Consider the following 132,770-nt stretch of genomic DNA (forward strand, 5'->3'; position numbering starts at 1 on the left):
CGGAGGGAGGAGATATTAAATTAAATGCTGTTTTTACCCAGTTTGTGATTGTCTGCACCCTGTGACATTTCACATACACACACAGAGTCTGTGTGTGTATGTGCGTCGTGATGCTTGACAAACCGGTGAAGGAGAGTATTGTACTGTAAATGTGTCTCTGTATGAAGTGCTGAGGTGTGTTGGATGACTCATCCAAGCCAAGGTGACTGAGTCTTTCTCTTTCCTTCTTTTTTTCCCTCTATTCACCTCCTCTTCTTGTTCGCTCAGGTGCGACACTCCCGAACAAACAGCTTCCTTTACCTGACTTTCCTGTTTTCCCACTTCGGTCCCCCTACAGGTTGGAAGTGGAATTCTCCATTACATTACATTATGCAAGTTTGCCAGATCAGGTAGCTGGATCTGTACTTCGAATGAGACATAATGAGACATTACGACGGTAATGGACAGTTCCGCTTCGAACCTGTAGGGGGACCGAAGCGGGAAAAGTGCTTTAGTGTTGCTTTAATAGCCAACGCTTTTTCTTCTTCAGTGGCATCTTTCTATGCACACCTTGAGGAGCAGTGGTGTGTTGGAAGAAAGTCATCCTTGTTGATTAACTTGATTCATGTTTTCATAAGTCGTTCTGATAGGCTTCATGGGTGCTTTAACGCAGGAGGACAGAGTTCATATAACACGCTTGGTGGAGTAAATACTGTAATTATAGCCAGAGCCTGGGATATTTCATTTGGTCTGCTTGAAGAGCCCTCCATTCTCCCATTTCATGGTGTAAATGGGACACCCAACCAATTGCCTTTCAAAAAACAAAGGCATGAGTGTGGTGCGCCGCTGTCTTTGTCCTGCAGGTATCACATTGTGAAGGAGTGTTTGGTGTAGTATCAGGTGATCAGTTGCCTTTGCGGTCTCTAAATAGTTAATTCAGTTCCCTGAAAACATGCATGTAGGTCAAAGAAAGGCATTAAACGATAAACACCCTCCAATTTAACCAATTCTTATTTTTTTTATCATTTATTTTTGCTAAGCTGAGAGATCTTATCCTATATACTTTAACACAATACGATTTGTTCATGTCTGATCTAACTATACATGTCTTAAAAAGGTTGTCAACTCTGTAGAGAGACTACAAATCATTGAATGAGTGGCGGAGTCAGGCTGTCTGAGGGGCTGGGGCGAAAAGAAATGAAAAAGGGCACCAGCTGCATGCCGTTGGGCACCAGGCTGCAGAAAGTTTTTTAGCATTTGAGGCAGCCTGGAACGGCATCGAATTTTCTTTATTTTTAGGCCACCCTAGAGGGCACTTCATCATGTTTAATCTACCATAGGGGCATCCAAGAGGGCACTTTTGCTGCGTTGGGGGCACCAAGGCAAGGGGGGAGGGGGTCCACCAATACTACTAATGACCCTTTGAAAAGAGAATGTCCAGCTTGGCTGAATTCTCTGAATCTTGTCCTCTTTCCTGGTTAATTCTAGTGAGGCTACACTGAGGATATACAGTCTATTTATACTGTAATTGATTATGAGTTGTATGAACAGGCTGCAAATGTCTGTCTGTAAGGAATACATCGTTTGCTATTGCTGTTCTCCCTAGTGTATACGTTGACATGTTAATGCACTTTACTTTGTACCCGCAATACTTCATAACCTACTATCATATTATCATAACATTATTATTATTATCATATACCACCACTTTCAAATGCTGAATATGAGTAACGTTTACTACCAATACATTTGAACTCACCTACATTTTACGCAACTACTTTTACTTAAGTAAAATCTATTTACAGTTAGAGTACTTCCGTGTAAAATATTCTAGTACTCTTTCCATCCCTGTCAATAAGACCAGCCTTAACAACTTATTTGCTCTTCTGTCTCCCTTTGTTAGCATTATGGTGCTAATGGCATCTCGCCACCTGACTGACATCAGAGTGTCACTCTGGGTGGTGGATGTCTTGGGCTTGTGAGGAATGGTGTTCATCACAGGCATTTTAAACAGAAATAAGAAATAGACAACAAAATTACATTAAAAAAGTATCATCCCTGTCTGGACAAATGAAGTGAACCACAACATACTGTTGAGCAAGGTTATAATGTAAGTTGGGATTTTTACTAATTGCATTATTACAAATGTCAATGAGATTTTTGAGTGAGGTTTTCTATGACTGGAACCCAAGTGAAGCAGAAGTTGTGATTTCACTTTGACTCTTGGGTAGCAAGTACTGACTTTAGCTTGTTTTACCCTCCTGCCTTTTAGCCTTTTCTCTCAGCGCCTGTGGAGCTTTAGAAGCTCAGCCATGCTTCATTATTTTGTGTAATGCATTACGCTTTTCCTATTTTTTCTTCATGCAAATGTTTTTTGGGGAGTTTCTGGAACGGTGGTTGAAATGTAAAATCCTCCCGTGCCCTTGGGTTGGCCCGGGAAACAAAAGCGGGGGCTGCAGCCTTTGAGGCTATTAGCATAATGTCTTTCTGATGCTAATGCTAAGTGCCTCAGACTGGCCGCCGAGGCTCACACGGCCCACAGCCATGATGGTCTGAACATGAGGCTCTCTCCCTCGCTCTTGTCTGTAGCGTAGTGACTACTGCTTGTCTTGCCTTAGCTTAGATCACCTCAATGAAGGTCAGGAGGCGACCCCCGCTTCCTTCTGTCACCCTGGTCACCATGGAAACGCCCCTCCCATTCGCCGTCACCCACCCTTTCTCTCAGCCTATCTCAACAATGGCCTTTGCTGTGTGTGTGCCGCATGGTAAATGTTAAAAGTGTGTGTGTGTCTGTTGGGGTAATAGGCCCTGTCTCATCACAGCTGATTTGTGTTGGTTATTCTACAGTATTCCAGGGCTCAGATATGAATTGTAAAACACATCACATCGGAGGAGTTTAATCTCCTACGCACTGCTCTCTGCTAACTTCACACACACACACACACACACACACACACACACACACACACACACACACACACACACACACACACACACACATAGACACAGTGTGAGTCAAGTCAAAGAGCCCTGCTGCGGAGGTGAGCAGGGCCTGATTGTGTTGCAAACAGTAATGAGACACACAACACAAAGGCTAGTGAGGAGCAGGGCTATTATACCTTGTGGACCCTCTAATGGGTGCCGCTGTCTGTTTGAATGTGTGTGTGTGTGTGTGTGTGTGTGTGTAAAATGGCCAATAATGGGGTGATAAAGACCATAAATGAAAACTATAAATTAGCGCAATGATGTCTGCTGCATGATGCTCCTCGCACCTGCCGCTGCAAAGCACCCGTCAACATCAGCATTTGATTTAGTGAGCTGAAAAAGCCCCACCACAGATTGAAGTTAATAGATGGAAAAATATTATTTTCATCTCTTCTTCATCATCATCTTGGGGCCCAAATGCTGACATGCGTACCATCCTGCTGTCCTCTCTTCTTTCTCCTTTTTTGGATTGCCATTTTCATCTGCAGTCGGACTGATTTGCTGACAACTAGTAAGAGTGGGAGTGTACAAGGCAGTAAGTGAGAGAAAAAGTGTGTGTGTGTGTGTGTGTGTGGGGGGGGAGTTGGTATAATTTCCCTCTGGTTTAATTATCTGAGTCTGAAGACAGCCATACTCTTTCTCTCTTGTCGTTAAATGTTAGAGGTGAGAATTTTAGCCATCTGTGTGTATATCTGTGTATGAGATATTTTTTTTCCCTGTGTGTTAATGGGATGCACAACAAAGCAGCAGTGCTGGGCAGGGAATAGCCTTATCCCACTGTAATGTTTAAGCCTTGCTCATTACTAAAAAGAAGGATTTTATTATTTTCATCACCTGCTGTCTCTGTGTGATTACACAAATCAATGAGCCATCATATTCATAGATATGATTTACTGTACACTTGTGCAGCACTCCCTCTTATGCATTACTAGAGCTTCTAAATGATCCCTCCTCTTTAAACAATGCATGGGAAGACAACCAGTAGAGATTCTCACATTTTTATTGGTGTTCGCCAGAGGCTGTTTGGGGCCTGAGGCTGTGTGTTTTCAGGCTATCCAGGCAAGTACTGGGAGGATTCTGCTTCATCTATATTTCTGTTGTTGGTCTTGTAGTTGATTTTATTCTTCATCTCTCTGTTATACCTTTTTCACAGCAGACACTGTGACTCTCTGTAGCATGAAAAGCTCAGGTGTAACTAATGCCATTTAAGATGGCTCAGTCCAATCAAGCGTCCCAGTTAGCAAGCATACACAATAGCAGGATGGTGGAACTGGGTCACCTAAATGGAAAGCAGTCATTATGAATGTTATTAGCTACACCTGTGCTTTTCCTGCTTTAACATGACAACAACGTGTCTGCTGTGAAAAAGACCTCAGCACTTTTAAAACAGCAATTTCTCTGTATACATACTGTGGCTAATGTTGCTAATCCTGGCCACCAAGGTTTTATTTTATCAACTAATTTCCCTTTTTTGTTGCTTTACACTTCAACATTACATTTCAGAGGGAAATACTGTACTTTTTACTGCACTACAAATGCAAATTATAATAGATTAAGTTGATTTTAAGTCATTTTCCAAGCAAGATTACACTTCTCAAATGTGAGGAGGAAAACTGAATATCTTTGGGTTTTGGACTGTTGGTCGGACAAAACAAGCAACTTATTTTCTGTTATTAGAATTATTATTTTATTTTCTATTATTTTCTGGCATTTTATAAATCAGATGATCAATTGAGAAAATAATATTAATAATAATAAAAATCAGCATAACTCACGTAAATACAATTTTGAATGCTGGATATGAATGAACCAAGTTGAACCACAGCTGGATTATAACAGTGTATTAGTGAAACAGAATTTATTTAAAGGAAAATGCTGCAGATTGTTTTAGGATAGCTATGTGAGATTAATAGGCAGTGTCCCAAGTGGTCAAGTGAAATGTTAATTTGTTCCTTGTATAATTTCCTATATAGTCAGCTGCTACACACAACCTCTATTGTCCTCAGGGTGTCTCTTTTATCCCTGTGGACACACACACACACACACACACACACACACACACGCACGCCAGGCTCCATAAAACTCACAGCCACGCCTTGCCTTTGTTTTGCCATTTGGCTTCAACTTCTGCCTTCTGATGTGACCCCCACAGAGGCCATCACATTAATGCCAAGCTGGTCCCCCTCCCCCCACCACCCAACAAACATGCAGCATACACCCCACCACACACAAGGTGACCTGGCCACGTTCACATCACACAAACTTCCACATCTGACCACGAGCCAGTCCTATACATCAAGAAGACATGGAGAGGCAAAACTCTCTAGTACTATCTCCAGAGGATACAGACAAAAACACACTCAGTACTCAGTACTCCAAATTAAAAACAGCCATCCTTTACTTGCTTTTTATGCGATCTCCCTTGATTTCTTTAGTTCTTATTTAAGCACTTTATTGCTGTTCTTTGCAAACAAAGCAACATGAAAAGTGACAAGTATTATTGTTTTGGTCAGTGCTATAGTCTGAAGTGTTGTAGGGCTGTCTGTCTGCAAGGCACAACACACGGGAGTCTTTGTAGAAACCCTGAATGAAGCATTCTGGGAGTTCTTAGGGATGCAGGGTTGCCCTGGTCTTGGGGGGGATGATTGATACAAAACGTATAATGGGCATATGTGTGTGTTAGCAGGGGTCGTGTGTGTGTCTGTGTGTGTAGGAGGGGGGGGGGGGGGTAGGGGGGGTATGGGGTTGGGACAAAAATGAGGTTGCCACCAGCATAATGAGGGCAGAATCGCGTGTATGCACGTGTCAATACGACTGGCCACTGTCTAATGGGCCAAGTAGGCCATATTGTTTCCGGCTCGTGCTGAAGTCCCCATGGCAGCAGATGTGGTGTTACACAGCAACAACAAAAGCTCATTAATCACTCTAGAGCGGGTGGATATGCGTGTGTGGATTCTTATTTTGTTCTGCTGGGCTGTTTTGCATGTATGCATTTTTTCTGTCTGCCTTTTCAGTGTGTGTGTGTGTGTGTGTGTGTGCGTGTGCGTGCGTGCGTGCGTGCGTGCATGTGCATATTTGCAAGTGCAGTCATTTGTGTGTAAAGTTTGATCCCATAGTGTCCTAAATAAGTGTGAATCAGTGTGTGAACTCCCTCGCCTGGTGTGTGTGTTGGGACAGGGTGGGGTCTTCACAGTAGTCTAATTCAAAGTGTAGCTGGGGGGCTATATGTGACATCGACATCATAAAACACCAGTAGCAGATATCACTACTCTCTGATTCAGCTTACGCGCACGTACGCACGCATGTACACACACACACACACACACACACACACACACACACACACACACACACACACACACACACACACACACACACTATGCAGCCCACCGTATTTCCAGCTGGGAAAAGGTGTAGAGAGACCTGCGGTAATCTGATAAACACAATTTGTTCAGTTTCTCTAGATCCACCTAACAATTACCTGTAATATTTGATCTGGTCAGAGGCAGTTTGTGCTACGCTGCCCACACACGCAAATACACAAACCTCCTCATGGATGACTCAAACCCACACTGCCCGAACCCACCTGCTGCCTACACTTGACTTATTCTAAAGTAGTGAATGGAGTAGTGAAAAGAAGATTAATCATCCCTCGTCTCTCTCTCTCTGTCTCCCACTATCTTTTTTTGTGCCTGTCTTTTAACTTGTGTCATCATCGCAGGCTCTCTGTCCACATCTGTGGTGGGAGGATCACGATGTGTGCCCACGGCTTGCTTAATGACTTTTGATCAAGATGATCCAGCAGAATTCATCACAGTCCTAATGATTCTGGAGGCGGGCCAGATGTTTGCTTACAGGCTCAATAGCTCAACTTCACAGCAAAATGGATGAGTTTAATCTCCAATTTGGATGTCTAATGCTGTCCTCACACTCCACGGGAACGAGATTTGTACCGAGTTATGTTGTTCATTCTGGATAGTAAATAATGCTCAAGGCCATGATTTTTCGGACTTTTTGAACTGTGAACTCGATTGGGACATTCAAGCATGGGTAATGATGAGGTTGTGTTCATGCTAATGATTGTTGTCTCTAACAAAGACAGCATTGGTTTGTGTGAAAAACACAAGTTAAGTAGCAAAGACTGAAGCATTATGATGTTCTTAAACTGCCGAAAAAAAAGTCTTAGCAATGGAGGGGTTTAAAGAGTGCGTGAATCCTTGATCATGGTTTGCGTCCTATCTTCAGCTATTAGTCAACAATAAGGTGATTGTGTCATAACCTTAAATATAACTATAATCTTTAATTAACACTAACCAAGACAAATTAGTTGTCAAACTTAGTAAAGTGAGACGAAGATAGAAATCCTATGCACTGCTGGTCACTTGTACTAATTTTATTTGGCTGCATTCAGACAGCCAACAGTACTGTGTGAAGAAATGCATGCGGCCCCCTCATTCATTCCAGTGAGGCCCCTGCATTGACTCATCCGATGCAGAGTTCGTCCAGAAAAAATAGTTGAACCTGACTTAGCTTTTGCTGTAAAGAAATGCGATGTAATGTGGCAAGGTGCTGCACTGGCCAAGCAAATATGTACACATTCTGGGTGGATTACTTTGTAACTGTGAAAACAGTAACATATTTCTACTGTTTACCTCCCTGTCATCATGACAAAAGATGAAATCGTTATCGGCATTATACATTTCTTGAGCAGTAAAATCTTTTCTTTACAAACTGCTGTGCAGGAATCTGAAAACGCAGGGCCACGCGGAATCTGTGGACGCAGAATTTCACAGAATATCTCACAGATTGAAACAATTAAAACTCCTGTTAACACATCTCCACTCCAAGCAGAAATCAGTCTGCTAAATTACGCAGATTTTCATTCTGGATCACCGCTGAAAACTGTAAAGAAATCTGCAGATTCCGTTTGGGAGCTTGTGAGCTGGAAAAACCAAATTCTGGTCAGGCCAATCACATCGTGTATAGAGTCGGTGGGCGGGCTTAACATAAGGACGGCAGAGTTGCGACGGTTCCGCGTGAATTCCTCGCTCACTAGACCTAGAGCTGTACTGGGGCACAAGAGGGGGTCCATGGGCATGCTCCCCTGTAAGAAAATTTTGTCTATTTTAACGTTTAAATGCATCAATCTGGTGCACTTTGAAAAGAAATTCGGACAACCAGCAGCTCTCCTTATTTAATCATTAAATTAATAAATATTTTTGTTGTATCTCTTTTTGGTGTTATAGTTTGTAGACGGTCCCTAAGCACTCGTCTTACTGCCGTCTCACCGCCGGCTACTCGTAGAGACCAATGTTATTTCTTCAGGTTGGAGGACGGCTCGTTTTGATGAAGATGAGTTTGTAGCTCGTTGTTTAGGCTACCTTACTACGGTAGGAAAAATGCGTAGTTTGTGATTTAATAACATTTTGCTGTAGAGTAATTGATCCCGGAAGTTCCAATCTGTGAATATCTTTCTATCTTTACCGAAGTTGAGCTCTGAGCAGCGCAATCAGTCAGTCTTGAGCCTGCGTGTGTAGTTGTGTGTGACTATACGTTTGGTCAATGTTTTCTTTCTTTCATTCCAATTTCGGGTCTGTCAGTCACAGCGAAAAACGGGGACATTTCCGGGGACAGCTCCAGCCGGGGACAGGTCACCGAAACCGGGGACGTCTGGTCACCCTAACCAAGCCAGTCTGAAATGTATTAGCTAAGGGAGAAAACGCTGCTGGTATTAACATGTCACACAATAGTTTCACTGGCTGCTTCCAACCGACCTCATTGCCAAAAACCTAAATCCTGCTGTGGGTTACCTTCACGGCTGCTGCGCTTGGCCCTCAACACCTGCTGGTCACCAAACACACACCGTACACTTTCACACTGCGGCTTGTGCCTGGAGTAAAACATAGAGTGTCCGGTCATCCCTCAAACACCTCTGTTAGTCAGTCAGTGCATCGCCGCCTGACTAAGCCTAAACTGCCAAATTTAGACTGAGTTAAACGTGTGCCTACAGGACGAGCAGCATGGCTTGTCCTGACTGACAGACCTTCAGTGACAACACTGGCAGGAGAGTTACATAAAACTACGTCATGGAACTGGATGTAAGCTTTCTCTGTTGCTCACAGCTGGGACACTAATGGTCCTGGAAGATTTTGAGACATAATTGTAATGTAATACCAGTGTTTCACCTTTGGACAAGTTCATTGAAATTAAGATTTGTGCTGCGGAAAGGAACCTCACTAAGCATTGTGGTGAATCACCGCCTGACTCATTAGACTTGAGGAAAAACCTGGTGAAAGACAGGGTCATCAAATATTAAAGATTTTTTTTCATGTAACTTGGGATTTTCACCCCCCAAGCCCAAAACCAAACACTTGAAAAAAAGAATGCACTCAGTCAGCTTCATAAATAAGTTATATTTGTGCAGGTTTTTGGATTGAAAATGGTTAAAAAGGACATTGATTTTTCCTGCTTCCTCAATTTATGGCCGTGGCTGTGCTTGTGAAAGTGTCTCTTCCAGGTTTAGATAAAGCAATGGCTGTGAATTAGCAAAGCAGCAGAGAGAAGCAACAACACCTACATTCAGTAATGATGCATGCCCGAAACAATTCTTCCAGACAAGCTGAAAGTAGGTCTCGGCGCTGCCTTACATGCCTGCGTGTGTGTGTGTGTGTTCGTACATCTGTGGTCGTGCTTGTGTGACTGACAGCTCTACCTGTGTGACGTTTAGAAATTACAAGGGAGGAAATTTATAATTGCCTTGCTCAGGCTTCAGTCTCTAGTGTATTAGGGTAGGGGGGAGGTGGAGAGGAGGGGGTTATTTTTAAGTGCACACAGTCGTGAGCTGGCCAAATTTAGACTGGCAGCGAACTGCTGACTTTCCTACAACGTCAGCGATTTGCTGTTCAGGGCAGACATATGCAGAGAAATTAAGAGAGCCGAGGAATAAGGTGGAGTAAGGGAAGTCCAGTAGGAAAAGCAGTTTTTAAAGAGAAACCTCGTCAAGCCTTTCCTAATCACCAAAGATCAACCTCACTTTATTCCTCTTTACTGGAGAAAATTCAAGGGCCACTGCACCGATTTCATTACCTTGCACGGCAGCTGGATTCGATTTCACGAGATCGCGCGATAATCACAAGATCACGTGAATATCTATCTTGTCAGGCTTCAAGTAATGTGATTGTGTCAATCAGCGGCATGTGAAGAGCTACTGGCAGCTAAGAGTCCTTGAGAGGGGACAGTTTGTTTAAAACAACGACGACTCCTAAAGAAGTTAGCGTAGATGCTGCAATAGCATCACTTATATCAGAACTGGAAAGTATGTCTTTACTGAAACAAGAACAAATAATGGCACTTAAGGCTTTTTTTATGGTAAAGATTTTGCTCGCTCAAGTAGTTTGTTAATTTGACTGGTTGAAGTTAGACGGTGATAGACAGAAGGTTCATCCAATCCCCTGCCATATATTTTTTTAAAGTTCTAACAAACCATTTGGCATATCAGGTTATCAATTTTACACATAATGTTCAGTTTATTGCACAAACAATTGTGTAATGATTACTGTGGCTCTGGAGGAGTTTTGTCAAGTCTGAAACAATAACCCTGAAGACTCATTATATCTTGGATTGGGCTACGGGACAAATTGACAACAGAAAGTCTGCATAACAAACTAGGGACATGGAGTTGGGCATTTACCAGGATGTGCATTTCCCAGGCCAGGAGAGTCTCATGAAAATATATTGGCTGCATTATTAGTATTTGACCAATTCAAGGGACTATAAGTCCATTTTGACCATTATCTTTTGAAAATTCTAGCGGCATGGGTCTCTGGCTGGCAATGTTGGTTGGTCGGCCACTAGCATTTTGGTCCAGACTGCAATGTTTCAAAAGCTATGTGATGGATTATCAGGAAATTTTACAACAGATATCCATGGTTCCCAGAAGATGAACCCTAATGACTTTGGTGATTCCTTAACTTTTCATCCAGTGCCATCAACAGGTCACTTATTCTGTGAAATATCTCTGGAATGCCTATTTAAGAGTTGAGTGTAGGGGGCAAATTAGGATGTGGTCCCCATATTTGAAACACATACTTACAAATTACAACAATTTAGTAGAACAAACAGGCTGCTGATGTCATTTGCTATGACATACTGTAAGGGCAGGATTCATATCAAAGGGAAATCTGTCATTATCCCCTTGAAGGTGAATCTGACACATTAGTGAGCCAATGAGGTTGGACATAGATCAGAATATCATTCCCCTTACCCAGCGTCACCAGCAAAATGTATCAGAGACCTTTGTACATCAATCTATTCATCACTTTTCACATTCCCATTCTCACGTGATAGCTTGGAATTAAATTGTACCTCAGATCATTTGTAAATGTGCAAAAACTACAGACTAATCCCTAACCAAAGACCGAGCAGCTTTGCATTTCATTTTTCAGCCCCTCTGCCTTTATCTTTCTTTCTCCTTAATACACTTTCTCCATCCTCATGCCTCCACACAATGCAAATCACGAGCAGTGCCATGGTAAGGATGTCTTTGGCTGTTCTTATCCATGTCCATAAGCTTATTTAGGACAATTAATCTGTCTGGGTTTACAGGTTTTAATTCCCATGGCTGAATACGGGGGTTGAGACCGTATTACAGCAAATGTAGGTGATTTTGTTGTATGACTTATACACATCTGACTCTCTGCCTACTTTAGAGTCAGGACTGCTGTAATCCTTTCTCACATCACACATGCATTCACGCCCACACAGGCACAAAAGGGCATGCATGCACTCCGCAAAAAAAACACATCTTTTTATACATATTCATCACTCCCAAACAAAAATCATTGTTATGCAAAGCCTGTATTAGAAATCATCCTTTCATCTAAACCTGCGGCTGCTCTTTCATGTCTGATCTGTTGGCTTCTGTTTCTCATCAAAGTTTCACAAATAAAATATCACAAGAGCCATCACACTGTGTGTCTTTGAGGTGCTTAAAGCAGCCCAGACCTGGAAATAGCTTCGACGTGAGTAAGATATTCGCAGAAAATCCTGTTGAAAACAAACAACATGACGTCTGTGGAAAGACCTGCCAAAGGTCCTGCATCTTTATTTAGAAGCATGGGTCACCATCACTCCTTTACTCCTTGCTAGTCACAGGAATGGACGGGATGAAGATGGATTAGACGGTGACGTCATGAATTCATGCTCTAGGAAAATAAATAAATAATCACGTGCTGGAAGTATGTCACACAGGTTCCTGGAACAATAAAATAAAAAATAAAGCTGAAGTCAAGGCAAGGCAAGTTTATTTGTAAAGCACAAGTCATACACGAGGTCACTCAAAGTGCTTTACAGAGGCAGAGAAACACATTGTAAACATAAAGAATAAAATCAAAGTCAAACTACTCCAACTGGATGGTGGTGTGTCTGGGCCTGGGCCTCCTTCTGGTCTGGAGAAAAGTAGGCTAATCTTTATGAATTAAACCAAACCCCTTTTTGCATCACTTAGCATTAGTCTCACAAGCATTGTTGGCACTGGCATCAGTTGGGGAGTTGTGCTGATTGTAACGAGCAGAACTCCTGTGTCCAGAACCGTTTTACCTTCCTCGGCAGCCTCCCCTCAGTTATCATCAGTGCCGTTTATATCCCACCACAAGCCAACACTGACACTTACACGAGGCTCTTGTATAACCACCAGGCTGAACATCGTAGACGCCGGTGATTTTAACAGTGCTAACCTGAAGAGAGTCAGACCTGACCTCCGCAGCGCATCACATGCCCCACCAGAGGAGAGAGAACCCTGGATCACCGTTACTCACCCTCCAAGGACGGCTACAAAACCAAGTCTCTCCCTCCGTTCGGCAAATCTGACCATGCTGCAATTTTCCTCATGCCAAAATATAAACAGCTAAAACAGGAAGCCCCGGTGCAAAGGGAGGCGACATGTCGGACTGACTAATCAGAGGCCACCTTACAGGACGCTCTGGACCACACAGACTGGGATATGTTCAAATGCAGCCCTGACGATGTCAACATGTTTACCATCTCTCATGACATCTGTTGTGTTGTATATTACTGTTTTTATGGATTTTATCGTTATTGTTTTTATCGAGCTGGAACAGGTTCACAATGGATTTCACTGCACATTGTACTGTGTATGATTGTGTATGTGACAAATACAATTTGAATTTGTTTTGGATATTTCTAAGGCTAAGACAGACAACTCTGCAGGGTCACAGAGGAATAATTAGCATGCACACTGTTTTTTCAACAGACTACTTCACATGTATTGCTGTTCTAGCTCACTCATTAGCTGCTCTGTAGTGCTATTACAGTCACCTACTTTTATCACATAATGATGGTGGTGTATGGTTTTACACGAGGGCACCTTGATTGAGGCTATTGAGGGAGGAGATAACCCATTCCTCACCTTGAACTGTCTGGTCCCAAGTCCTCTTTACCTCCAGGCTACAGCTGATGTAGCTTACTTTTCTTCTGACACCAACAGGCCTGCAGGATGATCAGACTGTGATGTGATGGAGAAAAATACATTAAATACAAGCACACAGTGCAATCATGGTGCACCCAAGAGCAAAAAAAAAAAAAAAAAAAAGATTATTTTTTAGCCTTTATTTTTGACAGGACAGATGAAGACATGAAAGGGGAGCGAGAGGGGGGAATGAAATGCAACAAGGGCCGTAGGTCGGAGTCGAACCCGGGCCCACTGTGTCAAGGAGTAAACCTCTATATATGGGCGCCCGGATAGCTCAGTTGGCAGAGCGGGCGCCCATATATAGAGGTTTACTCCTTGTTTGTCCACATTTCTAACAAAGTGTACTACAACTTCCAAACCTTACAATGACAATGCTAATGTGCTTATGTTTGCACAACATGTTTTCCATATTCATCATCTTAGTTTAGCTTGTTAAGATGCTAACATTTACTATTTAGCACTAGATACAAAATAGCCTACACCTGAGGTTGATCGGAATATTGGTTAAACCAAAGTATTGAACAAAGAGAAAGTTTGACCTGATGATGGCACTAGATGAAAAGTTAAGGGATCATGAAAATACACACAATTCATCCTGAGGGGGACATAAATGTCTGTGGCAAATGTTATGGCAAGCTATCCAATATCTCAACATTCACTCAAAACCAGTTTACCACAGGCCCTAGAGGAAAAATCACAGTGACCAAAGTCAAAAATCTGTACCAGCACCTCCGAAGCTCACAAATAAAAATACCAGCGAGGTTATGTTTGTTGGTTTGGTTTGTCCATTCGTTGGTTTGTCTGTCAACAGGATTACGGAAAAACTACTGGCCTGATTTTCATGTAGCATGGGCCAAGAAAGAACCCCTTACATTTTGGAGCAGATCCGAATTACGGGCCAGATACACAAATATTTTTTTACTTTTGTTAACATTGCAAAATAGGGTGTTTGTTCTCCATTCACGTGGTGTCAGAATAATTGTTGGAGGTCTGCGCTCTCTGAGTGCCCTTCTAGTTTATGCATCGTTTACTTAATCCATACAAAAATTGAAGTGTAAAAATTACAAATTGTGGTTTTATGACGGATTATGTGCTGGAACATTTCTTGGATGAAGTCACTGCCCAATGACTACATCTTCTCAGTCTGCTGGCTATAGCTTCATAGAATCTCATCTAACTTTCAGCAATAATGTGAAGAAGTGTCTTTGCCAAAATGTTGTGATCTAAATTGTACACATGAAATAGAAAATCAGAAATGGATGCTTACACTGGGAGGAAAAAGAAGATGGTTTGAATGCCACAAATAGACAGAAATACAGAACAAAAGGACCACATACAGCCATCTGGTTGCATCTGATGTGGCAACATTAAAGTGAGACATGTGAGGGTCCAGAGCTCTACTGCAGCCTCCGCTGTGAACCTCAGACTCCCTTGGTGCTTTTGAACTCAGCCACCTAAAAAATAATGCACCACCTGCTGTTTTTAGTTTGGGAGCCAGTGACTGGACACATTGAGTTTGTGGTCCATTTCACTGTAGGCTCAGTGTGTTTGTGTGTGTGTGTGTGTGTGTGTGTGTGTGTGTGTGTGTTTGTGTATGCCCAAATCACATTTCCAATGAGTCTTTTTTCGAGAAAGCACCGCTGGGAGTTTGCTCTGTAATGGAGGTTAACAGAGTTAGGCCTTACAAATGCCGCTGGGGTAGAGATGAGGCATGATAAAAGCTGCAACAAATCACACACGCACACACATGCATGCATGCACATGTGCACACACGCACGCACGCACGCACTTACACTCTTCTGCTTATCATAATCACACTCACACTTATAGAGACGCTTTCAATTGACTATAATTTCTGCATGATTCGTTTTGTGTGTGTGAGCATGAATATGGGTGCCATATCACCCTTGCCAGGGTGTTGGTGGGATCATTTGCATGCTGATTAATGGGCTTGTGTGCACATGCTATACATTCTATATGTGTTGATTAATCCATGTTCCGCAGTCACACTCCATCTGCAGAGTAGGACTGTATATATGCATGCTATGTATACACCCTTGCCTATAATTTCCACCTAATGAACATGTGCGTATGTGTGTGTGAGAGAAGCACAGATTGGGTGCAGTCAAGTCACACAGTGTTGAGCGTATAAATGACGCAGAGGGGTTCATAATGTGAGTGTCATCTAGCCTTCTGCTCTGTTTGAATGTCATCCCGACACCGCACACGCACACGCACACGCACATACACACAATGTTTGGTCACTCAGAGCAGTTCAGCTCCTTATTAAGCTTTTTTAAGCACCTGTGTGCTACAGTCGGCACAGACAGGAATAGCCCTATTAATGGGCTTAAACACACACACACACACACACACACACACACACACACACACACACACACACACACACACACACAGTTCTAGATCTTGGAATGGGGCTAAGCTTTTTTTCCCATGAGAGAGTCATCAAGGAAGTGTTTTTCTAGGACTTAAAGTAAGTTCATCTTTCTGTGAGTGATCCAAACAACGTTCTATAATTGTATTTCTCTGAATAGAGGCATTAAATCCCCTTAACAGGTTCAAGTTTGCCCTTACATAATAAAAACCACACAATCCAATCACATGAATACTTCCAAAAAATAGCTGCTTATTGCCTGCCACGAAAATGTTAAGAGTGACCTGGTACAGTCCTGCCCAGGGCAGCTCTTATGTAATGGGCTTTATGCAGCCTCATGAGTCGCTGGTGATTCTCCCCTTACTTGGCAAACGGCTGAAGGTGACACAGCAAAAAACACTGTTGCCATGCCATGTCATTGCATGGCTATTTTAAGATTACATCCTCACTTGGCTCCTCATGAGGTGTCTGTGTGTATTTCATAGTGAGAGTGCCTGTCTGCCTCCTCATCTCTTTATAGCTTGGTAATCTGTTCTCCATGCAGGCCCAGGAGAGCAACAGGTTTAAAATTGAACCAGAGTTTAATAAATGTCTGCATAAAAGTGTGAATATATACTAATCACTGTGACTTTGTGTTGTTTCTGCAATTTGGGAGTGCATGTGAGTTAGGGCGAAGATGTCAACAGATGCAAACGATCATGCAGTACTGTGTTCAGACAGGTCCAGGCAGGACACACAGTAATAGAAAGCCCCCCCTCCGTCACATTAAAGGAGCAATGAATTGGTCTTTTACTTTTCATGGCTGCAAAGGCACGTTTATCTGGAAACATACTGACTTGATGGTTCATCAGCAGCATTACTTTTCAGATGTAGGTGCCACCCCTGCCACACCCCTGCTACACCCCTCCATCTGTGAAGGAAATTGTGACATTTTAATGATGGTAGCTGACCCTGATCACATTGTAGGATTTTTAATGAATTTATTTGCAAATTATGGTGGAAAATAAGTATTTGGTCGATAACAAAAGTTCATCTCAATACTTTTGTTTTTCAATCACCTTTGTTGGCAATGACAGAGGTCAAACGTTTTCTGTAAGTCTTCACAAGGTTTTCACACTGTTGCTGGTATTTTGGCCCATTCCTCCATGCAGATCTCCTCTAGAGCAGTGATGTTTTGGGGCTGTTGCTGGGCAACACGGACTTCAACTCCCTCCAAAGATTTTCTATGGGGTTGAGATCTGGAGACTGGCTAGGCCACTCCAGGACCTTGAAATGCTTCTTATGAAGCCACTCCTTCGTTGCCTGGGCGGTGTGTTTGGGATCATTGTCATGCTGAAAGACCCAGCCACGTTTCATCTTCAATGCCCTTGCTGATGGAAGGAGGTTTTCACTCAAAATCTCACGATACATGGCCCCATTCATTCTTTCCTTTACACGGATCAGTCGTCCTGGTCCCTTTGCAGAAAAACAGCCCCAAAGAATGATGTTTCCACCCCCATGCTTCACAGTAGGTATGGTTTTCTTTGGATGCAACTCAGCATTCTTTCTCCTCCAAACACAACGAGTTGAGTTTTCACCAAAAAGTTATATTTTGGTTTCATCTGACCATATGACATTCTCCCAATCTTCTTGTGGATCATCCAAATGCTTTCTAGCAAACTTCAGACGGGCCTGGACATGTACTGGCTGAAGCAGGGGGACACGTCTGGCACTGCAGGATTTGAGTCCCTGGCGGCGTAGTGTGTTACTGATGGTAGCCTTTGTTACTTTGGTCCCAGCTCTCTGCAGGTCATTCACTAGGTTCCCCCCATGTGGTTCTAGGATTTTTGCTCACCGTTCTTGTGATCATTTTGACCCCACGGGGTGAGATCTTGCATGGAGCCCCAGGTCGAGGGAGATTATCAGTGGTCTTGTATGTCTTCCATTTTCTAATAATTGCTCCCACAGTGGATTTCTTCACACCAAGCTGCTAACCTATTGCAGATTCAGTCTTCCAAGCCTGGTGTAGGTCTACAGTTTTGTTTCTGGTGTCCTTTGACAGCTCTTTGGTCTTGGCCATAGTGGAGTTTGGAGTGTGACTGTTTGAGGTTGTTGACAGGTGTCTTTTATACTGATAACAAGTTCAAACAGGTGCCATTAATACAAGTAACGAGTGGAGGACAGAGGAGCCTCTTAAAGAAGAAGTTACAGGTCTGTGAAAGCCAGAAATCTCACTTGTTTGTAGGTGACCAGATACTTATTTTACCGAGGAATTTACCAATTAATTCATTAAATATCCTACAATGTGATTTTCTGGATTTTCTTTTCTCATTTTGTCTCTCATAGTTGAAGTGTACCTATGATGAAAATTACAGGCCTCTCTCATCTTTTTAAGTGGGAGAACTTGCACAATTGGTGGCTGACTAAATACTTTTTTGCCCCACTGTATGTCTGTATGGATTGTACGAGAATCCATAACTGCATTTGTTTTATAGATAGATAGATAGATAGATAGATAGATAGATAGATAGATAGATAGATAGATCCCAAATTGGGAAATTACTCTGTTCAGTTGTTTTATGTCATTAGTGTTTTGTGTGGTTGTGCTGCTGCCTGTCTTGGCCAGGAAACTGGACTCTTTTCCTGGTTAAATAAAGGTAAAATACAAAATAAATAAACAGCAAGTTACAAGTACATACACACATACTCACAGAAGAAATATACTAGAAATTAAAAATAATATAAAAAAAATAGCAAAATGTCAGAACAACTACTGACATTTTTTTTAATAAATATATATTAGGGTTGGGCAATGATTAAAAGTTTTAATTGATTAATCGGCCCACCATGGCAAAATGTCTGCCACCACGGTATCAGAAATAGGGCTGTACAAAAAATGTAGTTGCGGTTGCCTTTTAAATTATCCTGCCGACATAATCCATGCCTTGCTGCTGCTCCCATTGCAATTTAACAACAAGTAGAACTATTCAGAGGTTACTGGGCCTGTCCAGTTTAGCTCCAAATACTGTTGTGTTTATGTAGTTTATTGTGAAAACGTTCGCTTTCTTCAGAGTCGACTATTAAACGAACAGCTCCACCAAAAACGTCACTACGGTGAGTCCGTTCTAAGTGTAGGTTGTTTGGACAGACCTGCCCCCACTGCAAAAAAAAAAAATCCTAAAGGAAACACTATATATATATATATATATATATATATATATATATATATATATATATATATATATAGTAGAGGCCAAAAGTTTGGACACACCTTCTCATTCAATGCGTTTCCTTTATTTTCATGACTATTTGCATCATAGATTCTCACTGAAGGCATCAAAACTATGAATGAACACATATGGAATTATGTACTTAACAAAAAAGTGTGAAATAACTGAAAACATCTGACAACGTCTTATATTTTAGATTCTTCAAAGTAGCCACCCTTTGCTTTTTTTAATACAATGCAAACCCTTGGTGTTCTCTCAATGAGCTTCATGAGGTAGTCACCTGAAATGGTTTTCACTTCACAGGTGTGCTTTGTCAGGGTTAATTAGTGGAATTTTCCCCCTTATTAATAGAAAAGCAAAGGGTGGCTACTTTGAAGAATCTAAAATATAAGACATGTTTTCAGTTATTTCACACTTTTTTGTTAAGTACATAATTCAATATGTGTTCATTCATAGTTTTGATGCCTTCAATGAGAATCTACAATGTAAATAGTCATGAAAATAAAAAGGAAATGCTTTGAATGAGAAGGTGTGTCCAAACTTTTGGCCTGTACTGTATATATACTATATATATACAATTGTAGAATACAATTGACAACCTACATACATAGTATATAACTAAATAAAATATGTATAATATTAAATATTGGCAATTATGAACAATATATTAATATTTCTGTAAAGCAGATGTAAAATGGAGAAGAAATTGAACATAGCCCGAAGGTCTAAACAAAAGAACACCTCAAAAGGATGCTTGGAGAACGATTGCATTGATAGTAGGAGTTAAAGGCAAGCTTCTAAAAGTTCTTTTTGAATAGTCCAATTATTGTTTGTTGCTCATTTAAATGAATCACAAAAAACAATATCAAAGCAGCAAAAAAAATACATGCTTTTTTTTCTTCTGTTCTGTGTGGCTTTGGATCCACCCTCAGTCTGTCAGAATGAGGAGACCAAAAATCAACAGTTTACAGTGTAAATACTGGCCCACATGAGAATGATTCAATCCTTCATTTGCTTTTTTTATTTTTTTTACGTAAATTTACATTCATTTCCCATTCTTTCCAGAAGATGATAAGTAATTGCTTTTGTTTTCATGTGCAGTGTACAATAGTCCTGAGATCTTGACAGTGCTGAGGTATGCAGAAAGGAACGGTTAATATGTTGGGGGTCGCGTGGGGTTGGGTTGGGGGTGGGAGGTAGCCCTGCCGAATATGAAATGCTATCAAATTACCATGCTTCACATGTCTTGAATTAGCATACATCAGATCAAACAGCCCGAGACTCCTCAGTGATTGTGCATCAGGCGGATGTTCAGTTTCAACCCTATTTTACTCCCAATTATCATATCATTATCATAGCATCGCTCCTTGGCTGCTGTGTAGACAATTTAGTCTACATTGCACTCAGGGGAGTGGTAGAAATGTTGTTGCCGGACAGACTGTCTGCATCTCCATTCATCCATCCATCCATCCATCCATCCATCCATCCATCCATCCATCCATCCAGTTTGTTGGTGTTTGACTTTGCTGTCGTGACGCTGTAAACTCTGAATCATCTTTTCCCTCACTCTTTTCCCTTGGTGGAGTCACACTGCTGCTCTGATGCAACTCAGAGGACAAAATGATCAAATTCCCAATTCACTGCAGGTAAAACAAGTGGAATACGGATATGTCACAGTTTCAAAAATATATTTATGTTTTCCCTAATCTGTAGCCATTCATAAAAGTGAATTTCTGTCAGGACCCTCAGTGTTTGGTTAGTCTTTCAGAAGTCTTCATTCACATTCAAACAGAGTATTTGATGTGCAGATGATCTCTAGCAAGCTCTGTGCAAAAACACCACAGCAGTGAAACTCTGAGCATAAATAAGAACAAAACAAACAACATCTAAATGAACATCTTCAACATAAAAACGTTCGTAAACTGGGAGTGTTGTGATTGAGTGGCCACAAAACTGCATCTTACAATTAAGTGCCGGTACCTTGTTATGGCACATTAACAGCACTACTGTAATATAGTTTTGGTGTTGTTAGGAAGTTGTGAATTATTTCAGAATTAAACTGGTGCAAACGACACCCTCGCACCATCCTTGACTGTCAAAAACCACTCAACCTGTCAGGAGAGGGCTGCGGCGCCCGTACCCACTGTGATGCACAGCGTTAATAGAAGCGAACAAAGAGTCTGAAAGCGCACCCTTGGATGAAAAGAAAAGGATGGTTTAATAAAAGGACTGAGAGAGGGCGGAAATGGCAGGCTGGGGAGAGCAGCGCTACTTAGAGACAGTGATTAACATTTGCTTGGCTGTCATACAGTGAACTCCTGCCATGCAGTCCGGGTCCTTGCAGAAATTATCGTGTTTTATTGTTTAGGAATGAAAAAAGAAAAAAAACAAAAGAAAAGAAACGCGGAGTAACAAAGAAGAGGGAGAAAAGAGGGGAGGGAGGAGAAAGACGTGAGGGAGGAGTGCATTAATTAACTGGCAAATAAGTACCTGTCAGGTCTTCTAACTCTTAATAGGCCATATGGAGCGCCACCATCCTCCATACAAGTCCCAATCCGTTATTACAGTAAATTATGCAACATATCTGTTGGGACAACAACAGATTCATCTTGGAGGTTGAAAAACGTAATACAACATCACAGCTCTTTTTTGTAGAAAAGAAAAGGCATGGAGTTTAATTACAGGAGTGCTTAGAGTGGAAGATAGATGCTAGCTAATAAACACATGATTATTCTTTAAAGTCCTTGTAGAGACAATATAAGCTGCGAGTCGGGCAGCAAGGCGGTCCGCTTCCGAGATGCTCCCGGTGTGGTATGGCACGTGGCGGAGGATGGAACAAAACTGGAAAACAGCATAGACGCGCCCAGTGCAGGAATCGGAGTAAGACCGACAGCTTAAACATGACGTAGTCATTTTGTCCTTTGTTAATATCACCAATGGGCCTCAGCGAGCCTGTTGCTATGACAAATAATCAGTCAACGGTGTGCCTCAGAGCTGTAGCTACTTCAGAACGCTTCATCTTTAAATAGAGAACAAAAAAGATTGACTCATTCTGGAAAGCGAATTGATTTAAAATTTAAAGTTTTACCAAGTTTCTAAAAAACCTTAAAGTGGCCATATTATGCTCATTTTCAAGTTCATAATAGTAATTTGAGACTGTATCTCTCTCCCCCGTTCCGCTAGGCAGAAAGAGGGAGAGAATACCATTGCAGTATTGAATAATTGGAGCCCAGACGCAATTTTGTAATTTTCTAGATTTCTAATACTCTGAATAAAAACAGAAAATTGGAAAAATAGTTTAAAAATCCAATTCTTTAATTTATCAAGGCCGAAAAAAATGAAAAATTGCATATTTTAACCCATTTTTCTGTTTTTCCAAATGTCCGTTTGTGCATAGAAAATTGAACTGATATATGAGCATCACACTGACCCAGAATCCTCCACTTCGCAATGCTGTGATTTACAACACCGACTAAATAAGATTAATTAAAAAACAGTTCATCTTTTTATAAAACGTTTTATAAAACCAAATTTCCCTTGGCATTAGAACACACAAGCCTTTGTACTGCAACACTTCTTGCTCCTGGAGTTAACACAACCCCATTTGTGGTACCGCTCATCCCCGTGTCTGTTGTTATGCCTTGTGTCAGGTTGGATTCCCTTGTGTGGGTCTCCCACTAAACACTGCTCTCTCGTAATCACTGGCACCTGTATGGATCCCACTGTGAGAAGGACGGATGAAAAATGACTGCTCGCTGTGGTGACTGACAGATGAGATAGAGATTGTGTTAGAGGGAATGAGAGTGGAAGGAGCAAAAAGGAGAGTTAATAAGGAGATGTGGGGGCCTGAGAACAGCATTTTATATCTTCTCCATTAAGGGTATCCATTTACTGCACTCGGAATTATTTAAAAATCATTCAAATCAACATGCTTTTCATTGATTTGCTGGAGAACTGTGTGAAAATCCATCTCGGCTTTGGTTTGGAAACATGTCAAGAATACATGCAACCATGTCAGAATATGTCATCATCATTCATGCAATGTTTATAAAAAAAACAAAAAAAAAACTATCCCATCTGTCCCAAGCAGCGTTATTGGTATAACTTACATGTCATGCATTTCATTTATTGTCCTGTTGTGACAATAGGCCGAGAGTGAGACAAAGCACTGAGTAAAAGTGCGTAATGCTGGATATATTATTCATTTGATATGAGGTGAATATTTCATGACCTGTGAGGAGAAATGGCTCTCAGAGATTATTTCAGTCTGGGTCAAAACTCAGTGGAAATCATCCGAGTTTGAACCAGAAAAATCACGTCTGCTGGTGTGTTTTCTGGGTTACTGTGAATCTTATCCAGTCATTTTAGGGAACGACAATGCACCCCCCCGCTCTCATTTCTGCAACAGAATAGAAGCTCCTACCCCTAGTGATTTGTTGGATTCACTGAGCTAGTGAATAAAACATATTGCATATTGGCTATTTATGATGTTGTGCTTTTTTTGTTGTTGGAGCATCCAAAGCCCTTCGGTTTCTTTTCTCACTTTGGCCTCGGTATTAAACACTGGCCCTACAGTACATCAGAACTAAAAACTGGAGAAAGATGCAATGCACCAATTTGTTGTACTCACTGTAACGGCATGATTCATAGTCTCTGTTTGCCCACTCCACGTGCCCCTAAGTCCTGTGGAACAGGGCTGTGCTGCTTTTAAATAAGGCAATAATGCTGTCGCAATACTTTTTTTCAGAATCACTCAAACACCACGACAGCTCAAACGACAGAACAGCGTTCCAACACATTATTTCGTCCCACTTCGTCTTCCTGCTGAGGGACAGTTTGAACGCTACGGTTTTGCATTTCTGTTGAATATTCGTGGAGGTTGCAATGAAATGAAAGGTTAATGAAAGATTTCTATCTACTCAGGCTATTGACATCCCTGATGACCTCAGGGATAAGCCTGTGGTGTGATAGCGGTGCTGGAATGAAAGTGAAAATGTTCAATTTAGCAGTAAAGTGCATCGGCTGTGGATGCCGGTGCGGTGCTGTTATGTTCTTTTTTTGTTTTTGGCTGAGTCAAAATAACGAGACAGGATTGAAGATGATAAAATATTTATTCTACCTCTCATGGCCTGACTTCTTACTCTGCCCCCTCCCCTCCTCCCCCCCAGTTAAAAGCAAAACAATTCACCACTTTTGAGTGTGACTGAAATTCAACACGAAGCCTTTCTCGCTGTAAAATCCGGACTGCAGTACAGTACGCTGTTAAAGTATCCACTGAGACCAACATAATGCAATTACATCTCAGCATGTTGCACCTGTAGCTTCTGTATGTATGACTCGCTCTCTTTCCATCTGCGCCGCTTCCATAGCAACTATGGCCAGTCTGCTTTAGGAGAAGCTAATGAGCATTACGCACAGCAGAGACTTGCGATAAGCAAGTGTTTCCTGGTGAAGGAGAAACACAGTCAAGGCTTTGCAGGGAGAGGTGGACGAATGTGTGGAGGGTTGAGTTAAAAAAAAAAGGGCCGAAGGAAACAGCGAAGGGGAGCAACTGGACATGATTAGACATGCTTTTCTTGCTGTTAGATGAGTTAGAATTAGATGAGAAGATCAATACCACTCTTATGTCCGTAGACTAAATATGTTACTACAGCCAGCAGCTGGTTAGCTTAGCATAAAGACTTAAACAGGGGGAAACTGCCTAGTAACACCTCTAAAAGCTTACACATTCACACGTATTATCTTGTTTGTTTAATGCCTATAAGAAATGTGTAAAAAGGGTTTGAGCCAGGATTGTCTGGGATTGGTTCAAACAGGCCCATTGGTAACTTTCTAGAGGGTCACAGCTCCAACAGTGGCCCATTAACAAAGCTGTGCTCTGGCTCAAACGTTTGGTAAACACACCAAACAGGCACAAACGTTGCTGCTTTACGAGGGAGTACGTGTCGGACCATTTCTGTTTCCCTTTGTTTCCAGTCTTTATGCTAAGCTATGCAAGCAGATAGCCTTTAGTGTACAGACCAGAGAGTGGTATTTGATCTTCTCATCTATTACTGGGAATTACTGGAATTGTTGGGTGTTTGTAAATTATAGAGTGTGGTCTAGACCTACTCTATCAGTAACGTGTCTTGGGATAACTCTTGTTATGATTTGATACTATAAAATTGAATTGAATTGATATTCAATCTAACGGTTGGCAAAAAAAGGGGAATAAATATATTTCCCAAAATGTTGAACTATTCCTTTGTTTAGAATAGCTGAAATTGATTATGGAACTATTTTCTATTCACATGACTTTTCAGTCTGTAGATAGTGGGGGATGTTTCCTTCAGTCTTTTTTTTTTTATCAGAGGCAATACATTTCACAGTCACCATGGAGATTTATATCACAAAGTTGGTGTTCTGGAAGGGAAATGAATTGCATCAGATTCAAAGTAATCACCAGCCTCGACTTTTCAAACTACTGTGTTGCTCCAAAATCCATTATTTATAGTTTCAGATCACACTGCGAGTCAAATACTACACACCTAAATTCTCAACATGGCAAGACAGGTCTCTTGCGCTATGCGTCTTATAAAAGAGAGAGAGAGAGAGAGAGAGAGAGAGAGAGAGAGAGAGAGAGAGCAAAATCACGTTAAATGAACTCACATCTCACATTTTCTGTGAGGTTTGAATTTGTTTTTCATAAATGGCATCCCTGTCTGGCTGTTTGATTGTTGCTTTGTTTTGTTTATTTTGATTATAATTTTTATGGATTCTTTCTGGAGATGTTTCTCTCGAGACGTGGATCTCAATCTGATTGAAAACAACTGATGAAATAACAACAAAAATGAAAGAAAGCAGAGAAGAGGAGGAGGAGGAGAAGGAGGAGGAGGAGGGGGAGGAGGAGGAGGTGGAGGAGGAGGAGGGAGGGATAGAAAATGGAAAGATATTGCAGAGGAGTGACTCAGTCCCTCTCCTTGTGCCAGCTGTGTTCCAATCTGTCTGACTGATTGGTTTTGGTTCAATAGAGGCTTGACTGGAACATTAAAATTTGACGGACGGGTCGTTGGCGCTATCAGCTGATTTCGTCCACAGGCCAAACTGTTCTGGGTGGGCGTGTCGTATCTCTGCAACGAGGAAATAGAGCGCAGTCGATAGCCCCTTACAGGAATAGCTATCCATTCTGTCTGACTCGCATCTAGATCTACGTCAGACTGAGTGCGTGCTTTGTGTATGTGTGTGACGGGTGTTTACAGACTTGTAAATGAACATTGATTCCTTAAACTGTCTACCTCAACAATCAGTTATCAGCTGGCACAATAAGGGGACTGTCAAACAGCGAGAAAGAGAGGGAGAGAGATAAAAACAGTCTGACCCTCTCTGCTTCCGTTCACCTTATCTTTGATTGACCATCCAAAAGTGTGTGTGTGTGTTTCTGTTTATGACTCACACAACCAAAGGTAGAGGACATATATCACAGTGCCAGCCACATAGGGATTAGCTATAAAAGGAGAGCCATTATCAATGTTAATTAAGGGTGGGCAAAGATGTAGTGATGGGAAAACCGACTCTTTTACGGGAGTCGGTTCAACCGGACGGTCGTTGGCTGGCCTACCGAGTTAATAGATTTGGTCACCGGTTCGCGTGCCGCGGCGGTTCAGTAGTCTGGTGCACAGTCTCCTGGTGACAGCCTACCTATCACATAACAAACATTTCACTTAACATAACTCCTAAGATAACACAACGTGCATTTGTATGTGATATCCATCAATCATGTAATCTATTAATTTCTATGTACACAATCATCTAAGATGCACGAGAAAGGCTTATGCTATCGGTTGATAACTCAATTTTGCCGAGAACCTAGACACCCGTTTGAATATAGACTCGTGCAGTAGCCTCGGTTACGGTCCTTACGGTCTCGTTCAGTAGCCTGGTGCACGGTCTCCTTGTGACAGCCTAGCCTAGCTACCACGTAGCAACATTCACTTCTCTAACATTTAACTTAACATAACTACCAAAATAACATGACGTGTATTTGTATGTGATGTACTGTACTTCCCCATCGATAATGTGTGAATTGCCGTGAACACAATCCTCTAAGATGCACCAGAAACAAGACTCGGTAAATAACTCAAACTTGCCGAGAACCAAGACACCGCTTGATTACATTAGAGTCGAGCAGGCCGGCCGGTTGCACGGTTACATTAGAGTCGAGCGGCCGGCAGGTTACACGGTTACATTAGAGACGAGCAGCCGGCAGGTTGCACGGTTACATTAGAGTCGAGAGGGCCGGCAGGTTGCACGGTTACATTAGAGTCGAGAGGGCCGGCAGGTTGCACGGTTACATTAGAGTCGAGCGGCCGGCCGGTTGCACGGTTACATTCGGTCTTGTTCGGCATAGGGTCTAGGTAGCTCATTTCCCGATTGATTCTACCACCACCACTCCAGTCCAGTGGAGGCGCTAATGAGCTAGATTACAACACACACAGTAGCAGAAGAATACCAGCTACACAACGGCCAACCATTGACATACATATATAATGCCAACGGCACGAATGAAGTAAAAGAAAAAAACAGGAGTGAGTCGGTTCATTGACGTATGGCACTCGATTCTCCCGGCTCAGTGACACGAGTCGGGTTAATTAACCGGCTCTTCGGTCAGTTCGTCAACACTACAAAGATGGGGCTACTTTCTGTGTGGACTAATGAGATTACATGACATGATCAGAAGTTATGTCATTAGAGTATTAGAGTACATCTCAATTTGTGTTCTTGGATTAGTTCTGTTATGCTTGATCGGATCATAATTACTAAATGATTTGATGATTATTCATTATTACGTGACTAAAGACAGTTTAAAGGAAAACAACGGTTTGGTTTTTTTTATTTTAGTAACTCAGCCCATCAGTTCTATCAGTTATGATAATGATAACATATTTAGGGCTGCAACTAACGATCATCACTTAACTTGCTGATTATATTCTTAATTAATGAAGTCATTAATGTTCACGTTGCTTGATTTGTCCAACAAACAGCCTAAAACCAAAAGACTTTTGCCCCGTTGGACCTATTTTTAGGGATGTCACCACATTCTGAGATCTCATTAATCACACTAGTGAGTGCAATGCAATCGTAACCAACTGCCCAAGCAATGCAAACAAAACCCAAGTTGCAATAAATCATAGTTTTCCTTAAAACTGTTTAAAGTTGCATGAGGCAATTTAGCATTTTCCTGGCCCAAGCTGCACCAGGAGAGTTGAAAGACGATGTTGTAAACCATTGGTAATGGCATTTCACTCGGCAGACATGAATGCATTTGTCTTGTATCACTTTGACAGAAGTACAAGATATCAAATACATGTTAAACACACATGATCATGTATAGTCGTTACCGGACAATGTCCAGAGAATCAGGTTTAGACATTGTCTGTGGTCGCCCTTTCACCATACCTGCCAGCACTCCCGTTTTTCCCGGGTTTCTCCCGTTTTTTTAGCCCTATCTCCCAGACCCCTCCCGCTTTGGTATTTCTCCCGGGAAACTCCTGTAATTTGCATGGCCCAAACTCCTTTGTAAATAATTGGACCAATATGTTTGTCTAATGTTGACCAGTTGCCAGATCTTGTATGAAACGCATCCTATTCACACAATCCACACACCATATACAATTTTCAACCCGTTTGCGCAAGCTTCGCAGAAAGTTCTGACCCGAAAGCGAGCCGATAAAAATGGCAGGTGAAGGCGGTGTTCCCGCAAAGAAATCGAAATATAGCTGTAAATTTCAACAGTGTTGGGCGCAACAATTTACATGCATCTTAACCCACTTTACATGCATAACAGACCATTGGTCATGGATTAACACCTGGATGTTACCATGTCACACACCACTGCAAACAAATAGTTATATTGTATACTTATATTTTTGCAACATTTCTATTTTGAGATTCAACACAGCCAGCACCGCAGATGATCTAATTTAAGGGTTTCTTTACTTTGGTGATTTTACTTTATCAAAACTTAAAGGTGCTCTAAGCGATGTTGGGTGACGTTCAAAGTATTTTCAAACAAAACGAGGCTAGCTCTCCCCTCCCTCCTCCTCCTCCTCATCCCGTCCCCTTCCCCTTCCTTCCGCGCACTAACCCCCCAACCCCCACCCCCAAATCCTTCTTGTCGGTTATTGGCTGGACCGTTTGTTATGTTTGGTGGTGCAGGTTGGCACAGTTTGTTTTTGTTGCCGTTTGTGGAGCCTGGGCTGTCTACAGAGACCGCGTTTTTTTACAGTGTTTTAAAAAAAACTTTCTACAATCATGTTTAATCATCTTTGTGAGTGAGAGCTGCAATTTCTCAATACATGTTATAGTTCCCTGAGGTCTCTCCTTCATACCAATGCTGAGTAATGTCATTGAAGCCAGTATGGGAGCAGGGTCGTGGAGCCAGGTTGTATAATCCATGTTGACACATTCACACCAATGGCAACTGTGTGGTTGTCCTTAGTCGTGGCTGCAGTGTGTGAAGAGTATTAGTGTGTCATTGGGAGCTGAGTCCAGCTGGTTGTGAAAGAAGCTTGCCGACAGCTAATTAGGAGACGCACTTGTATTGTTTCACTCTGAACTCAGCTCTAATTTGTCACTTCTCGTGTGTGGGGAAGACCTCCAAACAGTGACCTTACCGGATATGACTAATTGGTTTAAATGATGAAGTGTATTCTACCTTACCGGATATCATTAATTGGTTTAAATGATGAAGTGTATTCTATTCTATTCTACAGATCCATGCCATTTCAAATACAAACGATGATGATAATGTATAGGAATCCTTTCCTACTGCACTGTTGATGGTGAAAAAGCCTCTAGGAAAAATGAAGTGAATGTGCAGTATTTTTTCAAACATCTGAATAAATATTATAGTGTAGTAGCAGTTGGAGATATTTAATTGCACACACATCATGGACATTGATTATGATAAGCTGACTCTTCACCTTCCCAAATCTCTTTGCCCTCCAGTCAGGATTTTAGCCATGAATATATATATATATATATTTTTATGTTCGGGCATGGCCTTCTGCCCCTCCACCTCTTCCCCATTATTTGGGAAACCTCCATCACTGTGGGGGTGTATGAACATTACACAGCATGAGAGGAACTCTCCTCTCATCTCTGACCACCACCTCCCCATGCAGCGAACGCCATATGCCACGTACACACACACAGACACACAAATGTTACACAGGCTACACCCTGGAGCTCGGTGCTTAGGTGTAATTTTCTTAGCATCTAGATAAGCTTTCTGTCTTGTCGTTGCCATACCAACGCAACATAGTGACCGGGCAGCAGGGGGGGGAAGAGTAATGAGGTGTCACAATAGCACCGTGGGTTACCGGTGACCCTGACCCCCAGGGCCAGTGAGAACATGGGGACTGAAGGACCTAATCTCACGCCTGGCTGTTTAAACCTCTCTAACTGTATTTTGGACCAACCCAGAAGCCAGCGGGGAGGGAGACAGGCCAGACAGCAAGGCAAGAGGTGGATGGGAGGGGGATTTAATGATGGAAGGTTGCCACTCACTCCGCTGTTTTCTTTTTATTTTTTATTATTACTTTATTGTAGTACTTTTCTTAGTGTCAAGTGCAAAAAGCAATACATTCTTTATCGTACTACAGTTCCCTCCCCACCCCCCCATATTAACATTCAATAGGAACACCAAGGGGGAACGGGGGGAACACATCACACAACAGGAAAGAGAAAAACATTAAAAAATAAAATAAAATAAAAATAGAAATAGAAATAATAAAAAACACAGAAAGATAGAAAATAAGACAGCAACAAAACACACAAAAAAAGAGGGGGCAGCTCCACTGTGTGTGTGTGTGTGTGTGTGTGTGTGTGTGTGTGTGTGTGTGTGTGTGTGTGTGTGTGTGTGTGTGTGTGTGTGTGTGTGTGTGTGTGTGTGTGTGTGCATATCCATCTACAGTATGCACTTATTAGAAAGTTTAATTATTCTTCTAACTATATGCTCTGGATACAATGTATTCCATTTTTCGATTTGATTTTGTATTAATACCCAAAAGATTTACAGGTGTGAGTCAAGTGATGTCAAGTATATGTTTAATATCGCTCATTACCTTTTGCCAGAACACCTGAATTACTGAGCAAGTAAAAAATATGTGCGTCTGATTTGCTTTTTCTCTCACTGCATCCTCTCCAGCAGCTTGTTCCCTCTGTTGCTGTTTGTTTTACATCTATCTGGAGTAATGGAATATATATGGCTTATTTTCCAGGCATATTCCTTTCAGTGTTTAGATTGCGTTATTTGAAAATGTTCTTTTAAGGATTCTTTCCACTCTTCATCTGAAATGTCTATACATAACTCTTTCCCCCATTGTGTCTTTTTCTTCATTTCCATAGCTGTTGCATTTTGCAGGATTGAATAGATACTTGCTTTTGATATATATTTGTCTAGCTCCCCCTCTTTATTCTGTTTAACATAACTACTTACTTGCAGGTATTTAAAAAACAGTTTTTGTTCTAAACCATCTAGGCACCAATGTGTCATATAATTCTATGGAATTATTATTGAATAGTATAAGTAAGAGTATAATGTTACTTGCCCAGCATTCTAAAATTGTGTCTGTTCTATGTGGTTGGCAGTGTGAGTCATGTACCATTTCTCTAAGGAGGATACTCTCCCTCTGCACTTTCAATCTTTTACACCTGGCTGTTTTGACGTCTCTTCTTGTTTGAAGAGATGGATCCTCCACTTGGTCTTCTTCAATTCAATTCAAACAACTTTATTTATCCCTACGGGGCAATTCATTTCTGCAGTCAACCAGTCACATAAAAAACAAACAGAGCAGAGTAAACACCGTCGCAATCATTCAATCAACCAATATGTCAGTAGCAGCAGGTCAACAAATGGGTAACCCGGGCAAGAGCAGCAAAGCACACACTGGTTGCCAAATGTAGGCTAAATTAAATAAATAAACAGCCATAATAATAAATACATAAATCAAAGCATAATGCTTCCCCAGAAGGACAAGCTCTGGATGTTACAGGTTGCTACCATCAGCAGCATTTAAGAGCCTAATGGCAGCAGGAATGAAGGAATTCAAGTATCTGTTGGTCTGCAGTGCTGACAACTGCAGCTGACAACTTTGTCATGCCACAGGACTATTACGTGGCTCTGTTGCAGTTGCCAGGCATCCAGTGGAGACTCCAGGAAGTCTCCCACCTTCCCAAAACGTTGAATTGTCGGTTTTGTGGACTTATTGACCAAGCTAGTGAGTTTGCTACTTGACAGTTAACAAACCAGCTAGCTCCTCAGTTACTCTTCATTTAATGAAAGAAGCTTGACAAGCTGCAGCGGTGAGCCAGTAGTTTGCCACCTACTTCCTATGAGTAGTCCCCACATGAGCTTCCCCGTTGTCTTATTAGAACTTCAAAGCAGGTTGACACACCAAAGCCGGAGATAAACTTTCTTTTAACTACTCGTGAGCATGATGGCTGCCTCACATATCCTGCGTCCGTATGGAGCGTTGGTTGTGCACATCCGTAGAAATTGACGCTATGCGTCCGCAATACGCACATAAATGTTGGGGGCTGATGTGATGGTGATGTGACAGGGTCAGGGGTCAGTAGGCAAGTCAGCAGCGACAACAGTGGCGGAAAGTTTTGAAGGCAAGCTAATAGAGCGATGTGTCATTGCTGCTGCACGGTGACAAATCTGCTTCCAGAAGTGAGAGAGTTCTCTGGTGTGCTCTCTAGTGGAATCCCCCAGCAACACGCATAGTACATGGGCAAGTATGTAAACGACTCCATTCACGACGCATCCGGTTGTCTAGGCAAACGCGTGGTTATAAAGCAAGTATATCTCCAGCCTTACACATACCTGCAGGGTGAGCAGTCTACCACAGAGAAGCGGCTTCAGTAAAAGTGAAATTCAGACACCATGATAAAATACACAACCCAGAGAGATTCTTGTTCCTCTTGTGTAGGTGCAGAGCCCCCCTGGCCTCCTCTCGCTCCTTTAGCTGCTGTATCTGGGTCAGGCTGATGGACAGACAGAGAAGGAGCAGAGTGACACACAAGTGTTCTTGGCGCTTGTGTGTAAATGTGTGAGTCTCTGTAACTGTCCACTTCTGGCCTGGCAGGCTGGACAGAGCTCAGCGCTCCTGTGACACACTTCTAGTAGAATACTAGGTTTTTTTTTGACAGTCCTTGTCCTCTCAGGGCATGTATGTGGCAATGTCTGCAGAAATCCATCAGCAAACTGTGTGCCTGAATCCATTGTTTATGTCAAGATTCACAACATAGTCCTCAAGCCCCTTGGCTTATGGATGAAAAGAAAATGCTCGGCAAGATGTACAGGAGCCAGTGTTCATCAATACCACGATGATGTGCTGCTGTGACAGAAATCAGCAAATGCTTATGAATAGTTGGAATGATTGCCTGTAGCTATGGTGATAACGTCATGCCAAAATGAAAGCTGCTTCCCTCATCACTTTGGGACCTACAAATCACTATGAAAGCATACAAAAACAATTCCCCAAAGCTGTTTAAATATCAACTTTTGCCTTTTTTTTTTTTTTTGCTGTGGTGTGTTGAAAGTGAACTCTGCCTCCTGCACGTCCACATCTAGCAAACTCTTGCTGAGTTTTTCAAGGGTTTAAAGTAACACATCATTCGAAATCTGTTTGAGTATGAAACACTCAACCCTGTAGGCTTGAAAGAGATTTATTTTGTGGACAACAATGACTGTGGTCAGCTTAGATTAAGTGTACAATGGACTGCAACTGTCAAGGCTTTTTTTCATGGTTTTCAAGTCCATAGAAACTTTTAAACCTACGCATGCATTTCGTGATTTTTGTAATAACAAGTCAAGGGAGGAAAAACTTTCATTTGGTTTTAAATCTGTCACACGAGTCTAACGTTTCATTTATAGAGGATGTAATTGTTTGCCATTTTTAGGTGACATACCTGAGCCTAAACTACAATAAAAATTCAAACCAATGAATGATAAAATGTTGACGAAAAAGCTCTGGTGCTATAATGCGTGCAAGCCAATGCACCTGCTTGCAATCATCGTTGGACCACGCATGAAGATTGTCATGAATCCAAGCTGACTTCAGCTGGTGTTCTCTGCTAATGAGAAAACATTTCACAGCAACACCTATGGGAATGAGTGTTTTGGTGAGATTAAGGGGTGAAATATGACTTTAAAATCCTTAAAATAAACAGCGGACAATTGACGGAGGGGGTTGTGGAGGTGACAGAGTGCACTATGTACTCTGTGTAGTACCATCATCATCATCATTACATCATCATCATCATCATCATCATCATCATCATTGGGCCTTCTTCAGATGACAACTAGAGATGATACAATACCATTTTTTGCTTCCCGATACTGATTCCGATACCTGAACTTGCGTATCGGCCAATATCGAGTACCGATCCGATACCAGTGTGTCATATATTTTATTATGTTTTAACAACTGTATACTATTTCTATGTTTGTTGTCGGTCTGGCTCAGGTTAAACTCTTTGTGAAACATGAACAAATACAAACAATGAATGCCACAGAACTTTCTTTTATTCTCCAGTTTGACATAACGGAAAAAGAACATAAATAAACTACTTCAATGTACATTTTCTTTAAGGCTTTATTACATGGTATCGGATCTGTGTATAAACTCCAGTACTTCCCGATACCGATACCAGTGCTTTAGGCAGTATCAGAGGCAAAGGAACATCTCTAATGACAACAGGTGAGAGTGTTTGAATTTTCCAAATGATTTCCAAATGATTCTTTTCCTTGGGCATGAAGCAAAAAAATTCTGGTAGTAATTTGTGTCCCCATGTGGTGATACCATACGGTATCAAAATGAATTGTGTGAGTGTGTGCATCCAGAAAAAAAAAACACCTTATTTAGCAGCATTTCACACAGTGATGATATAGAGTCATTACTGTGATATTCAGCTTATTGTGAATACTATGTTGACACTAACTGTGTTTCAGTGGTTCCTGTGCGCTCAGTCCTCTCACCTTTGATCTCTCCTCTTCTCTTCTCTTCGCCTGTCCTCGTTCTCTTTCTCCTCTTCTGTCTTTTGTTCACACACACGCATGCATACACACAAAGAGTGGTTTGAATCACCTCCCCTCCTCCCAGTCTTGATTTCTGAAGCCCATTAACTGAGCCAAGAAAGGCAAAAAGGTGTAAAAGGTTCTCCGTGTACAGTGTAATGCCATCCCTCCATGTCATGTGTGTGTAGGTGTGTAGATGTGTGTGTTTGTGCAGCAGCAGGAAACTACGCCTGACTGATGTCTATAATTCAACACTATATTACATCCAGACCACCATATTACATCCAGGTCTGCTTCAAACATTTTCTGAAGGCAAGAAAATCAATTTCATTGTCCTTGGCTGTAATGAAAGGGTTGAAAGTGTATTTTATTTCAAGGGACCACTGAACAGCACTTCACTGTGACACTATGTAGGTATGGGCACTGGTATATTCAACCCGTTCTCAGTCCCAAATTGTCAAATACGGCAGCTTGGTCAGTGGCCCTACGTGTCGAACTCTGACGCTCCACGTACCCCTGCAGCGTCAGTTTTGCACGTGCAGGGCTTCCTCCGGTGGTTGTAGTAATCATTACTGGATCGATGACAGTTCATTTACTGGATTATCGCCAGTAAATAAGCACTGCTGGATGTTCCGCCGGATGTCCCTCGCCTTGCGAAACAACAACCCTGGAGCTAGCAAGCTACACGCTGAAAATGTCACGTTTTGAAGAAAATTTGTGCAACAAGGCAGGCCTGTTTGGTTCTTTTGTGGATTAACTGTAAAGATTGGCAAAGAATATGTTTACGGCATTTACTCTCTAACTGGGACGTTTAGGACCAATTGGTGGGGATTTGCTGCGGACAAAATACACACGGCGATACACTGGTAAGAGCAAATTATGTTTAACCATATCCCCTTGATGCCTGAATTTATTCACAATTATATAAACAAAATATTATGTGTGTTTCTGGCTCCAAGCTGATGCTAAATTAAGTTGAGATTGTTAATTTGTCTATAGCATATGGAATAGATATAAATTTAGGTATGATGCAAATTAGCGACAACAGACATGGTAAAATTCTTTACAAAATGGTAAAATTAATAAAACACATAGTAGATTTCATTCATGTCACAAAGTTGTTAGAACTTCTAAACTGTAAATGACAAATACATGGATCTTGACAACGGCAATAAAGAAAACACTCTCCTACTCCCTAACATTGACGGTAGTTTCTTTAGGGTTAGGGGTAGGGTTAGGTTTAGGGGTAGGATTAGGTTTAGGGTTAGGGTTAATTTCGCTTCCGTGAACCGGATGTATCTCCCACTCCGACCGGTCCTACGAGAAACCAGTGCATGCAAAAGGTTCCGAGGTATGTATTGCATGTAAACAAACCGGCATTGGGGGGAATACACACGCTATCTCGCCTGCAGTCGGAATGGAAGGGGTTTGATGCAAATTAGCGACAGTCGGCGTTAAGGGGTTATATCCAGCTCATTTAAATAGCTCACAGTTAACGTCACTTAACATTGTATGTGGCATTTTTTCTTTTGCATGGTGCAAATGTTCCACCAAAACAAGTTCCTTCTTGAGTCCATTTTGCACAGCCACCATGTTTGCGACCGGAGCTTAGCGCCGCCCAAGACGATTGTGATTGGTTTTAAGAAATGTACAACTCAGCAGCGTGAAAACACTATCAGTGTTTGTGTGTGTGTGTGTGTGTGTGTGTGTGTGTGTGTGTGTGTGTGTGTGTGTGTTTTAATTGCCGTAATGCTTCTTCATTACAAGCTACAGTGGAGGGACTCCTGCCAGTGTGGTAGGAGGTGGTTGGCGTCAGGATCAGTATGATCACAGATACCATGCTCACTTTGCTTGTTAATCACTACCAATCAAAAAAACATCAGTCACACGTACAATTACGTGAGCATAAACATGCAGTCACAGTTCCACATGTAACATGAGGAATAGAACATCTAGAATGAAATTCTTCTGGCTCACATTTCAGTAAAATGCTTTATACTGGATTTTATACAATTCAGCGTGTCGGATTGGCTCACTTGCGATCACTGAAAATTCCTCATACCCTCATCAATGCTAAAATATGTGTAATTTGTAATTAGACTATAAGGTTATAAAGACATCAAACACTAAGGCCTCCTGCACACTGCCTGCGTGGCGTGAGCGTGGCGTGAGCGTGGCGTGAGCGTGGCGTGAGCGTGGCGTGAGCGTGGCGTTTCTGTTGCGTGTCAGTTGCGTGGCGGCTGCGTGGAGTTTTCTATGTCTTTACACACCAGAAACATGTCTGACGTGGCGCGGCTGCTGCTAGCCTTGCCTGTACACATGTATGTTTCCCATTAATAAATATATACTGATTTGATTACAGTATTGACGGCAAAATAGGCTACAGAATATTTCGTTCTTTTTTTAAATTACATTTATATCTGCATTTATGTCAAAACCTAGAGACTTTCAAACATCAAAATGTCATTTATTAAACGTATTCGTGTCAAAATGACATATAGACATCTTTTCCTATCTATTTTGCCTGGAAATGCTTCCAACACGCTTGCGTGTCGCGTGAAAAAAAAAAAAAATATGCGTCGGTTCTATTTCGAGCATACACACGTTTTCGGCGCGACTCGAGCCGCGCCTGAGACAGGCAGTGTGCAAGCTCTAACCTGTTAACCTGGGAGCCGAAATAAAAACGGACACGCCACGCAGCTGACACGCTTACGCCACACAGGCAGTGTGCAGGAGCCCTAAGGTCTATGTTGTGAAAGCAAAGCCCTGGGAGTGGATCTGTGGCGACAGGATGATAATATTTCTGTGATAATACATCTCGGAGTCAACAATGACATGTGGATAGCAAAACAGAAATGGGCACAGGAGGTCAGAGTAGCAGAACAAAACACACACAGGAAGCAAGAAAAATGACATTTGGCCATAAAGGCTATCTGGACCTAAAGGGTGTGTGATAGGAACATAAGGTCATTGTCCTTTGGCTTTCTGAGGTCAGATGGATGAGTGCGTAGTATGTGTATGATGTAAACCTCTGCTTTGGTATCATAACAAGACACAAACCATTTAGTATGAACAAAATAATCCATATATTGAAAAAAAGCATTTCTTCACATATGTGTTCCCTTAAATCGGCAGTGTTGGGAAGGATACTACAGAATACAGAATACATGCCCACAAATGTAATTTGTAACGTATTCCGTTACGTTACTCAATCTGAGTAACGTATTCTGAATACTTGGATTACTTCAGGATTACTTCCACATTGAATTGCGTTTTATAAGTGTAGGAATGCGGCTATCACATCCAGCTTACTAAACAGGCCTATAATGGTGTGTTCTTTTTATTCCAACTAGCTGAATGTGTACCTGAACAAGCAGATAGATTATTGTATTGGTAGTCCTGAACTGCATACTACAAAAATCTAACCGCAGTCTAAGCTACCACAAGCTAATTTTAGCTAACGTTAGTTAGCATGTCAAACGGGGCTAGTCAGTCTTTAAACGGCTCTGGAGCTAGTAAATCAGCACCTAGGAGAATGTAAGTCGCACGTCAATGTTAAAATAGCAAGGTGACCAGTAAAACTACAGCAGACGACTAGCCTTGGCTAATTAACAAAATAACTTACTTTAAGATCCTTCTTCAGGTTGGAGGTGGAGTAATTTGGAGCTGAAAGGAGGCTGGTTGCTGGCAAGCAGAGGCTGCACGGCACAGTTAGCTGTATTTCATTCTCCCTGTTCGTTCTTTAATGTGAAATGCTGTTTGAATTTCCAAGATAGAAACTTATTGCTGCCCTGGCTCTGTCGTGCCGGTTCCGACTCTTGTGACTGATCACGCAAATAGCTATTTTTTTCTATTTCATATCGGGGCTTCTGGAAAATGCATTAAGTTGCCTTAATTTATTCAGAGTGAATAAACTCGTGAAAAGTATTGTCATGTAATCCATTGATTTTAACAATGTAACTGTATTCTAAATACCAACTATTTAAATTGTAACTGTAACGGAATACAGTTACTCATAATTTGTATTCTGAATACGTAACGCCGTTACATGTATTCCGTTACTCCCCAACACTGTAAATCTGCATCTGCATCTCAAATATAAGTCATCAGTGATTCACATCAGCCCTAAAAAGGTGGGTAAACTGACTTTGTGCATGCTTGACTTTGTAATTATGGTGCATGTCTGGATTCATAATTCAACGGGGAGTTCTTCAGTGATGATGTCCTTACCCAGACAAAAGCACAGATGAGGGGGAGAAGTTTTCTTCAGAGCCGTCCCTATAACTAACCCCCCCCACCCAGCCGTCCACACAATTACACAGCCCTCTCCCTTTTTTGATTTATTCCCTTCTCCCTACAGTACAGCGTCTCTTTCATCTTTCATCTTTCTTTCATCTTTCTCTCACCCCTTGCCTTAATTCTGTTGTCAACTGCCTCTCTTTCACAGCAGACGCTGTCTCATTGCAGGGTTTCTCCCCCCTCCATCATCTTTCCGGATCCTCCGTTTCACTCCTCCTCTCTAGATGCCTCTCCCTACTGTCAGCCCCTCACCCACTCTTACTTTTCTATCTGGCTCCTTCTTCGATCTTCTTTCTCTACAGGGGGCTCAAGGCTGCCAGTCTGTCTTGCTTGTGAGTGCACACACATACACACATGGCCAAGCATGAATGCTTAACACACACACACATACACATGCGCGTGCACACACACACACACACACACACACCTCCCCAGGGTGCGTTGGACATGACTCTGTCCTGCTGTGGTACCGATCTGCTCACCAAGGTGAGGGGGCATCTGTCCATGTGTTATCACCCTGCCCACTCAGCTGCGAGGGTGAAGTTCTGGTTATCTGGCAACCCACTGTTGACCTGGGATGCCAGTTTGGGTGTGGTCATATGAGAGATTAAGTTTATAATTTGTAATGCAAAAAAACGAATAAACCAATAATTCTCAGCAATGGGTTATAATCATAGAAGATTTTTACCAGGATCACCGTGTTAGTTTGGCATTTGAGCATGCTAATCAGGAATAGAGATGGGAATGTAATTAGTTTTGCAGGTATTTACTCATTAACCAAAATATTGGACAATTTTAAATTTACAGACAAGAAGATGGTGTTATAAAAAAGATAAGGCATCTCCAACGTTATTACAATCCATGCTAAGAAGAATATGAATGTGTACCACGTTATGGCTATCCATCCAATTGTTAGTAGAAATAGTCACTGAAAACCAAAAATTTCAACCTCAGAAATTTGTCTTTGATAGGGCAAGCTCAAATGACAAAAATACATTTAAGAACATAAATATACAAATAGAAACCCAGACTGTACAAACGTGCAAAATGTAAAAACAGTGCAAGAAGAAGACTGTGAATGGCTGTTCAGTGTGGTGAGGGCAGTGGGGGGTGAAGGATTTTTTTCTTGCATTGGGAAATTCATCCTCTTGTGATCATGAATGCATGTTCAAAGTTTCACAGTAATCCATCTGTTGAGATCCAATAGCTGTTGAGATATTTCAGTCAGGACCTGGAAGTGGTTGACCGATTGACACACCAACATTGCATTCCCTATAGGCTAAAAACTGTCCATAATAGCTCAATGGGTTTTGGGAAAATTGTGGTTGTCCATGCAATGGGAGGAGGTCCAGAGAAGGTTGGTCTGAATTGTCTATGAAAAAAAGAGAGAAAGCTACCAACAAAAATCTGCACTTTTCGGAAGGTCACAAACTTCAGCTCATCAGTTCCCATATACCTTCAAGTAGAGCAAATTGCCACATTCAGTATTAAATCAAGAATGTGACTCACCAGTTAAACTTTATCCTGCACTGCACAACAAATGTGGTGAAAGAGTTAGCAAGGATTAACATGGCTGAATATCACCACTTGTTTGCATTTAGGCAAATCTGCATCATAGGAATTCATAGCTTCATAGTTTTTAGTTTGACTGAGTTCTGACTCTGAAAAGATGTGATGCAACATTTGGGCAAACTGTCAATAGAAATAAATATTACTGCAGAAATGTGGATGCTGTTTGTATCAGTTTATAGCGCCTTGTCTGTTCATTAGGGGTGGGAGAAAAATATCATGGCATGGCAATATATCGTTGTCCTCGTGCGATATGAGAATTGAAATTCTGGTGCCAAACATCAATATCCTAGCGTCGCTACTTCATGGCTCCTCGAGGTGGTGCTCAACACAAGAATGTGGGGAACTTGAACATAAGTTAACTAGCCGAAGAGCAAGAGGATTTCAACGGGATGGCAGACAGATGCCCCAGCCATGCTTAAGTCCAAAGTCTGGACCCTTTTCACAGGCATTTTGTATTCACAGTCAGATCAATATCGGGATGTATCATTGTAGGATTGTCTCGCAAAATATTGATTATTGCAGAATTGTTGCATTGTGATATTATTGGAATCGTGAGCCGTGTATCGAATCATGAGGTACTATGTAATTCCCACCCCTACTGTTATATCAGTATAATGTATTTGTTTACATCCCTTGTAAATAAGATAGTAAATAACATTTATCCTGAATAATCAAACCCTGAAAGACTACCCTAAAGCCAAAAGAATGCATTTATTCAACATGAGTTTATGCCTCGTTATCTTAAAACGCCCTCCTTCTAATACCACATGATGTGCTGACAGCCTCCTCCCATCTGAAAGGTGCGAACGTAGCCGTGAAGGCAGTGTTTAAGTGTGTGTGTGTGTGTGTGTGTGTGTGTGTGTGAGTGTGTCAGCCTAGAAATCTAGACGCACCCTAGCGGCAGCAAATGTAATTTGCAGGGGGTCTAGCAACTCTCCGTTGGCTTGCGAGCTGGAAGAACCAAACTCTAGCCGGGCCAATCACATCGTGTATAGAGTCGGTGGGCGGGCTTAACATAATGACGGCAGAGTTACGACGGTTCCGCGTCAATTCCCTGCTACTTGAAAACAAAGATGATGGCTGCTGCTGGCAAACAGCGGTCTTTTGAATCGGCCTTGGCCGCTACTCTGGAAGACTTGGAGTTAAGCTTTTCTTTGAGAAAAGAATAAAGAGCGGCACTGAAGTTATTCTTAAAAAAAGGAAGATGTGTTCGGAGTTTGCCGACCGGATACGTTTAATCCGTCAACTAGCATTGCTCTGGTTGGTTGTAGCGCTATCCTGTTACGTGCAGAGGGAATTTGAAAGACAACCGTTTATCCCGCCCCTCGGATTGAGCCCTGTCAATGGTGAGTTCCCAGACCCAACATCCTGATGTGGGTCTGGCTTGTCAGGCTATGTGTGTGTCTTATTTCTGACAGGTTTTGTCTTCCCAATACGCAGCGTGCTGTAAAAGCTGTACACAAAGCGAAACAGGCTCTGTTGAAATCACCCCGGCCAATGAAAAGACATTTAAGCCTTCACAAAGCTGCTTTAGTGTTTGTTCAAGTGCTCCCAATCACACCTCATTAGGGATGACTGATTGCCTCTTGTTTATTGTCTCGAGGATAATAACTCTCAAATTATCAAGGACTTAAATTGAACTCAAATTCAATACTTAATTTATCCAATCATTCACTATGAACCATTCAAAATCATCGCTTGCAGGGTTTTTTTCTTCATTCCCCATCTCCCACCAAACTCAACTGTTTTTGCAGCCTTTACTTTCATTATTATCTTTTTGTTCAGGCACCACTTAGGACGCCACTCACTGATTATGGCCACTCAGTTTCCATAGTGATGCTGAAATGAATTACGGTCATAAATGGGAAAGAGGAGAGAAGGAGGCAAAGTATGGCACTTTAGTCCCACTCTGCCCTGTGCTCACTTTTGCCACACTCCACCTGCCTTCAAGGAATTAGCCCGCAGAACCTTTTCTGCATGTACATACGTTACCAATACTCTTGTGCCTTAAAAAATAAAAAAAGCGCTGGAGGTATTTAGTTGAAATTATGAGGGATAAATGACTGAAACATGGTGTAGACATCCACTTGTTAGAGTGTCTTGATGGATGTACCCATTTGATCTAAACAAAAAGGAACATGGTTTACAAATCGTTAGGACCATGTTTGAACTTTCCAGCCTCTCGTCGTTCTTGTAACAATGCAATAAAGGCCTATTAAAGTAATTCTGCTGTGAGCCCTCTAGAAATTTCAGTAACTGTAATATTTGCAAAAGAGATTTTAGCCTCTTCTAAAGGTTATTTCAAGACATTTGCAAGTAACAAGGCTATCTGTATTGTTGGGAAATACAAAAAAAATACTTGGTTTTGTCATTTTTGTGTTGCAGTGCATTTCAAACAGTCTTCTTCAGGACTATCTAAAAAGGTTACTCGTGAAAAAACCATGGACATAGTTAACATTTCAACCACAATGGGCTTTTTAATCTTAAAATTGTCATTTCCGTGTAGTGTCGGAAATCTCCAGTGTCATGTTTCCTCATCATAGCTGGGTTTGGACCTCTAAATATATCAAACTGGCCATTTTTGGGGAGTATTTCAGTATTACTGTATTGTTCACTTTACAGAATGCAATTTATGCTTTAGTATCCAAAATATTAGTTGTTGGCTACATAAAACTGATAATTTATGAAATCAAGGTTTTTATTGTTAGTTTTTTTACTTATTCTGATTATGTTGATGGTACTGGTGTTTTATTTTACAGTAAATAAACACAAATCTACCAGCCCGTTTGTTGGTAGATAACCCAACCATTCATAAGACACGGATTTCTTTGGCCTTTACTCTGGTTTAAAACAAAAGCCTCTAACATTACCATTCCAAGCAACTCTCAATTGGCATTTGTTTTTAATATTTAATTAGGCTATTACTCATAGTTACTTAATGACCTTTTACCCTTTTCACTTCTGCTAAATTTAAGAACAGTCAGAGGACTTGACTCACATTACTGTAGGCTATTGGTGGTCCCATCTCCACCAACAATGAGTAAATGGGAAGTTGAGTCACATGTCCGCCCCTGTTTTGGGTGTCAATCGGCCACTCGGGTTACTTATGCACAGAGCAGTCATGCTGCAGTGCAGTGTCAGGTTGCACAGGGATGATTTCACCACATCAGTGGAGAGTTTTATAGCGCTGGGAGCAGAAGTGGGAGCGGGATGGTTGGGCGAATGAGGGACGAGGATGGTTTGGATTCGAGGGAAGGGAAAGGTTGGATGACTAATGAGGATCCGGGATTGGGGGGTTTGGGTGTGACATATGGTAGTGGGGTGACTTCCTCAGCTGGACATATTTGACCACCAGCTCTCCTACTGAGAGCAAACCCAGTGTGTGTGTGTGTGTGTGTGTGTGTGTGTGTGTGTGTGTGTGTGTGTGTGTGTGTGTGTGTGTGTGTGTGTGTGTGTGTGTGTGTGTGTGTGTGTGTGTGTGTGTGTTTGGTTTGTGTGCTCATGCACCGTGAAAAATGCTCCCATCTGCAATCCACATTTCTATTGTAGGGGCAGATAAAGGTCACACCAGGACTATTGCCTCTATATGTGTGTGTGTGTGTGTGTGTGTGTGTGTGTGTGTGTGTGTTTTCCCCCTTTGTCCCCATTTTGACAGAGCAGGTAGCGGAGGTAAAGCACTCACTAGCTCATCATTGCAGTCTCTACAAAACACAGCTCATGCCACGAGACCTTGAAAAGTAGCCTTCTGTGAGCGTGAATGCTGAACGATGACAGCGCAGAGTGAATCTGATGTCTGTTTCTTCCTATTTTACAGCACGCTGGAGCGAGAGAAAAAGAAAAAGGGGGGAAAAGCTCTGGAGATGTCTATTTTCTCCGCTTTCATGTGGCCAAAGCATGTGAGAGAACTGAAACAAAGGGAGGTCAGCAGTAAAAAGAATTGATAGAACAAGGACAGATAAAACAAAAAGGAGGGAGGGAAAAAAATGACGTAAAAAAAAAAAAAAAAAAAAAACTGAGAACGTGTTTGTGCACCTGCTGTGTGGAACGAGCTGAGAGAGGGATTCAAATATGGACCGAGTGAAAAGATTGCTCATACCAAGACACACTTCTGCTTTGTGATCTTGATCTAGGCTAGCCTCTTCCCTTTGTTTGTCTTCCTTTGTGTCCTTGTAGTTTGGTTTCTGTGTCCACGTCACCCTCCTGTGATTATTGTGACACAACGCAGTCCAGATGGACGAGCATCGCTCATCTCTCTTGTGTCTGTTGTTGTACGTCTGTTGCCGCCGCACGTGTGGGTAGAGGAACATGTGTGCTCCCTTATATCCGTGTGTGTGTGTGTGTGTGTTTGTGTGTGTGTGTGTGTGCGTATGTGTGAGCAATCTCTCTGTTTATATGCATAGGTGTGAATGTTTTTTAAAGGGTTGGGATCACGCTTAATTACACTGATGCATGTGTTCCCAGTAATTCATTCCATATTTGATTGTCTGTAACCACAGCAGTGCTTCACATTTATTATATTCAACTGTACATTATTACATATATTCCATAAGGGCTGAAAAATAAAATCTAGTTTTAAAGCTTACCGGGAAGTGTTTGTCCACATTCAAAGTTTGAGGTCAAAAGAAACATTTAGTCATGCATCAAGCTCTATATCACTATGCAATACTATACTACACTAACTTGACATTCTTGAATAAAGGCCTTGGGGCCTTTATTTACATCAACTAAAGAGAACCAGGCTTTTATTTGTGAAAGACTGCTATAATTGGCAGGCCTTTATTTCAAATTTTTCAGTTTTATAATTAAATTTGCTCCTGCCCTGCAGTACCTCTCCCGACTATCCCCCTCACCTGAGCAACTAAAGGCTCAGACACACTAACCGGACGGCCGACCGTCGGCAGAAGAGGCAGTCGGACTGATCAGTCGGCTCCCCGAGGTCAAAAAAGTGCCTCGGAACACACCGAAGCGACGCCGACTTCAGCGTATGTTCTGCGCGAGACGTAATACGTCTCCATAACAGCAGGCGGCGCTAATGTGTATTGTCGCCCAAAAAATGAAAACCGGAAATGACAACATTTTAAGCGAGAAATAGGCCATGCAGTTGCTGAATCTGTTTGTTTTTTTGATCGACAAAGGTCAGTTTGAAAGATTTTCGTCAGATTTTGAGAGGCGTTCGTCACGCTCATCCCGCTTGTCAAGTGTTTTAACATAAGTGCACTGATTCGCTAGTCAAGGACTAGCACCAATCAGATTGGTCATTGAGTCCGACTGCCCGCTGGCCGATTCAACAAGTCAAATCGGCCCAAATTAAAGCCGACAGCTCCTTGGACGGACGACGGCACGGAACACACCGAACACACCGAACAGACTCGAGTCCCCGACCTCGCCAGACTGTCCGACAGCCGATTATCGGGTTGGTGTGTCAACGCCTTAAACTGCATACGTCTTGAGGGAAACATATTTTGTCCCGGATTACCTTTGTTTTTGACGTTTAATCGGGGAGAAAATACGTTTCTCTAAAATGTAATTGGGAATACAGTTTAGTTGTATGGAAACGTCATCAGCCTCCCAGTTTGGCTCATTCCCTGCCAGATCGTCTAGTGTGCATCCGCCAAGCTTTCCAGCCATCTGATTATCTGTCTGCCTGACCCTTTTGAACTTTAGATTCCCCTGCCTGCCTCGTGTTGGAGTTGTTCGCCTGTTAGGCTTGTTCTCCAGGTTTTGACCCTTGCCTGCCTATCGACCTAAGTAAACTGAACTTTCACTGATTGCTCTCCGTGTCGTGCTTTTGGGTTCTTGTCTGCGTTTCGTCCTGAGCCTTTACAGGTTCAGTGAAATATGATAAAACATCATTACTCTTTTGCATGGTCGTATTTACAGTCAAGTACACGAGTCAGCAGTTCTTGAACTAGGTGTGAGGAGGCCAAAACAAAACAATCTGACGTGCTAGTATTTTAGGACAGGACAGTGTGAGGTCATAAATCAGATGACTTATAGAAACATGGACGTGATGAAAAGGACTACTGACTGGCTTCTTTTCAAAAATAAAAGTAACATACGGTACATTACAACAATACTCTTATAATTTCTGTATTTTATTTTATTGTCTTGAAAAAAAAAAATATCACTTCATGTTGCAAGTTTTCAACCGCACAACCCTGCCTTTGGAGCAGTGCCGTTGTTAGTGTTCAGTTCCTCTGTTGCAGAATCTAATCATTTCGTCCAGGCTTACTGACAAAAGAGTCTGCTGTCCACTGCATGATCATGTCTGTTCATGGCCAACTTCACGTGTCAGTCAGTGAATGTTTGACCCAGTTCCAATTTTACAGTTGAGTGAGCCAAGATTTAAATAGCAGATTTATTGAACACAATGTTGTTAATGTTATTTATTTGAGACAGCAAAGAAAGCTAAGAAAACCAAGTTAGCCTTAGTTCAGTTGATCTTTAAGTACGTGATATTTGGCTTGTGCTTTCAGACTTATGTTCCTGGAGCCCGGCAGTCGTTTCAGTGTTGTTTTTGCTTGTTAAACCAGTCTTAAAATATTAATGCAGCAGCTCTAATTACAAAAATCAATAATTTGAAAATTCTGGAGTATGGTGTGTGGCCTGGATCACAGGGTGAGAAAAGGAAATATATTAAATAAAGTGTCCGTCTTTGATTTACCTCTGTCTGTCTCTCTCTCTGTCTCTCTCTCTCTCTCTCTCTCTCTCTCTCGTTCCTCTTCTTGTGGCTCACTCTCCCTCGCTCTCCTTTACTTTGCCAGTTCAAAGTGAATCCTAAGAACCATGCCTCAGCAGTGTCTATCTGGGTTTGTTTGATCTCTGTCGCACACACACACACACACACACACACACACACACACACACACACACACACACACACACACACACACACACACACACACACACACACACACACACACACTTTAACTTTAACTCATGGCCAAATATCCACCAGCTGAAGCAGACACCACTCAGAAGTACACACATCCACTCACTAACTTACAAAGGCACACACAGTACATTATTCATAGAGAGCAGAAAACACAGATATTACATTATTCATAGTTTGATGTGTCATTATGTAAGGCTCTCTATCTGTCTTTCTCCCATTCTCTTTTTGTGTGCACACGTCTGCTGTTTTGCTTGTGCCTTGTCTTGTCCATGTGTCAGCCCATGTGACCCACCAAGCCCTCCACCTCGTGCCTTTCTGTTGCTCATACAGAGCTCATAAGAGCTTCATCACAATGCATCTGAATTGGCTTTGAGTCTGGGCGCAGTGTGCCGTGCGTTAACGTGCCGAGCACGTGGACTGATGATGTCGTCCTTTGCTCGGCTATAATGCATGCGTGTGTTTGTGCGTCGGCAAATTCATTAAACAGGAAGTTGGCCTCATAATTAATTTCCTGTCTTAACGTCAGGAAGATGGATGAGGATGATTAGGTGCAACAGAGACAAATGCAACAAAGCAGATACCGGAGAATTTGGACTCATTTTGCGAAATTGCCTTCAGTAGATGGATCACTGTGTGGACTTTTTCAGTTGATAAAAAAGTTGTTTTCTATATAAAATGTGCTTGTTTTATAGTGAGTACAACAAGCAAATGCTATGTACCATGAAATCATGCAAATGTAAAAAGAAATGTACACATTCCCATGTGGGATGTTATTTAAAGGCTGCTATTGCATAACATGTGGCACATACTGTAGGAAGGATGTGACACCATGTGCTCACAGTACGCATGACTGCCAGTGTGTGTCATTTTGCCTATAAACTAAATCGTGTGCACACTGAATGTTAACGCCAGTGTGCTTTGAGTTACTGTATTTAGGTTTGACTCTCATCATATTAACCCCCGCATTGCACAGTTTAGCCTTTCTATTCAAATCTGCTGGTGATCCTTACATGCAAACATGCACACAAACACTATAATATGGGCACAAACATAACCACCTGTGTTTGCATACAGTATGCATGGCTGCAATGTTCACTGACAAACACAGCAAAAACGCACATGGCCAAACACATGCACAACACATGAAATACCAAATGTTTCAACAGTTCCAACAGTACTAGTAAACCAGTACAAAACGCTAGCCCCATATACAGTGAAATGATGCTTTGTGTGTTTTTATGTGTTCATCACTACGAGCAACCCTTTTCAAATTACACACACTTATTTCATCCACTGTCAATATAAAAACATTGAAACAGTTCCATTGTTGGTACCAGGTCATTTGTTAGTGATATTAAAGCTATAGTGCGTAGTTTCTGTCTCCCCCGTGAGGAATTCTAAGTAATGACGACAACGCTGTCGGCGCGTCCAACTTATTTGACAATGGCTTGAATGTGACGGACGTTCATTATTATAAAAAAAAGTTGCGCACTATAGCTTTATCATTGTTCGCAATGCACCATATACATTGAATGAATTAATGAATATGGTTGAATGAAAGGAAGAGTTGTCCACGTGGAGCTGCAAATATAATGCATTTACTAAATTAGCATTAAGTAGGGTGCAGCTGCTTTGATGCAGGCATTTATGTATTACTCTTATCTCCACGTCGGGCATAGCAGAGTTTTCTTAACAACTTCTATATGATATAAATGTGGCATATTGTGTGTCCAACTAGATACTTAGCACAGGAGAGTTTGCGGCACACGACCACGGTAAATTAATGAACTGGTAGAAGACCAAGACTCAGCGCCACTCAGCTAAGGAAACTACACACACTGAACTACACAGGTTACAGAATGAGGTGAATGAATGAGCCAAGTCAAGCACACACTTCACACATGCATTTGATTCAATTGTGCTGAGGCTATGAATGCAACAAAGGGCACTCATGTCACACCATCTTGTGTCCCCAGTCCATAAAAGTGCTCTTAGGGTTTTCTTGCTGCCACTGTGAGCTTGCATATCTGATTATGAAAGGCATTTTTAATAACAGAAAACAACACACTCAAACTGATGAAATACTGCCTGAATGTCAGCCAAACAGTTTGTAACAGATAATGGTGGGGATGCACACATACACAGGACACAGGGGCTGCACAGCACCCCACCTCTTCCTCATCACTCTCCCTTCTCCTCCTCCTTTTCCACCTCTTCTACCCTATCCTGTCTTTCCTCCTGTTTGTCCTGTGACACATGCAGCCATGCAGAGCATTCTGTTGTGTAGGCAGAACTGCAGAGACTCACATCTTCCCTTTCCTTTTTTAGGTCTCTCCATCCAACTCCCCTCCCATGTAATCTGGAGCTGAGCTGGCCTCCTCTGCAAAACACAACTTGTGCTAAGAGCCTGCAATCTGACTTTGATGATTAGCTTTTTGTGTGTGAACTAAATGTGCATTGAGATGTGTGTTATTTGCATCATCTCCACACCTCTCTTTCTTTCTGTCTTACTTTCTTTCTTTCTTTCTTTCTTTCTTTCTTTCTTTCTTTCTTTCATTCTTTCCTTCTTACTTTCTGACTTTGCATATCACTTAAAGGACACAGATATATAAAAAATTATGTTTTATATTGAGTGAAAAATTCTGTTTTATATTGAGTCTGCATATGAATTGATCGTTCGCTAAACCTCTCCCCCCAAACATCTATTATCCAATAATAGCTGAGCAACTGTAAATGGCACGGCAGGTTTGTCAAGCCTTAGATTTTTGCACATGCCAAAGTGGTGTGCATGTGTATGGATAAGAGCGATAGTTGGTATGCCAACAAATTCTCAATCCCAGCGCGCCAAAAAGGGACCCTCGTTCAGGTGCATTTGGCATTTGTAACTGACGCAAAATGTCTCCTTTAGCGTCTAACTTTTTGACGCCCTGGGTCGGCGTCACTTTTTTACACAACTTTTAGTATAACCTCTGTTTTGCTTGTCCAATAAGCTAATCAGTAAACTAGCTATGCAATACAATAACAATGCTGTGCCTTTACTTCTGTGTCTCTCCTGAACACTGCTCTGTTGCCAGCTCACCTGGCTCTGGGCCGGGCCTGAAAACCTCCTCCTCCCAGGGGCCCGAAGCTCAAGATCTGTCCATCAGGAAGGAGCCTAACCCTGGGGCTGAGATCGGCAGGGCTGCAGCTAGTTAGTATCCTCTGAGGAGATTCCTAGTCTTGCGGGCCAGTCGATAATAGAGGCAAGCCCCGGCTGCGCCACCAGGTTCACATGCTGCTTCGTGTCCTGAGAAAATGAGGCAGGGAAGAGAGGGACAGGGAGAGCGCGGGAGGACATAATTGAGTCATTAGTCCTTTTTCTGTAAGTGTCAGAGCATGGTGGACATGAGAGACACGGATCACTAGCAGAGAGAGAAAAACACAGAGAGGTAGGTGGGAATGTGTCCACGATGAGGCAGTGTTGCAAACAATTAATGGAAACTTGTACTTTCTGACTCTAGATGCGTATGGTTACCATGGCAACCACAGAGTGACATATTGCTTTATTCTGTTTTTCACACATCCACACAATAAAGGACCTAATCATGAAGAAAAAAAACACACAACAAAAAAAGCCGAGATGTTGCCCAGGTGGAGCCAGCAGGGTGGCACAGGAGCCCCTGGAGAGATGGGAGAGATAGATGGTTGCGGCGTGATCTAAATGGACAGAGATGGAGAGATGTTCAGGGACTTGAGGAGGAAAGGGAGTAGACAAAGGAGCCAAGGAATGAAAATCTTTCCCACCTTGAGCTCTGCTGACAGCCAGGGCTGGGTAAAGGGCACTGAAATGAATGAAGGAGGAGGGAGAAGCCCTAGACATGGGGGAAGGTAGAGCAGGAGAAGACAGAAAGAGGGTTCATGATCCATCTTCTAGAACCTGACATCAGATCAATACTCGCTGAACCACGGCAAAGCGCCCACATCTCTCTCTTTTCCCTGCTCTCTCTCTCTCTACCTCGATCTCTTGGCCTCATTCATCTCCCCCTTCTATCTTCGTCTTTTCCCTCGTGCTGGGGGCCTATGACCTCCCTTACATCATTCCCGACAAACAGACAGACAGACAGGCTGCCATCCCTTATCTTACACAGGTTTTTGAAGGCTGATACTTCTGTCAATATTGCTACACTAAAATTGCAGGTACCGTATCTGGTTCTTTGCTGCATTCAAAAACTTTGGGGAAAAAAAAACATTTTAATGTTCAGTGCTCAGAATCGTATACCATCACTGGAAAAAGCTTCTGAAACAGCTGAGACTGTTCTTAATAGTCTTGGCTGTCAGCATCATGTCAAGGCAATGCAGAACTGCACAAATAATGGCTTTTTATGAATTAAAATAAAATGAAGAAAATATTGTTATCTGTGTGTCTTATAAATGTGTAGCTACTGCGAATGCTAGCCTATATGGCTGTGTCCACAAGCATTCACTATTCATTGGATTGCCGGTTCAAGTCCCCATACAGACCAAGTAGTGAGCTGGTAGCTGGAGAGGTGCCAGTGCTTCCTGGGCACTGCCACCGAACCCCCAAACTGCCTCAGTGGTGCAGTAGCCTACTACGGCTGACCCTATGCTATGATGTAAAGAGAAACATTTCAATTGGCATGTGTGAATTAAAATTTTTTTTAAATAATGTGAGCTTTAATATACCCTATATACTTGTAGGGGCCTACAAAAATACAGCTAAATAAAAAAGTGTTTATTTCATACAGCTAAATTCATGAACAATGGGCGTTTTATTTCATACCTGGATTAATTCAATAAATACATTTCCCATAAACCTTTTGTTTTGACGTGAATTGTAATGTATTTTCTGACTGGGTAATCTAAGCCAATCAGAGATCACTATGTTGGAAAGTAGGAAAATCTAGAAAGTCTGAGACGACATGTAGTTCACATGGATGTATTGGTAGTTCACCTTAGTACTTTAGAGAGAGAAACAAGTTTATTGTCAGGTGACTGATGTTTGTAGCAAGGCAGCTTTATTTTATTTATATAGCACATTATAGCATAGTAGCATAGACTGTTACAGTCTATGGTTTGTAGACTAAAGTACTTTTAAAGTAGTGACACAAGTATCATTTTGCAGCCGAAACGTCGTGTGCAACTTGCAGTTTTGTAACATGTTACCGCATAGCTTTAAGTGAAGTAGCCTACAGCCAGGTTAGCCGCATTTGTTGTTTTCACCAGCTTTGGAAAAGTGTTAAAACATGGACGTTTAAAAGCTAGCACCGTCGGGAGGGACCGTCAGCTGTAAACGCCAGCCGTAGCTTTCACCGGGAGAACCGGGAGAGGCGAAGACTACGCGCTGGAGGACAGTGTTCATTAGCCGCTGTGGCTACTGCCTTGTAAGGAAGGACTCCGCGGCCTTTGTTGCCTGCTGAACCTCGCCTGTAGCTGTCTCATGAGCCCAGCACGGTGACTCCACTCAGCTGTTATATTACGTGAGTAACAGAGGTGTTTCTATCAGACACTGTGTCTTAGTTCATGAAGGTATCTGAGGTTTTATTTCTTCATATTATAATAATAATAATAATAATAATAATAATAATGTATACGTTATTAATCCCACAAGGGGAAATTACAACGTTTTTGTGCACCAATGTAAGGGCCACAACGGTTAAAAACCAAGCACTTGTTAATATTCTGAACATTTAAAAAGGTCGAACTGATCAAAACCACAGTTCTAATTGTATTGACTGGTAATGTTGTTGAAAAATAATTCAAAGTAAAGTGAACTGTGTAATATTTGATAAGCACCTGAAGCACTGGTTTAACTCTGGTGTGTTTTTGTGAGAAAGGAAGGAGTTATTTTATCTTTTAAAGGGTAAAAGTCTACCAGAGTTTCATATTTAAGTGAAAAGGATTAAAGGACATTTGCTTAAAACTATTCTTTAAGGCATTTTCAAGTGCATTAGGCACTGGTTTTTAAGTTTTTGATACTGTAAAGCAACACTAAATATATTTATGTGTAACATAAAGTGATATCTCGAAGAAGAAACACAATGAGACAACATATTCGAATACAATACCGTAAGAGAAACCAGAGTAGTGAAATAAATGTATTTTTGTTATACATTTTACTTGGCTGTCCTGAACATTTTATTTGACTAAGGTTTGTAGACACTTTCACTTGTTTCTGGGGAAATATATATATATATATATATATAGCTTGTAGTGTGTGAGTTAAGTAGTTCCACAGTGGAGGCACAAAATTACTTTTAATTTTTTAGTTACTTATGTCTATAATCACATCAACTGGTACAGGGAGATGTAGTCCATTCACCATCAACTACTAATCACTCAGGATCCTGTTCAGTAAAATATTAGTAACCTAATCTAGTATTATACGATTCAGAAAATGTTACGATTCAATTCAATATCGATTTTCAGGCTCCAGATTCAATTCAAAATCGATTTTCGATTCAAAAACGATTCTCAATTAGTCAAGTATTTAAATGTAGTGACTGTTCCCATGTGATTGCAGTAGACATACAATAATAAAAAATAAATAGATTTTTGGAATTCTGTGAATCCATTTTGAATCTGTAGAGCTTGAATTGCGATTTGAATGTGAATCGATTTATTTTTTTGCACACCCCTAATTATACTGTACTTCCAGTGCCTGGAAGGACTTACATATTGTACCCATATGATCCCACAATGCAGTCAACAATTAATGTTGTGTATGCGGCAATTGACAGTCACTGACCAAATTGTATCCATTAAGAGAGAGGAAAAAGGTGAATTGTGTTGGCCAGATGTTGAGTTTAGATTTTTGTCATTTGACACACTCTATAGTCCTCTACATAACTGTAGTGTAGTGAATAAGTTAATAATTTCGGACACAGCCCATGTCTTTGTAAATCTGAAAATGCAACCAGCTGTTCCCTGTCACTGTTATGCAATATAGCTAAGGACCTCCAATATGTCTGCTGGGGGGTGTTTTGCATCACATCTATTCTATAACCAGCTGCAAATGACCCACAGTTCATTCCAGGGTCACATTGCTCTGTGTGATTGTCTGCTCTGCAATCCATCATATCATTTGTGTATCTTGACAGAGTGATAGATATACAGAGAGAATAGAGAGGAGGGCAAATAAGACGGAGCACAGATAGAGTATGAGGGCACCAGGCAATAGGCTGTGGCGTCTTATGTCATTTCATAAGGCAGCAGATGCGCCATCAAATTCAATTAACAGCTTAGCCCCCACCGAATGACACTGGCTTAGCGGGCACCACAGTGACATCAGGGAATATGGAAGCTTTTTCTTTTTTTTTTTCTCTTCATGGAAATCTCTGTAATGTTTTCAGTCATCCCAGACTGACGCAGGCTTCCGCTCCCTGCCACTCACTTCTTACATATCACTGGTGTAATGGACTGGTAAGAATTGATTATGAAACCCAGTAGCAACAGATCATTTGATTACTAGCGGCAAACCCCACCAGAAAACACAATTACTTTAAACACATGGGAGGCACCCCACAGACCTGCTAACCTAATAAAAGATAATCAGTTAATAATCGGGATCTTAGAAATTGTATTGAAGCTGATGAATCTAATTTGAATTCCATCAACCAAACTGAAATCAATGTAGTGTCTCCACAATCAGTCAGAGATTTATTGATGTGTAATCCGAATGGGTTTTTACAATATTATCTGTTAATTGGTAACTGTGTCTCTAATTAGAAGAACAAAGTTAACCACACATACAGTCTATTCACAGAAGAAAGAGCTCAAAGTGTGTTGACTGGGCAGTGAGCCCAGGTTGCAAAGTATTGGGGAGCTAGGGGGAGCTCGGCTCCCTTTAATAAGACTCCCTGAAAACGTGATTTGTGAAATTTTGGGGGTCTCTAAAAATATTGTCAATGTGTCATTTTGACGTGCATTTTCATCGTGATCATCGTGGATTATTATTTGTACTATTGCAAAAATATCATTCATTCATGCATGTCGGCGATTCAAACCTAATTGACTTCAATAAAGATAACTATACATGCTATTCTTGTCATGAGCATCAAGGCGTGGCGGTGCAAATTCACCTCAAGTTTAGTACATGTTAACTCAGAGATTTGTAGGAAAAATATAAACGTTGGAGGCCATTAATCTGCACGTAAAGTCCTTGAAATCCATTCTCCAGTAAGCATCATATAGCCATGGCAAAAAGAAAACAAGGCAGTTTAATGAATTTTGGTTTTACTAAGAAATTGTGTAGCGATGACGTTAATAGCACGACCGATTCACCTGCTGCAAGCCCTGTTGGCACACCTCCCGCTGGGGTGACAACGCAAGAAGAAGCTGAAGAAATAATGTCCTCTCTGGCTGAAGATGGTGGTGGTAGAGTGGAGAGACTGGAAGAGCCCATATACATGGCTGTTTGTTAAGGATGGAAGCTTGGGGTGCATCGCTTAGGTCTAATTGAACCGAGGAATTATGGTATTCTTCGGTAGCCTTTAACCGTTGTTCATGTGAAATCTCAAAGACAGTCTGATGCTTTGTTTATAGACTATTTGTGGATGGCTGTTTGCTGTTTGACCTATCTATAAAGTATAATCGGGTCAATCCTGTATAGTACATGCACTTATAGCTGTTATGTATCTTTGTAAGTCATTGTAGCCTCAAGTGCACAACCCATCAGGATGCATAGTATCCTGGATCCATGATTAAAATCTGCCTGCCTCTATGGGAATTTAACATAGTGTACAGGGTGTACTTACTTATGCACCCTGTATTTTACGGAAGAACATTTATTTATTTACGATACATTTTTCATTCACAAAGAAAATTGGTGTAATTAAAGGTTGGATTTTTCCTCATTTTTTAAATTAAGGCATTAAGATCAATTTCCAAAAGAGGATTTTTTTTATTACTCTTTTTAGTCAACTTTAGCATGGGTTCATAAACTTGAGTCTTCTTCAGGCAGCATTTTGCCTGAAGAAGACCCAGTTGGGTTGAAACGTTGCATTTTATATTAAATATGGGAGTATAAAGCAGTGTTGCGGACATTACATTCTTTTGGTTTGAAGTATTTGTCCTGCACCTGTCAGAAGGTGGGATGTGCACACAGTTACTTTTATAAATTCATAAACTTGAGTGCCACTGAATATGTTATCTACAACATTTGTGGTGTGATACAGTCTACAGCTAATATATTTCATCATAAAATTCTATTTAAGTCCAAATGATATGTATAATCATTTTGAATGCTTTACCCTTTGTAAAATTGTAGTGTAAAACTACATTGTAGCCTACTGTGGCAGCATAACGAAATCAAAGTGAACTACACCTGCCATTTCAGACTGGAGAAACATTGACTGATATATTGATTGATTTTGTCACATTATCATATTTCTACATCTATTCAATTTGTTTTGCATGTCAACACTAAGAAATTATAGTAAATTACATCAGTTAAAACGTTGAACTGAACTTTGAGACCAAAGAAACAGAGTTTAATGCTACATTGTCCAGTAAAGTCCCCCAAAATGTAATTAATCCGATTGGACCGCCAGAACATTAGACTTCAGAGGCAGTAACTGGAAGTTTAAAGGGTAGGTGTGAAGTGGTAGGATGGAATAAGAGGATGAAAAAGTAAGCCAACAGCTTCGCTAGATTGAAGAAGGCTAGTTGTGTTCAATGACAGGAAGGGGTCAAGGGTCAGTGCCACGATGTCACCACAACCCCCCCGCACGATGTCTGAGGAATGCTGAGGAAGGGGCTATGAGCCTGTCTCTGGGGAAAAGAAAGGATGGGGTTGAAGACGCCATGAATGCATCCCCCATCCGTACCTTTTAGCATCAAAACACACTAAAGTGGATAATGGACTTCCACTTAGTTCCATACTGCTTCTACAAGAAGAGTAGAACTCAAAATCATAAACATATTCTCGCACAAGGCACAAATTAGAATAGTTATGTCTGTAAATATTGATTTGGTCACTCTGTAATTTAAATATACTTAATGTAGTTCTGTGTACAGTGTACAACTCTTTATAATTAGATATATATTGTACATGTATACGTACCGTAGCTGTAAAGACCCTTCACTGGACCCCACAGGAAAAGCTGAGGCTACGTGTCGTATTTGTCCGTTCAGCACAGCTCGCTGCTTTTCTCCAAGGATAGCCGAGTAGGGCACGCACGGGTCAGGCGGACATAAAGGTCTCCTCGCTGGAGTACAAGGCACGGTGAACTTGAGTGCTTTGAACAGATCATTACAGGTCAAATATTCATTTATTTCTCAAGTTCAAATTGTAATTTCAAGTAAAACGTACCAGCCCTAATACACGTACGTAATACAAATGTTTATCTGCTTTCATCAAGAAAATCATTTGTTTTCAGCTGGGTGTTGGCATTAGGTAGGGCTCTTGTTAAGAGTGGCTTTTGTTGTCATGTCAATTATGTCTCCTCATTCATCGGTCTTTAGTTCACATTTCACTTGAACACGAGTCATGAAAAACACAAACACAACTCGGCTAGCAAACACACACACACACACACACACACACACACACACACACACACACACACACACACACACGTAGCACACAAGTATTTGCACGTCTCCTGTCTGTATTATGCCTCCATTTAGTGAATAATGTATGAGTTGTCTGCTAGTGTGTTTCTCTGACAGATGCTCTCTTCTGTCACTCATCCAGCACTCAAATGCCTACCCCCCTTCCCTCACACACACACACACACACACACACACACACACACACACACACACACACACACACACACACACACACACCGTGTCCAGAGGTCACACAAGGGCTTGGTGGAGACAGTATGGTTGCTTCTGCACAACACAAATGCTGTCCCATTCGCGCTAAATGCTGCTCTACGCCACAATGACTCATATTCATGCTTCATAATAGTCGGCCGAGGACAGGAGTAAAGGCTTTATTAAGTGGATATTGCTCACACAAAGCAGAGGAGAGAATGAGAAAGCGAGACGCCATCACGTTGCAAGCCAGCCTCTCTTTTTAAGTCGGCATCAGTGGAACTTATCAGAGCTCTAGAAATCAAGATGAGAGGCTGGAATGAGAGGCTTTTGGAAATAAGAAATGTGCTGGCGGTGAGCACAGCCGTGTAATTTCCTTCCCTGACTCTCAGAGGCTCCTATCACCGCCATTGATCTACTGTGTCTGAGGGATCTCTCTCTCTCTCTCTCTCTCTCTCTCTCTCTCTCTCTCTCTCTCTCTCTCTCTCTCTCTCTCTCTCTCTCTCTGTCTCTGGTCTGTCTGGGAAGAGAAACCAAAGGAAGAGAGTTGGGGTGGGAGGGGAAGCAGAAAAAGAAGAAGAAGAGGAGGAGGCGGTGTGGAACACAACATGAAAGGGACTGGTGGAGAAGTGAAGATGAACACCAGACGTGAAGAGAGGGGAAATGGAAAATAAATGGCAGGAGAGAGAAGAGCCTTGAACGCCAGGTGAAAAAAGGTGAACGCTTCCTCCGTTGTACACCGAGGATGTCAAACTCTTCTTCTTCAGTTCTTGTTTCAAACCTGAGCCTCGGCCCTCTTGCCTCCAACCTCTATGACTTACCCTGCGGCGACTACATAATGAGTGGTACTTTACTCTCTGTGGACCACTACACATTGCAGGGCAATTTATTCCTGGTGAGCACAAGGGCATAAGAGTCACACAGCCAATACGAAGTAAAGCCGCTGGATGAACCGGGGTCTCAGTGTCCCATTAGGCGTGCACTCATCCGCTCTCGCCCACCGCATACTGTACGTAGCGTGAGCACATTAGCTCAAGCAAGTGTAGCTGACAAAAATAAAAGGGCTAATTCAGACACGCTCTCTCTAACTGCCCTCTCCCTCTCCTTCTGCCATTCTAATTCACATAACGGATTAGCTGCATTAGCAACAGCGGCAAAGGAAATGATGGCGATTTGTATGGCTGGGATCGATGTCCGCTGAGATTGATGAGAGCAAAAGCATTTCCTATTCATGTAGCTACTGCTGTGAACCGGGCAAGCTGGATAAAAATACTTCCTTAGTGACATCAGTTAAACACACTCAATTGTGGCCAGTGCAGTCATTGTCAGCTGAGTTACCAGCACCAATGTAACTTCCCCATATTTGCTTATTAGTTAGCTTCCCATTAACTACCCACAAAATGACATACTATCATAAAGTCCAAAACCCAACTATGTTTTGAATGCACCAGCATTAGGCCCCAGATTGCTGGAGATTGTGTGATCACCAAAGACTCACTTCCGATCTGACTTTTCTAAATACAAAAGTGTTGTTTCATTGTCATGATATATGCATTTTTAATGCCAATATTGATCAAGTCAAAACTATCTGGCCTATCTTAAGAAATAGATGTCGGTTGCATTGGTTTAGGCTACACGTTTGAATGTCCCTTAATTGTACTTTATTCCCAAATGTATCAAAGTGGGAAACATCGTGTCACATTGTAATTTAACATGCACATAAAGCTGCATTTATCTTCTTTTTTTTTTTTTTCCTCCACTACAAGCTGAACATCACACAATATTTGATATATTTATACTCTACACATTTCCAATATTTTATTTCCTTTTAGCGCTGTGTTTTTGTTTTCATCAACTCCAAGGAAATGTATATCAGCCGTAAGCTAGCTACAGTAGGTGCCCCACTATGTTCGCCAGCTGGTTGCTAACTTTGTGTGTGTACAGTGGGGGTTTCAGATCGGTTTCCTGAAAACGAGGTTGATGGGAGCAGTGAGAGTGAACCAAAACAGTAAATCTGCATGCTGTAAAGCCCCTGACACACCAACCCGACGGACTGATCAGTCGGCTCCCCGAGGTCCAAAAATTGCCTCAGAACACACCGAAGAGACGCCGACTTGAGCGTGTAATACGTCTTCGTAACAGTAGGCGGCTCCTAATCTGTATTGTCGCTCAAAAAATGAAAACCGGCAGCTGATTGGACGAACGCGTCACGTGGGTCTGGCTGCTCCCGGATTTTTCAACCGGGCTATAATGGCGGCTTCGTTCAGAATACGATCTCATATTTTACCAAGATAGTTCACCCAAACGTGTTTCTGAAAACATTTTAAGCGAGAAATAGGCCACGCAGTTGCTGAATCTGTCTTCATTTCAGATCGACAAAGGTAAGTTTGTAAGATTTTCGTCAGCTTTTGAGAGGTGTTAGTCATGTTCATTCCGCTCGTCATTTCCGGGCTAGCACTCCACCAATCAGATTGGTCATTGAGTTTGATTGCCAGCCCTCCGACCCAGCAAGTCAGGTCGGCCAAAATGAAGGCCGACAGCTCCTCCGGCTGACGACGGCACGGGACACACCGAACAGACTCGAGTCCCCGACCTCGCTAGACTGTCCGACAGCCGATAATCGGGTTGGTGTGCCACATCCTTTAAACCTCCCCAAAAATGCTCAAAGACACTTAAATGTTCACTAAAGCTGAGAGGAACTGCAGAATCAAGTGACAATTGTCAATGGTAACTTTTACACAAATGCAGTGCTATATATAGAAATATGAATTTTAAAGGGTAAATCAACAGTCTAAAAGTGCTGCTTTACTTTCTGTGGGTTGAAACTTTGGGTCTCCAATCAGTGATGTCACAGCAGGTGTTTTGCCCTTGACAGCTGATGGAAAACTCCCTGCTGTGACATCACTGATTGGGGTGTGGTGGAAAAGTGCAACATGCTTGAAAGTTTCCACCCAGCGAGAGCACTGCGCCAGCAGGTTTCTGCTCCGTGGGAGTCGGTGTAGAATAGTTTTGATGAAGCAGTTGCTAACCTAGGGATTAAGTATTCTTCCAACACTTTCAGGATTAAAGGCAACATCTTTATTTAAGCTGACTTACATTAGATTGATTTTAACATGCCTTTCTTTTTTTTCTATACTTTTCATTTCTGGTTAAATAAAGGTTAACCGAGTAAAAGCACAAACATGTCGCATGTGATTTTCAGCCAGCCGAAGGAAGTGTAGTGTGGATGCCGGGCCAATGTTGGCACGGTAATCAATCACATGGGTGTGGAAAATCCTTGCGATATGTTATTATTAGAACAAAATAGTCAATTTGTCACTCCATTATGCAGACACACTTGTATTCGCACACACAGAGAGGTAGTCTCTTTCAAAGCTGCTTCTGTGCCTCAGTGTACATGATGTTGTTTGCATAGCAGAAATGAGATCATTCATGAAGCCCCCGGGGTCACATTTCCTCCAGAGGGGAGAGGGAGGGAGGGAGGGAGGGAGTTTTTTTTTTTTAATCTGGCTGATGAGGGAGGATGGAGGGCGAGTGCGTGTTCAGAGAGTTAAGCGTGAAAATAGATAAGAAGGGGGAGGCACGTGGCGTTCAAGGGGAGCTGAGAGAGGGGAGGGAGAACGATGCCCTGTTGCATTTTTATAAGGTCTGTTTTATAAGGTCTGTGTTTGAGTCGACAGGGTGTAGACTTGGGCCACCGCGCAAGGACAGCTTGTCACCTTATCACTCTTTCTCGCCCTTTCTTGCTCTTTCTCCTTCCCTTTTGCTTTCATGTCTCTTTATTCCCTCTTTGTAAACATTCGTCAACCCCTCTGTGTCCTTTCCCGCTGCAGCCGGCGTAGGACTCCTAAAATGCTGCTGGCCTTGAACCAGCCATCCTCTGCAACTCAGACAACCCTATTAGAGTGTGTGTTTTTTTTTCTTCTAATCATACAATGTGTGTTATGAAATGCCAGGGCGCCCTGATTTTGAATGCCACTCTTCAGCTAATGAGATGCACAGCACTGGTGAGAAACACTCATGTTGGATGTGTTTCTGCTCTCAAGTATCCCACACGCTTGGTTTGTGGAGCAGGCTTGCATGCCTTTTTAATTAAGAAGTCTAATCATTTGTGCAGCTATTGGAATCCTCCTAAAAAAGCAATACGTGTTGTTTCTAGATAAGTCCTTCTCTGGCCTTGAAAAGTAAGGTATAAAACCGGACTGGGTGTAACCTGATTGCCCCCTGGTGGTCACTTTTAGCAGCCTGTGTGTTAGAGGAGATGGTTTTGATATGATTTATTCTTGTTTTCTTAAAATGTGTCTCTATTTCTATAAAATGTGTGACACATTGCAGCTATAAGTATTCCCTCTTGAACTCGCTAAACTACAACTGCTGTCCATGCGATTATAACCGATGAACCGCAACATAAACAACATAAAAAAAGAAATGACATGTAATAATAAACTTAGACACTTAAATGCTCGACTCATTTTCTCAGCTCTGTTACACCTTCATTCTCCACTTATCACAAGTCGTCCCACATGTACAGCACTTCATCTCCATATTCATTTGGCTGGAATCCGCTGCACTAGACTACCCTGGGGTTACAGAGCCTTACTATTGCTGGAACTTTCTGATTAAAGTCCTCCTCTGTCTCCTGCTTTGAAGTCTGTAATGATATTCAGTAGATGTGGATGCCACCGAATGAGAATAATAATGAAAGGTGAGGTTTGAGATTGGTTGGGGAGTTGAAAGGGAATGTCACCATACGATTGTGATCCCGGGACATTTAGGATTTGATGTACCTTTGCACATATACTGAAAATAAAAATGAAAAAGTACAAAAATCTGTGTAGAAGAAACACAAACGTCTTATCTTTTTAAAAAAAAAAAAAAAAATAACACGCTTATAAGAAACACAAGTTAATTGGACACTAAAAATATTATACAAAATGCTGCATGGAGAAATATGGCACTGTAAGCAGATTGGAGGATTTGCTTCAATGAACAATCTAGTGCAGTGGTTCCCAACCTGGGGTCCGGGCACCCCCAGGGGGTGCGACAAAGATCACAGGGGGGGCGCGAGTCTATCTGGTTTGAGGTTGAGGTAAAAAAAATTGTTAAAACAATTATGATAATACACTAGAATATATAATGTATACAAAAGTCAGTATGAAAACTGTATATTCTGTTGTATCCTCATTTTTCCTGCCGCCACGGCATCACTATTTTATGAATGAAACATGGCGGAGAAACATAACAGTGCTGATAACTGCTCTGTATCAAAAAAAAAAGTAAGGCTCTATCTCGAGAGTTACCTCAACTTCGGTTTCGGGGTGGGGGGGGGGGCTCAGCTTTTCTTAGACATGAGTAGGGGGGGCGCCAAGGAAAAAAGGTTGGGAACCACTGATCTAGTGTAGTCCAATAAGTAATCTAATCCTACAAAATGTTTAGTGTTATTAAACCTACAACACATAAAGGAAGAGAGCTTGTGTTTGTGTGTAAGCTTAAAACGACAATAATATGTATGTTATTAATTTGTGTAGTTAATTTTTTCCTCCCAAAATTGAAATGAGGTGCAAAAATATCTTGTCACACTCAGGAAATGAATCTACTCCAAAGACAGGCTGTGTCTCAAACCGCACACTTCTGTCAGTATACTGCTAATGTGCACTGACCACTTACTGCCGTAGTGACCACTTTGGATGGTTAGTGTTGTCCCAAACGAAACACTTATGTTAAAACACTTACCGGAAATGACGAGTGGCCGGCTCGCCCCGCCGCCTCTGAAAATCTGACGAAAATCTCAGATTCAGCAACTGCACGGCCTATTTCTCGCTTAAAATGTTTTCAGAAACACTTTTCGGTTAACTATGTTTGTAAAATTCAAGATCGTATTCTGAACGAGCCGCCATTATGCTCTGTTGTGAAATCCGGGAGAAGCCAGACCCATGTGACGCATTCGTCCAATCAGCTGCCGGTCGACGTCTCTGGTCCCTCCCCTTTCCGCTGCGTAATCAAGATGGCGCCCATTTAGTGCGCGTAGTGTACGTCGTTCCACACTGAACTTTTTGACCGTTTTTAGGGGGTCATCCGGGTACTTTTTGCGTTATCTACACTATATACTTCAAACTAAGGGCTTGAAGTGTGGAAGAAGGCGGTTTGAGACACAGCCATAGATCGGAGACTAAAGCTTCGGATATAATCGCGCGACACTGTGCGCGGGCCTCCGTAGATGGCGCGCCCGCTACGAGCATGCACGGAGACGTTTATGCTCAACGCGTTGTTCGCTGCAGTATTCTCCGAAACACCGGAGGGGCGTACAAACAACATAATCTCTTAAAAAAGGAAGAAGTTGTAGAGAAGAAGAGAGCGGGAGGAAAGCAGGCTGCCTGGCAACAGTAGTAAACCCATCCATTATAAACACTGACCTTACAGCATTACATTACCTTTATCTACTCTAATCATTAACGGGACTGTCGTCGTGTTATCTGTTGATGGATTTGTCCCTGTATATTGCCATGTGCATGAAACCGACTGTGAAAACAGATCTCCCTCATGGGACAATAAATATCTATCTAGCTATCTGCCTGTAAAACTTTTAGGGCATAAAGGGATAGTAGTATACAGTTGTTAAAACATAATAAAATATATGACACTCTGGTATTGGATCGGTACTCAGTATTGGCCGGGTATCGGAGAGCAAAAAAATTGTATCGGACCATCTCTAGTTGTACTTAGTGTCTTCATTAATTCATAGGTGTGTTTTGGGCGTAACATGCAATAAACCAATCAGAGTGTCATCTCCCATTCCCTTTAAAAGCCAGGCGCGTTTGGACCTTGGCGCATCGCTATTATGATGGCGGATTTGCACTGTAATATTTTTATTTGTAATCTTCACACTGTAATCAATTTCATTTTAATATTTTTCAATGACAATAATGATAGCTAGTTCCAGGGTAAACGGAATTAGTTTCACCTGTGGGTTTCCTACTACGACGAGTCAAAATGTCTGCCGTGAAAAAGGTCAATTGTGTAGACATCAGGTTGCAGTTTTACAACCACTTTTTAGCAGCGTTATCAGGTCCAGAATGAAGCTGCACAGAAATTGAATTTCCTGCGAACCACATTTCAGTAATAAGAAAGTTACTAAGTACTTTTATACTGTACTTAGTTAATACTTTACCTGAGTATTGCCGTGTTATGCTACTTTATGCTTCTAATAGCCTGCACTACTTTTATACTACTACTACTACTTTTTACCCCACTGTAATTATTCAACAAGTCTGTAGTTACTAGTTACTTTGAAGATTTAACTTATAAAACGTGTGATTGAGTTATAAAATACGATGCAGTATCATGGATTGACCTATCAAATGGCAATTAAAGCAGTTAAAATTAGTTCCACCTTGATCTGCTACGATGTCAAAAATGCTGCAATTATGTTAATTCACATTAATAATGATAATAGAACAATGTAATATACCACTCAGAAAGGGGCCTATCTGCACAATGAGTACCTTTTCTTTTCATACACAAGTATAGTGCTGCTGATAATATTTGAGAGTATTTGTAATTTTGCTACTTTTGCTTAAGTAAAGGCTCTAAATACTAGGGGTGTAAGAAAAAATCAATACACTTGAATATTTCGATATTTTATTTTGCAATACTGTATAGATTTACAAAAAGGCAATATTTTATTTTTTTAAATTTTTTTTACGTAAAAAAATATTCACGTAAGACAGGTTTATGTTGTATTTAAGCCCCCTACCGCTAGATGGCTATGCTGAGACGCACCACTAGTGTCCTTGCCTAACAGTGCCTAGCGGTGCCTGACTTTTTGCTAGAAGCTAACAATGGAGCTATAGCTGAACTTTGTTCTACTTTAGCATATAAAAATTTGCTCACTAAGAACCCAATGTCTTTTTTTTAAATGTTTTTTTTTAAATTATACTTAAAAATCCCAATATATTGCCTTACGCACAGTATCGAAATATATTGAATCGCCAGATTCTTGCCAATACACAGCCCTACTAAATACATCTTCCACCACATTTAGACTTCAGCATAGCTCTCTGCAGGCTGAACTAGCAAATGAGCTCTTCCAGTTCCAGTTTTTCTCAATCGCTTTGTCACATTTACTGAAACAAACTTGCAGTTGTCAAAACTCCATGTACAATCCTCACAACACTCTATGTGACCTGCAAAAGGGGATTACGCAATCAAAAGAATGAACTCCTGTTTCCGATGTAAATAAATCCCATCAATGAATAAATCATTGTCATCAAAACAAAAGGTTCCTTAATCATTCATAGCTTCGACCAAGACAATCAAATGCAAAGACCTCTTGTCAAATGACAGCTTGTACAGAAACAAACATATACAACAGCAAAATTACCAGGAACTACTGTACAATATGTGCAAGAAAACATGCTGCAAAGTTCTCAACCTCATGAGTCATTCATGAAACAATCTGCTGTGATATCCTCAACTGTCACCTGTTTTTGTTTGGTTGCTTTACATTGTGAGGAAATTACACAGTAATCATACAATAAATTGTTCCCAGTCTCACCAAAGGCTATCCATCTGTCAACTTAACAATCACAATAACCTGTCACAGATATTAGAAACATAATAGTTATGTGGTATTGTTGTAAAAGTTGACAGATGGATAGACTATAAATAGTTTGCCTGCCTTTGCTTTCAATAGCAAAGGAAGGCAAACTATTTTGATCTGCAAGGCTTACTCAGTGCAATTCTAAATGACTATAGTCATGTGAACAACTGACCTAATGTTCATATAAATAGTCATATAGTTTGACAAAGTTTAATAGTCATTCAACGATTGTGCCAAAGCGATTTGAGGAAAACTGTACTTCAGCCAGCATTCCCTCCGACAGGAAGGTGGCAGCAGATACCAACATGTGAGAACATCCCACCCAGGGACTGATTTTGTCTGCTGTTTATGTTAGTAATTATTGAGTCTTTAAACCTCAAGCATCCTCCTCAGCTGTGGGGGCAGACTATTATCTGTACATCAATTATTGTGTGTGTGTGTGTGTGTGTGTGTGTGTGTGTGTGTGTGTGTGTGTGTGTGTGTGTGTGTGTGTGTGTGTGTGTGTGTGTGTGTGTGTGTGTGTGTGTGAGAAAAAGTGTAAGTGGATGTGCTCATGGTGAGAATGCAACTATGGGAGGTTGACTGCGAGTAATTGGCTATAATTAGGGGTGAATGTTTACACACTCACACACACACACACACACACACACAATACGCGCACACATGCAATAGCCTGAGGTTATTTGGCGGCACTAAATGAGATTATCAGTAGCGAGGTGATTAATGAGCATCCCTACTGCAGAGCCTTATAATCAACAGTCACCGCTCGGCTGTGATACACTATAGCCGGAGCTGTGCTCAGGTACGTGACACCCAGCACCTGCTGCTAACATCAGCTTCTCCACACCACACCACCACAACAGGAAGCTCCACACTACACCACCACAACAGGAAGCTCCACACTACACCACCACAACAGGAAGCTCCAACAATCAAGTGAAATCTGAACTGATCACTGGGCTGCCTGAGTAACCTTTAAGTGCATCATTGGGCACTGATTGAATACACTCGCATGCAACACTGGTGGATATCATTCAGGTTACCTTTTTTGTTATGGATATACCTTAAATTATACTTTTAGTTGGGTGGAATTTGGTTTAATACTTTTTATGAAAATTACTACAAATTGGGACGGTGTTTTTGCTCTTTTTCTACAAAACCGGCCAAATAATTATCTTGTAAGCAAATTATGGGAACAGTGAAATGCTGATAGTGGAAGGACAGAAAGCCATCCTCTGTACTACAGTAAAAAACGGAATTATGGGAAAAGTGATTTTTATTTTAAAAAACTGAAATTTTTCTTTAGGGGTTACTTGCAGCTGCTACATGTAGCGAGAATTCATTACAGTGTTCTTCAGAGGCGTTATAAAAAAAAAAAGTACATTGTTGAGTATAGGGCTGCCACCTCTTAGTCGATTAGTTGACTAATCGGACGTTTTGGTCTTAGTCGACTAAGATTTCTTTAGTTGATTAGTCATTTTTTATGCTTATTCATGCTTAATTACTCATTTCCAAGAAACTTCTGAGCACATTTATGGTAAACACAAGATTTAAAGTGGTGCTTTTGCAGGATTAATTGTGGAGAAACTCAGTTTTACAGATGGTTAATTAACTACATTTATATTGTGCTTTTCTAGTCTTAACCACCTCTCAAAGCGCACAGCTCTGTCAATTAAATCAACTAATCGATTAGTCGATAAAATCGTATAAGTGTTAGTCGACTAAGAATTTCTTTAGTCGAGGACAGCCCTAGTTGAGTACACTAGCCTCTAAATTTGTGTCAAAGTCTTCAAAAGGATCTCAAAACCAGAACAGGTCTGTGCAAACATTACTTGCTTCATTTGCTAATTTCATTTTTAGTGTTCTCAGCAGTACATGATGGAACCAATGCAGAGCCGATAGTAAAAGAAGCGAATAAAAAGCAGATTGAAAAACCACAAAGTGTTTATTCTCTATAGTTAAGCCAATTAGAAAACAAACGCTACAGAAGAGGAGGAGGCACAAGTTCATACATCCTCTGTTCTACAGCAAATTAAAGGTGTATATGGGAGAAACACAAACGCTAACCAAACGGACGCTTCAAGATAGAGGAAGCATGTGAATCACGCTCCCATTTCTTTAATTAATCCAAGGTGTCCGAATAAACGTCATCGGTGATATAATGATATATTTGATTCCATTTAAGATTGATATTTAAAGATGCTTCATATAGCACAGTTAAAACAACATGTAGCAAAAGGTTGCAATTTAAAAGAACCAACGCACATTAAATGAGCTCAACAACCATCCATTTTATTCTCACCTCCTACTCGGTGGTGGACAGCGCTCTGTGTGCAGACACCTAGATCAGATAATGCTCTCTAAGTCTCTATAGTGAGCCGTTTGAAGTAGCTCCAGTGAACTGCAGCCCTCCCCCAGCCTTCGCCTCTTGTTCTGCGAGAACTGTGCAGTGTGTGCGGGGTGACGGGGTCAGGGTGACTGGGTCCCCTCCATCTCCATATAGGCTGTAGGCTACAGCTGCTCCTATGAGATTGGTACCTCAAACACACAGACTGTGCCTTAGATGTCCCTGCGTGTATGTGTGTGTGTGTGATAAGGGCCAGAGGATGGAGACATCTTTATCGTGTAGAAGTGGGAGGATTATCCCATCACCGCTGTATTAAATACAAAGACGGGGACGGTAGGCCAGTTAACCAGGTGCTGCAGCACCCACCCCGACTGCAACCTCTCACCTTTACTACAGCTGACCTGGGTCTTCACTCTTAGCAATCATCTCATCATGTATGGTTGCACTGCTGCAACATTGGCTCTTTTTGCCTAATAAGGCATACTTTATGTTCCATGTTTTATTAAATCATTTAGTTAAGGATAAGTCTGCTGCTATTCTTTATTTTCCTTTGGTGCACAATGCGTTGATCCTACTACCAAGTATTGCTTAATTACTTCTATGACATATAGCTCTGTTTAAAACTATTAAAATCCCTTCCGTGAGCCCCACTGTTACACTAGTTGACATGTTCATTACCATGCACATATGCACTGTTGTGTATTTTGAAAGAATCCCCCACACACACATCCTGCTGTCTTAATACTCACTAGAGCACGTGTATTAATCCACAGTTGAAAATAGTCCCCAACAAGCGTATTAACTCCAGTTTGAGTGACGTTTGCGAGAAACTACAGTGCCCAGTTTTTGTTTTTTTTAAGAAATGAAAATGCGCTCTTTTCATGTGATTTGTTGACGATAACAGTTTTAAATATCGCTGGTCTTTATTGCTACTAAGGTTTTCGTTTTACAGCAAAAGTTGCCTTAATTGTCCCTAATCATGGCTTATTTCTAATCCATTAAAGCGTCTATTAATACATGATGTGTTAACCATTTAGAAACAAATGATATCTCTTTACAAAGTAGTACAAATTATTTTTGTTTGTCTTCTCAATACAAAGGTGAACAATTAATGTAAATTAAAACAAGACATGATAGTGGGCTTATTCCATGAAGCAATGCTGTCATGAGGTTTTAACGAAGTCAACGGCATTTATTGAGGTTTTCCTCCCCAAAATCGAGACGAAGCTCATTAAAGCAACACAAAATAAGAAAAATCTGTATTTAAAGTTAATGAAAACATTCATGAAGCATATTCAGAAGCCAACATTTTACTGTTGAAAACTCAATAATTCAGCGTTTCCAAGCTGTGCTGGCCTCCAGCGCAGACACAGTGATCCCAGCTACAGAGCGCCGACTCAAGTGTGTGTGTGTGTGTGTGTGTGTGTCTAATTTCTCTCCATTTATCATCTCTGCTATCAGCACATGACTAATATTTACCCTGACCTCATCACTATTCATCTGTTGATGCCTCAGCGTCGCCGGGTTTGATTGTTTATCCTCCTAAATAAACATGTGGTGGTGAACAAAAGAATGCATACGGTAGGAATATGAAACGCTCTCCTATTGCTTTCTGAATCAGTAACATGTGAGAGTCGAGGCGCCTGGCGACAACGGCTGTCCACACAGGAAATCTGCTGATGCCGGTGTCTTCCTAAATGTGTTCAATATGCTTCCTTAAATCACAAAGTGACAATCTAATGACACAGCACATCAGTGTTATTGTCACTGTTTAAATATGTGCTGCCGCATGTTGTTTATGGTGGAGCTTTTGCTGGTGTGATCCCATGGTCAGAGTCAAATTAAAGAAAAACAGTTTGTGCAGTGTATGCATGTATTTCTGTGTGATATATAAACAGTGTGGTATTCTAGTGGCTCTGCCCTTTCCTCCTCCAGCGCTACCTTTGTGCAGATTGCCATTTAAAGCGCCTGAATAATTGAGGAGTAACATTTCAGTCAGCCTTCCTGGTGTGTGTGTGTGTGTGTGTGTGTGTGTGTGTGTGTGTGTGTGTGTGTGTGTGTGTGTGTGTGTGTGTGTGTGTGTGTGTGTGTGTGTGTGTGTGTGTGTGTGTGTGTGTGTGTGTGTGTGTGTGTGTGTGTGTGTGTGTGTCACCTCTTCAGCAGGTCACACACACCTGCTGGAGTGGCCAATATTAGCTATGCCATTATCATATCACATACAGTAGCCATTACAGATTTATATGCACAGTTGAATTTATACAAATTAAGGCTTTTCTATGCAGGAAAAAAAAAAACATTACTACTAAAAATGCACTGCATATTTTTCTTTGTAATGAGCATCAGTGAAATACGATTTCATCAGAATCATTACCGAACAGCACCTCTCAAATGTATTTTACTTTTTATAGTCAGTAACCCCAAAACAAATGCATATCAAAGAAAAAAGGCTTTAGTTATTCTGTTTTATTTTTGTTTATTGTCAATAAATCCTATCAAAAGATCTCAATGTGTTAGTCTGTCCACCAATACTTTCTGACTTTCCTACCTTGTCTGTGGCACTCAGCCCCAAGCCACTTGGTTCCCTACTGAAGACATACATCTTTAAAAAACAAGTCAATTATGTAGCTTTCATTTTACAATTTAAAAAGGGAGTAATCTCATAAAACAGCTTGGCACCTAGCTGGTAGTTTTTAGCTAATGTATCTCAAATGGAAGTATATTGTGCAAATGTTTTTTGGAACTATTTTCAGCTGTGGATGAATACACATGTTGAGTATTCAAGGCAGTAGGATGGTGTATGTGACATGGTCTTATTGATTGTTTTTAATAGTTTTTGGAAAACCATGGAGCTATATGGCACAGAGGAATAAGACACATGCACAACAATAAATTCATTGTTGTTTTGGGAATGTATTGACAAAAAAAAAAATAGAGCGTATCATGAGCCTTATCTTTTTAACTACAGATCCTAATTTGACCAGATTATAGGTGGCCATCTGTCCCATGTATTTTGTTGGTGGTGATTTTAGTGATTGAGAAATGATTCATTTCTGTCTGGGATTAATTTAAATGTATGCAGTCATAATGAATTCAAACAAATCCTCATTTTCCTGAATGCCCCTCAATGACCTCTCACTCCTTATCCCTAAAAACTGCTGCGGTGACTCGACTGAATCCAAAAGCCCTTCTGTTCATTAGTCAGTAAATGTGTGCAGCCAGTTTGTGTTTCTCTTGTAATAGTTCATAACCCTCACCTCTTAACCTTAGCGCCTCAGAGGTAACTGAGGCCAAACACGGACGGATTAATCCCCAAAATGGCTGCCTTACCGAGCTGTTTATCCACTGACCTTTTATTAAGAGAGAGTGCCTAACCTGAATGAATACTGTTTCACTGGCAAACACAAGCAGGCGCAATTAATCAAAGCCTTGTGTGTGTGTACGTGTAAGATTTCAGGCCGCACACCTCACAAGTGTGTTTTCACACTGCACGGTGTTTCTTTAACCTCTCCTAGACTCCTCCAGGCCTCACCAGGAAAGGAATCACAACCGACTTAGGTTACACATGTCCTACAGGGTGTGTGTCTGTATATATATGTGTGTGTGTGTGTGTGTGTGTGTGTGTGTGTGTGTGTGTGTGTGTGTGTGTGTGTGTGTGTGTATGCTTGCATGCCTGTGGGTGTGTGTGTGTACTGCAAGACCTTCAATTTGAACAAGGATTAGCTCTATATTTTCCTTTCATCAGTTTTCTGATGGATCCCCAAATATGTCCGTAATCAAATCGGGACAAGCGGCGCCCTGTGCGGATGTTTGGAAGGTAAAGCCCCTTCAACCTGATGGGGTTTGAGGCTGTTGAACCTTCACTCAACAAGGGACAACACCCCTGCACACACACACACACACACACACACACACACACACACACACACACACACACACACAAAAGTCCTCATAGGTCATTACAATAATCCCCCTCAGTCCGGATCTGGGAGCAGAGCAGGGACTCTTCCAACTTTCGATTAAACCAGACGCTGGCTCACTGCAGCTCAAACAAGAGGCCACAGCAGACAGCAGACCACCACTGGTGCTGCAGAAGCAAAAAAAACACATGGGTCCGTGCACAAATTATGGCCAAATACACACACACACACACACACACACACACACACACGGACGGGAATGTAGGTGCTGCCTCAGTTATTCTTCATGAAATATATACAGTTCAAAGCTGCAGCAGACGCTAAAGCCGAACAGTGAGCGTGCATAATGGCATTTCCATACTGTGTCACACAAATGTATATTCACAATACACACGCACACACACGCTCAGAGATGCGGGGGCACTATAAACAGCTCTTTATATCTCTCCCATTCAAATCGATTTGCTTACGGTCGGCTGCCAAAGGGGACCAAATCTAACTGTTTCCCCTTGAATACATTAGACAGCGAGTGAGGTTGGGAAGTGATAATGACTTCCCCTGCTGCTCTCCCTCTCTTCTCCTCGTCCTCTCTTCACCCTCCTTCCTCCCTCCCTCCCTCCCTCCCTCGCCCCTCGTCTGCATCTGTGTCTCAGATGGGGATTTTGACTTGTACTCGTCTGATTGAAGCCGGGCCGAACTCCATCTTTCTCCCTCTTCCTTCTGTGACTCTTCGGTCCCAGGCACAGAACTGCTAAAGTCAAAGCGCTGCTGTCTTTTCTCTCTCTCTCTCTCTCTCTCTCTCTCTCTCTCTCTCTTTCTCTTTCTCTTTCTCTCTCTCTCTCTGTACTGTTACAAAGTTTTTAAGTTTTATTATATCTCCATATTGTATCAAATCAATCAAATGTTATCCATTTAGCTCAAATTGGTCCACAACATGCAGTACAGCACCCTCTGTCTTTAAACCCTGAGAACATTGATAGTAAAGGAAACATTAATTATAGAGAAACAGAATGACAATATTCAATAAATATTATTAAGTATTATAAGTTTAGGTTTCAGGCAATTTGTAAATGTTATTGAGTGAAAAGAAATTCCATTTTGTTCCAAAAAAATTGCAATTCAGTGTTTTACACAGAATTGACAAAAGGTAGGGCAACATGCAGCATTTGAATGAGTTTGTTTTTCTCTTCAGTAATAGACACTGAATTGACCACTTATAGCAAATGACTGTCCAGTTAGATTCACACTAATTGTGGAGGTTATGGTATGGACACTAGAGCAGCTATAGGGCACAGAGAAAATACACACACCTTGCTTTGGCGACACAGACCACACTTTTTAGGTTCAATACTTCCTTAATATTTGTTGTTTTCATGGGATTTGTTGGCAATACAGCAAATCAAAATATATTATATATATACAAAATATCACCAGACATAACCCCATATCGCACTGTCAAACTATGAAAACAGCATATTTTATGTATCCAATAACCTTTAATCCCAGGTGAATATTGCCGTGATATTTTGGCAAACTGATATCGGTCAAGCCCCTTTGCATAGTTTTAACCAGCATTGTATTGTGGTTTTATGTCCAGGTGATTTCAATGCAATAAGGTCATTTTGAAGTGGGGCGAAGATGAATTATTCTTAGTTTCTTGGGCAGAAAATGAAGGCCCAGAATCTTCAAACCTTAGAGCCAGCAGCAAAAGGACAGAGAGAGAGAGATTGAAAGAGACAGAGTGGACTTATTGTACCAGTGTTAGCAGATGTACAGCAGTGGGATGTGTGACCAAAGCTCTGTCAAGCCTGCGGGTATCAACACAATAGGGACAGACTGTCACCCCGGTTATTAATATTACATTACTGTCACTTCAGACCAATCTCTCAGTTAAAGAGTCCTGTGTGTGTGTGTTTGAGAGAGAGAGTATGTGTGCAAATAGAAAAATAGAGTAAAATTCGCAGCTAAAGCCAGATTATTCTTTGATTTATTATGCAGGGAGGTAGGAGCTGGGCTCCCATAAATGAGTGTTGAATTATGTAAAGCAGCGTGTGCGTGAGAGGGGAGACCTTCATGGAGCGGTGACTATCAGAGGTGGAGATCAGGTAGGACATGATGGTGATGATGACATATATTGGCCAGTGAGGTCATGTCTGACTCAAAGGGAAGTCGCCCCGAAACGCCTCAAACGCCAGGATGCATCATCTGGCCAACATGTGGATCTGGTTTATTGCTGGATTACCGCCTGTCGCAGTGCTGCTACACACTGTTTGTGTTACTCAGTCTTCTTTGTTTGGTCTTATGTGGAGTACAGCTTGTATGCTTTTTCTGTATGCTCTGTTCTTTATTAGGGTTGAGCTGTTTGGAAGACTGATGACGATAACTGTTTTTAAAATTGAAGCTTGCGGTGATTTTTGTGCCGTCATTCAACGTCTAATTCCGTTGTTCCCAATGTTGTCATATTTCCAAGTGATTTTGGAAAGGCTTACTTTTCTTTTGACTCACTACTCAGCAAGTTTATAAGCGTTAACGAAAATGAACGAAATAACAAAAAAACTAGGTGAAAAAAAAAACATTGTCATTACAAAAAACCATAACTAAACTAAAACTGTAATGTCTCTTTGCAAAAACTAACTAAAATAAAATGATCGAGTAAATGTCCTTAGTTTTCGTCTTTGTCGATGTCTTTCATAGAGCAAATAACGTTATATCTATCTATATATCCGACCATGACATTTCCCCGTAGACATGTATAGTTTCCGAATGGGAACCATGCTGGGAACCCAGAAATTCCAACATTCCACGTCAAATTGAACACATGCCCGTGCCCCTCGCCTGGCATCATGGCGGTACCGAAAGTCGGAAGAAAGCGGCAGAGTCCTATTTGATTGTGACTGTGTGAGATAAAAGCAAGTGCCTCGCAGTGGAAGGTGGTAAAATATGTGGACGATTTATCACAGGGAAAAATCCCACGAATTTGAAAGTACATTTGAGAAGCGAACACAAGCTAGGAGGCTAACCTAGCTTACCTTAACAAGGTAAAGGAGAACGCAAAGCCCCCTTCCTCTGAAACAGAAGCTAATATAACCCCGGTACAGGGCATGGATGTATGGGGCCAGGGCCAGGCAGCATGACGGAGACAACAGCAGGACAGAGAACACTACAGGGGGGCTTTCACCGGCGACCTGATAGCTGCTGGTTAGTAAATACTTAAGCCTGCTTCACACGGGACGATTTTAAAATTTTCGGCCGATTTTCCAATCCTGAGAGACCCCACACACGGTGATGAAAAATCCCGGGTCTAACAGTTTTGGTCGTACAGTGTGTGGTGCGCGGCACACGGCAAAATCAACACATCACACACAAACCGATTTGACTCCCGAGCAATCCAAGGTCAGACAGGAAATCTCGCAAAATCCCTCGAGATCAAACGTGACTTCAGAGTAAACAATCATTGCGGACAAGGAGGATGCAGTGGCGATAGTTTGTAGTTTGTTTTTAACCGACAAAAAACGTTATCAAAACAAAAGGCGATGGTCAAAGAAGACCACGCGAGAATGGACTATACTTGCTACATCATGATATGGAGGTGATTAGTTTTTTCTCATAGAAATGTCGTTACATATTACTAGGGGTGCACAATATATCGACTCAATATCGTTATCGCGATATCACGTTGCGCGATATTATACCGGAAGTCTTGCGATAATTACGCGATATTTTGTTTACGTTGCCGCCCGACATGTAACCAAAGAGTTTAGAAGCAACAAGAGGAGAAACTCAATAGAACATTGTGTTGCATTCAGTCCAAGATGGCGGAGCTGCACTCAATAGACTCTTCCTTTGCAAGCTGCAGCACAACATTCTTTTGAGTTTAGCCTATGTTACGTCTACACTCTTTGATGCGCCTCTCGAAAAATACACATCACTTGGTAGCGTTGCAATTCCCCGACTCATTTCCTGGTTCTCCTTCTCCATAAACAACATGAAATAAAGGAGAGGGTTAACTTCTCTTGCTGCAGATTTCCCACCGTGTTCAGAAAGAACAGGGGAGACACTTTGGTTCTCTCACTATAACGTTAGAGTCGCTACTCACTCCGAAGAAAAACGCCGTCACTCTCTCACTTCTTCCTCGCTCTACCACACACACACCGGCTGGCTCGACGCACACACCAGCGGAGAAGTATAAACAAACATCAGCTGCGTGGAGCGCCTTATTTAGGTGCCACTTAAATGCCTGCGCTTCTCTCTGATGATCCGAAAAACGGACGTTAAGGGGAACTCAACTGTATATATATATAGGTTTGGCCTCGCCAGCCTCGTGCTGCATTCAAAGTAATTGTAAAATCCCCTTTTCCCAGCTTTTTTTTTTTTGTGTCGTTAACAGGAATTTACTGGTGAAATAAGATATTGTTATATGTTATTGTTATTACATTTTAAATAAATCATTACATTTTTTTAAATATATATATATATATATATATATATATATATATATATATATATATATATATATATATATATATAATTCTTTCAGTTCAGGCAACATTTTAAATGTATCGTTTTAGCACTGGGAAATATGAAATCTATTTTTGATGCGTTTTCCCATAACTTTGTTAATTTTACATATGTTTAAAAATATCTAAATTAATATCGATATCGAAATATTCATTATTGATATCGCAATGTCACATTTTTTTCAATATCATGCACCCCTACGTATTACACAGATTAATTACGGTTGAAATAAACGTTCATATATTCGTTTCCATGTACTCTGGTGGACTGCAGTTGTGGATGTAGTTATGCCCATCGACTTTATTTATTTTACACAGGCTGCTTGCTCGTTTGTCCCCGGGGGACACCACACACGAGGAGAAATCGGGCCAAAAAAATCCAACATGCTGGATATCCCCGATTTGAGATTGGAGCGGGCCCGACGTCCTTCCGAGCAGACACACACCACACACGGCAGGAATATCTGATCAGATTATTTTACGATAATCTGCGCATCCTTAGGATTGTTGGAAGGGGTGAATCGGGGCTAAAATCGGCCTAATTATCCTGCCGTCTGAACCAGGCTTTAGGAAGACTAAAAGAGGAAGGAAGAGTCGGTTAATATGTGGATTAATACTGGGATGTCTACACAACTGTGTGAGTCGATTGACTTCAAAAAGTTCACCACTTTACTCAAACCAAAGTTCAAAACACCTGTTGATGTATGTCTTCTTTAGTCTGTTGGCTATTTAGTTTTTTTTCCTGGAATACGTCACTTACACATTTTGCACTTACTGCGGCGTCTTGTGTAGACTGTTTACATATTTATGACCATATGTAGGCTGTGTGTTATTGTTGAATACATTGTGAATACATATTTCTAAAGTTGTATGATGTTTTTGTTATTATTACACAATACTTTTTCTGACCTTTTTGAATCCTCCGACAAATAACCCATATTACAAAGAAAGACTAAAACTAAGCATTTTCAAAAAATAAAAACTAAACTAGCAAATCCGCTTTAAGAACTAATTAAAACTAAACTGAATTTGAAAACAAAAAGTCAAAACGAAATAAAAATAAAATCTAATGAAAAATGCATGATGCAAAATGGTACTGAGAGACTTGTACACATTTCACAGCACTGTAGGACAATAAGCTCAATTAATACTAAGATCTTCTTTCAGGTTTGTGAGCAGCTTTTAGGTTTAGCTGGCAACTCATCCTGAAATAAGAATAAAATTATTATAAGAACTAATTACCAATTTATCATTTATCCATATATATCTGGAATCTGTTCAAAACGCCAGGCTAAAAATCCATTTAAAGCAATACAACAACTTAGATAAGCTGTAATGTCGAAATTCCAATCGCATACGAGACAATATGATGACTCAATACTTGAGACCTTAGAAATTAATAGTGTTAATTAAGTTCTGTAAATAAATTAGACCATGGCGACGATGATTGACAGCATCCATATAGCAGAGCTATTGTCAGAGCTAGTGTCTCCCCAATTAAGACTACATTTCCCATATACTTTGGATTATTTGCCTAAAAATGACACCATGGCATTCCATGATAAAGATGATGTCAAAAGTCTCTGGGCTTTACTGTACTGGATGAACAGAAGGGAAATGCTATAACCAATCTAAAGCTTTTACTGTTTGCGCTGAAAGAAAGGAACCCTCCCACTGTTGACTGTGCTGTACAGATTTTGCCAAAACACACACACACACACACACACACACACACACACACACACACACACACACACACACACACACACACACAGGGAATAATGGAATGTACTGCTGTGAAATGCATCAAACAGTCAAAGCACATTAGTGTTGTTTTGACCATGCGATTGTCATGAATATGCAAGTTAAGTATGTTAGACAGCTAATGAGAATGCATCAACTACAGATAAATCCAGAAAAAATCCTATTAACAATGATGACTTTGGCCCTCACAAACAGAAGCAACTAGATAAGAAAAAGCTGGCAACAGGTGTTTTGATTGAGGAACGAGCGTCACCACTAGCAGACAACGCTACCTGCTAAAGCTACCTGTAAACTGATGCTGAGGACGTTAACGCTAACCTGAAAATCAATGCTAAACAGTCCCTCCAGGATTTCGCCATGTCGCCGCAAATTTGGTGCAACTTGCAATTTTGACCAATCACCGCAACTTTCCCGCAAATTTGACCAATAACCTGAAGTTTCCCGCGACTTCAACCAATCCCAGCAATCCCACGCGCACTCTGAGAGCCACTGACCGAGCAGGCGTGAGAACGGGTTGATCATTTCCTTGTTTGGGATATGAAGACGAGACGTGTGTGACTCGAACGTCTCACATTTACCAACAAAACGTACAGCGAAAGACCGTGCAAAACATTTCAGACAGTCATGCCAACATGTTAACATTTTAACATCAATGGAGACTCTTAACGATTTAAAAGTCGCTGAAGTTGCTGCCGTTTCAATCCAGCTCTCTGCAGCGGGTGGGGCTGCCGCTCCGTTCCCCCCCTGCGACTGACGCTTACACACACACACACACACACACACACACACACACACACACACACACACACACACACACACACACACACACACACAAACGACACACACGGTGGATGCAGGAAAAACCGGAGATGAAACGTACACAATGACCTAAATTGAGGACAGCTACGCTCGTTATTGTAAGTGCAATGATAAGTTAAAGTCCAATAAGTCCTTTTATCAAACCGTATGAATGTGTGTCCCAGGCCAGGTTAGGAAATTAACTAACAATGTAAAGATCAACAAGCCACTGAAACATATGTTCAAATTTGATTCATTCAATAAATTATAATTTTTTTGTCTTAAATCCACCAGCCATTTTCATATTATACCAACATTTGCAGCATCCTGAGCCTTTTTGGTAAGGTTACTAGGAAATCTCAGCCCAGAGTAGTTTTATTCTCCCCAAAACAAGTTTCCTTTTTATTTTTAAAGAACGATATATATATATATAAAATCACAACTTCTTTTTTTTTCCGCAACTTCATTGTAGAGATGTTCCGATACCGATACCAGTATCGGTATCGGCTCCGATACTGCCTAAAATGCTGGTATCGGTATCGGGAAGTACTGGAGTTTATGCACCGATCCGATACCAAGTAATAAAGCCCTAAAGAAATTCTACATTAAAGTAGTTTATTTATGTTCTTTTTCCGTTATAACTGACTGTCAAACTGGAGAATAAAAGAAAGTTCTGGGGCGTTCATTGTTTGTGTTTGTTCATGTTTCACAAAGAGTTTAACCTGAGCCAGACCGACAACAAAGATAGAAATCATATCACATCCATACAGGGATAGTATTATACAGCTGTTAAAACATAATGAAATATATGACACTCTGGTATCGGATCGGTACTTGGTATCGGCCGACACGCAAGTTCAGGTATTGCAATCGGTATCGGGAAGCAAAAAAGTGGTATTGGGCCATCTCTACTTCAAACCTACAAAAGATATCGCAACTTTTTATCGAAGTTTTTTACAAAAGCTCCCGTGAAGTCAGGCATTTTAGGCCGCAACAATCTTTAAAAAAGGCCTCAAAATCCTGGAGGGACTGGCTAAAAGATTTCGCCTCAACTGAAGCGGGGACTGATGTAACTAACTACCGAGGACGCTTCAGAAGCATTTACAGATCAAGCTAAGAGGAAAAAAAAAAAATCTTGCACTGATGCTAGCATTTTGAAGGAACTCTTAAAAGCAGGGACAAAGAAGACACGTTTACAGGAAAACCCAGTGTAACTGAAACACTAATATTTGGTGGCCCATAAATATTTTCAAGATGCAAAAGACAGAGATTACACCAAAAGTTGTGCAGTTGCATTTTATTAATGTGTGTTTGAGCCTGGTTGTTTGTGGTCAGTTTTTTTTCCTTTCTTGCTGCTAAATCAAATTATACAAATTAGGAAAAGTTAATTGCTACCAGTATAAAAGAAATATCCTATTCTGAAATAATTGGAGCCCTCCCATTACTGGCTGTGCAGCTGCAATGAAACGTTGCAAAAGTCCTGCCAATTTCCTCGGTGACCGTCTTGATCGTTTGTTGTGAAATAGAAAATAAAAATACTTGTTGAAGTTTATAGAGACACAAGGTCCTTTTTAAAAAAAAAAAAAAAAAAAAAAGTCAGTCTCCCCAAAGAAATCTCACAGATCTTTTAAAAAAAAAAAAAGATATTCCAGCACACGCAACTTTTCAAGAAAACTTGCAATACAGATAAGCAAAACACACACACACACACACACACACACTCTTCTCTCTCTCTCTCTCTCTCTCTCTCTCTCTCTCTCTCTCTCTCTCTCTCTCTCTCTCTCTCTCTAAGCTTTGTGTGGAATATGGCTGGAATGTGAGATCGTCAACAGAGCATGTGGAAGGGAAGAGGAGGCAGCAGCCTGCCAGAGTGTTGTTATTCAGGTCCACACGCCTCGGCATCTGTGTGAATTAGCATCTCCAAAGACAGACGCAGTGAGAGGGACGGAGGGAGGGGAAGAGAGAGAGAGAGAGCCACAGAGAGAGAGAGAAAGAGAGAAAGAGAGAGAGCGAGAGACACAGAGAGAGAGAGAGAGAGAAAAATGAGGCGAAAAATAAGTGTGATCGACAGAAAAGGGGGGGAACTGGCTTCCTAGACAGGGAGGTGAATATAAACACAAACTCCCTGTCTCTCTGTCCCTCACACACATGCTGTAGCATATTGACAAGGCAGTTAAGAGTTAAGTGAGGTGGCGGAGTGTGAGACAGCCCTTAATAGGTCCCTGATGGACCCCCAAGATGAGAGGCCAGCCACTCAACACAGAGGGGGGAGATTGGAGGAGGGGAGTCGGGGGTCACAGGTCAGAGGTCAGCCGATCATCATCACCCCCCCACCACCACCACCGCCGCCGCAACCACCCGTTCCTCTCCCACTTGACTGCACAGTGCCTAATGATTATTAACACGTTAAAACACTTAAGGAGCGCTGGGAGCGAACGCACCCCAGAGAGAGAGACCGAGATGAGAAGAGAGGAGGGAGAGAGAGAGAGAGAGGGGGGGGAGAGAGAGAGAGAGAGAGGGAGCTATGGTAATGATGTGCTTGCACATGATTTGCCGGATAGATATCACTAATCACCTTGTCCCTATGGTGACACCATTGGGACACACACACACACTCGTACACACACACTTTCACTGATACAGGCTATACTTTCACACAGAAACAGCGATATCAACCTAATAAATATTTCTCTTTTGCATTTGATTTTTTTTTCTTTCAAAGGCATAGTGCATATTTAAAAGGCTGCTCGTGTGTATGTAGTGCATTTGATCTAAGTGTGTGTGTGTGTGTGTGTGTGTGTGTGTGTGTGTGTGTGTGTGTGTGTGTGTGTGTGTGTGCGCATGCATGTGCTTGCCTGTGCAAGTTTATTTCTGCATCCTGAATTTTATTCTCTTGTGCATGAGCATTTGTGCAGCAGGTTTATTTGTGTGTGTGTGTGTATGTGTGTGTGCGTGTGCATGTGTGTGCGTGGACCAGCGGGGAACCCTCTCATCTGTGCTTAGCCCAGTAAATGGTAAGTGATTGAAGGGTTTGATGTGGAGTGATTCAGCTGGGAGCTCGTCTGTCTGCGTTGAGCCCCACAGCTCATAATCTCATGTAGCGAGGCTCTTCACGACTCGGAAAGTGAAGCCGGTTGAAATATTTTACAGCCGCCGAAGATGAACTCAAACCAAAGAAACCACCCACAAAAGTTTCCCGAAAGGGATGGTACCCTTCAGCGACGCAAAATGGGCTAATGAGATGAGGGTGAGAATGAGAGAGAGAGAGAGACATGAACAGAGCGAAACATTGAGGCGGCAGAGAGTCCATATTGAAATTGTGCCGCTTTTTGGAAAACAAAGAGTGCAGCAAAATCTTCTCATGTGGTTAACAAAAATGGAATATTTAAACATTTAATTTCAAAATGAGTGCACCCACTAGCCTGACATTTAAATGTCTTTACCTCTAATAGTTTGTGATAGGGTTGGGCAATAAACTAAAATGTATTGAATTACCAACACTGAATCTTCAACTGCTCCTAGTCTACTCGTGTTTTGCAATTTCCCGTAAATTCATGAACTGAATCTTAACTATCAATATGACTGAAACAACTAGTGACAAATAAAAAATAAAATATTAAAACAACAAAAATAATCAGTCAGTCCAGAAAGTGGCCTTATTAATCAGGACAAAAGAAAAGATCAAAAGAAAGACATTTTGTGCTGTTTCACCAAAAGAAACAGCACAAAATTGGTATTACTATCATCCAACTATGTTGGCGATTTGTGGTTATTTAGATCTTTGTCCAGCCCTAGCTTGTTACAAGAAGTTAACTTAATTTGCAGCCTGGTTCCATACCCAGTTATTGCCATCCTAAATCTCCGATTTGTTCCCTTTAGGAACAGCCACACAAGAAAAGTGTCTTCACAAAAATGTGGCAATCGACTCCTGTCTTAAAACTTTCTGCAAACTTTTTTTGTGGAACAGTTCATCCTGCGGCAAAGGAGCTTAAATAAAACTGGACGATATCAGCGCACAAGCTCATAAGCCACAATATATTCCTTTATTTTGCACTCTCCAACTTTGCACAACAATTTCAGGTTAAGTTCTATTTAAACTCAACCTGAAATTGTTGCAAATCAGAATCCTACTCAGCGAACACACAGAGAATTTGACTTACACAGGACATACACAGAAATAGACTTACGGCTAGAAACAAGGACAACAAAGCTGGACAAGGTAAACACAAACATGATGTACAGATATAAGTTTGTATGTACATACGTACATACACACATGTAAAGAAACCGCTCTTTGAGGACTGCAAACAGTAAAACAATAGGGAAATGCAAAAGTGCAAATGGTGATAAAAAAAAAAAGAATTATGAATGTATCGGGGTTGCTTGTATATCTGAGGTGGGGGGGTATGACAGTATCTACAGTGTATATTTGACAGATATTTGCATGTTTAAATGATGTGTTTAACACTATTAAATATGTCATTTACTGCTTTACTTAGTGTTATTGCACAGGGATTGATCCTGACACTATGGACAGGTGGTAAGTGTTCATCATAGTGACAGCCTGTGGGAAGACATTTAGCAGAATATGTAAATGAGATTCTCAATGCGACATACCTGCAAGTAAAACTGTTCCAACTGTAGCCTACATACGCTGGCAATTCACCTGCTTAGGGGGCTTACACTTGAAACTTTAAATTCTCAATTGCTTTCAGTGATTACACTTCAACTGCTTTCAGTTGCTTTTCAGCTGACACTTCAAACTTCAGTTGGAATTGCCATACATATTTTCACATCAAATGAACAACAAACATTCAAAGACATTTTAACCTGTGTAGGCTACAACGTTTGTAGCCCCACTTCTCAGTGTAAGTGAGCACATATATTTCTAGTGTATGGCTGAAGTAAAACAAAATGGAAATTCGGTCAGCATAATTGTTTATCAGCATAAAACAGTGTTTGAGCCTACTTGTCGAAATGCAGCCAAGGTGAGTTCATATGCATTGTGGGTTCAGTATATCAATAGCTCTATATGGAATAGTAAATTGAGCCATATTTGACTTATGGGTCACCTCTCCATCTGTCATAGATATGGTCCCATGCAGCATTTCAGTACTGACATGAAGCATTTCATCTGTTCCATCAGAGAGAGAGAGAGAGAGAGTGTGTGTGTGTGTGTGTGTGTGTGTGTGTGTGTGTGTGTGTCTCTCTCTCTCTCTCTCTCTCTCTCTCTCTCTCTCCCAGGGGTGCATTGTGTCAGTGGGGGTCAGCTGAGCGGCTGCTGGGGGAGGATCCGCCAGTGAAGTGGTCAAGCAGCCCCAGATGGGTTTCTAATAGTCTTAATCCAACAGGTCACCGTGCTGGGCTCTGCCTCACTGTCGCCCCTCATAAACCTGGTTTTCCTCTCCCTCTGCCTCCTCTCACTCTCTTTCAACTCCCCTCTGCTTATCTAACCTCCCCCCTCGCTGTCTCCCCCTCCTGTCTCGCTCTGCCTGTCTTTCCAGAGAAGCAGCAAGAAGCTAATGAGGCTTGGCTGGCGTTTATCCAGCCCTCTATCCCCTTGTGTGTGTGTGTGTGTGTGTGTGTGTGTGTGTGTGTGTGTGTGTGTGTGTGTGTGTGTGTGTGTGTGTGTGTGTGTGTGTGTGTGTACTTGCTTCTGTGGAAGCAATCTGAGCATCTCCTGGCTAGATTTATTGTGATATTTGTCTGCATCACAATACATATTAACATAAATTGCATCTATAAGCAATTTCATGCAGTGATAAGAATACGGCGAATGTAAAAAAAGAGCAAAAGTCAATGGGAAAAGTGCTCTGGAAAGACAGGTAGTCACAGGCTGTTGGAAATGGGAATTCCAAGGTGGATTTTCAGGGGCGGAAGGCAGGTTTTCCGCCCCATTAAAAGGTTCCCAGTGCAGGGAGATGCGCTCCACCTCGGATAAGACGGCCCAGTTATCTCTCCGCAGAACAGCCAGATGGGAAATCATTCCCGCTTTTCCCTGCGTCCGTGAAGCACCTGCCTGTTTTCCATACAGAGGGACTCTCCCTGAGAAACAAACACTAAACAGCCTGCTGGCACACGCTTTGATGCTGAAATCTGCCTTTTCACAACCCGAGAATATTCTCAATAATACATCATTAACTCCCATTGCCGGAATTTGCAGACGGATTGAGCTAATGAGACGCATTTCAGAGAGTAAATTTCAAAACCGGTTCACAGTTTGACAGACCACTACGGCGGTGGTTCACATTTGATATAATTTACAGAGAGCAGCAACAGATAGGAAGCGAGAGGCTGAGTAATCGCATGTGATGCTGCTGCGAGGATAGAGACGGAGAGGAGAGACCTGTCACACACATCGTTGTAGCAGTCATTAGTGCAAAGTGACAGTTTCTGGTGGCCTTTCAGTCAGCTAGGGAAGCAGGAGAGGGAGAGAGAGAGAGAGTGTGTGTGTGTGTGTGTGTGTGTCAGGGAGGCGAGACAGCGGGATGTAATGTATTATATCAACAACAGGTTCACACCAACACCCAAGCCAACGTGACAGTGTTAATATTGCAAGATTATTATTCAGCCGAGCAGAGCTGAAGGTGTGATGACCTGAGCAGGTGACGGGACTAATTAACCACCGTTTGACCCTGCCTGCCTCAGACAGCTGCTCTGTCTGTCTGTCTGTGTGTGTGTGTGTGTGTGCATGTGTGTGTGTGCGCACGCACACTCACTGTGAGTGATACCGAGCTTAAGAAATCATTTTTTATTCCTCCGCCAGTGAGGGTGTGGTAATTGTGTGTGTGCAGCCACCCGTCCGTCAAATGTTTTCAGGCATCAGTTTTCAGGTGGTATCCCACTCATGACTTGATTTGCATAGGAAACAAATTAAATGATCTCACAGCTGTTAGCACAAAATAATAGATTTTAAGACTCTGGGTTTAAGATTCTGGGTTAAATCGGGTGTTAAGAGGTAATACTGCAGTGTGCAGTCAATCAGTCAGAGTGCATGAAAGGACCTTTTTTCAATGTATTGAAGTGTGTGTTGGGGGGGGATTGGCTGCTGATATACTGTAAATTTCATCATGCGAATGACTAATATAATCATCAGCAGGCAGGTGTCCATCAGCACGGAGAACATAATATGGGCTGAGGGACTCTGCTGGTTCAAAAGGGGCTCAACTGTGACAGGTCTGTGATGTTCATTTACATATTTGAATGAGTTTTCAACAGACGCAAGCATCCCGACTGGACAGTTTTTATCTAATGACCGGCAGAGAATAGAAGCAGCCTGAAACTAACTGAAACTGGTGACTGGTGAGAGAAAATATGCGCGATAAATACAAGCAATTACAGTGTAACAGGGACAGAGCTTCCACCAAAAATTAGCTGTTATGGTTTGTGTAGACATTTGGGATTTGCATGTTAACAAAACTATTAAAGGAAAAAAAAAAGTCATTTCATTTGACGTTTTCTTGTTGCTCTCTTTGTATTTTTTAGTATGGTTAGTTTACACTGCAGTTATCAAACTTCATGCAGAAAGGTGATATCTGTTTTTAATTGAAGCTTTCATCTGTCCATCAGCTGCAAAATCTTAAGACGCCACTGATCAGATTTAAGCTGAACTCAGGAGAATCAAACGTCTCACTGCTGCCATTTTAGAACTAATCTAATAGCACTTGACCAATTTACTGACATTTGGGGTGAAACGATGATGCATCGGACCACTTCACTAAAATGATTAGCCTTTAAATCATCCAAATTGGCCAAAATGTTTCCACTTTCATTTCAAATCTAATTTTACTTAGTGCTCTTTCACTTATTCTAACATTGTGAATGCTCTATTGCTCCTAACCAATTTGGCTTGAAATTTTCATTTTGTGGTTTTCACATACATCTCATATGTTCTTTGTTATATAGCTTATTTACTTACATGTAAAACGGTTGTATGTTTTCAGGTTGGCACTAAATAGATACACTAGGGTTTGCCAACTGAGCTTAACTGAGCAGCACTTAAAGGTGCCCCGTGGCGTCTTCTTGAAAACAAACCTGTTAACATCCAGCCGTGTTACTTCGAGGTCTAACAGATGTGATCAATACATTTCATTCCTCATAAAACACATGCAAAGCCGATTTTTCTGAAAGATTTGAAGCCCGCATTGTTCTATGCTAGAACAATCTCTCTAGCAAGCAGTCTTCTTCTTTCCTGCCTTTGTTGGCGCATTGCTACATATGTTTGTGCATTACCACCTCCTGTAGATCAGTGGAATATATTGTGTAGAATGTGTGTTGTCACCTGCGTGTCCATCGTACATACAAAATGGGTAGAAAAAGTGCTTTATAGCGCTACTAGAGGTTAAAAATCTCCACGCATAACCTTAAAAGGGAGTATTCCAGTGCAGTGATTTAGTATTGCAAGGCCAATTAGGAGCCTTGCAAGAAACCGATTAGGACCAACATATTATAACTTTTAGCCAAGCTCCTAAAAAAACTGGGTCCTCCTTTTTTCATAATGAAACTCAATAGAGCTTTTCGTCCCTGTCTGGTAAACGCCCAATCTTTAAACCTTTTAAAATGTCACTGACGAAAACAAGCCTTAAATCTCTTACGTTTTTGTTAATTAAAACTGACAAAAATCACATTTATATTTCTGGAAAAAAAATAGACTAAAACAAAATCATAATCAGGTGCCAAAATGAACACTGTTTATGTAAACTTAGTGTGTAAAAACAGTGGAGTACTCCTTTAAGTTTATGGCTGTATCTGTCTCTTAAAGAGCTCTTGCACTGGCCAAACCTCTTACCAACAGTATCTCACTCAGTAGACATGTCCCATGTGAAACCAAAAATCTGTGTTGACTTGTTTATGTAACGCCACGTACTGTATGTGACGCACTTAACTTACAATAGGTAGGTAACTTAACTTATGTAACAACCCTACTTATTTTAGCCCAAACCATCATCTTTTTGTAAACCCAACCAAGTAGTTTTGTTAACGTTATTTAAAACCGACGTGCACCAGTTGCCGGAAAATACTTTTCCCTCGATACCTAATCGAGAATGCTGTTTCATTGTATGGGAACGTGATTTTATAGGAGACAGGGTTACTACGGCTGTCATTTGTTCACATTACTTCAAATGCAGACCACGCTTAACTACATTTTAAAGTTGAGGCTGTTTGATTTGTTTGATGTGCCTCTGCTGCTTCGCTCGGCTGACAACATTGACTGCTATTACTGTCAGCTCTTAGAAAGGGGCTACTGACTGGCACCAAATTGGGATGGGGAGGGGTGGGGGGGGCTGGCTCATTTATGGGCTTTTCTTGGATAGTTTGAGTCCAGATTTTGAGCAGCTACCTGTAAAAGAAACCCCAGCAGACACACAGAGGCCACTGAATTCTTGTGGGCCCCATGTGCACCGCGCACTTTAATCTTTAATGACATGGTGATGATAGAGTACTCTTGACCTCCAGGTTTACGCACACACACACACACACACACACACACACACACACACACACACACACACACACACACACCTTAAATCTCTGCAGCTCCCTTTCCTCGACTCATTCGTCGTGTCTTTTAACTTCTCAGCGTTCCTACAGATTGGTGACTTCCCCGGTTCAACTCCTCAACAATAGGCAGGTCCTACCCGGAGCTGGGGAGAGCTGGCCTGCCATTGTCCCAGCTGAAAGCCCAGTTATTCATTGCCCGTGAGTTAAAGAGCTGACCCCGGTGTAACACTGACGTAGCTGGCTTGCAACACTGAGGCCCTTTGTCTGGCCCTGCCTCGTCTCTGATCACCCTGTAATGAACTGAGAGCTCTGTCGAAAATTTACAGCCTTCGCCTTTCATCCCCCTCTTTGCCTTGTATTCATTTTTAGTGCTCTTTTTCTCAACAGACATCATTTTAAAGGGTTTCCCTCCCTCTAGAGCCCCTTATACAATAACAATGCTGACAATATGAGATGGGCCATTAATTTCCTCTCAATAGATCCCAGTTGTTTTCTGCTCTTCTCCTGTCTTCCCTCCTTTTTTTTTTTGCTGTGTTTTGTTCGCCCTCTCCAGTGCTATAGGGATGGGTTTCTCCATCCCATAGGGGTCCAATTGAGACAGACACACACACACACACACACACTCACACTCACACACACACACACACATGCACGAGTAGGCAAGAGTCCTAAATTAATCGCCACCTACTGTTCCTATAATGGGGAGTTAAATGCTCTAAATGCTTTACGACATTTAATCATTACCTCACACAGGCTCAGTCTCACACACACACACACACACACACACACACACACGCACACACTGTTGCCTCAAACACAAACCTTATCTGGTAAAAATACATTACAGAACATATGCAAAAATCTTACAGGATCGGAGCAATGCCCAAACATTTTTTTGGTCTGGCTAATATCTTATTTTTTCCTGAAAACATTTCTTCAATCTGGAACTGGTGATGGATTTCTGTGAACTGCGGATGGACCTGCTGTAATAAATCCTCTCCTTGAAGTGTGTGTGTGTGTGTGTGTGTGTGTGTGTGTGTGTGTGTGTGTGTTGATACCCTAGGGTAAATTGTTTCCTCCAGGCTTTGAGAGGTGGGCATTCAACAGCCTGCCAAAAAAGCTATAGGCGATAATTAAATGATTCCACGCTTGAAAGGAGAAAGAAACAGAGAGAGAGAGGGGGGGTGGGGTACCGAGACAAAAACGGGATGGAGGAGAGAGAGAGAGAGAGAGAGAAGGCTGGACGGAGTGTGAGGAAGAAAAAGAGAAATAGAGAGCGATAGATTTAGAAAGAGGAGGTTTTGCCACAGTGTGGGATGGTATCACACTCTGTGGGCCAACACACTGCGTCTCCAACCCGGTGCCTAAAGCCAGCGTGGAGATAAAGAAACAGCATTAATCAGCCATGTTGGATGAGTCTAATTCAGGATGGCTTCTGTCAAATGCCAAACAGACACGTTTAGTTCCAACTAAACAGTTTTTCTTTTACCTTTTTATTTCTCGTGTCTTGTTCTTCTTCAAATCACCACAGTGTCATAAACTTAGACTAGGAGATTCCCACTACAACCACAGGGGCAGCTGGGGGTTCAGTGCCTTGCTTAAAGGCAGCATGGCACCCATTGTGGAGAGTGTTACTAGATTACTTACTTTTTATCACTTTCCCTTTTAAAGTATGTTCATTTCCATATAGACATACAGTAAATTGAAATTGAACTAAAACTAATACGTTTGGTGATTAACTTGTAAAAGTTAAAGGGAAATATAATCTATTTTGAACCTCATTGCTATTTTGCAGTGCTGACTGCTTTTATCAATCACTTGATTAGACAATTGACTTGAAATGATTTTGTGTTGCATGTTCCTAAATCTATAAAGATACCCTGACTTTTAGTTCCTAGTTTGGTTTCAAGCTTCGAAAATATTAGATCCTACATTTCCCATAATGCAGCTCAGTACAGTCTCTTCATTAGACCCTCTCTGCTCGGTAAAGGCTCATGTTTTTCAAACTCCACACCCACAGATTGAAACGCAGGCTATCTGTAGTCTTTAAGCCCAAACCAAGATAACCCTGATGATGTCCACCATTTTTCCCTAACCTTTACCAAGTGCTAAACATAACCATAAACGTGTAATCACGCTTCAGTTGCTATGAGTGCATATTGTCTTACAAAAGACCATTTTGAGAGGGGAAACAGATCAAATGCGTTGCCAGATATGTTCAGGAGGAAAGTGTTTTTGATTTGGCAGATATGTTTGTTAAAAATGTTACCTATAGTTAAAGGTCCCATGACATGGTGATCTTTGGATGCTTTTATATAGACCTGAGTGGTCCCCTAATACTGTATCTGAAGTCTCTTTCCCATAATTCAGCCTTGGTGCAGACTTACAGCCACTAGAGCCAGTCCCACAATGAGCTTTCCTTAGGATGTGCCATTTCTGTGTCTGTAGCTATTGAGGAGGCGAGGGGAGGGGGGCAAGGTGGAGGGTGTGGCCTTGGCCAACTGCCACTTTGCTCGTTTGAAAGCCATGATGTCTCTCTCTCATGGGTGGGCCAAATTCTCTGGGTGGGCAAAGCAGAGAAAGGGGAGGTAACCTTGCTCCTTATATCCTCAGGCGGCCGCAGTTTTAAGAGCCAGGCGCCGCAGTTGCTCTCCACCAACTGCAAGACCCAGGCGGACCCGGGGAATGCTGGGAAACGCCGGCCTCTCAGCTGATCTAACAGCTGATTGGTTCAGAATTGACTCAACATGATGACGATTTATATAAACTTTTTATTGATTTTAAATTGGAGGAATTTTAACTGCTATTTGTCTGATTTAAAAGCTTATTCTGTACAGAACACATGTTGTGAGGCTGGTAGTTATGTTTAGAAGTCAGAGAGACTAAATCTGATCAGATTACGGATCATCTACAGTGTGTTGTTAATTAAAATCAGCAACAGATCGCATGTAGAGCATTTTGAGAGCTACTCTGTCATAATAAAAACTGGAGACTGTGTACAAGCTGATATATGGGTCTGATAACATTTTATTAAATCGGAATCGGAACACAGTGCTTCTGTCACTTCCTGTTCCTGGAAACTGTCCGACTTGAGAGCAGATTTTTGTCACCGCTCCCGGCTGCTGCCGCATGCTCTCGTCCGCTTTACAGGCGAGGCACAGTTCATCTCGAACAAGCCTATTTTCTCAAAGGCAGAGCAGGATACCCAGGGCTCGGTTTACACCTATCGCCATTTCTAGCCACCGGGGGACCATAAGCAGGCTGGGGGAACTCATATTAATGTTAAAAAAACCTCATAAAGTGGCATTTTCATGCCATGGGACCTTTTAAGTTTAACTTTTAAGTTTCTCTCAAAACTTATTCACTGTTGCAGTTTAGCAGTAGGCTAAACCAACTATCTCCTTGCAGTGGGATCACACCAGCCTCACACGGGCCTGGGGCGTGAAGAGGGGGAGGCCAATGGCCCCTCTGTACTTCCTAACCACCTACTTCCAGGGCCCTATATAGTTTGTAATAATTTTACAACGATTTATTTTTTTGTAATAAATTTCCCATTAACTGACAATAATTTTGATAATGTATTAATAGACTTACTTAGTTTCTGAAGTTTGCTTCCCATATGCAATGATTTGCTGCATTTCTCTGTTTTGATAGTTTTGAAAAACGAGTATTTTGGGGCTTTTGACAGCTGGTCAGACAAAATTAGCAATTTGAAAATGTCAGTTTGGGTTCTGGGAAATTGTGATGGGCCTTTTTTTCCCCCCATTTTTCTCATTTTCGACATTACCTGCAAGACTAATAATCGATTCATTGAAAAACGTAATCGGTAACAAAAAATTACAGCTGTACTTTTTTGTACTTTTGTTCACACATAAAAAAATTAACATGATAAAGACGTGGTTTTCACTTGCTAAATAAATCACACATTTCCCAAATTCTTTCTTTGTAACCTACATTGCCTCATTCTGTAATTCTCTCACCTTTTCTCCACCTCCCATTCAATAAGCAATCCAGCAGTTTAGTATAAGCTCATTTACATTCCTTAAACTGTCTCTCTCACACAGACACACACACACACACACACACACACACACACACACACACACACACACACACAGACACACACACACACACACACACACACACACACACACACACACACACACACACACACAAAAAAACAGAAACTGTTGCTGTATGTGCCAATTTTTCAAGATTCGGAGCATTCAGTGCTCATCACTTGACACCTGGAGTTGCTCAGGTTTCAATGCTCAAACAGTAAAAAACCTCTCTGTCTGTCTCTTATTCTCTCTCTCTCTCTCTCTCTCTCTCTCTCTCTCTCTCCATCTCTCTCTCTCTCTCTGACAGTAGGTGTTGCATACTAATGTGTGTGTTTCTCGGGGGCGAGATGAGGAAGTCCTCTCCCATTACTCAGTGCCCACCAGCTGGGCAGGGGCAAGGGCTACAGCAGCCAGACAGATGGTACTGTCACCCCTTACACACACACACACACACACACACACACACAATGGTGTAAAGGAGGAAGTCATTAGCTGGGGAAAGCATAAGATTCCTTATTGAACTGGGGGGTGAGGGAGATATAAAGAGAGAGACAGGAAAAAAGAGAGAGAGAGGGAGAGGTTTTATCCTAAACTCAGTTCTGCTGAGGCAATCTGTCATGGTTGAAGTAATTGCCCTCGTCTTGCGTGAATGAAGTGATCTGTCATCGCCCACTGCATTACTGCCTTAAGAATTGCTCTGAGACACACACACACACACACACACACACACACACACACACACACACACACACGGTCACAAAGCCGTGACCCTCCTGAACGCTCCAACTAAGACGCATGCAGCTGTGACATCTTGAATAAACCGCCCTTCGAAAATTTTCGGGTGAAAAAAAAAAAAAAAAAAGAGGAAAAGGACACACCGCGAGTCTCTTATCTTCCTCTCGGTCGTTCATAATCGCTCTTTGTCTTTGTCAGAGAAAGAGTGAGAGTGTTGCGGAGAGTAAAGTGGGTGATTCTGGCTCTGTTTTATCAGTAAGAGTAGAGCGGGCTTGGGTCTCATTAGGTCAACATCCTCTGGTTTTATATTGTAGCTTATTCGGCATGGTTGACACACTGTGTTGAATGAGAAAACAAAAGGGGCAAGGGAAGGTATAATTGCACTTTAACTGCTTCTATTGGACTAATATTTGTCCAAGCGGTGAAAAGAGACATTAGTCACATTGATTAGGAATCATTATTGGACTGGTGGGTGGTGAGCTGGGCTGAAAGGCTGCACATGTTGGATGAATGTTGAGTGTTAATGTGGACTGGCAAGCAAAATATGGACAAATAATCAAACTTTTAAGCTAATATTGGCTTGGTTTATGAAATAATTAAATCTGTACAATACAATTTAAAAACATCAAATATAATAGACGTTCTTTTTTGTATTTGCACATAAATGGTGTTCGCAGTTGGTATAACTCATCAAGTTTGCAGATGATACTATATTGGTAGGTCTTATTACAAACTGATAGAGAAGTTGAATCAGCTTTGAATTGATTCAGTCAGGATCATTTAGTTACTGATTGTAACTTTTGCATCACACTGTTTTGCTACGTATCAAAATCCACTCCATTAAATTACTTGGCATTTGTCTCCACTTAAGTGGGAGGGCATTACAAAGACAAATCTTACCGAGACAAGTTTTTCTTAAAGTGCTCATATTATGCTCATTTTCAGGTTCATAATTGTATTTAGAGGTTGTAACAGAATAGGTTTATGGGTTTAATTTTCAGAAAACATCATATATTTGTTGTACTGCACATTGCTGCAGCTCCTCTTTTCACCCTGTGTGTTGAGCTCTCTGTTTTAGCTACAGAGTGAGACATCTCACTTCTGTTCCATCTTTGTTGGGAGTCGCACATGCACAGTAAGGACTACTAGCCAGTCAGAAGCAGAGTATGAGGGCGTGCCGCGCTAGCAGCTAGGCAAGCATTATAACGTGTGTTACAAAGTGATGCCTGTTTGTCTCTGAAGTAAAGGCTGGAGTACAGCCACAGTAGCGCTGTTTGGAGCACTTTGTGAACAGTGTTTTCTGTTGGAGATGGTAAGTCCCTTTAGGCTGGACTTTGGGATTTTTCACTTTGTAAACCTATAACGTGCACAAAAGATATATAACACAATAAAGGAAAGGGATAAAGCCAAAAAGCATGATATGAGCACTTTAAGGCCACTATAGATATTTGGATTTTCAAAGAAATTACAAAAAATACATTTCCATGCATTGTTGAACTTTTTCTTTCACAGTTTTCTGTGCCCAGCTAAGGGTTAGACCTTAGTTCTTACTCCTCCCATCCAATGAATCATCATTGTGTTTCTCTACATCAGATGAACAATTTTTATGAGATTTCTTTTGTATAATGACTTTTATTACATTGTCTGCTTCTTCTTGCAGCTTTGTGAAATTTTTCTTGTACATTTCTATTTGTTACTGATATACTCTAGTTTAAAACCCCTTTTGCTAAATTGGCTTGGCTGAATGTCGCATACAGTTCACAGCAAAAATAGACGGTGAAATGATCTTTTGACAGTCATGTTGGCATCATAACAATATACAATTTCAAAACACAAATACATTTAACTCAACACTTTCTGTTTCAAATTAAAAACCCTCTAGCCTTTTTATGGACCGAATCTTAACCTTCTCTGTCGGGCTTGAAGGTAGGTAAAACAGTTGATAACAAAAGATCCGCCCACCAGCACCTCCAAACACTATAAATAAACACTTTATTTAGTTTGTTCAAATTGTCCAAAACCTGAAGTGTAATAACTACTAATTCTTTCTTGGGTGGGAGCAGTGAATTTATTAGTGTCTGCTGGTTTCATTGCTATCACACGATGACTACAAGATTGAATATCAATCTTTTCATCTTACTCTTGGGAAGAAAGGGAATATGTGAATTTTCCAAGATGTCAAACTGTTTCTTTAACCACAGTGTGTTTGCAATAACCATGATCTTTTCCTAGCCCTAACCACACCACAGTTGGCATACGTAGATATTGTAGAAGGGAGGACATTTTACAACATCAGCATTGGACATAACCCGAGGTTTGGCAGAATTTTCCAATATTAATGTTCTTTTTTTTGGCGATAGGGAGGCTATGTTCTGTTTCAAAGGCATCTCCGTCATAACAAGAATAGCATACTGGGGAAAACACTTATTATTTATTTATTTGGCATGAAAATGATCCCATTCTGAGATCCAGCTTCAGTCAAGATGCATCAGTGTCACTCTTCACAAAGGCACACACATCAAAATGAATCACTGTACAATCAAATGCAATGCAATAACCAATGTAACACTATATAAGGCTACATTTGTGAAGATTAAAACCACACATTTTGGTGTTGATTCGACTTTATGGTAATGTAAGAGTTTGTAGAGTTTTTATATTGAATTGCATATATTGTACAGGTGTCACTGTGTCCACCTCCTTTACATAGAGTACCTTAAATCGCAGACCGAGCTCACACACACACACGCACACAAACTCACCACCTCCTCCATCACCTCCACACATGCACACTCACACAAACAGACGGTCAAATAGACATGCAGTCTGTCATATTTGCGGCTGGTAAACAAGTGCTGAGAGGCTGTTAAAGCCGGCAAGCTGGGTAAACCCCAGACAACAGTGTGCTTAATGAACTGGGCTGCCTCCCAGCACAACATCTCATCACCACTTGGACTAAAACAAACCACTCAGCTGCTAATTGGCCGAGCTGCATGGAGCCGCTGTGAGGAATGTACGCTCCCCACCTCCACTGTTGCTTCTCAAAGGCTTGACAGACAGCAGCCTGACAGACTCTCTGTTATTGAGTCTTTGCAACAGATATGTGACAGTCTGGCTTTTTGTCGAGCTCCACTGTGTAAATCCATATAACTCACTGAGTCACTGTATAGCCCTGTGCTTCATTTATGTTGTTCCACTATACTCGTATTGATGTCGTTTTTTAGTATATTCTCTTTTTACAATTCTTCACTCTCAATTTATTTTGATATGATTTGATTGCTGAAATTGTTCAAAACACAGTTTGAGGTTAAACTTAGTTTAGTGCACTACATTTCCCAAAAAGCCCTACACTTCAATCGCAGCACGGCAGCCAGCGTTGTCATCTTTGTCTCGGATTTACCAGTCGACAAGGTGTGAGTTTCTGCAGGTAAACTGCTCTTTTCTTCATCTCTTCATCTGTGGTGGCTATTGCCGCTGATGCTAACTACCCAGTTCTTCTTCTTCTTCTTCTTCTTCTTCTTCTTCTGCTGTTTATTTCAAACAAAGAAATAAAGCCCATCACTTCCTGTGTGCCAGAGGATTTCGCCCAGGAAAGCCCTACCAGACACCAGGTGTTTAGATTAGTGAATGCAAATATTCATAAACTGGCTGCAAGCTGAGTTATATTATTTGCAAACAACCATTTATTTATATGAAATGTTGCAGCTATTTCTTCACCACCATTTACTTACATAGTTATGTGTGTTATATCCAATTCATTTTGCTGCTGTACCATCTTAATTTACCAATATGGATCATTCTCTTATCTTATAATTTTACACACAATTATAAAGAAAATCATAATTGAAAGTTTCCCAAAAGCACCGAAACTTTCAATTGTGTTTCTTTTTTTTTATAATCGTATGAACTATATATGAAAGTATTTAGGCAATTTTCAGGCTACAATTCACCCAAAGGGTTTTCCTCCGTGTCAGACCGACCTTTGTTGCAGGGTGGAGATGTTTGGAGCGAGTGTAGGGTTTAGGAGGAAGTTGATAGAGCTTAAGAGCAGGAAGCACACCCAAATGGCTCGTGGTCAAAGCCTGAAAGTACAACAAAAAAGCTCCAGCACATCTCTGCAGTCAGTTCGAGTTCATGTATCCGTTTGCTTTCCTGTACCTTAGGTTTTTTTTGATGGAGTGTGCAAAAATTGGTGACAAAGATATGAACGATATGGATAGTGGGTGGATTTCAATGTTGATACTTAGTGATACATACTAGGTGTATGACTGTTTGTTTTAAATGGAGCTGCTCATAGCTGATCAGCAGTTTGATGATATTCAATTGCAGGGCAAAGTGGAGCATTATCATGTCACAAATTGTAATTACAATTCTATTCAGTTTAAATTGGATTTATTGAATCTACATCACACGTGTCGAACTCAAGGCCCGCGGGCTAGGTTCACCATCAATTTTGGCCCGCCTGAATTTACGCCAAACCAAAAAGACGGGAAACCTGTTTTTCAAACTGCATCTATGCGACATTCAAAGCAGAGTTTGGCAGATTTACAGACTTTGAGACTCGAGTTGTCATATTCAGACTGTGAGAGAGGTTGTTGTGAGTCGGCTGTGTGGTAGCCTGCTTTTAAAAATGTAATCCGAATTGCTAATTGCATGATGGCTAATGTACTTTTTTTCATGACTTTCGTGTCGACTAAACTGAAGTGAGAAGGCTATATGGGACATGCAATAATACAGTCAAAATATATGTCACTTTTTCGATTAAATAAAAGCATGTCGATAAACTATACATGTCTGGGTCTTGATGTGATTCTCATTTTCCATTGTGGCCCTCAGTTAAATTGAGTTTGACACCCCTGATCTACGTAGATAGATATTTCTGGGCAGGGGCGTAGCACAAAATTCTGTTCCCTGTAGAAAGGCATTTTCTATGGGCCCCTCCACATCCACAGCTAGTCATTCCAGCATATTTTTAGGCCCTCCTCACATGAGGGCCCTGGGTACTCAGTCCCCTTTTTCCCCCCGAGTCCGACGCCCATGATTCTGGGTGTAGTTGGATCTCTTAGAGAGGAGGTTGTGTGGACCAGGTCCTACCAGTGTTTGCACCCCAAAGTTGCTGTTTTTTTTCAGTCTTCCTTTTTTCCCCATCAAATAGTTTTTTTTTCTCCTTATCTGAATCAAGGGTGAAGGATGAAGGGTGTCGTGTGATGTACCCATGAACTATTTTGCCCTTTGAGTAAAAGTTGTGATTTGGGCTATATAAATAAAATAGACTTGACTTGATTAATACAGGTTGACTTTTCACAGGATGTATACTCCGACCTTTGACGTAATTCAGTGTGCCGATGTGCTGCAATAGCAGCAAACGGCACAATGGCTATTGTTTCTCATACTTATTATTATTATTATTATTATTATTATTAATATTATTCCGCCTGTTTTTTGTCCCATTAAGGCTCACGAAGCGTTGCCAACACGCGCACACACATGACATCATCAACGCTTGGGAATGGTGTGCTGTGTGTTTTCTAAGAGATTTGCCACACAGTTTTCACGAAATCGGCAAAAAAAAACGCGCAAAATTGTCCCATAGACTTGAATGGGAAATCGTCGGGAAATCGCTTAACATCGCTCAAAACAAGGTGTCTTTGGGACCATGCTGTATCGCCATACTTTAATGTAGAAAAAAAATAAAAAGTTTAAACCGAAGACAAGACTTTGGCCTTTATTGGGCTGAATGGGCATTCGGATATCCAGCACGGTTTCTACAAAATCACAGTTTACGTATCGTCGTCTTTTCAGACCGTTTCAGATTTTCCCATGTGTGTGTATGGGGTCGGAATGTTGAGAGTTAGAGTGGGAGTCAGAGTGGGGAGCTGAAGTACGATTCTCGGAAAATTTTCCAAACAAATTGCTCTCTCTCCTACAGTTTTTACTCTTCATACATCATAGTTGGTCAACATGTAGGAAATCTTGTGGCGGTGGCAGACATGTGACTATGGAATCCATCGGACCTTTACTTTTTGTTATTTTCAAACCAACTGCCGATAGAAACTCTAAAAAAAATTAAGCTGCAGTACTTTTTCAGACCGGTTGAGATTTTCCAATGTGTTTGTACAACACAGTCTCACTCCCTACTCGTCAAATGTATGACGCATGGTCAAGGACCCTGGCTTCAAATTTCAACGAAATAGGGGTACCCTTGACGTTATTTTTCAACGAGGGGGTCCGTCAGATAGACATTCATGTTATTCCCTCACTCCCTCGAAATGCTTCACAAATAACACTCGACATATTGTTTTATCATACAGCTGACATACTTAAAATAAAACACAACATGAACAAAGTGATATAGGCTAGACTGAAGCACATCACACAGCAACAATCTATTGCTCATCTTTCACAAACAGTGACAAGAGCAACACAACCATGCTTCATATCATGAAGCTATTGCACACCCTCAATCTCAAGCAACATTATTTAAAGTTTTAATTGAGGTAGGTCCAAATTAGGCCTATAGTTTAGAAATGTTAAGTTTACCCATATCTTCTGGATAAGAGCTCATACTTGGCATGGAGAATAAAGATAGAGCGGACCATATTCTGTGTGCTTGCCTGGAGAGACTGGTTTCTATTCCTCTACACAACTTTCATGAGAGTCATAATAAAATTCTCTGTAATGCAGCCTTGTGCTCTAAATGATAACACACACTTTCATCACGGGCCTTCCAGCCAAAGGTGCATGTTGTCCATATGAACACCATTGGGCCTATAGGAGCAGAGCCGATGGATTGGTTCATCATTTATGACCTCTGATATCCTCTGACCCAGCTCCATATCGAGAGTTACCTCAACTTCAGTTTCAAAGGGGGGGTCAGCTTTTCTTAGACATGAGTGGGGGGGGGGGCACCAAGGAAAAAAGGTTGGAACCACTGCTCTGACCCATGTCATGACCCTTTTCTCAGCTTGTGAAATGGTTGAATGAGATGTGCAAGTTTTGTCTTTGTGCAGTAGTGCTGAGATAGAAGTGTGCCAAAAATGCCATATATATACAAATGTTGTATATGTATACATACCCAAACAAAGCTATATACATCTTACTCAGTGAACAAAAACCTCGCTAACAATCTGCTTATCCTTTTAATTTCCTGAAAATGCTTCTTAAAACTAGTCCCTTCTTAATTTTGAAAAGGTAGTCTCAGTAAAGGCTACAAAGGTTAGGATGGCTACAAGCTGTAACCACGGTGATTGATATGAAGATCATCTTCTGAATATAATAATGAATATGTTAGGCCTACCATAAATTGATATTTCAAAAAAGTATTTTATTTAAAACAACTAATAATGCAGTGTGATTTTAAATCAAACTAAGTCCCACACATAAATATACTCATGCTTTTCCCCTTTAGTCTTTGCTATTAATATTCATCAACTGCAAAATTAGAAAATTGCGTTTTTAAATAACTATGTATGGAAAATAAAATAAAAAATGCTTCTCTTTGTATATAGTTTATTGTTTTTCACAACAGTACAATTCAAAACAAATGCAAATTAGTCAAACAAGCCATTAGGCTGTATTTCTAAACACTCAACTGTAGGTTTTTTATATAGAATATATATAAGGCAAATCAAAGTGCTAAATATAAAAGACAATTTTTTCATTATTAGTATTTTTTTGTGTAAATTCTCACAGGTACAACGTGGAACATTCTTTCACAGACGAGATGTGGAATTTCCACGTCACTTCGCGGATTTGTTTAAACGTAGACAAATACATGAAACTGCATTTTAATATTATAACTATCTTTATTGTTTAACTCCTCAAATACAACATTAATATTACGAATGTTAGGCCTATATATTTTTATCTTCATATCCACCGAGCGGGACGTACTACGTCACTTCCGGAGTTTTCCGCGGATTCGTTTTAACGTTATTATGGTTCATAACTTACTGGAACAAAACTGAGCAACGTGTTGTTGCTGGTGACACAATCACTGACTGTATATATGTATATTGAAGCGATCCGGGCGTTAAAGACCAGCTGATCGCTGCCCGATTCTTTGAAATGAATGGCCGCATTGCATTGGGGGATAGGCCTATCGGCTTTGAATGCTTCCTGCTCGGATCATATCGTAATGTTCTGTATTACAGCATATACTGTAATATTTTACCGGTAATAAGTCCGAAAAATTATTATTAAAGTAAAGAAAGAATACCATGATAACATCTAAATAAATGTTGATAGATGTAGCATTATAGTTTAAAAAATATAAATCAACAAAAAAGCAATCCAGCTCCCCTGGCCGAAATATACCGAAATAATAACATAAAAAGAAATACATATAAACCATGATACTATCTCGTGAATAATGTTGATTAAAACAGCGGTTATTGGGCTAAAAATACCAATAACTGTCACAAATTTTGAGTTAAGGGGCGGGGGGGCGTGTTCTTTTCTTTCGTCGATATCCGACGGTGAGGGAATAACATGAATGACGGACCCCCTCGTCGAAAAATAACGTCAAGGGTACCCCTATTTCGTTGAAACTTGTAAAAGTAAAAGTACCTGAAGGATGCAGATTGTTCTCTGTTTGTTACCTGCTCTGTGTCCCATATATTTCATACCACAAACATAAAAACCACATCAATGCGTTCGCCAGACTTTTATCTTTCCGGTGATCATAATATTTTGCCGTTTGGACCCACGGTTTTTGAATTACAGAAGAAACTTAAGAGGATTAATTATCATTACATGTATATGTTTGACCCATGGAAGACACTTTGTCTCCCCCTCCCTACCCCTGCACTATGGAAATCACCATAGCAACAAGGGAGAGAGAGGGAGGGAGGGAAGGAGGCAAAGCGAGATGGATAGAGAGGAGAGAAGGAGGTAGAGAGAGGAAGAGAGAGGGAGGGAGGAAGGGAGAGAGGAAGGGAAGGAGGGGGAGAGAGGAAGGGAGAGAGGGAGGGAGGGATGGAGAGTGAGGGAGGGATGGAGAGTGAGGGAGGAAGGGAGAGTGAGGGAGGAAGGGAGAGTGAGGGAGGAAGGGAGAGAGGGAGGGAGGGAGAGAGAGGAGGGAGGGAAGGAATGAGGGAAAGAGAGAGGAAGAGAGAGGGAAGGAGGGAGAGAGAGGAAATGAGAGGGAGAGTTAGAGGGAGAGAGAGGGAGGGAGATGGAGGGAAAGAGGGAGGGAAAGGGAGGAAGGGAGAGAGAGAGAGGGAGGGAGGGGGGAGGGAGATGGAGGGAAAGAGGGAGGGAGAGGGAGAGAGGGACGGACAGAGAAGGAAGGAGAGAGGGAGGGAGAGAGGGGAGAGAAGGAGGTAGAGAGAGGAAGAGAGAGAGGGAGGAAGGGAGGAAGGGAAGGAGGGAGAGAGAGGAAGGGAGAGAGAGGGAGGGAGGAAGGGAAGGAGGGGGAGAGAGGGAGGGAGAGAGAGTAAGGGAGGGAGGGAGAGAGGGATGGAGGGAGAGAGAGGAAGGGAGGGAGAGAGAGGAAGGGAGGGAGGGAGTGAGAGGGAGGGAGGGAAGGAAGGAGGGAAAGAGAGAGGAAGAGAGAGGGAAGGAGGGAGAGAGAGGAAATAAGAGGGAGAGTTAAAGGGAGAGAGAGGGAGGGAGGGAGACAGAGGGAGACAGAAGAAAGGGAAGGAGGGGGAGAGAGGGAGAGAGAGAGGGTACATACACACATACACATACACATACACACAAAAACACACACACACACACACACATAGAGATCTCCACCAATCAGATATGTTGCTGTTATGCTAAGGATTGTGGGTAGTGTAGTACTTCAACACACACACACACACACACACACACACACACACACACACACACACACACACACACACACACACACACACACAGAGATCACCAATCAGAAACGTAGTTACGCTTAGAATTGTGGGTAATGTAGTACTTCTTTATGACATCCTGTCAAACATACATCTCCCTCCTCTAACACACACACACACACACACACACACACACATACATATACACACACACACACACACACACACACACAGACATCGTTGCTAAATCCACCAGACTTCATGTAACTAATCAATAATTTAAGCATGCTAAACCTACCAGACTCCATGTAAATAAACAATCATTTAAGCATCGTAAAACACACAACATTAAAAGTCGACAGACACCAAATAATGCTATGAAAAGTTGTTATTGGTCTTCTCTACACTTTTCCCACCATCACAACTCTAGTGTTGGTTGAACTGAAAACATAGTTTACCGATTTACATGTGAAAATATATGTCGCTAAAAGTACTATTTTTTAAATGGAGTCTGGTGTATTTAGCGCTAGCTACTTTATAGCTGTTTCTGGTAAACAGAAACGTCTTAAATAGGTTTTAAAAAGGTAAAGCTCTAAAAGATTAAGACAATTAACACTTCCCCATTAAAACAACACTGTATGTATTTAAAATTTAAGCAAATTATATATATATTGAATTGCTGAGGCTTGTGTCGCCAAGCCTATCAAACCAATCAAATTGGTGGTTTCGGTGAACTATTTTCGTAAAATAAAAGATCGTATTTCCGCCAATACTATCGGCTGGAAAAGCCAGACCCACGTGACGCGTTGTCATTTCCGGTTTTCATTTTTTCTATTACGTCTGGCCTCTACTAAAAGAGGAGAAATGCAGCAGAAATGGGGAGGCTGTTGCATTTATATGTGGTGTCTTCACTCGCTAACGTAAGTCTACATGGATTCAAGCAGTTTCACAAGACTTCTGGAGCGCTGCTGTGTGCAGTCATAAGTCAGTAAATGCCTCCAAATTTAAATACAGTAGCTAGTACAATAACTAGTTATTTTTAGCTGTAGTAGTAATGTGCAGGGTTGGGCATCATTTGGATTTTAACGATTCTGATTCCAATTCTATTTCTTCCTTTCGATTCCGGTTCTTATTGATTCTCGATTCTTTGAGGGGTGGAGTTGAAACGGGTCACATGCCTATTTTCACAAATAAGAGCAACGTTTTATTTTGATTCAATGGTGGTTTGCAGTTTTACATCTTTTTCAATGTAAAATAAAGCCACACTAGAGCTCTGCTTACTGTGCTGCACGGCTGCAACACAACAAGCGCCTGGCCGCTACGGAAACCAAAACTTGCGCATGTTAAATTTGGAACCCGTGATCAGATTTGAAACCAAATCCTCCGAAAGGATTCCAATAAAGAAACGATTCCACTGGAATCGTAATTTTTGAAACGATTCCGAGTAGGAATCGGTTCTCGATGCCCAACCCTAGTAATGTGTAAGTGCAGCAATGCAATAACTTTTTCAATGAGTAACGTAGATTGGTGCTTCTCACACTGATTGTGTAACACAACTGTTTCTCCCCAATAGAGTAATATGATCAAAAACTGTCACATTGTTGACTGGAGTTTGGTGCAGAGTATCTACACATTTTCATTTTATTTGAGACAATTAAGAAGAAAAAAAAGAAGACATTCTTTACAGTTGACACTTGAAATCATGACTTGTAAATACAAAATGTAACGCGTGCTTCATTTGAAACAACTTTAATGGCAGGACTTTTACAGGAAGACATCTCTGAGTGTGTTTGGCAAAATCACATGTATACCGACATCATATCCGCAATGGATGACAATATTGGCTGGCGTCCCATTTGTATTGGCAGGCACACACTGGCTTCTATCATTCAGTTTTGTCTGCACTTATACTGTAATTACATTTGTACTCAAACGCAGCAATATCTGCAAAATCTGACTTTAACATAAGACCTGGCATGAAGGTTTTTGAAACACACAATACGAGTAGGACGTTATATAAACCAGGAGCTTTAATTTGAGCTGGATGAAAGAATACTGCTTCTCACCAGCAGTTAATAGGTGATTAAGTCCTGTTGCAGACAGGGGGCCATGGGGAGCCAATTGATCTGACCTTTGAACCCTCTCTCTGATGGAGGGGGTGGCTGCAGGTCAGGCCTGTAAGGGATACCCTCTTTATCCTTCCCCCAGAACAGGAGCTCAAAGCTGGGGGAGGCACCCAGCCAGGTTCCGAGGGTCTCTGGGGCCCCCCCACCACCAGCATCACATTCATACGGTCAATATGAGCCAAACGGCAAACACCTCAGTGCTCGGAGACCCTGCGATGCTTTGACCTGAGTGTCTTTGATTTTCCCAAGGGTAGCTTAAGCTGCAACTGTAGCTCGAATAGATGAACAGGAAACAAATATTGCATATAAAATACACAGTCACACAATATCTGTCATCGGTGACGAGTTTGAATTGGAGCCTAACTCCTCGGGCTCGGTGATCTCCGTCAGTCCTGTGAAGACCGAGCTGATCCTTCTCTCAGTCAAGGACTTGTAGGGGATTTTCCGTGGAGAGGACTGTGTAATGCCACTTCTCTTTGAGGTATCTATTGAAGTCAGCACTATTGCATTAAGCTTACTGGTCTTCCTAAGGGCACCTTTTCATCACAACCAACACACACACACACACACACACATATACATACACAGCCACGCACACACATCCCTTGCCTCACACTCCCACTTTTAAGTTGAGGTATTGTCTTTGACAGCATTATAACGGTATCATTCCGCTCCCACTGTGAACAACAAAGACAAGAAACGCCAAGTCCTAGAACGCAATTTGTGTCTGTGTGTGTGTGTGTGTGTGTGTGTGTGTGTGTGTGCTCTTTAAAGCAATGCTAATGGGCCCTAAGACGCATTAAAGTGACCCCTACTGTAACAAAAGAGTTAATAATCCGTTTAGAAAACAATCAGATCCCTGGCCATGAGAAAAGCCCCCCCGCTAAGTCTTTCTGTAAAGAGGAGGAGGTGGGAATTCACCTTTTTTTTTTTTTCTTCAGTCAGCAATCTTGTTGAACATCGATTGTTTTCATCGCGCTCTCTACGGGGAATGATGGAACTGTATTTAATGGCAGCTCTCAGCCGCAGTCGGCAAATAAATAAAAAAAAATAATAATTAAAAAAAAGGGCAACGCGGCTGAGTTCTACAAGCGGGGGCGACCATTTTGAGCGATTCAAAGTGACCCATGCCGGGGGTCAGGGTTTGTTATCAGCCCTATCCACTGTATATGAGTCCCATTGCACTTCTAAAGCAGCTATTAACAAACAAACACTGGCACGCCCGTTAATTGCTAATGATAGGCTCTTTGTCTAGTGTTTCCCCTCTGGGTCAAAATGTTTAACCAACGGGATCCATCTCCAGGCAAGTGGCTGTCAGGTCATATATAATAGGTGATATAGGCCATTAGGGCTATGGAAGACATCTTCCGTGCTGTATGTCAAATATCACGGGGATTAAAAAAGTGTTAGCGAGCGATAAAGTAAGTACGAGCTCAGTGTGAGGGACCATAAAACGTTGGGGAGCTGAATGTATTAGCCTACATCAGGCTGGCAGTCTTTATCTGTTTTGCGTCAGAGCGATCCATCTGTTTTAACATCAGGTCAGAGCTGAATCTATCACTGCTTATCTTTGCTGTCAAGTAGGTGAGGATAGGCTTGTCCTTCCTTCCTTCCTTGCCTTCTGCTCTCTCCACAATCTCTGACATCCTGGAAGCTGATCACAAAGCCCGCGGAAAACGATTTATTTAGCAAAATAAAACGACGACGAAAGGAATGTGACAATTAAGTGGGATCATTTTTGCTTCTTTGCAAAGCATGTCAGCTCTTATCGAGTGTTATTTTCTTGACTTTGGTGGACGGGCCTGACCTTATCTGCTTTGTTTTTCAGGAAATTAACATTTGTTTTAGGAAAACAAGTAGAATTATTTCACCTTATCGTCAATATTTCTTATTCAGTTCACAAAGATTTAGAATTTACAGGAGTACACGTGACAAGAGAGCAAGTTCATTGAAAAATGTAATCAATTATACTATGTATAATTATATATATAATGCACTCTGTACTAGGGGTGTAACGATACATCGATCTGGATAGATATATTGATTCAATCCTCAATGATCCAATATTATCAATACAAAGTGAAAATATACTGTATGTTGCCGTTTATTGTTTTAGTATTATGGAAAATGTCCCTATCTGTTGAGCACTTTCTTTTTTTTTTACTCTTGTGTCATGTCTTATCCGTTGTGCATTTTTTATTTTTCACCGTGGGATGGTGAGAAACCCACTTTTCGATTCCTCTGCATGTCTAGTATATGTGAAGAAATTGACAATAGAGCTGACTTGACTTGATATTGATACATACCGTCATCTTAAAGATGCGCCTTTATTTTGAAGTTCCCACCTTTTATATTTATTTATTTTTTATTAAAAAGAGTAGTTTGTTTTTAATTTAAATGTCTGAAAGAGCTTAGTAATGAAATTGTCAAATCATATTTTAGTTGCTTTTTGTAAATAAATATAAATGTAACTGATTGTGTGAAATAGGCTAATGTATCGTCCCATATCGGTCGCAGGGCCCTGCAGTGAATCGAATCGACATTGTATCGTGGCAGACTTTGTGATGTCAGTAAATATTGTGTCGTTGTCCAAAGAATGGATATAATGTATCATAATAAACTGTGATTTACACCAATACTCTGCAAATATTACCTATTAAAAAAGTAAGGTTGTTACTTTACTAATTACTTAAAGGAGAACACCACCTAAATCAAATAAGGGTTTCAATATGTTAGTTCCATGGCCTAGGAAAGTTTAATTCAGTTTGTTTTGTGAACATGAGCTACTCTCTCTCTCAAAGCCAGAAACCAGAGAAGTTAAACTTGTGATGCCACAAAGCATCACAAGTATGTCTGCAGCGGCTCCATAGACATGATTGGGAGACTGATTTAGCTTTCTTTTTTTCTATGTATGTATGAATTTTAGTAGTTCCCTTTCAACATCAAAAATAATTAGTTTAATTGCTTGTGCAAATCCTCCATATACACATGTGCACTCAAATAAAACACGTGTAGACATACTTAATAAATCCTGTGGTCAGAATATTCTTAGTCTATATCCACGACCTTCCACTTTCTTTGTGTTGGCATTCTAACCTCCGGTGGATTTCTGAGGACTATGGTTAACTGCTCCTCAGATCTCTGCAGGGTAAATCCAGACAGCTAGCTAGACTTTCTGTCCAATTTTTTTGGATTGGAGTTTTCTGTTGCACGACTAAAACAACCTTTGAACGTTCATGTTCCACCAAAACAAGTTCCTTCCCGAGGCTATTTTGCAGCGGCACCGTGGCTCTTCCCGGCGCTTAGCACCGCCCAAGGCGATTGTGATTGGTTTAAAGAAATGCCAACAAACGAGAGCACGTTTTTCTCCCATCCCGGAATGCTGTGTGGACCAGCCAGACCCTCCTCCGCAGCGCTGTGGAGGAAGGTCTGGCAATGCGAGAATAGAATATTATGTATGTAAATATTCTGATGGTAACAACACGTCATAAATACATTGTTTTCAGAGGGCGCTGTGAACACAGCACAGGGTTCCGATTCCGATTCCGATTACTTCATTAATCCCCAAGGGCCAATTCATTGTTGCAGTCTATCCCATCCATGTAAATAAAATAAATATATAAATAAACAGTCAAAACATCAACATCACAAGTGCACAGTTCAACGGGTTGTGTTTAGTAGGCTGATAGCTGAAAAGAAAAATGAAATCATTTGCATTGCGATTTGTTTTCCATGCAGGCACATCATAGCACCGGCCTGGCGGCATAAAAAAAAAGAAATCCTGCCTTCATTAGCAGTTTTATTTTTGATGAGCCACAAGGGACTGTCACTACCTGATCCGTACTGGAAACCCAATCCGATCCTGTCCCCTGACTAATGGACTATCCTGACCCTTACCATTGGAGGTCAGTGCCTAACCCTCTACTCACATGTGGAGAACGGATGAGGTTTCTGGTACAGATCAGGCATACGTAACTCTACCTAACTCTAACACAGTCGGAGTGTTCCAAGTATGATTGATATCATGGTCATTTACTGTGTCGCTGGCACACACTCACACACACCCTTTCATAAGCCATAATAAAAAAATCATCATATTTTGGGAACACTGACAAGTGTAGAATTGCACAACTGTAATTTACGTAACTATAAAATTAAACCCATTGCATTGCAGGATTGTTACCCTGAAGTTACCAAATGATTAGTTAATTGAGAATCATTCTAATTCTGGACTAAATAGATCACGATGAGTTACTAGAGGACAGACTGGGATATCCTATATTAATGAATCATGAAGTGATGATCAGGACATTAATATCTGTAAATCTATCATAGCCTACTGACCAGTTAGTATATGAATGGCAATGATTGAATCATTATTGCATTGCTGCTATCAACCCTCCTTTTGTGGAAGTGTCCGCAAACAAAGGATTAAAAATCAGCTTCATGATGTTTTTGGGTTACTTCATTTACCTCACTGCAAATTACCCAAGGGGAAATGGCCAGTGCAAGTGGATTGTGGGACTTTATTTGAATGTTTCCTGCAGTAAGTTATTCCTTTGTCTGGGCCGAGCTAATAGCAGGGAATGGGATTCAAATAGAGTCAAGCTGCCTCCTGAGATCCCTCAATCCACCGTCGCCATAAAAAGAGGTCCGAGGCCAGTCTAAATATTTGGTAGTCTTAGCAGGTTCATGTTAAAAGACACACACACACACACACACACACACACACACACACACACACACACTCTCACACACACACACACACACACAGTGAATGCACAAGCAGGCCGAGGCTGTGAAGTTGAATGGCATAGCTCAAAGCCTTCCTCCCCCTATCCCTGCCTCTTTCTCTCTCTAAACCGCCAAACCATTCTCCCCCTTTCTCCAGCTCAGAGGAATTCATTAACTGCCTCTCCACAGAGACACTATGGAAATCAGGCAGCTACAAAGGCAGAGAGAGAGAGAGAGAGAGGGGGGGGAGAGGGGGAGAGAAGAGGGAGGGGTAGTGGTGGTGGTGAATGGGGCTATATTATCCTATTAGATGGTGGATATGTCTCGTTTCCCTCCCCTGTCATAAGAAAAACATTAATTTTAAGTGAGAAACGAGACAGACAGAGGGAGGGAGAGAGGGATGGAGAGAGAGAGAGAGAGAGAAAGAGAGAGGGAGGGAGAAATGGTGAGGGTCTTTAACATTGCTCTTTTATTGAGCTGAAATGGAGAGTCCCCTGGCTCCATTTACCTTGGCAATGAGGATAGAGTCGCTCTCCATGAATGCCATTTAAAATGCCATGGAGATTAAGCATCCTCTCTCTCTCTCTCTCTCTCTCTCTCTCTCTCTCTCTCTCTGTTTCTCACACACACACACACACACACACACACACACACACACACACACACATCAGCAGCAGTGGTGGCGGCGGTGCTCGTCATAATATGTGTTTAGGAAAACAGCTTTGAGATTCATGAGTAAAGCCCTTTAGGTGCCAGCGCTGAGGAGGGAAGAGAACGGGAGAAAGAGACAGAGAGGACCATCACTTAGCCAGAGTGGGCTTTAAGCACTGTAATTAAATCATTAGATCCTCCCTCCCTCCCTCCCTCCCTCCCTCCCCACCACCCCTTCCTCTCTTCTCTCCATCTCTCTCTCTCTCTCTCTCTCTCTCTCTCTCTCTCTCTCTCTCTCTCTCAGCTCAGCCAAGCTCATCAGGGGCTCCTGTGTGAAATGATGAATCTGTATTTATGGGGATGGAGTAATTACACAGCTAACCTCTGAGGGAACCCAGGAGGGCCACAGGGCCACCAAGCAGGGCGCAGGGTGCTCAACCTCATTAGCACTAACCAAATGTGTGTGTGTGTGTGTGTGAGTTTGACAGTGTGCATGTGTGAGTTCAAAGGAGCATATTGAAACAGAGTTGCTGTTTTGATCGTGAGACTTTCAATGAGAAAACATCAATCTGTATCCTTCCAATTTTTCCACTTCTTCCACATAAATGTTTAGATTATTTTTTTTTGCATCACATGAAATCAAATCAAATGTATAGCCTATACGTTTACCTTGTTTTTTTATTTCCTAATATACTCTACAACATCAGTGACTTTATATCTACGTAGTCCTAACCAGAGTACAGTAGTCCATTCTTCTCAACAAACATCTGTCACGTTCCACTCCACAGCTCCTGTGTGCTCCATATCTCTGCTATCTTTTATCCTCGTCAATCTCTGTCATTACCTCCATACTCCTTTATCTTCGCTCTGAAAATATGCTCCACTGACTTCCGTCGATAATCACGGACATTCCTCTCGGATCTGGCCGAGCATATCGATGCCTCCCGGCCCATCTGCTGGACAGAATGTCCCGGCATACCCTGCGATCAGCTGTCAAAGCGTGGAGGGAAAAAAATGACCTAAAATAAAGATAGGCTATGTCAAAACAGTTATAGTTGCTGGTTGTTAAAATAGCAACAGTTGTTCTCTCTTATTATTATTATTATTATTAATAATATTATTAATATTATTATTATTATTATTATTATTATTATTATTATTATTATTATTATTATAATAACCATATGTGAACAATAAGAAACTGTCTATAAAGGCAGAGGTTTGTTAAATAAAGTCATACCGGCGACATAAAAAGCAAATATACACTGCACACACATGTACACATTGCACACACTTCACAGGTTTTCTTTTCTGTATAGACACAGTGAAGACTGCAGAAATTAGATCTCACACACACACACACACACACACACACGACCTAGGCTAACCAATGCACTAATCGCCTGCCCCGGGCATAGGAGGAGCTTGGTGCTTAAGTAGGCTGCCAATCAGTCAGTCAGCTCCACATCCAGAAGCTCCCGCGGCCAGATACACGCATCACTCCGCACTCGAGGTGCCAAAACTGCGGCTCTGACACAACTCCGGGTCGGTGGAAGTGGGGAAGCTTGACAGTTTTCTTAAAGGGGGGACTCTGGTGATTTAGACACCCCCTTCATCCTTCTTCTACTTCTTTCTGAGGATTGCTACTTTCTATTTTTTTTTATTTATTTTTTTGGTGTGTGTCCTGCCTCCTCTTGCTGTTGTGTGACTTTGGCTTTGAGAGAGATTTTTACAGTGCGTGTTTTCCGGACATGTCTTTCCCTCAGCTGGGGTACCCCCAGTTCCTCAGTGCCTCACATGAGGTGTACGGGGGCGAGCGACCGGCCTCTGCCCGGGAAGGAGTTACTGAAGGCGGCGTGAGCTCGTCCGCTACCGCCGCGGCTGTCGGCTCCATGCTTGGGATGTACGGGAGCCCGTGGGCGGCTCACAACTACAGTGCCTTCCTGCCGTACAGCGGAGCCACAGACCTCGCCCTCATAACCCAGATGGTGAGAGTTTGACGCTTACTACAGCTGAAGCAGCTCAGGTGTTAATGACAGACCGTCACTGCTTTTTTTGGTGTGGCTCAGCTCTTGTTTATTGTAAACTAATGCGCTAATGCAAAGGGATTACGATATGTAAATACAGACTATTGTTTTTTTCTGGGATATTTGTGGCTTCACAATCGCTAATAAATACACATTTTATTAAGCTAATTAATTCGTCATTAAAGGGTTCATTATCTTTATGCTTTTGATGCTTAATATACAGTATGTAGATAGGTTCTTTGTGGCTAATTATTGAATCATAAGACATACGAGAAATGCGTTATCTTTAAGGTTATAATTAAAAGTTTTGTTGTGGAAATTTTAAGGGGTAAAAATCACGGGTAATTTAGATGTAATCTACTGTAAGCCATCGTTTATTAATTTAATAAAACACAATGAATAATTGATAGTGTAAGAAACATTATGTTCACAGACCGTTTAGAAATTGAATATGGCCCTTGTGTGTGTGTCAAATCGAAACAAATATTGAAATGTTTAAATAGATTGAATTTGAAAAGGCAAACATTGTAGAAAATATAATAATAATTGTAATTGGCTATTTTCTTAATTCGAGATATGTCTAATTCCTGATCTGATGAATAGCCCATTTGGTGTCCAATTGACGGAATATTGAAACTTTTCAAAACTTTTTTTACAGCAGCAGAAATACAAATTCAAAATGTAGATTTTTTTACTCTCTGAACCTGCAGAGGAAATCATTTTCGACCCCAGTCGCTCAACAAGTTGTCACCTCTCTCTCTCTCTCCCTCTCACACCATTTCAGGGCTCCCAGTATGAGCTGAAGGACAGCCCGGGGTCCCACCCTGCCTCTCTACCTGTCCACGCCGCCCAAGGCTTCTACCCATACGGCCAGTACCCGTACGGTGACCCGTCCAGGGCCAAGACGGCCACCCGGGAGACCACCAGCACCCTGAAGGCCTGGCTGCAGGAGCACCAGAAGAACCCCTACCCCACCAAAGGAGAGAAGATAATGCTTGCTATAATCACCCGGATGACACTCACACAGGTGGGTAATGTGTGATATTTCAGCTGGGGCCTGCATTAATAAACATTTGGAAAAATCAGACCAGTGTTTTTATTAGGGGCCCTATGGAACCTGGGGGCCATTTGATACGACATCAGTCTCCACACAGAAGGATAAATTCATGTGCTTGTTTTTCAAAAGTTATGTCATACTTATCACTTCCTCTAAGAGCGATAGTTCATACTTGTTACATTACTTAATATGTGAATGCAGTTGTGTGACTTGCATAAAGTCACACTCCCAGCCCGAGAGAGAAAAAAAAGTCTCCAGATATTTTTGATTGCAAAGCTCGTTCAATGACAAATTAATAATGAGCATTTTTACACATTTAATCATTTTATATTTCCACTTTGCTGCTCTGTATTGTCAATGGAGTGGTGATTTTATTCTGATTTTATAATTCGTGACACCTTTCTTCCAGGTGTCGACGTGGTTCGCGAACGCCCGCAGACGCCTGAAGAAGGAGAACAAGGTAACCTGGGGCCGCAGCGCCGAGGACCGGGACGGCCGCATCTTCAGCAGCGACAACGAGGACGAGCACGGCAAGAACGGCAGCGACGACGAAGACGAAGAGGAGGAAATTGATTTGGAAACTGTCGATATCGAGAGACCCGAGGAGCAGCGAGCCGGGGAGCCGGGCTCCGGGAAGGGAGAGGGAGAGGCAGAGGGAGAGGCAGAGGCAGGCCTGGCCGACAGAGAGCAGGCCTCGGAGCCGAAGAGCTCCGTGAGCAGCAGGACACTTTCTGTGGACGGCCTGAGAGGAGTGGAGGCGGCTATTTCTCTCAACAGATCGCCTGTTGTCAAACTCGCAGTGGATCTTTCTCCCAGCAGACAGGAGTGCCAGAGACCACCGCAGAGCAAACCCAAAATCTGGTCCCTGGCCGAGACAGCCACGGCCCCGGACAGCTCTCACAAACCTTCCCCCGCGGCCCATGCGCACCACGCGGCTTTGGCCTCCGCCGGCCACCCGGCCTTACTCCCGGGTCATGGGATTTATACGTGCCAGATTGGCAAGCTGCACAACTGGGCCAACGCGGCTTTTCTGAATGCCAACTCTCTTTTGAACATGAGGTCGCTCCTCGGCGGGGCGCCGGCCGGACACCTGCCTCTCCACGGCGCGGTGCCGGTTGTGCGTCATGACGCACGGCAGGCGGCGGCTGGCCCCGGAACTTCGGGGACGGAGGACGACAGTGATGTAGAGTCGTCAGGAAGCTTCAGTCCAAAAAGAGATGGTATGGGCTGCATTTGATCGCACGAGCCTCTTTTAATGAATATGTTTACTGAACAGGCCTCAGTAGAGCCACTGGGACGCGCATGTCAACAAAAACTGATCCAACAAAAATAATTATCTACGGGACAATATAAGTCCAATTTACAAGTGGAATTTCGAAGACGATTCTAACCAATGAGTCGTTATTTAATTCGGTCTTATTCTTCTTTTCACAGACGAAGAGAGCGACCACAGGACTGATTCCCTGAAGTCCCCATTCCAGCTGATCACTGACAGGTAACCTCATGCGTTTCAAATCAATTTGGCATTATGACATTATCAACCTCAATTTCTCTCCACATGTCTCCTGCTAAATGAACCTTAAAGCAGAGGTAAACACTGTTACACCTGACTGGGCGGGAGGCAGAGCTCAGCACATAAATCATCTGATTGAGTCCCCACTTTAACGCCTCGTCAGGCAGCAGTCTAATATATCCTGCGGGGGCCGCCACCCCCCCCCCCTCCCCAACGCAGAATTATCGCCACCTATGTCATTTAAATAATCTGCCGCCATTTATTCACGCCCCCTCACTGAATGCAGCTAATGTATGTCAAAGAAAACGCTGATAGCAACATCAGGGATGTAGTGGAGGGTGAAAAGACATAAAACAATTTACCTATAGTGTTTTTTTAATTTGCATGAATAGAGTTTAACATTATTTGACATACTCTGTAAAAATGAAACTCAAGTGTATTGTTGTAAGTATTTAGGAGACATATTTTGTCCCTCACATTTGAAGAAATGCACTTACTTCCCCTCTGACCTATGCCTTTTCTTTTTGTTCTGTTCCCTCCCTTCAGACCTCACCATGGGACAGCACCACAGCGAGTTCTGACAACGACATTATGAGAAGACAAAGGGAGGAAAAAGAAAGGAATAACTTTATTTAACGGAGAACAGTTTAACGAAGGCTATTTTTCTGACAGCGCGGCCTGTCATAGTATTACTGTTTAGCTTCTACATGCAAAAGAGATGGTTGTTTTTGTCACAGATTTGTATTGTATCTCTCCTTTATGTCCTATGTTTCTTCCTCGCCTCCTCTTGTTGTGAATGGAAACCTTGAATAATTGTAAATACAGGATATGAATTTGTCTTTAAAGAATATATTTTTTGGGAACTAAATAAATGTCATTATAGTCATTTATTTTTGGAGAGTTCTTCACTGTAAAAAAAAAGAAAATTGTTCGTGTTTGGTCACAAATGTCAAGAAAATCCAGAGTGCAACAGAGAGGTAACTTAAACACCCTAATGCAAGTGCCAAACTCTTAATTTCCAGAAAGTGTTCATCCTTTCTTTTTAGGCGTGATCGAAATTTTTATAATACTAGATCACAGTATATAATTTTATCTGACCGATATCAGTTTCATGTGCACCTTAGAATGAATCCCATCATAGAAATTCTCTTTTTTTATTATGTTCCCTCTAAGAAATGAAGTTTGAAGTCACAGAGGGTTTGGTGCTTTATGGAGGAAATTATAAATTGATATGAATATACAATAACATATTAATATATAATATTATGGATTTCCACTTGTTTAATGACAATCACCTTTTAATTGACCCCTTCAGCACTGTGTCTCGTTTTGTTTTACACTCTTCCTGCCAACTAAACCGTGCAGTGTCAGCCCTTAGCAAAAAAAAAAAGTCTCACCCTTATTGAAATCTGCACTCTTGCCAAAACTCTCAGACTTATGCCAGCGCCTTGGAAGCCACTGCAAACGCTGCGGAAATTGAAATTGAAGATTTCCAGGACCCTATGAACCTGCGCCTGTGCTTTCAGCACAGGCCCCCGTGCTTTAATGTTGGATTATACCCCCTCAGTGCCACCACTGCCGCCTCTGAAATATGGATCAGACAGCAGGAAAGGCCAGCAGCCAGTATGGGGGCGGCAGCTCAGGGGGAGGTGGATGGGAGGGGAGGGGATGTGTCACTCTGAGCCATCCTTGACGTTCACAGGCCCAAAGACAGGGTAGAGGGGAGAGAGAGAGAGAGGACGGTGGGGGGTCTTAGGGCTGTTAATAGTGAGTGTTTCTAAAAGCTGTGGTCCTGTGTACATGCTTGGATTAGCAGCAGGTCGGGCATGCCACATCATTCGAGTCCTCTGGCCTCTCAAAGGGGCCTGGGCAGCCTCCGGTTCACGTACAGACACATATTACATTTAATTGCAAATTTGCTATGCAGACAACATCTTTAAAAGTGAATTATTAAGTTTACACTGGATTTTGATAGTCTAGCGCTGAGAGTCAGCTTACTGTAAAGTGGCTACGACTTCTTAGTAAAATCAGTCACTGCTGAAGTCTGCAGATGTTCCATATTTGTGTTAGATTAGTGAAATAGTTACCTGGGTCAGGTTGGTTAAGGTTACATGGTCTGGAAAGAACTAAGAAATAAGTACATGGCACTGTGTTGAATAGCTACTTGTTTCTTGACAACTGCAATCAAGGGGTACTATTGCGTTGGCCCTGGCTGGAGTACGGTATAAACAGTACACAGTCCAACGGTAAAGTACACAGCCCAATGGGGATTTGAGCAGGCACGATACACACTGACAGAATCCGAGGCACCCGGTTCATGGACCTGCAGATTAACTCAATGCTGCCACCTCACTCTCAGAAAAAGCAAAGCAGAATTGTTCTTTGTGAGGTACAACTGTCACTGTGTGTGTGTGTGTGTGTGTGTGTGTGTGTGTGTCCCCGCTGAGGCACAGAACACTAAAGCTAAATCCACTTTTAAATTCCTAACAGTTGTAAATGTAAAAAAAACAAAAAAAAAATGCTGTGAGAAATGTATTGGTGTATACTTTACAAAGTTTCAGCTGACAAACACCGGCACCGACCCACTACATATACATGTTGTCGAAGCATTCTGAAAACCACGTAGCTCCAAATTTGGTGATATAAATTTTTATTTTTATTTAAATCCACAGAAACTTCAAAAAAAATAAAAAAAAGTAGTAAAAGAAGAATTTTAAAACCCTGCAGATTACTTGAAAAATACATTGTCAGACATCTTGATTTGGAGTTACATGGTTTTCATGACGCTAATGGCATTATGACTGATGAATTCTATCTATAATACCATTTCACTCAAATGACCAAATAATACAAAACAGTGTCACGTTCTCAGAAGTCAGGCTCCATGCTGCCTTTACTTCTAGTTTAGCTTCAGTCATTGGCACGTACTAATTTGTATCTTTATGGATGTGTGAAAAATTTACTTTACAAAAATATGCTCCTCTTCTAACTCTAAATTTATAAAAATGTTACAAATAGGCTCAACATTTGGCCATATCAAGTTGAACAATCATTTAAAAACTATTACTATGGACCTGTGAAGCTGGCTGCTTCTAAGTGATCTATGATTTAAATACACTGAAGACATGCAGTATTGAACTGACGCGAGATATACTATATTACTGTAATATCAGAATCGCTTAATCCGCCAAAAGTACCATGTACAAAGGAATTTGAGGAATTATATTTAGGTAAAATTGATTTTTTTATTCGAATGCTGGATCATGAACTTGAAGTGCAACAGTTTTATTTACCTATTAACAAAATCAAAGGGATTGTTTGACATTTAGGGAAATATACTAATTTCCTTTTTTTGCAAAGAGTTGGCACACAACTCCTTGTAAAAACCAAGACATTTATTTTTTTACACTTTGGGTCTTGTATCATTAAACAACATGCGGGCAAGTGAGCTTTAAAAAAACCCCACTTTAGACAGAACCAGGCTAGCTGTTTCCACTTGTTTCCATTCTTTGTGCTAAGATAAGCTAAGCTAAGCAGCATATTTATTGCACACATGAGAGGGGCATAAATCATCTCATCTAATAAAATGCTACCTGACACTTGTGTACGAGGTATGGGGAAATAATAGCCGTGACTGTTTTTGCCTTGCTCAAAAGGTGTGTATTTCCTACTTGATCCACCCATGCATCTTTTCACAGACAGAGACACAGTCAGAAAACCAGAGATAGAAAGAGCAAACTAGAGTGTAAAAAGAGCAAATGAGAGAGAGAGAGAGAGAGAGAGAAAGAAAGAGCGAGAGAGAGAGAGAGGAAGAGACATGATGCAGTGAGAGCTGTCATTGATGTGAGCAGTATGGAGGGAAGCCAGACACTTGAGGCCATTTTCACTTCCTCTGCCAAATCTGACAGACTGCCATCAGCACCGCTGAGAAGACTATCAGCCACTCTTTCTCTTATACACACTTTTTCCACACTTTATCCCAGCCAGATCACGCTACTGGTCTTCCAAGTGCCCAAAACAATATGTTATTCTTTCAAACTTGGATATCGGTGAGCTTAGCATGATGGGGCTGAAAGTGACATCAAATGGCTGTTTAATCGAGTTACACAGCGTGTCCAAAAGCATGTTTGGTTATGAAAGGAGTGGAAAAAGTGAGCAGATCCAAAATATGATTAGTGCTTTCTGGCGGGTGCCGGAAAAAACTTCTTCAGAGTTTGAAAGTTTTTTGCTTCATGTTGGTTGTTTGTCACCCAAGCTGCCCCGAAACTTTTCAAAAATAGAGCCCACGGTACACGCACGAGTGAGAACCCCCCATCGCTAACACTTCTGAATAACACTCTGTCTGTGTAGTTTTTAGAGTCGTTTCAGCCCCTCAAACTCTCACTGTGAATTGAGTCTTCATTGGCGCTTTGGTATTCTGATATCGGCTCTTTGGTGAGTTCTAATCCCTATTAAAGAGGTAGATTATGGAAGGGATTTGTCTTTGATTTGCCTGTCCCACTGCTCTTTTCTGTCCGTCCCTCGTTCTTTTTCTCTCCGCTTCTCTGTCTGTCTTGACGGGATGGTCAGAGGATTGAACAATGATTGCCACCATGTGTCATCCCCCTCACCCTCCCACCCTCAGCCGTCCTCCTGTGATTGTGGCCACATGTGTGAGGGCCCCTGGTCGCCTGAATAGATTTGTTAAAGGCCCCCCAGTGGATGAGAGAGGCCCAGGCCCCTTAGCCTGGCCCTCGTGTGCAGATCTATCCCCTATTCGAGGCACTCTGCATGGGGGGTGAGCTCCCTGCCACCCCCCCCCCCCCTTCCCACTCTTACCCCTCGTACTCTTCTCCGCTCCTCCGCCACGCAGAGATAATCAGGCTTATGTAAAGACGACGTGCTCTTTTGACAGTCATCAGCTCATCAGTGATCCAATCAAGCCCAAATCCGCCATTGTTCGCCCCTCAAAGTGTCTCAAATCCGCTTGTGCAGGAGAGAGGGGCTGCGCTCTTTATCCTGCCAATCACTCCTGACATTCCTGCCCCTGTTGCCATGGCCTGGGGTCAAAGGTTGGGAAAACAGAGAGCATGAGCTGACTCGGGGAGAATGGCGGGGCGCTAAAGGAGGGACTCTCCGCGCAACGGCCCCATTGGTCAGCCAACGTAGGGGGTAAATGTAGACAAGTTAGGACTCTATAGCCCCGCTGAGAGGGCCAGTCGGACGGAAAGAGACGTGGGCAGGGGAAGGGAAAGAAGGGGGGATGATGAGGCAGAGAAAGGGCCGAGGGAAGAGAAAGAGGGCAAGAGAGGTGTGTGCGGAGAAAGGAGGAAAAAGAGGGTTAGGGAGGGACAGCATTTGATTGCCAAATAGGCTTTGCAGAGCTTGACCTCGAGGGGCTCGGAGAAGAAAAGGCCCGACACACAGTTGAAGAAATAATGAACATGCGAGTTCATATTTCTTGAATTTGTAATGGAATGTCTGCTCTTAAAAATGTAGAAGTGAAGCATTTTTTTCTGCAGCTAAACAGCCCACCTTTATTAATTCTGTAACGGCAACATTTGAACAGTGTGTGTGCGTGTGTGTTTTTATGTGTGCGCATGCTAGTTGCTGAGCTGTAATTTGAAATGGAAATGTACCTCCCAACGCAATGATGCTAATACATGTCATTGCAGGATAAGCGGGGCACTGGGTTAAATCTGTTGTAATGTTGTCAAAAGAATAATTTTCTGTACCCAATGTATACGTAAGTGAGCAAATGTTTAGCCTAGACGAGATATCATAGGGAATTTACGCCATTCACTGTTCCTCCATAGGGATTAGTGGAATTAAGCGTTTACACAAAAGCAAAGTATCAAAACTCATGAGTAATTCAACAAGCTCCACAATTCCGAGTTTACCAAGTGCTGCTTCTTAGCCTGCGTGTATTGTTGTGTTGCAGCTGCGAGTATACCGTACAGACAAATAGCAAACATTGTCAATGCCTTTTAGAGGAGACAAATTTAATATACAGGGGAAATACACACAACAAATGCTATGAAAGGGTGGGAGTGATAAGTCTCTTCTCTTGTTGCCTGCCTATTCATGGCAATAATCTGAGGGAAGAAGCAGATTAGGACAGAGCGAGGGTTCGTGGCTGAGTGTTCGCATCGCTGGCTCCTTTCAGCCATTTTGAAACAATGTTTATCCACTGATTTGTTATAGGGTAGCAACTTAGCTTAGTGTACTGCTGCGAGAGTCCTGAGGGGGCTGAGGACTCGCTGCGTCTTTGTTCAGCGTCCATTGAGACACACTGGTGTATTGGAGCGAGGGGGGGGGGGGGGGGGGCGGAGAAGCTGCACAAAATGAATTCATATGTGATCTAAGCGATTTCTGTCATTTGTGCCTCAGTTTGTGAAATACCTGGGAAATGTCGCAGGGAATGCGCTCATCAAAGTCACATTGTAGGTTTATACAGCCGATGTCTGCGTGTGAGGATAAAAAATCTGTTTGAAATCGGCCCTCGACTTGACTTTCTCGGTGACCAAAATGGTCGCTAAAAAGGAAGAAATTGTGGAATTCAAGCGGCTTTCTCTATCAACATCTTTTCTCGGTTATTAAACACTGGAAGTCCTGCTTTCTTTCAGTGGGGATTCTAATACAATTGAACTTGTCTCATGAATTCAAAACTCAAAAATTCTGTCAATTCAAAGGAGCTATGAATTATATCTTTTTTTTATACAAACACGGCATCAAATGGCAGTCCTGTCTCCTAAAAATTACTAAACTGCATTCTCAATTATTTTTTCGAGGGAAACAGTAGCAGTTTTAAACACGTCTTTAAAGCTGTGAAAAAAAAAGAAACTACATGGTTAGGTTTAGGAAAGGAACATGGTTTGGTTTAAAGTAGGTACCTTAAGTTACGTACGGTACGTAAGTTAAGTATGTTACGTATGTGATGTGAGTAATATACGTTAAGTTTTGTACATACTGTAGGTTCAAATGAGTCTTTTGGTTTCACATGGGACACAAACAGTTCTGTATTTGTTCCATCCACCCCGACCTCCTCCCTATTATAGCGAGTTTCTGCTGGTAAATACAGTTAAGCATGTGGAGAATGTTGCTCCGCAACTGCTGGATGTGAAATTAAACAACTGTTTGCTAACATGTTTGCCTTTTCAACGCAAAATGCGATGATATGTCAATGTTCTCAACCTTTTCAATTTGGTAGTGAATACCAGTTATTTCAGATTTAAAGAAGCCACAAGAAAGAACACAGGCAGAATCGGTTTAAAATGATCCGACTGTACTGACAGATTTATTGCTAGTGCGGTTGTAGGGGTCACACCGCTAGTATGGCTAAAAAGTTAGTACACCACTTTGGTCCAAACTGAAATATCTAAAGAACTATTCAATGGATTGCCATGAAATGTTGTACAGAAATTCCCAGTCCAAAGTTTACATTTATTCAGGGACATTTCTCAACATCTACTTGATGGATTGACACAAAGAATTGGACAGACACTCAGGGATGTATCCTTGAAAATGACCACGGAATCTGGCACAGACATGCATGATACAACTGAACTGCACTCTGCTAATACTCCCATACATTTATTGTGCTGCAACGTCTCGTCTTCCTCAGGCCAACCCGGCAGGGTCAAAACGTTGCAGCACAATAAACGTATGGGATTATTAGCAGAGTGCGGGCGTCTCATTCTTTTCAGTTGTATCCAGCCCCTTTTTGCCCTGCACCCCACCCCACCTGCTCTACAGACATGCACGTTCCCATGAGGATTCAATTGTTATAACTTTTAAGATGCGTTAACTTTCAATGCAGCGCAATTAGAGGTAAAACTTGTCCAATACTTTATTTCATTGCCCAATACCGGCAAAACGAATCCCGTCAGCCTCAGCTGTACTTTGTGTTTAGTGCTAATTAGCTAATATTAGCCTGCTATCACGCTAAATAAACTAAAATGGTGAATATGGTGAAAAGGATTGCTGCCTTCAAATGGGGTAGTGTTTACCGTGTTCACAAGAAGAGTCCATATGAATAAATGTCTTGGTATTCACAACCTCGGACGTGGACATTTTATGAAAGATCCGAGTTCACGAGTTGTGAACAGGTTTGATGACCTTTTCAGAAATGGTGGATGGTAACTTAATATGATAGAGTTAATTATTAATAATAATATCTTTGAGGAAAATGTTGATCTTCCCGACGGCCTCATCTCTTTTTTTTCCTCTGTCATGCATTTCTGGCATTACGCTACCTTGCTAGCTTGCTAAATTGTTAGCCTTGGTGATGTCTAGATGCCGACAGTACCATTAGGAAGGAGTCTTTTGGCGTGTACTTGTTGCCTAGCAGCGATGTTCTCACGTTGTCTATCCACGAAGATGTAAGTATATATACGAAGATGTAAGTATATATATATATAACCTTTATGTTCCGCAGACCCTGGGGGCCTCTTTAACAACAAAACAAACAAACAAAAAAAATACACATAATAACAAACATAATCAAAATGAATAAATAAATGCAAAAATAAAATACATAAATTACAGAAGACACTTTAAATAAATTGAATTCTATTGGAAACAAGTTGATCTCCCCATACTGGGAAATTCTTAACTTGTTTTAAAGAAGGGAGACTTTTCTGACTTAGATATAGGCTAGATGGGAAAGATAGGCTACATATTACGAGATAAGATGAGGACTGCCAGTGTACAATAACCCAGAGTGCAAAAAGAAATGCCTTTTGCTGTCTTTCACTCCGTTGATAATGACAGATGACTCATTGGTCACATATCTTCACAGTGTAATTACACATGAGATGCATCACTATCATTCACGCACACAGTTGCAGAGTAATGTGAGTCCTTATTCATCTGCCCAAGTCGTTTAGGGTAATAGAGCTTAATGGAGTATATTAACCCTGTCCAGCTTGCGCCCCCCCTTCAGATGTGTGTGTGTGTGTGTGTGTGTGTGTGTGTGTGTGTGTGTGTGTGTGTGTGTGTGTGTGTGTGTGTGTGTGTGTGTGTGTGTGTTCATGCAAGTGCACAGGGAAAGGGGAAACCTGCCAACTGTTTATCTGCAAGGCACACACACACACACACACACACACACAGACAAACACACTGGGGGAGCAGAGATCTGGTTTCCCACTGTCACAGATGCTTACCCGCCTCTCCATTAGTGATGTGATTGGAGTGGACATAGAAAACCAGCAGCTTCGTTCCCACAGGGGCAATCTGAGGAAATTATTGCCCCGCTGCTCTCCGGGGAATGCCAGCGCTCCAAAAAGAAGCACTTAATCGACTGCTATCATATGCAGCTCACTGTCAACCGCATAGCATGGTTTTTTGAGCATTTGCGGTGGCTTAATACTTTGCGAAATAGCTTGTGATGATATGTGATCAGTCACTGGACACAGTAAGACGCTCGGGAGGAATCTCCTGATGTGGAATCAGGAGATCAGACATTCAGCGGCATTTAAGTGGAGATAATCACTGTAGAATGATGACTGATACAATAGTGATATCTTCAGTCTGTTTTATGCCATTTCTGTGGGATACAAGGAGAAAATATTTTTGGAATCTATAAAGAACATCAAAGTATTTCATATAGATCTGTCCTGATGCAAATGCTGTAGGAATGTGACAAAAAACAATGTCTAAGCTGATTAAGATGTAGCAAAACACATTGAAACAAAGGGTGTTAACTCAGTAGGGTAGGATGTTAGGCCTCACACTGCTGGCGGCTAAAACTCCTGGGAGGTCCAGTCAGAGATGTAACATGACAACCACACCCAAGTGTGTGCGCGCAGACAATCAGGCCTACTGTACTGTCCGCCATCGGTCACAAATATGTTGGAGACCTTTTCACCCCGGTCAATAACAACTGCAAACTGAGCCCACTGCACCCTCAGGCTAACCTCTCACACACACACACACGCACGCACGCACGCACACACACACACACACACACACACACACACACACACACACCACTACAACAATAAGGTTGTAGTTCCCTAAACCACCAGAGGATGGCACCTGAGCTCTAAGCAGTGATACTGAAGTGGCCATGTGAAACACTGGGGAAAGATTGACCCTTTTCATAGTATTCCCTTATCTAATCTAACAATCTAAAATGGACACTAGTGTAATGACCTGAGGTGGTCTCCAGCCTTCTAGGAATTTAGGGTTTTTCAAGAAATAGTCACATTGTAACTTCCATTTGGTTTACTGAAGTTCTTTCATGAGGAAATAAAAATGATTGTTGGTTGTCTTCGGCCTTCTCGACAACACAACCTCACAGTACAAAGATGTAAGTATATATAGATAACCTTTATGTTCCGCAGACCCCGGGGGCCTCTTTAACAACAAAACAAACAAACAAAAAAAACCTATTTGTACATTGTTTTATCTCCTTGATACTTGAGTTTTCCTAATTTATGAGACTTGCTCATGAACATGATTTTGAACTGTCATCATGTCTCAGACAGTGGATATAGAAAGACACTTTTACTGAAGAAAATTTTACAAGCAAAAGTCACACATTCAGAATTAGCATCAAAATACATTTAATGCGCCAAAAGTCAAAATATTGGATTAATTACTTCTTTGTATACTGCCAGGTAGCTTGTGAATAAAATTTTTCTCAGGAGTGGGTAGAAACCGAAAAAGAATGAATATTGGACTTATATTGACCAAAAGCACAACTCTAAATGAATAATGTTGCTTGCGCTGTATCTGCTGGATATGTAAATAAGCAACTGTTTGCTATTATAAAATTAACCATATCGATTTAAAAGCTGATGATATTTCAATGCTGTGTCCATAACTTGTTTCCACTGCCCTCAAGTGGCCAAAGTTACTGCAAGGTTAAAAGAAAGAAATATTGACTTATACACACATACTGTGGGAACCCAAACAATAATGATAGCAGACAAACAAAACTGTAAAAACAACTGGTCAGAAAAGAGGTAAAGGATGTGTTGTAGGAGCACAGAGAAAGAATATGAATGAACAGAAATCAAGGCAGACAAAGAGAGATGAACGACAAATAAACAGATAGTGAAACGCAGACAGAAGATCAGCGAGAGCTGGGATAGGTTGAAAGTGTTTGTTAAAGGCTCTATCGGTCCCCGTGGACTGAGGCTTGAAGAGCTGAATAATGTATGTCCGCTCACGGGGTAATGAAGTGGAAGTGATAGGGAGGAATACGGCTGGCCTCCCAGGGCTCAACGCAAACTGTACACACTCTTAAGAGCTGCCTGTAGCCTAAGCCTGTCTCCCTCTCTGCCTCTGTCTGTCTCCGTCCACTTCTTTCACGCACACACTGGCACGCACGCACTGCACAGCGGCTAAGAGGGTTAGCTTGTCTCTGTTCCCTTTATCCTACATCATTGATGAGGAAGACCAGGGCATTTATAGTATCCCACTCAGAGCTCAGCAGCTCCAGGTCTTCCATGGGGCTCTTATTAGACAGGAGCAGAGGATGCAGCAGATAGCATGGCTGCTGCTCAGTGGTCAGACAGGCACTCGGTGTTGGCAGCCTTGTTTGTGGATCAGATCGAGCCTGGTTTGCACTTGTACTCAGTTGGTGCTATTGTGCTTTAACAAGAGGCAGCGGCGGTAGGCCGTGTCTTGTGGTGAAAAGAAGGGGCTATTTTCTTTCCTCATGATCCATTCATTGCTTGTCCTCTGTTCTCTCCTTTGCCTCTGAATATCCCTCCTTTTCTCACAGAGCGGAGGATTGGAAATAAGGTGGAAAAGTAACATCGCGTTACCCCTGTGTTCATGTGTCTGATGGTAGAACACGGTGAGCAGAGGAAGTCTTGCATTGAAACCACTTCCTCCCCGTTTTTGTTCCACTTCACTTCAGAACACTGTTTTCACAACGTTTAAGAACGAAGATCCCATGAATAACTTTCTTACACTTCGTTGTTCTCAGTTTTATAAACATAATCTTAAAGGAACAGTTTGACATTTTGGTGAAATAATTGTATTGGCTTTTTTTTGTGTCAAGGGTTAGATTGATACAACTAGAAACAGCTAGCCTGGCTCTTTCCAAAGGTAACAACAAATGTTCACCAGCACCTCTAAAGCTCACTAACTAACATGCTATATCCAGTGTGTTTAATCATGTGGTTTTACGGGGCGCTGGGTGTCTGCTGGGCACAGTGACTTCCTGGGGTCTTGTCTTGTTTCCAGTGTTGAAATGTAACAAAATACAAATACTTCTACTTCTACTATTACATTTCTCACATATCTGTACTTTACTTAAAGGAACACGCCGACTTATTGGGAATTTAGCTTATTCACCGTAACCCCCAGAGTTAGATAAGTCGATACATACCCTTCTCATCTCTGTGCGTGCTGTAAGGCTGTCTGACGGCTCCAGTGGCATCAGGCCAGCACAGAACATGCAGGTGAATGGTTCCAGTAATCCTACTGCTCCGAAGAAGTGACAAAATAACGCCAACATGTTCCTATTTACGTGTTGTGATTTGTAGAGTGACAGCGTGTACAAAAAACAACGTAACATGAGACACAGCCGTCTTCTAACTGTAAACAAACCGGGAACAATATTCTCAGGCGGAAGAATATAGTACTTGGGCGGAGTGATATGCTCGCAGCAAGCCTGTCTGAGAATAATTGTTTACGGTTTGTTTACGGTTAGAAGATGGCTGTGTCTCATGTTACGTTGTTTTTTGCACACGCTGTGACTATACAAATCACAACATGTAAATAGGAACATGTTGGCGTTATTTTGTCACTTTTGTCACAATTCGGTGCAGTAGGCTAGTTGGAACCAGTTACCTGCAGGATCTGTGCTAGGCTAAGCTAATGCTGGAGTCGTCAGACAGTGTTACAGCACGCACAGAGATGAGAAGGGTATGTATCGACTTGTCTTACTCTGGGGGTTACAGTGAATAAGCTAAACTCCCAATAAGTCGGCGTGTTCCTTTAAGGAAAATCAATAGTGCATACTTTGGACTTTTACTTCGTTACATTTTGCAGCAATTATCTATACTTTCTACTCTGCCAAAACTTCTTCCTGGCCGTCACACGTTTGCAGTCCGCAGGGAAGCCTTCAGCAGTGGCCGTCCAGCTCCCGGTGCCGCTCGCGATATTACGAATCTCACTATGGCCACGCCAAGACCCGCCCTTCAATTGCATTTATTGGCCAGGCGCGCAACGCTCCCGGTACAACCGCTGCTCCCGTTACTGCTGCTGCTCCTGATACTCTGCTCGGTCATATGTGAAGCATCCGTTCACATAGGGTTAATATACAACCCATATATATTTATCTTAAAAGCACTCCCGGTCCTCCTCAGCTGTGAAGCTACGTACTTGTTGTCCAAGCCTGTGTGTTCTCGGTAGATAAATGTGTGCAGCGTTCACTGTCCCGTGGGAAATAATGCAAAGTCGTTCTTCATGCAGATCACCCTGAGAGATAACCAGAATTGTCACAGGTGCCACAGGTGGTAAGCACAATTACATAAACCTAAAACTAACTTAAAGGTCCCATGATATGGTGCTATTTGGATGCTTTTATATAGACCTTAGTGGTCCCCTAATACTGTATCTGAAGTCTCTTTTATATAGACCTTAGTGGTTCCCTAATACTGTATCTGAAGTCTCTTTTATATAGACCTTAGTGGTCCCCTAATACTGTATCTGAAGTCTCTTTTATATAGACCTTAGTGGTCCCCTAATACTGTATCTGAAGTCTCTTTTATATAGACCTTAGTGGTCCCCTAATACTGTATCTGAAGTCTCTTTTATATAGACCTTAGTGGTTCCCTAATACTGTATCTGAAGTCTCTTTTATATAGACCTTAGTGGTCCCCTAATACTGTATCTGAAGTCTCTTTTATATAGACCTTAGTGGTTCCCTAATACTGTATCTGAAGTCTCTCAATGATGTGTGATTGGCCCACTACCACAGCAGCTACAACCCATACAGTCTGTGGGGTGTGGAGTCGAGCGTGGTGTATTTCAGGGAGTTGGCAGTTTAGCTTGGTGAGATGCCACCAAAACGTTCAAAGGAAACTTGAACACTTTCAAAATGTATTCTTCTAAAAATCATTTGGATGGGAAGGAGTGGTGGTGGCATTTTACACAACTGATCGCTTCCATTTACATGATGGGTATTGAATAAAGTAGGAAAAAAAGGTATCACATGAAGTAGGGGAGAGCCGGGACGATTGAAACGCGGGACGGATGAAACATTCCAATTTTCTCCGAGTGCAATGATGACAGACTGACTTCCTTAGGTCAAAACATAGAGCATGTTAACCTCCTTCTATCAGCCAAATATCTTCCTGTTAGTTCCTTTTATCACGGAGTTACAGGCGATAAACAAGTTTTGATGGTCGAAAGTAAACTTCATTAGCGGTTAAATTTTTTCGATTATTAATGAGTGTTTTTCATTTAAAGGTTTGACTACATGCTTATTCAGTAGACCATTTAGTGTTCTCCACAATCCCAGACTTTCATATTGCATGCTTGTTTACATGGAAAGCAAAACAGGTTATAATGGCATATGTTGATGTCGGGACGGTTGAAACAGCTGTATCAACTGTCCCCGACCTGTCTGTAACTCCATGTATTTTAAGTAATTGCACAAATGTCTGTGTTTATACAATAATTTATGGAGGGGAGACATGGAAAAGCAGTTTTAGAAAGATGAAAATATATTTGGGCCCCCACCAGGTAGGGGGTCGAGTTTTCCCATGTTATCCTATGGAGACTGACGGGCTGTGTATTTGACAGAGGACAGGTGTAGGTTGCTAGTGACAAAATATTAGCTTTCGATGCGATACGATCGCTTTGTAAATTACGTTTAATCAAAAAGTCTTTCAACTGTCCCGGCTCTCCCCTACTTTTTTGGTATTGTTATCCTCTTAAAGGGCAAATCCGGCGTAAAATGAACTTAGGGGATAATAACACATGCGTACCGAGTCGACCGTTCTCTGGGATACGGTTTCATGCCAATCAAATGTGACCAGTTTTAGCGCAAACCGCTAATTAGCTTATAATGGTAGTTGTCGGGGCATGGATAAAGTAAAAAGAAATTGACAGTACCGTTCACATATACAGGCAGGCACCATCTTGGGAAAAGAGTCATGAGCAGTCAAACGATGAATGCCGTGTAACCAGTTCAACTGCTTGTGACTGTCTTCCCAAGATGGCGCGTGCCTATATACGTGAACGGTATTGTCTTTCTAAACAATCTTTTTAATTTAACTGTCTGTACACTTACAAAGTTCTCAATGCTTCGGTTTACATGTAGGGACCCTCATTATGCTACCGTGGAAGTGTGGTGCTATTTTGAGTGTTGTTAGTAGTATAGAAATAGCGATTTCATTTTACTTTAACCATGCCCCGACGACTAGCGTTATAAGCTAATCAGCGGTTTGCGCTAAAACTGGTCACATTCGATTAGCATGAAAACAAATCCCAGAGAACAGTCGACTCGGTACACATGTGTTATTAACCCCTAGATTCATTTTGCACCGGATTTGTCCTTTAAGGATACTGGTATTGGTATCACAATTTTTTAAATGACACCCATACAATGCCCCATTCAGATCATTTTTGTTGTTTTGTTTACGTCAGCCTATGTGACTTGATATTGAATTGGAGATACCAATAAGATACCATTGCTGGAGGTTAAGCTATATCTAAAAGAAATCCAATATCAACCCTATTACAAAAATATTTCTGTTCATTTGAAAGGACTTACAGTATACACAGTTTGTTTCACTTGACAGTACACTGCTCCAAATAAGCAAAACTGTAAAAGTAGTACATTTAGGCTTTACATCTTTAAATGATGTAACAACAGGGCTAGCAGTGGGCTAACCATCTTGGAATAATGCGTGAACTAAATAATGGGAAAAAATAATGGTTTTGCTGATCTTCCTATTCTGATGATGTAACATGACTGCAATATAACTCGACAGTGAAATCACAAATGTGAGCTAAACAGAGGGTGGGTTGTGGT

At 41.6% G+C, this 132,770-nt stretch overlaps 1 protein-coding gene across 2 annotated transcripts; it reads left to right on the forward strand.

Annotated features, from left to right (window-relative positions):
- The first annotated feature begins 52,792 nt into the window (after nt 1-52,792).
- On the forward strand, nt 52,793-117,678 carry irx1b (iroquois homeobox 1b). Of its 2 annotated transcripts, XM_028598453.1 has the most exons (6): nt 52,793-53,363; nt 113,958-114,179; nt 115,003-115,245; nt 115,685-116,495; nt 116,710-116,770; nt 117,335-117,678. In XM_028598453.1, the coding sequence occupies exons 2-6, from the start codon at nt 114,084-114,086 to the stop codon at nt 117,381-117,383; spliced, it is 1,260 nt and encodes a 419-aa protein (XP_028454254.1). In that variant the 5' UTR covers nt 52,793-53,363; nt 113,958-114,083; the 3' UTR covers nt 117,384-117,678. The 2 variants fall into 2 exon arrangements, with proteins under 2 accessions (XP_028454254.1, XP_028454253.1); XM_028598452.1 differs by lacking the exon at nt 52,793-53,363 and having other exon boundaries at nt 113,668-114,179.
- Nucleotides 117,679-132,770: the final 15,092 nt, after the last annotated feature.

Source organism: Perca flavescens, chromosome 14 (assembly GCF_004354835.1).
Source record: "Perca flavescens isolate YP-PL-M2 chromosome 14, PFLA_1.0, whole genome shotgun sequence".
NCBI classification, from domain to species: Eukaryota; Metazoa; Chordata; class Actinopteri; order Perciformes; family Percidae; genus Perca; species Perca flavescens.

Coding starts and splice junctions, on each gene's coding strand:
- irx1b (XM_028598452.1), top strand. CDS start 113,943: ATGTCTTTCCCTCAGCTGGGGTACCCCCAGTTCCTCAGTGCCTCACAT. Junction 115,246..115,684: donor CCCGGATGACACTCACACAG/GTGGGTAATGTG, acceptor CCTTTCTTCCAG/GTGTCGACGTGGTTCGCGAA. Junction 116,771..117,334: donor TTCCAGCTGATCACTGACAG/GTAACCTCATGC, acceptor CCCTCCCTTCAG/ACCTCACCATGGGACAGCAC.